Here is a 144,179-nt window from a genome sequence, read left to right as displayed (position 1 = left end):
ATACAATTTTGAACATGGCCGATAATGCAGCAACCGTAGACGAAATTTATAATATTACTTGAAAATACAGCTCTTCGGTTACAACCGAAGAGCTGTATTTTCAAGTAATATTATAAATAAGCATACAAACTGCATGTTTTTTTAATTACACTATTGGCCATTAAAACTGCTACACCACGAAGATGACGTGCTATAGACGCGAAATTTAACCCACAGGAAGAAGATAGTGTGATATACAAATGATTAGCTTCTCAGAGCATTCACGCAAGGTTGGCGCCGGTGGCGACACCTTCAACGTGCTGACATGAGGAAAGTTTCCAACCGATTTCTCATACACAAACAGCAGTTGACCGGCGTTCCCTGGTGAAACGTTGTTGTGATGCCTCGTGTAAGGAGGAGAAATGCGTAGCATCGCGTTTCCGACTTTGATAAAAGTCGGACTGTAGCCTATCGCGATTGCGGTTTATCGTATCGCGACATTGCTGCTCGCGTTGGTCCAGATACAATGACTGTTAGCAGAATATGGAATCGGTGGGTTCAGGAGGGTAATACGGAACGCCTTGCTGGATCCCAACGGCCTCGTATCACTAATAGTCGAGATGACAGGCATCTTATCCGCATTGCTGTAACGGATCGTGCAGCCACGTCTCGATCCTTGAGTCAACAGATGGGGACGTTTGAAAGACAACACCCATCTGCACGAACAGTTCGACGACGTTTGTAGCAGCATGGACTATCAGCTCGGAGACCATGGCTGCGGTTGCCCTTGACGTTGTATCACAGACAGGAGCGCCTTCGATGGTGTACTCAACGACGAACCTGCGTGCACGAATGGCAAAACGTCATTTTTTCGGATGAATCCAGGTTCTCTTTACAGCATCATGATGGTCGCATCCGTGTTTGACGACATCGCGGTGAACGCACATTGGAAGTGTGTATTCGTCATCGCCATACTGGCGTATCACCCGGCGTGATGGTATGGGGTGCCATTGGTTACACGTCTCGGTCACCTCTTGTTCGCATTGACGGCGCTTTGAACAGTCGACGTTACATTTCAGATGTGTTACGACCCGTGGATCTACTCTTCATTCGATCCCAGCGAACTCGTACATTTCAGCAGGATAATGCACGACCGCATGTTGCAGGTCCTGTACTGGCTCTTCTGGATACAGATAATGTTCGACTGCTGCCCTGGCCAGCACATTCTCCAGATCTGTCACCAAATGAAAACGTCTGGTCAATGGTGGCCGAGCAACTGTCTCGTCACAATACGCCAGTCACTACTCTTGATGAACTGTGGTATCGTGTTGAAGCTGCATGGGCAGCTGTACCTGTACACGCCATCCAAGCTCTGTTTGACTCAATGCCCAGGCGTATCAAGGCCGCTATTACGGACAGAGGTGCTTCTTCTGGGTACCGATTTCTATGCACCCAAATTGCATGATAATGTAACCACATGTCAGTTCTAGTATAATATATTTGTCCAATGAATACCCATTTGTCATCTGCATTTCTTCTTGGTGTAGCAATATTAATGGCCAGTAGTGTAGTTAGCAGACGCTTTACAAGCGGAAATATTTCGTTTAAAGCTCCATAGTGCTTGAAAGTGTTATACCTTACTTATAATACAACAACCAGTAAATAATTTTATTTTTGTCATGATATTGTCTCTGTCATGGCCTCTGGATACGTCACATCTCTCTCTGTTAGCATCTTTGGTCTGATGATTGTGTTTCATACCATTTCGTTCTGCGGTTTATGTGACATATTGTAATTAAAAAAGCCTTCTTCCTTTCTAAACTTCAACTGCTTCTTCCTTCCGAAAATCCGACACCCTCTTCCTTCTTTTCTTTCTTCCTAATATGCTGTTTGTCTTTTGACTATGTTGAGTGTGTCACATATTTTTTATTAGATGATGGTGTTATTGAGAGCCTTTGCACCATATTTCTGATTGTAACTTCGTCGAAAATTGTTATTGCACATCACTTGCAGGAGATGTGTGTGATTTGTAATAATAACAGTAATTATCAGTCATCATAATCGATTATACGAGGGTTGTCCAAAAAGGAAGTTCCGATCGGTCGCAAAATGGAAACCACTGGGAAAATCCGGTAAAGCTTTGCACAGATATGTTGGGCAGTGTCTCAAGTATACCATCGATCGTATCGCGTTGCTCTTTCAGTTTTGTGTGGACAGTGAACACGTAAAGATGCGTAGGGAGTAGCGTCTCCCGCCAAGTACAGGTGAAAAGTATTTAAACCGACAAACTCTGGGAGGTTGTAGAGGACCTCAAAACAAATATTTTTCCGTAAGGTATTTTTTTCCTATGAGAATTATTTAAATCGGTGGAGGCCGTATTACGATCTTCAGTTGATAGAGGCCGTATTACTATCTTCAGTTGTAGGCAACTGCTGTCCACCAGTGTAGTAGTGCATTGTCTCTGTTTACTAATGGAGCGATACACCTGGAGCTACTACGTAGCGCACCACAACGGACGAGCTGCACAGCGGGTTTATCAACAACAATACCCTAATCGCCATATCCCGCATCATACGACATTTGCTGCTGTGTACCAACGTCTGCATGAGACCAGGTCATTTAGCAGATTACCTGGACAGGGACGCCGTCGCACGATAAGAACACTGCAATTTGAGGAAGCTGCCTTGCAGCATGTGGAACGGGATCCTTCAATCAGCACTCGTGCAATTGCACGTAACATGGGGATGAATCAGGCGAATGTAAGACTTACAGTCCTTCTAGAGCAATTGTTACGTCCATTTCACTTACAACGTGTCCACAACCTGGAACCAGTTGATTATCCACCCAGAGCACAGTTTTCGCAGCAGTACCTGGAACAGTGTGAAATGAATCCTACATATCCATCCTCTGTGTTGTTTACCGATGAAGCAACGTTCGGGCGTGATGGAGTCTTCAAGATACACAATTCGTATGTTTGGAGTGAGGAAACCCACACGCCACAGTTACTTGTGGATGACATCGGAAGTTCACTGAGGCTTTTTGCGGATGATGCTGTGGTGTATCGAGAGGTTGTAACAATGGAAAATTGTACTGAAATGCAGGAGGATCTGCAGCGAATTGACGCATGGTGCAGGGAATGGCAATTGAATCTCAATGTAGACAAGTGTAATGTGCTGCGAATACACAGAAAGATAGATCCTTTATCATTTAGCTACAAAATAGCAGGTCAGCAACTGGAAGCAGTCAATACTATAAATTATCTGGGAGTACGCATTAGGAGTGATTTAAAATGGAATGATCATATAATGTTGATAGTCGGTAAAGCAGATGCCAGACTGAGATTCATTGGAAGAATCCTAAGGAAATGCAATCCGAAAACAAAGGAAGTAGGTTACAGTACGCTTGTTCGCCCACTGATTGAATACTGCTCAGCAGTGTGGGATCCGTACCAGATAGGGTTGATAGAAGATATAGAGAAGATGCAACGGAGAGCAGCGCGCTTCGTTACAGGATCATTTAGTAATTGCGAAAGCCTTACGGAGATGATAGATAAACTCCAGTGGAAGACTCTGCAGGAGAGACGCTCAGTAGCTCGGTACGGGCTTTTGTCAAAGTTTCGAGAACATACCTTCACCGAAGAGTCAAGCAGTATATTGCTCCCTCTTACGTATATCTCGCGAAGAGACCATGAGGACAAAATCAGAGAGATTAGAGCCCACGCAGAGGCATACCGACAATCCTTCTTTCCACGAACAATACGAGAATGGAATAGAAGGGAGAACCGATAGAGGTACTCAAGGTACCCTCCGCCACACACCGTCAGGTGGCTTGCGGAGTATGGATGTAGATGTAGATGTAGATACTAGTGCTCCTCAAGTGCGATTCTTCGTTAATGTATGGGTCGGTGTCGTTGGGGACTGTTTAATTGGGCCGTATCTGCCACCTAGGCCATTAAATGGCAGGAACTATTACAATTTTCTCGCCAGAGCGTTGCGAGAATTACTGGAAAACATCCCGCTCCCTACAAGACAACGCATGTGGTTCCAACATGACGGGCCGCCGGCAAATTTCAGTCGTCGTGTGCGTCGATTCCTGCACCGACGGTTCCCAGAAACGTGGATTGGGAGAGGTGGTCCTGTACCATGGCCTGCTCGATCCCCAGATATGTCCCCTCTGGACTTTTCTGTGTGGGGAGAGATGTGCAACCTTGTTTACGCAACTCCTGTAGCATCAGAAAAGGATCTGGTTGCCCGGAGAATAGCAGCAGCAGGAACAATTCAGGATACTCCTGGGGTTTTTGTCCGTGTCAGATAGAACATGGTCCGACGGTGTAACCTTTGTTTACGTGTCAATGGAGGCATTTTTCAAAATCTACTGTAATTGAAATTGGGTTGTGTTAATGTGTTGTCTCTTGGTCATAAAAAATGGAAAAGTGTTTGTTGTTTTAATTAATTTGCCGCCAGAGAAATCCTCCTCTACCGGTTTAAATACTCCTCATAGGAAAAAATGATATTAGGGAAAATATTTGTTTTTATGTCCCCTACAACCTCCCAGAGTTTGTCGGTTTAAATACTTTTCACCCTGTATAAGGGCCTAGTTAGAGATTTCGCCTGTATCATGCAGCCCACGTAACACAACTGCCGAGCAGTTCCTTCTTCATGCCAATTCTCGGCCGCACACTGCAGGGGCAATGAAGACGCTCCTGCAGCGTCTCCCATGAGAAGTGTTTGCTCACCCGCAGTACAGTCCGTAATTGGCTCCCCCTGAGTCTTATCTCTGCTCACAAGAACCGCTGGCTATGAAGGCAAAATTTTTCCACAAACAACGAGCTGCAGACCAGTGCAGATAACTGGGCTAAAGCACAGGCGGCTGCTTTCTATACCGAGGATATTGGAAATTTGATACAACACTACGACAACACTCGAAGTTGGAGCGGCGACTATGTAGAGAAGTAGATGGAAGGTGTACCTAACTGTTGCAAATAAAACGTTTCTGGTTTTCACTGTGGTTTCCATTTAGCGACCGATCAGACCTTACTTTCTGGACAACCCTCGTACTTTTGTGGTACGTAACATGATGCTTTATCTTTCCCCCTCCTTAAATTGTGCTTCGAGACAATTTAAATGTGGAAATATTTTATTTGAGGCTGTACTGCGACTTACAAGAGTAAGTCTAATTCATTACATCCAGACTCTAGATCTGCTGTGTGCTTGCTTGCTTAGCGTAGTATTTTGGCTAACATGTATTCTTCTGCAGTTATAAGTACTACAAAAAGTACTACAAAAAGTTCACGTTAGTTTTACGACATCGATTCTTTAGGCCTACCTTCCAATATTATTAGGCATAGAAATACTATTACAATACCTATCTTAGAGTTTTAGACACTAATTTGACGACCGTGTATGTCGAAATTAACGTTACTGTACTTGATGTGGACACTACACTCTCTTTACATTCTAGTCGTACTTTTGCAAACATTTTGAAATATTGTGGCACGTAACAAGCATCATTGCTATGGAGAATGGTTGGAAAGAATACTGTGGCATTTGAGAAGCATAACTGATGTGGAAAATAATTAATTTAAGACTCTGTTGTGTCGTAAACCAAAAGTTTTAGACAGAAAAACAGTAATTGTCGTTTTTACCAGAGTAGACATTGTAAGTAGGCTGTTTATGTTTTCTCTATGTAAGTAGGCTGTTTATGTTTTCTTATTGGCAACGTTACGTAGCGCTCAATATGAAAATCACTGGCTGTGCTGTGTGCAGTCTGTGGCTAGTTTGCATTGTTGTCTGCCATTGTAGTGTTGGGCAGCGGCAGCTGGATGTGAACAGCGTGTAGCGTTGCGCAGTTGGAGGTGAGCCGCCAGCAGTGGTGGATGTGGGGAGAGAGATGGCGGAGTTTTGAAATTTGTCATGAACTGCTATATTTATATATGATGATATCAAGGTAAATACATTGCTTGTTCTCTATTAATATCTTTCATTTGCTAATTATCCCTATCAGTAGTTAGTGCCTTCCATAGTTTGAATCTTTTATTTAGCTGGCAGTAGTGGCGCTCGCTGTATTGCAGTAGCTTGAGCAGCGAAAATTTTTGTGAGGTAAGTGATTTGTGAAAGGTATAGTTTAATGTTAGTCAGGGCCATTCTTTTGTAGGGAATTTTGAAAGTCAGATTGCGTTGCGCTAACAAAATATTGTGTGTCAGTTTAAGCACAGTCATGTATAATTGTTCAAAAGTGGACGTTGCATATGTCGACCCTTAGCCGAGGATACCTCACTGGAATCTTCTGATTTATTATTCTTGTAGTTTGTGTAATTAGTGTAGCTATTGTTTATTGCTAGCGCGTTATTGTAGAGAAAATCTCCTTTGTAGTTGCAGTCTTTCGTTGTTGTACAGTAAAACAGTTGTGGCATGCATGTAGATTTGCACCAAGTATTTAGCAGCTGCAATTAACTAGATATTATTTTCAGTGCTATGTTAATGTGTTCTCTTATTTTTGATCTTCAAATTGTGTTTTTCTGTGTTGTCGTGTGAAATACTGTGACAATAATGGCGTGTGAAAAACGTAATACTTGGCTCCAAAGTAAACTGAGAAATGACAGTGAAAATGAAAGCAGTGTGTTAGCGCCACCGAGTAATGAATTAACTGATGTTCAAAGTAGTAATTTGGTAATTGTGCATAGGGAAATGGAGCGGGCTGCAAACAATGGTGTAGACATTGAAACAGGTAGTGAACAGGGAAGCATTATCGATCGATCGGTCGGCAACAGCTCGCCTCAGGGATCCGAAATGACAGGACACAATTTCGCAAATACTGTAGATTCAGGTTTTGGGTCATCACCGTTTTCTCAAATAAGTCAAGACACATTTTCTGCTTGTCAAAATGTGAATGTTGCCGGTGCAAATGCACTGCCGAAAAGCGTAGAGAAACAGATTCCAGACACTAATACATTATTATTGCAATTAATGCAACAAATGGAACAAAATCAGAGACAAATGGGACAAAATCTTAAAAAGTTAGACACAGTGGAACAAAATCTTAAAAAGTTAGACACAGTGGAACAAAATCTTAAAAAGTTAGACACAATGGAACAACACCAGAGACAAACACAGCAACAGTTAGACACAATGGAACAAAATCTTCAAAAGTTAGACACCACACTTGAACAAACACGTGAAGATTTAACTACTGAGTTACATAACATTGAATCGAAATGTCAAAAAGTCTGTAATGACGTAAAAACACAAATTTGTGAGCATTTTCAACCTATTTTTTCGCGGCATGAAAATGCATTACAGAATCACGAAGCAGCCATAAAAGAACTGCAAACCATTGTTCATGAAAATCATGAGACCTTCTGGGCTAAAATTGACTCAGTTGCATCTACCGATTCGGTTATGCAACTTGCAAGAACTCAGGAAGACTTAAAGGACACAGTAGATACTCTGAAACTTGGTTCAGAAAAACATACAGAGGAAATAATTTCACTATCGGAGAAAGTAGCCGAACTTTCGGATCAGGTCACTAACTTATCTACAATGGTAGATGATGATCTGAATGACACAAGACCCGTAGCCTTCACTGACACAGAAGAGTATGAACAAATAAGAAAATTCAAACAAAATCAAAATCAAATCAATACACAGTACAAAAGAGAAATCCGGGAAGTACAAGATCAGCTGACACAGGTAATACAAGAATTATGTATTTCAGAGGATACTCGCGCCCCAATACGGGAAGAGGGACACAGAAATACGGAACAGCCACAAAATAATAACACAGGGCATTTCGGAAGTTATGAAAGAAATTGGCAATGTGCACCGAATTTTGAGATGGAACGACCGACACGACCTAACAATGACCAATATGCGACTCGCCGACATGATGATTTTGACTATAAGCTGTTCATGACTACACGTAAATTCAAAACATTTAAAAATTCTGGCAACGACATTCATCCACAAGCATGGCTCCATCAATTCTCGCATTGTTTTCCTCCCAACTGGTCGTTAGAACACAGATTAGAATTTATGTGTGGCTACTTGGAGAATGAACCAGCTGTAAGAATGCTATCGGTAATTCACGATTGCCACAGTGAAGGAGAGTTTTACCATGCCTTCCTCTCAGCATATTGGTCTCAAGCCACACAAGACCGAGTAAAACATAGTATCATAATGATGAAACGTTTCGAACAATCTGAATTTTCCAGTCTTATGAAATATTTTGAAGACATGTTGCATAAGAATCAGTATCTTTCAAACCCATACAGCCCCTCAGAACTCATCCGCATTTGCTTAATCAAATTACCTGAACATTTACGACATATTATTTTAGCAGGACGTTGCAAAGAAGACATTGAGGCTTTTCAGGGACTGTTACAAGAACTGGAAAATGGACACTGACAATCGGGGAACGCGGAAACAGGAGCACAACAATTACAGGTCACATCTGTCACAATTCCGCGATGAAAGAAATAATAACTGGACACGACAAGGCTATTCTCACAACACAAATCGTGACCGAAACAGACACCACCCATATTACAACCGTTGGCAGAGTAGTAATAATTACAGGGAAAGATCACCTCTCCGTGGTAATGACTATCACAGAGACAATCAGAGAAACAGACAATATGGGAACCAAAACAATTATTATCAAGGGAGACAGAATAACTTTAGACGCAACGGTCCAGCGCGCAGTTACGATTCAGGGAGAAATTCTCCACCACGTAACCGACAAGAAAGAAACTACAGGAACTACCGAGATGACGACAGACGATGTGATCGTAACGACAGACCTGAATTGCATCAGAACTGGCGGGATTCAAACAGAGCAGGGCCCTCTCGTCACGGTGAATTTGTAGAAGTTAGGTCTCCAAACCCCAATAACGGCGCGCGCCAACAAAGAAACAGACAATGACTCGCATCGCAGGCAGCCGCGTGCGCCCGCTGGCTCCGAGAAAAATAACATAAGACGCTAGCCTTGAGAAAAATTTTAGCATTCTTTACCGATGTATACAACATGACAATTGCATTCAAGTTCAAACTCTGAGTACTATGAAGAGTAAAAGATTTCACCACACTTCACATGTAAAACCGTTTATTGAAAGATAATCTGCTTTTTAACTTTGTTTTTGCCATAAAACTTCTCACTTCACATTTCTAGTATGCTTTGTCAGACTTAAGAAACTGTTAACATGCAACAATGTTTGAAGTTCACTATCCAGTCTAGAACCTAGGGAACATATTTAGACAGTAATTACCACTGCATTGTTATTGTGAACAGACGACACAGTGTTATTGTGTGTGTGCATTCTTGCTTGTTAGTTGCACGATTACGTAACGACTATCAGGCTTACATACAAAGAACATGTACTGGTACTGCTAATGAGATTTTAATGCAACATTTTGGTTTACTTGAAAATACATTCTGGGTTTAAAGTACTTTCTGTGAGATACCAGACGACACAGTGGTTAGTTTATGTGACAACTACATGGTTTTATCACGACGCTACTAATGAGTAAAGTATTTCACTTTTGTTTATCATGAGGTAAGTGCATTGGCTTCTGCAGAACTTAGCTTTTGGAGGACGACAACTACGACACTTCCACAGAGATTATCTTACAACAAGACGCACAGTTTAGCGCTACAGTACATGTATTTGAGTGATTAATTTTATATTTAAAACATTTATTTTTAAAGATTTTTGAATTACAAAGAAAGTTTTCCGTGATACATTTCATTCCATTGCTGTAATCTGTAACACCTGAGGGTATAATTACATTAATCCTCAGGGGGGTACACACTTACTTTGTGTACCATGTGTGTGGCAACCACAAGGAACCCTAGCTAATATGGTATTTGCTTATACAACTTTACACATCGGTACCATATTTCTCTAACACACAAATTACACAGCTATCTGATCATTTAACTGAGAGATAAACATTTTTTTTTACTACATCAGTGACACATGTTTACGCAATCCACAGTTGGGTAACTTCACACTTATGAAACTGTACTTTGTCTGTACTTTGTAAACTGTTCATATTTTTTCAGAATCATTGTGATACTATGAGAGCTTTGAATGATGTATTTGGTAAGGGAGCATGATTTTAAAGTACGTTTGAGGTAGATGACATTATTGAAATGAGCAGAGAATATTTTTTAGGTTTTGAAATTATTGCAGAAAGCTACGACGTTTTTGAGACTTGACTGAGGTGTTATGATGTTATTATTACGACGACGATGTGTATTATGCTGTTGAGGTATGTTTATGATCAATAAGCTGATGTTATATGAGGAATCTGATTATGCTATGTAGTTATTATGTGTTGATGAATACGAATATGTATATGTGTAATAAGGTAAGGAATAATGAATAGTGGGTAGGGACTCTTGATTTGTGAAAAAGGATGTTGGAAACCAAGAATCGTACTTTAAGAGTTATGAAATGTGCGTAAATGCATGACTGTATCACAATGCTGACGAATATTTTATTTGGACACTTATATTTATAGGATTTTCTTTCTACAGATTTGCAACGCTAATTCTTGACCTGTGAAATATTTTTATGTGAGACTGTCACTGTAGCGGAAACTGCTGTCGTAAATATTTCCGTAAGAAAGTTAAGTGACCACCTGCACGTAATGCGTCGTGGGCACCCACCTGGGCGACAGCCGCCCGAAAAAAAGCCATTAGCCTTTCAGTGGCACAGGTAGAAAAAAAAAAGGGAGGCCATTATCCTCGCGTTTTTATGCTTTGGTTTGCGTAATTGCTTATTTCATTTGACATCTGTTTTCCAGCTGTGTTGCAGCATTGGTTTCATAAAATAAAATTAAATGCATTTGCTAATGTGAACACTTTCTGTCAACAGATCTATTAAATAATAATTTTGTGATCCAGATTCTTCAAAAAAAGGAGCACTTGGAAAGGAAAGAACAATAAGAAGGGACTAGTAACAGTAACTGCATACATAATATTCTTTTCAAGTACATGGTAATATTTTTTTACAATAAGTTGTTGTGGTGCACCACTTTAATTACTTAGACATTAAGATGTGATTATACATTTCCCTTATCTGCATTGTTATCTTTAGTGTACTATTTTTTCTGCTTGAGCTATGTCATGTTTAGATATAAGCTGCTGTTTGCGAGGCATAGTGCTACTGAACTTTAATTTGTGTTACTCTGCTAAGCCAGATTTATTTTTTTGTTTGCTGCGCATTGCCTCATATTAGTTGTAATGTTGAATTGCTTGGTAATTTAGATTTACTGTAGCTTGCTTTGCGATTTTCCGTTTTTTTTTCATTGCTGTTTATATTAATTGTTTTATGTGCTGCTGCATTGCCTCGTCCCTTAGTTTAGCATCTGAGCTCAGTAGATTTAAGTTAGCTTAAGAGGGGGTAGACTATATAAGAACCTAACTATGGAGAATAGGGGAAGAATGCTTTGAAAGTTATATGAAAACGATTTGGGCCTAAATGAGTATTGTACAATGAGCCATATTTATTTTGAAAGAAATATGGTTAGAATACAGAAAGCAGGCTTAGATAGGACTTTTTGGGAATAATGATGAACAAAGGGAGATCTCCATGCAAAATACTGCAGTAAAACAAACCCTGTCCTTTCCCTTTTGTGTTATCCCACTATATGTTGGTGTACCCTTGTGTATTTGTTTTCTTCCTGTCTCTGTGTACTGTTTCATAGAACTTATTTCTCTTCTAATACCAAGTTACATTCACTATGATGAGGAATACTGTTATCCTCAAATACAATTGGCATTAATAATGTGTTATTTACTTTGTAAAGATGTTTAGACATTATTTATTCTGTTTTGTGTTAATGCTCATGTGTGAAGTTGATGTTTCGAAAGTTATTCTGATCTTTTATGTATGTACTCATGTCATAATTCCTGTAACACTGACGTATATGTCTATTTCTATTCTTTTGTAACGCCTGTTTTACTACAAATGTTATCTGTATTGTTATGTTCTTTAATGATGTATTCTGTACCTTTGTTATTGTATTCTCATGTTATAAAATTGTAATTGACACCAGTTTATCAAACTAAGTAACTTGTAAGCATTCATTTCACTGCACACATTTCCATTGGTCATAGTATTTGGACAATATGTGAGAAGTAGGGACTGATAGTGTTTGCATGTGTGTTAATGATTCAGCAAGGGACTGGATAACAGCATTGCTGGATCTAAGGACAATTCCAGAAACTTTGTGAGTGCACAAGTGGTGGTTTATGGACTTGCTATATTGTCCGCAAGACTCTTTGATGGTGATTGTGCACCTGCACATTTGCAACAGATGGCTGCTGGCCGTCTCTACAAGGACTACAGTGGGTCTGCATCTTTGATGACCCACCAATACCATTATTTCTACAAGGACTACAGTGGGTCTACACCTTTGCTGACTCACCAGTACCATTATCTCTACAAGGACTACAGTGGGTCTACATCTTTGATGATCCATCAATACCATTATTTCTACAAAGACTGCAGTGGGTCTGCACCTGTGGTGGCCCACCACTACCGTAATCTCTACCAGGACTACAGTGAGTCTGCTCTGTGATGACCTACCTACCAATACTCCTCAAAATTTTGACTGACTCTGCTGTGGGTTTGCTCTGTTGTGGCCCATTACCTGTATGCATGTCAAGAGTCAGCACTGTCTTTCCATTGGAAGGACAACACTACTTCTTCAAGACAGCATGGAAATCCACTACTTCTGCGTGCATTTTCTTTTACTGCTCAGACTTTGAGAAAAACACTGCAATTTTACTGTGACGAATGATGAGGACTGTCTTTATGGACTGTGAGAAAATTTTAGCTTTTGACCAACATTGTATCAATAAGTCTGTGCATTTGATTTCTTTGTTATTGTAATTATGAAAAATTTTATCAAATCATTATTGGCCACTGCCCAAAAAAAAATTTGTAAAATTTTTTGTGGGGAGCATGGGGGCTATGTAAGTAGGCTGTTTATGTTTTCTTATTGGCAACGTTACGTAGCGCTCAATATGAAAATCACTGGCTGTGCTGTGTGCAGTCTGTGGCTAGTTTGCATTGTTGTCTGCCATTGTAGTGTTGGGCAGCGGCAGCTGGATGTGCACAGCGTGTAGCGTTGCGCAGTTGGAGGTGAGCCGCCAGCAGTGGTGGATGTGGGGAGAGAGATGGCGGAGTTTTGAAATTTGTCATGAACTGCTATATTTATATATGATGATATCAAGGTAAATACATTGTTTGTTCTCTATTAATATCTTTCATTTGCTAACTATCCCTATCAGTAGTTAGTGCCTTCCATAGTTTGAATCTTTTATTTAGCTGGCAGTAGTGGCGCTCGCTGTATTGCAGTAGCTTGAGCAGCGAAGATTTTTGTGAGGTAAGTGATTTGTGAAAGGTATAGTTTAATGTTAGTCAGGGCCATTCTTTTGTAGGGAATTTTGAAAGTCAGATTGCGTTGCGCTAACAAAATATTGTGTGTCAGTTTAAGCACAGTCATGTATAATTGTTCAAAAGGGAACGTTGCAACATCTGTTGGTGACAGTAAGAAATGTGGCGTAGGGATCGACCTACACATGTTTCTACAGTGCAGTAATCTGTTGTACGAAGGACGAACAATGTAATGGGTGATCAAAAAGTCAGTATAAATTTGAAAACTGAATAAATCACGGAATAATGTAGATAGAGGGCTACAAATTGACACACATGCTTGGAATGACATGGGGTTTTATTAGAACCAAAATAAAATACAAAAGTTCGAAAAATGTCCGACAAATGGCGCTTCATCTGATCACAATAGCAATAATTAGCATAACAAAGTAAGACAAAGCAAAGATGATGTTCTTTACAGGAAATGCTCAATATGCCCACCATCATTCCTCAACAATAGCTGTCGTTGAGGAATAATGTTGTGAACAGCACTGTAAAGCATGTCCGGAGTTATGGTGAGGCATTGGCGTCGGATGTTGCCTTTCAGCATCCCTAGAGATGTCGGTCGATCACGATACACTTGCGACTTATGGTAACCCCAAAGCCAATAATCGCACAGACTGAGTTCTGGGGACCTGGGAGGCCAAGCATGACGAAAGTGGCGGCTCAGCACACGATCATCAACAAACGACGCGCGGAAGAGATCTTTCACGCGTCTAGCAATATGGAATCGAGCGCCATCCTGCATAAACACCGTACGTTCCAGCAGGTGTTTATCAGCCAGGCTGAGATGATGCTATTCTGTAACATATCGGCGTACCTCTCACCCGTCACGGTAGCAGTTACAAAACCAGAATCACGCATTTCCTCGAAGGAAAAAGGCCCGATAACGGTAGATATGGTAAATCCAACCCATACCGCGACTTTCTCGTCGTGCAATGGAGTTTCCACGACAGTTCTAGGATTTTTGGTAGCCCAAATTCTGCAGTTGTGGGACTTGACAGACCCTCGGAGCGTGAAATGAGCTTCGTCGGTCCACAACACGTTACTCAACCAATCGTCATCTTCCGCCATCTTTTGAAACGCCCACACCGCAAATGCCCTCCGCTTCACTAAATCGCCAGGTAACAGTTCATGATGGCGATGGATTTTGTGCGGATAGCATCGGAGGGTACGCCTCAGTGCCAACCAAACAGTAGTGTATGGAATGCGGGGCGACGTGCGACTGCACGAGAGCCGACTTCCCCGTGCATAGACGAACCCGCTACAGTCTCCGTTTCTTCCTGAACTGTCTCAGCAGCATTACGCCTTGTGCTCGGTCGGCCACTACGGGGTCTATCGTCTAAACAACCCGTGGCTTCGAACTCCGATATCATTCACGCCACAGCTGCATTTGTCAACGGACCTTTACCCTTTCGAATCCCCTTCTATGGCGATAGGATCGTAACGCTGAACTAGCACATTCCCCATTCTGATAATACTGCTTCACTAAAAGCGCCTTTTCAGGTAACATCAACATGCTGCGACTGCTGGCGCATCTGATTCTCTCTCTCATTACAGCTCCTTTTATACACGATTGTCATGCGCAGTCACTGACGTTTTGCTTTCTAGCGCCATCTGTTGGACATTCTGTTAACGTTTTTTGGTTCTAATAAAACCCCATGTCATTCCAAGCATGTGTGTCAATTTTTACCTCTCTATCTACATTATTCCATGGTTTATTAATTTTTCAAATGTATACTGACTTCTTGATCACAGGGTACTTACTCTATGATGCACGCATGTATTTGTGACACTGAGCAACAACAATTGACTTTATTTCGAATTTCTCAGTATTTGGGGAGTAGCGTTTACAGTAAAACTCATGTTTGACAATTACGTATTACTAAATCGTTGATTACATTTTATAAGCAAAAAATTAGTCTTCAATTATTTATAGAGAGTATGTTATATTCTCATTCCAATATTCTATAGTGAATGGTACATAGCTTAAAACGAAATTTAATTATGTGGCTGGTGAACCAGTCCATAAACGATTCTTTGGGAGTGTTTAATGCAAACATGATTCCTCATTTTTTACACAGTTCACATACTTTGAACACCAAACTACTTACGTTCCTCTCACTACATAGAACACACTTTGAGTGGAGAGCAAATTGGCAGAGAACAGTAGGGCCCTGTGGCCGTCGGCTGAGAGCATGATGATGTAACCTAATGTAATTGGCCGAGCAAAGCAGGGAACGGGGTGCGGAATGCAGAGAAGGGAAGGGGAGAGGTTGACCTCGAGTATAACAAGCATAATTGCATTAGGTGTAATCTGACACCGGATGCAAAAAATGCTGATGTCAGCGATTTTTGCCAGAACTGGTACTGTTACCCTACGTACAGATATGTGATGATTATAAAAACGGGACTTTCCGTCCGTTTATGCGCAGTAAGCTACATTTGTTTACGTTGAGCGTCAACTTCCAGTCTCTGCATAAGCGTCTTTGTTCTACAGGTTTTCCTGCATTTTCCTACAATTTTCTAGCATTGTAACTTTTCTGTATCCGCAGACAGCGTCATGGAGCTTCCGTCGCCATCCGCCAGGTCATAGTACAGGGTGATCCAGCTGTTCCTACCTATAGGTTTTATGCAACCCTCAACGCCATCAAACACCACTTCCATAGTCTTCATATTCTCTCGCTCGCTACGTGCAAACTATTAGTCCTGCAGAAAAAATGAACAGCGCCCTTTTGTAGTAAATTTAATGTACTTAAATTTTTTCCGGAATACGTTTCCCTAGAACCCGTAGCGAAAAAGCATCCGAATACAAAATAATCGCATTAAATTTTCTACAAAAAAAGTCCTGCTCATTTTCTTCTGTAAGACAATAATTAGCCAGTACAGAGCGAGAGAATTTTAAAATCTCGACTGTGAGCGCTGAAAGCGTTGCGGGTTGCACAAAACTCACAGGGGCAGCTAAATCACCCCATGTACTACTTACTGGCCATTAAAATTGCTACACCAAGAAGAAATGCAGATGATAAACGGGTATTCATTGGACAAATATATTTTACTAGAACTGACGTGTCATTACATTTTCACGCAATTTGGGTGCACAGATCCTGAGAAATCAGTACCCAGAACAACCACCTCTGGCCGTCATAACGGCCTTGATACGCCTGGGCATTGAGTCAAATCGAGCTTGGATGGCGTGTACAGGTACAGCTACCCATGCAGCTTCAACTCAATAGCACAGTTCAAAACGAGTAGTGACTGGCGTATTGTGACGAGCCAGTTGCTCGGCCACCATTGACCAGACGTTTTCAATTGGTGAGAGATCCGGAGAATGTGCTGGCCAGGGCAGCAGTCGAACGTTTTCTGTGTCCAGAAAGGCCAGTACAGGACTTGCAACATGCGGTCGTGCATTATCCTGCTGAAATATAAGGTTTCGCAGCGATTGAATGCAGGGTTAGAGCCACGGGTCGTAACACATCTCAAATGTAACGTCGACTGTACAAAGTGCCGTCAATGCGAACAAGTGGTGACCGAGACGTGTAGCCAATAGCACCCCATACCATCACGCCTGGTGATACGCCAGAATGGCGATGACGAATACACGCTTCCATGTGCGCTCACCGCGATGTCGCCAAACACGGATGCGACCATCGTGATGCTGTAAACAGAACCTGGATTCATCCGAAAAAATGACGTTTTCCCATTCGTGCACCCAGGTTCGCCGTTGAGTACACCATCGCAGGTGCTCCTGTCTGTGATGCAGCGTCAAGGGTAACCGCAGCCATGGTCTCCGAGCTGATAGTCCATGCTGTTACAAACGTCGTCGAAATGTTCGTGCAGATGGGTGTTGTCTTTCAAACGTCCCCATCTGTTGACTCAGGGATCGAGACGTGGCTGCACGATCCGCTACAGCCATGCGGATAAGATGCCTGTCATCTCGACTATTAGTGATAAGGGGTCATTGGGATCCAGCACGGCGTTCCGTATTACCCTCCTGAACCTACCGATTCCATATTCTGCTAACAGTCATTGGATCTCGACCAACACGAGCAGCAATGTCGCGATACGATAAACCGCAATCGCGATTGGCTGCAATCTGACCTTTATCAAAGTCGGAAACGTGATGGTACGCATTTCTCCTCCTTACACGAGGCATCACAACAACGTTTCACCAGGCAGCACCGGTCAACTGCTGTTTGTATATGAGAAATCGGTTGGAAACTTTCCTCATGTCAGTACGTTGTAGGTGTCGCCACCGGTGCCAATCTTACGTGAAAGCTCTGAAAAGCAAATCACTTGCATATCACAGCATCTTCCTGTCAGTTAAATTTCGCGTCTGTATCACGTCATCTTCATGGTGTAGCAATTTTAATGGCCAGTAGTGTATACTGCCGCAATTTTCGTTGCATGCAATATATCGTAGTGATTAGCGTCGTTGGCTGTAAAACTGCTGCTCGCTAGTTGAAACCTGACTGCCATCAATTATTTGTTATTTAGTATTCATCTTTCAGGAAGGTTTCGAAATTTCTTTAGCGTGCAATGTTTGCTTGTTGTGGAATATTCAATGACTTGGAGCCCGCATCTCGTGGTCGTGCGGTAGCGTTCTCGCTTCCCACGCCCGGGTTCCCGGGTTCGATTCCCGGCGGGGTCAGGGATTTTCTCTGCCTCGTGATGGCTGGGTGTTGTGTGATATCCTTAGGTTAGTTAGGTTTAAGTAGTTCTAAGTTCTAGGGGACTGATGACCATAGATGTTAAGTCCCATAGAGTTCAGAGCCATTTGAAGCCATTCAATGACTGTGTGAAAGGGAGCAGTCTCTGTCCTGGAGTTCATTTCTGTTCTGGCTGTGCGTTGGTGTCTGTAATAAGCGTGCTTTGATTTCTAAGTGCTGTACGTCACTGACGACCCTGGATGTGGATTTGGTCTTATGACGTAGCATGGTTCTGGGAAGACGCCGGATACTTCGAAACTTGTACATCACCATGGCTCCAATTAGGCAATGTAAAAACTGTCGGCCGGCCACTGTGGCCGAGCGGTTCTATGTGCTTCAGTCTGGAACCGTGCTGCTGCTACGGTCGCAGGTTCGAATCCTGCCTCGGGCATGGATGTGTGTGATGTCCTTAGGTTAGTTAGCTTTAAGTAGTTCTATGTCTAGGGGACTGGTGACGTCAGATGTTAAGTCCCATAGTGCCTAGAACCTTTTGAACCATTTTTTAAAAACTGTCACCTTGAATGGGAACCGTTTTTCCCGCTTCACTGGCGTCCACTTTCTACAGAACAGCAGGTCGTGTTTTGTGCACATAATTTCATTGTATTTGGGTACCGTGGTACCAGTGTGTCCTGGAGAAGGGATAGACAACCTGTGTTATTTTATTTTTCGGTGCACATCCCTTACTAATCATGAAGTCCCTTATTGCCTTAGTGATATTTTTTATGTTTTTCATTTTTGTTTTCTTCCGGTGGTTGGTTTCGGGTGTTGAATGCCTTGGAGTGTGTCGTCTGCTCAGGTGATAGATGAAGCTTCCATAGGTGCTGCCTCTGAAGCCCCAAGCCAACTTAAGTTATCTTCCAAGCAGGGCAAAGCAGGAACCAGGGGTTAAAGATGTGTACCGTTCTGCAGGTGTGATAGGCCATGGTTGGTAGGAAGTCCACCCCCACCCCCCTCTTCACCACATGTCGGATAGGAACAGGTCGCTGCTGTTGCCATATTAGGCACTCGGAAGCAGGCGCTGGAGATGGGCAGTTGACTTTAGTATGTGCTCCGCAAATTTTGCTGACGACGAGGGTATTGTACACGGAATATTTAGGTTGAATTACACCCTACTTCATTCCTCTTTAGTAAATATTAACAGTAAATAAGAGAGTGATTTTTTAAATTTACTTGCATAGGAAAATTTAGTAGTAACTACTTAATGAATCAGACGCCTTTGTCTTAAAGAAAGCGTATGCTTTGAAGCCAGGCTTGCTAATGATTTCTGCGTGTGCTAGTCTTAAGAGGAGATTATCTGTGTGTGGAGTGTAGAATTAAGCCGAGTCTACTCGCATGTGAAATCATTTATACGGACAAGCACGTATACATGATGAGTACACACTATTCTCGTTGTCTGTGGCGGACCTCGTGACCGCTGGGCGTAATGACAATAATTGTGGAGAAAGCGTGCTTGATTGTTAAGAGTGCCCACATTCCTGTTATACTGTTCCTTTCGTCTTCAAATCTTAGGACATGTAGATGATATTAGCGAGGTGGTATTTAAGTACGTGCGAATGTTTAATTGAGGGCACATTCTTTTCCCTCTCCTTGTGCAGAAGAACATTGCGTTTGAGACCAATCGTTTTGTGGAGAAAGTGGAGAAACGTATTGTTTCCCAGCAAAAGTGGGATTTGGTAAAATAATCGTCAATAGTTTACGATATACGAAGGAGACCAGTAGTTTTAGTAGACAACAAATGAGAGAGTTATCTGTTTCTCCCCAAGAGTGAATTTACTTTGTAAATAAATGTTGAAAGTTTTCAAAGAAGATGGAGGGACGTACGTTTTGATTTGCAAACCATACCTTACACCACTTCCGCCAGTTTGTACGGCGATGGCCGCCATTATCAACATGGCAAGGCCAGTACACGCCATGAGCGTGGAATAAGAGCGATGTGAACAATCCAATAATACAATGAGTGGCTCACTTTGCGTAACTTTCAGTGATGTAAATTCACTTACGCGTTATCCGTTGTGCTACTTAGCTTTTGAACAATACGTAGTAATGAATTCACTTAGGCCCGTTATTTTCCGTTCCCATAGTCCGCACATTCAGGAAACCATTGGACACCAGAACAGCGGGAAGGCCGTTGCACATCAGGCATCCATCAGTATTTTCTGGAGATGCTGATCAGGACTCGAGGAAATCGCTGAAAGGATTCGATGGACTCACCAAACACAACAGGGGGACGACTTGATGTGTAAGCCATATTTGGACTTTTACGTGTGTGTGTGTGTGTGTGTGTGTGTGTGTGTGTGTGGTTTACGGGCATTCAGCGAGGAGATTATCAGCGTTTACACTTTTATACTGTTTCATGAACATCACAGCCCAGCAGTGGTTCGTGAACAATAAAGAGAAGCTCGATGGGTGGCGGAAATTCCAGGTGATTGGTGACTATCAACGCCAAGTCCGCTTAGCGGAAGAAGAATTGAAGAACAGAGTACAACCTCACGAGAAAACGATACAGACTTACATGCAGATTTTTTTGGCCCTGTGCCTAACATGGCAGATGTCGACAAAATGTCACGTTTGATGAAACGAGTCGCAAGAAGACATGTACCAGGCTCTTCTGGTAAAGGATGTTACGATGACACAGGAATTCATCAAGTGGTGCCAATGCATCTAGAACATGCAACAGAAAAAAATAGATTCGAACATAAGAGGTATGACCGACTTCCGAATGCGGTCCCGATGGCAGCTGTAGGTGAACGCCATGACCCCATCTCTCTCATGTGGCAGGCGCTCGGACCGAGTAGACAAGGCCATGAATGTCGACCCCATCCGGGAGTAGACAAGAGGCAGCACTCACAGGAGGTACATACATCAGGAGGTAACACAGAATATTGAAGAAGAAATGTGTCTGTCAGTATCTCCAACCTACGACACCAGTCGAACGCTTCAGGAAGAATGCACTCGACCAAAAGAGTCTTAAGCTGCAGCCGTCAAACGACAACCCAGCATCCGACCAACGCAGGCCCAACGAACTCCTCCGCTAAGTATAACGCTTCGCAGATGAATAGACATTTGGCGAAGAGAAGAGAACAAGCTGGCATGATTCCACTTTGGACGCCCATGACACACTGTACGCTTCTGCAGAGGAAGCAGACGAATTTTCGACGACTACAACGCCGCGAGATGTCAACCATCACAACAGTTCTACTCACGTCAGAAGCCGGCCGCTGTGGCCGAGCGGTTCTAGGCGCTTCAGTCCGGAACCGCGCTGTTGCTGCGGTCGCAGGTTCGAATCCCGCCTCAGGCATGAATATTAGGTTAAAGTCGTTCTAAGTCTAGGGGACTGATGACCTCAGATGTTAAGTGCCATAGCGCTTAGAGCCATTTGAACCATTTGAACTCACGTCAGCTAGCGACGGTAACTGTTAGGCCACACTGCATGCAAAACGGATCGCGGCGTTGCTTATTGCGAAAAGTAATAGTTCTGTAACACTCCATTGGGGTAGCCTGGGGCTATTCTTACGTCTGTTCTTTTTATGCATTGACCTCTATTCCCCTTATACGTTGATCCCTCTTCCGAAATTTCCTTTCACTTCCTTCACTGCTTCTTCCTAGTATAAGTTTAACAACTGTGCTGATAAGTAACAGTTCTGCCCTACACATTACTTAACGCGAACTTCAATTTCTTTGTCTTCCTCTTATATTAATACCTTTTTATTTTTTGTATACGTTTTTTCTGAACGTAATTCACAAGGTGTTTTCCGTACTTTAACTCGACTTGCCGTAGGACTGCAAACGAATTATTCCGCATTAAACTGACACAATACTTCTCCAGGTCAACAATGGTTGAAGGTATTCCGATTTTTCTTTATTCTTCTTTCTATTACCAAACGCCTCATCAAAAGTCGAAATTGCTTCTCTGAAATCTTCTCCTTGTCAGAAATCGGAACCTTTTTTAATAATTACCTCTTTAATGCTCACTCAATAACGATTTATCTAATGAAGTTTCTTCATTTTCACTAATCATTCAAATGAGATATTGTTTAATGGAAAGTTGGGATGCTCAAGATTAAAAGTGAAAATGGCTAGAATAATGGGAGGGCGAGCACAATCGCGAGACCGCTTTGACTAGCACGCGTACAGAACCAGATACGCTGTTTGAGCTTTGCCGTCGTGGACAAAGGCAGAAGAGGGATCAATACACTCCGCAGTTGACGGTCGCCCGATTCGTTTGCGATTCGGAAGCTCTGTGCCAGTGCGCCTGTGCACGGGCAAACATTTTGCCGCCTGCGAGAGGTAGGACAATGCGAGCCAGACTCCAGATATCACTTTCGGATGTTGTCTCTCAGCGGTATAACTTAACGATCGTTCACCGTAGCTGTAACTGTAGCAGTTTAAGGTTACTGATAGTAGCTTACACACTAGCCACTACGGTGATCCCTTCAACACTATAACAGCCTATCATCTGTTACACAGAGAACTTGGTATCGAAAAGATGCACCGCCAATTCTTCCAAAGTACGAGTAAACAAAAAAATTCTGTAATATATTCTGATAAAAAAATTCTTATCTTTGTGCAGTTCTGGTAGTTCGTTACTTTCGCAGTCACCTGTGGACCTTAATTAAGGGATAAAACGACGCACAACTTTAGTGCTAGCAGATACCCTGTGGGACAGCCACTTCTTCGGGACGAGCAGTCAACGAGCTGTCGCTTTTACCAAGGCGTCAAGTCAGTTGATTCTTAATAGGTTTGGATTCACCTGTTCATCACTCTGAGAGGACCTGTGTGGAAGCTAAAACAGGGATGTTTGTCTAACTGGAGAACTTTGTCATTAAGTCAGGTACTCTCCTCTCAGACTCTGACGCATGGCCGTCACCACATGAAACAGAATGAGATTTTCACTCTGCAGCGGAGTGTACGCTGATATGAAACTTCCTGGCAGATTAAAACTGTGTGCCCAACCGAGACTCGAACTCGGGACCTTTGCCTGCGAACCTTGCAGAACTAGCACTCCTGAAAGAAAGGATATTGCGGAGACATGGCTTAGCCACAGCCTGGGGGATGTTTCCAGAATAAGATTTTCACTCTGCAGCGGAGTGTACGCTGATATGAAACTTCCCGGCAGATTAAAACTGTGTGCCCGACCGAGACTTCTGTAAAGTTTGGAAGGTAGGAGACGAGATACTGCCAGAAGTAAAGCTGTGAGTACCAGGCGTGAGTCGTGCTTCGGTAGCTCAGATGGTAGAGCACTTGCCCACGAAAGGCAAAGGTCCCGAGTTCGAGTCTCGGTCGGGCACACAGTTTTAATCTGCCAGGAAGTTTCACCACATGAAACATTTTCTAACGTCGAGGGAATTCAGAGACGAGTCTGATGCAACGTCAAGGGAATCCAACGACGAGTCTGTTATTGGGTATTTGTTCCTGAATCGGCAATATCTCCTGGTACTGGAAACTAAGTGGAGAGAGAAATCGAGCTAGCAAAACCTATTCTGTTTGCCATGCTTTCTGCAGTGGAACCCAAGATGTCTCTGATGACATGCTATCAGACTACTGTGGCTCCGACATCTCCGACAGCAACAGCAGCACAAATTTATGAATTGCTTTCGACGTAGCTTTTTTTTTTTTTTTTCTTTTTGGGTCTCCTGTCTTCTGACTGGTTTGATGCGGCCCGCCACGAATTCCTCTGCTGCGCCATCCTCTTCGTCTCAGAGTAGCACTTGCAATCTACATCCTCAGTTATTTCCTGGATGTATTCCAATCGTTGTCTTCCTCTACAGTTTTTGCCGTCTACAGTGCCTCATCCTGTCGCTTCTCCTTATCAGTGTCTTCCACATATTCCGTTCCTCTCCGATTCTGCGCAGAGCCTCCTCATTCCTTACCTTATCAGTCCACCTAATTTTCAACATTCTTCTGTAGCACCACATCTCAAATGCTTCGATTCTTTTCTGTTCGATTTTCCCACAGACCGTGTTTCACTATCATACAATGCTGTACTCCAGACGTGCATTCTCAGAAATTTCTTCCTCAAATTAAGGCCCTTGTTTGATACTAGTAGACTTCTCTTGGCGTGGAATGCCCTTTTTGCCATTGCTAGTCTGTTTTTGATGTCCTCCTTGCTCCGTCCGTAATTGTTAATTTTACTGCCTAAGTATTAGAATTCCTTGACTTTATCTACTTCGTGACCATCAATTCTGATGTTAAGTTTCTCGCCGTTCTCATTTCTGCTACTTGTCATTACTCATGTAGCTTTTGCGGAATCGCAATCTAGACCTCCACAGAATTCCTCTAGCTCTTGTCCCTGAAATAACTAAATTCACGTGTGCTTATGGCTGGAGATTGTGACCGTAGCGAGATCGCGATGAAGTAGTGGTCAGTCGTTGGCGGACAGCTGAAAGCAGTGTTGGTAGCTGTCGGTCGGCCACATACAAGTATGGCTGTTGGGAGCTGTGCAGGCGATGGAGCTGAAGGGGAGTCTCCAGTTGCGAAGGCTCTGCGGCGATTGCGGTCTGCTCGTTTTGCCGACGTGGTCCACAGAAAACTTCTGTTATACACCATGTCGTCATCTCTTGTTCTCTGGCGGGACGTGCCTACATCTGAAATCTGTAGCGCTAGGAAGGTTTTGTATGTGGCTGATAAACAGAAGGTTAGCCCTATACTTCTAACCAATATGTTTGAGGTGTTTCCCCCCGCTGAAAATAAGACAGAGCCAACGGGTGTAGCCTCTCCTGCACTTGCAGCGGTCTCTGGTCTCTCCCGCGTCGCGGTCGGGGCACCCACCTAGGGGAAAGAATTGGTTGTTGGTGGTTGGTGGCAGGCAGTTCCGATGTTGGGCGAGTGGGGACCCCTATTAGGCCGCGTTCGCAGTGGCATCGACAACTGTCGCCAGACGCCGATGCCAGAGATGGTCATACTGCGTCCGATCTCCTTCGTCAGTTTGTGGCAAGGTCAAGGAAGTTAGGTTAAGTTAAAACGCCTTCTGTCAAGGAAATCAGAATCTACACTCCTGGAAATTGAAATAAGAACACCGTGAATTCATTGTCCCAGGAAGGGGAAACTTTATTGACACATTCCTGGGGTCAGATACATCACATGATCACACTGACAGAACCACGGGCACATAGACACAGGCAACAGAGCATGCACAATGTCGGCACTAGTACAGTGTATATCCACCTTTCGCAGCAATGCAGGCTGCTATTCTCCCATGGAGACGATCGTAGAGATGCTGGATGTAGTCCTGTGGAACGGCTTGCCATGCCATTTCCACCTGGCGCCTCAGTTGGACCAGCGTTCGTGCTGGACGTGCAGACCGCGTGAGACGACGCTTCATCCAGTCCCAAACATGCTCAATGGGGGACAGATCCGGAGATCTTGCTGGCCAGGGTAGTTGACTTACACCTTCTAGAGCACGTTGGGTGGCACGGGATACATGCGGACGTGCATTGTCCTGTTGGAACAGCAAGTTCCCTAGCCGGTCTAGGAATGGTAGAACGATGGGTTCGATGACGGTTTGGATGTACCGTGCACTATTCAGTGTCCCCTCGACGATCACCAGTGGTGTACGGCCAGTGTAGGAGATCGCTCCCCACACCATGATGCCGGGTGTTGGCCCTGTGTGCCTCGGTCGTATGCAGTCCTGATTGTGGCGCTCACCTGCACGGCGCCAAACACGCATACGACCATCATTGGCACCAAGGCAGAAGCGACTCTCATCGCTGAAGACGACACGTCTCCATTCGTCCCTCCATTCACGCCTGTCGCGACACCACTGGAGGCGGGCTGCACGATGTTGGGGCGTGAGCGGAAGACGGCCTAACGGTGTGCGGGACCGTAGCCCAGCTTCATGGAGACGGTTGCGAATGGTCCTCGCCGATACCCCAGGAGCAACAGTGTCCCTAATTTGCTGGGAATTGGCGGTGCGGTCCCCTACGGCACTGCGTAGGATCCTACGGTCTTGGGGTGCAATCCGTGCGTCGCTGCGGTCCGGTCCCAGGTCGACGGGCACGTGCACCTTCCGCCGACCACTGGCGACAACATCGATGTACTGTGGAGACCTCACGCCCCACGTGTTGAGCAATTCGGCGGTACGTCCACCCGGCCTCCCGCATGCCCACTATACGCCCTCGCTCAAAGTCCGTCAACTGCACATACGGTTCACGTCCACGCTGTCGCGGCATGCTACCAGTATTAAAGACTGCGATGGAGCTCCGTATGCCACGGCAAACTGGCTGACACTGACGGCGGCGGTGCACAAATGCTGCGCAGCTAGCGCCATTCGACGGCCAACACCGCGGTTCCTGGTGTGTCCGCTGTGCCGTGCGTGTGATCATTGCTTGTACAGCCCTCTCGCAGTGTCCGGAGCAAGTATGGTGGGTCTGACACACCGGTGTCAATGTGTTCTTTTTTCCATTTCCAGGAGTGTATTTTAACCTCCGTGTGAGGGGTGGATGCCACGATGCCTATGTGCTTGGAGTCTAGTGTTACAATGCGGCTGATGCTATTAAAAAGACGTCGAATGCATGTGAATGAACTACATCTGTCTCGAGAACAACGTGGCGGGAACTACGGACTCTTTCCTCAGTTATTGGAATAACCAGACAAGTCTAATCATCATATAAGTCTCATGAATAGATGAGGTGAAGAGAGAAACGTTCTGTTATATACTCAAGATGCTTCGTGGGGTCACTGATAAGCAAGATTGCAGACTCCCTCCATAACTTGAAATAAATTCAGAAAAACAGACATATGTCAGCCTTCAACGACTGGTGATTAGCAATCATGTGAAAGACAAACGAACGATAGCTTTTAGATTAAATACTCTGGTCATCTAAAGCACTGGAAAGCGGAAATACGTGCACCACATTTGCAAACCATCTAAAATAATACAACCACTATTCTACTGACATAAAAACTTCAGTAAGCAGTAATAACCATTCTCAGATAGCTAACGCGTACCTACTAAACCCAACAAGGTACACTACAGTAACCTTAAGCATAGTATACACCACTCTTCTCAATTGAACAAATTATTTTTTGAACTTAAAAGTTACGACTAAAATTTCCGATGAAGATTTTGCCTACTCGTTGTTGACAATAAAGCTGTGATTTCTGCCATTAGATTTCGAGCTATGTCCCAATTATGAGCCCATGAACCATGGACCTTGCCGTTGGTGGGGAGGCTTGCGTGCCTCAGCGATACAGATAACCGTACCGTAGGTGCAACCACAAGGGAGGGGTATCTGTTGAGAGGCCAGACAAACGTATGGATCCTGAAGAGGGGCAGCAGCCTTTTCAGTAGTTTCAGAGGCAACACTCTGGATGATTGACTGATCTGGCCTTGTAACACTAACCCAAACGGCTTTGCTGTGTTGGTACCGCGAACGGCTGAAAGCAAGGGGAAACTACAGCCGTAATTTCTCCCGAGGGCATGCAGCTTTACTGTATGGTTAAATGATGATGGCGTCCTCTTGGGTAAAATATTCCGGAAATCAAGGACGAGTCTGTTAGTGGGTATTTGTTCCTGAAGCGGCTGCATCTCCTAGTACCGGAAACTAAGTGGAGAGAGAAGTCGAGCCGGCCGCGATAGCAGAGCGGTTCTAGGCGCTTCAGTCCGGAACCGTGCGACTGTTACGGTCGTTATCAGGAGAAAGAAAACTGGAGTTCTTCGGATCGGAGCGTGGAATCTCAGATCCCTTAATCGAGCAGGTAGGTTAGAAAATTTAAAAAGGGAAATGGATAGGTTAAAGTTAGATATAGTGGGAATTAGTGAAGTTCGGCGGGGCGGTAGGAGGAACAAGATTTTTCGTCAGGTGAATACAGGGTTATAAATACAAAATCAAATAGGGATAATGCAGGAATAGGTTTAATAATGAATAAAAAAATAGGAGTGCGGTTAAGCTACTACAAACAGCACAGTGAACGCATTATTGTGGCCAAGATAGACATGAAGCCCACGCCTACTACAGTAGTACAAGTTTATATGCCAACTAGCTCTGCAGATGACGAAGAAATTGACGAAATGTATGATGAGATAAAACAAATTATTCAGATAGTGGAGGGAGACGAAAATTTAATAGTCATGGGTGACTGGAATTCGATAGTACGAAAAGGGAGAGAAGGAAACGTAGTAGGTGAATATGGATTGGGGGTAAGAAATGAAAGAGGAAGCCGCCTGGTAGAATTTTGCACAGAGCATAACTTAATCATAGCTAACACTTGGTTCAAGAATCATGAAAGAAGGTTGTATACCTGGAAGAATCCTGGAGATACTAGAATGTATCAGACAGATTATATAATGTTAAGACAGAGATTTAGGAAACAGGTTTTAAATTGTAAGACATTTCCAGGGGCAAATGTTCACTCTGACCACAATCTATCGGTTATGAACTGTATTTTAAAACTGAAGAAACTACAAAAAGGTGGGAATTTGATGAGATGGGACCTGGATAAACTGACTGAACCAGAGGTTGTACAGAGTTTCAGGGAGAGCATAAGGGAACAATTGACAGGAATTGGGGAAAGAAAACAGTAGAAGAAGAATGGGTAGCTCTGAGGGATGAAGTAGTGAGGGCAGCAGAGGATCAAGTAGGTAAAAAGACGAGGGCTAGTAGAAATCCTTGGGTCACTGAAGAAATATTGAATTTAATTGATGAAAAGAGAAAATATAAAAACGCAGTAAATGAAGCAGGCAAAAAGGAATACAAACGACTCAGAAATGATATCGACAGGAAGTGCAAAATGGCTATGCAGGGATGGCTAGAGGACAAATGTAAGGATGTAGAGACTTATCTCACTAGGGGTAAGATAGATACTGCCTACATGAAGGTTAAAGAGACCTTTGGAGAAAAGAGAACCACTTGTATGAATATCAAGAGCTCAGATGGAAACCCAGTTCTAAGCAAAGAAGGGAAAGCAGAAAGGTGAAAGGAGTATATAGAGGGTCTATACAAGGGTGATGTACTTGAGGACAATATTATGGAAATGGAAGAGAATGTAGATGAAGATGAAATGGGAGATACGATAATGCATGAAGAGTTTGACAGAGCACTGAAAGACCAGAGTCGAAACAAGGCCCCGGGAGTAGACAACATTCCATTAGAACTACTGATAGCCTTGGGAGAGCCAGCCCTGACAAAACTTTACCATCTGGTGAGCAAGATGTATGAGACAGGCGAAATACCCTCAGACTTTAAGAAGAATATAATAATTACAATCCCAAAGAAAGCAGGTGTTGACAGATGTGAAAATTACCGAACTATCAGTTTAATAAGTCATAGTTGCAAAATAGTAACGCTAATTCTTTACAGACGAATGCAAAAACTGGTAGAAGCCGATCTCGGGAAAGTTCAGTTTGGATTCCGTTGAAATGTTGGAACATGTGAGGCAATACTGACCCAACGACTTATCTTAGAGAACAGATTAAGGAAAGGCAAACCTACGTTTCTAGCACTTGTAGACTTAGAGTAAGCTTTTGACAATGTTGACTAGAATACTCTATTTCAAATTCTGATGGTCTCAGGGGTAAAATACAAGGAGCGAAAGGCTATTTACAATTTATACAGAAACCAGATCTCAGTTATAAGAGTCGAGGGGCATGAAAGGGAAGCAGTGGTTGGGAAGGGAGTGAGACAGGGTTGTAGCCACTCCCCAATGCTATTCAATCTGTATATTAAGCAAGCAGTAAAGGAAACAAAAGAAAAATTCGGAGTAGGTATTAAAATCCATGGAGAAGAAATAAAAACTTCGAGGTTCGCCGATGACATTGTAATTCTGTCAGAGACAGCAAAGGACTTGGAGGAGCAGTTGAACGGAATGGACAGTGTCTTGAAAGGAGGATATAAGATGAACATCAACAAAAGCAAAATGAGGATAATGGAATGTAGTCGAATTAAGTCGGTTGATGCGGAGGAAATTAGATTAGGAAATGAGACACTTAAAGTAGTAACGGTGTTTTGTTATTTGGGGATCAAAATAATTGATGATAGTCGAAGTAGAGAAGATATAAAATGTAGGCTGGCAATGGCAAGGAAAGCGTTTCTGAAGAAGAGAAATTTGTTAACATCGAGTATAGATTTAAGTGTCAGGAAATCGTTTATGAAAGTATTTGTGTGGAGTGTAGCCGTGTATGGAAGTGAAACATGGACAATAAATACACTCCTGGAAATGGAAAAAAGAACACATTGACACCGGTGTGTCAGACCCACCATACTTGCTCCGGACACTGCGAGAGGGCTGTACAAGCAATGATCACACGCACGGCACAGCGAACACACCAGGAACCGCGGTGTTGGCCGTCGAATGGCGCTAGCTGCGCAGCATTTGTGTACCGCCGCCGTCAGTGTCAGCCAGTTTGCCGTGGCATACGGAGCTCCATCGCAGTCTTTAACACTGGTAGCATGCCGCGACAGCGTGGACGTGAACCGTATGTGCAGTTGACGGACTTTGAGCGAGGGCGTATAGTGGGCATGCGGGAGGCCGGGTGGACGTACCGCCGAATTGCTCAACACGTGGGGCGTGAGGTCTCCACAGTACATCGATGTTGTCGCCAGTGGTCGGCGGAAGGTGCACGTGCCCGTCGACCTGGGACCGGACCGCAGCGACGCACGGATGCACGCCAAGACCGTAGGATCCTACGCAGTGCCGTAGGGGACCACACCGCCACTTCCCAGCAAATTAGGGACACTGTTGCTCCTGGGGTATCGGCGAGGACCATTCGCAACCGTCTCCATGAAGCTAGGCTACGGTCCCGTACACCGTTAGGCCGTCTTCCGCTCACGCCCCAACATCGTGCAGCCCGCCTCCAGTGGTGTCGCGACAGGCGTGAATGGAGGGACGAATGGAGACGTGTCGTCTTCAGCGATGAGAGTCGCTTCTGCCTTGGTGCCAATGATGGTCGTATGCGTGTTTGGCGTCGTGCAGGTGAGCGCCACAATCAGGACTGCATACGACCGAGGCACACAGGGCCAACACCCGGCATCATGGTGTGGGGAGCGATCTCCTACACTGGCCGTACACCACTGGTGATCGTCGAGGGAACACTGAATAGTGCACGGTACATCCAAACCGTCATCGAACCCATCGTTCTACCATTCCTAGACCGGCAAGGGAACTTGCTGTTCCAACAGGACAATGCACGTCCGCATGTATCCCGTGCCACCCAACGTGCTCTAGAAGGTGTAAGTCAACTACCCTGGCCAGCAAGATCTCCGGATCTGTCCCCCATTGAGCATGTTTGGGACTGGATGAAGCGTCGTCTCACGCGGTCTGCACGTCCAGCACGAACGCTGGTCCAACTGAGGCGCCAGGTGGAAATGGCATGGCAAGCCGTTCCACAGGACTACATCCAGCATCTCTACGATCGTCTCCATGGGAGAATAGCAGCCTGCATTGCTGCGAAAGGTGGATATACACTGTACTAGTGCCGACATTGTGCATGCTCTGTTGCCTGTGTCTATGTGCCTGTGGTTCTGTCAGTGTGATCATGTGATGTATCTGACCCCAGGAATGTGTCAATAAAGTTTCCCCTTCCTGGGACAATGAATTCACGGTGTTCTTATTTCAATTTCCAGGAGTGTAGTTTGGACAAAAAGAGAATAGAAGCTTTCGAAATGTGGTGCTACAGAAGAATGCTGAAGCTTAGATGGGTAGATCACATAACTAATGAGGAGGTATTGAATAGAATTGGGGAGCAGAGGAGTTTGTGGCACATCTTGACTAGAAGAAGGGATCGGTGGTAGGACATGTTCTGAAGCATCAAGGGATCACCAATTTAGTATTGGAGGGCAGCGTGGAGGATAAAAACCGTAGAGGGAGACCAAGAGATGAATACACTGAGCAGATTCAGAAGGATGTAGGTTGCAGTACGTACTGGAAGATGAAGAAGCTTTCGCAGGATAGAGTGGCATGGAGAGCTGCATCAAACCAGTCTCATCGCTGAAGACCACAACAACAACAACAACAATCCCGATTATGAAATTTTTCATTCTGGGGATCCCGTTAACTCTTTCTTTGATGGACTAAATTTACCAGTTTTTCACAGCCATATTTCGTACGTGAGAACATAGGCTGATCCGACCGAAGCAAACAAACTGATTTGATTTCGCTGATTGTTTTTCTTAGTCTCTGTGTTCGGGCGATGAGATCAGCCGCATTGTGATGGCGCACGTAATGGCTTACTGATTTGGAATGAACAGTCGTCTTCGGCGGATGTCGGTAGTCGGCAGAATCCACTGATTTCGGTGTATTGTGATTGCAGCATTAAGGCCAATTCCTACTACAGCGCGGTAGCGCAGCGTGCGACAACGGCAGCGGCAAGCGTTTTCCGAGGTGACGCGGCGGCACGCGGAATTGGCGTTCCCACCTGAAAGCGGCAGGCGCTAGATGTAGTAAATGGCAGACAGACAGTAGGACAAGGGTGGGGAGCCACTGAAAGGCGTGTCAACGAGCATCTTCGAGACAGGTTCATTCGTCAACATAACGGTGACTTAGAACGCGCAGTTGCACTACACGTATTTCAACCACTCAGCGAGTGTTAGTTAGTGAAACAATCAAAGAAATGGTATCACAATACTCAACTCCATCTCTAAACTGCCATTAACATTATCATAGCAATGATTGAGATAAAACCAACATCCACCCACCATAATGGTACAAGTTTACACGTCTACCGATAGAACAGGTGATGAACAGTTTAGAAGGACATACGATAAAATAAAGAAAATTATTGAGATTGTTAAAGGAGACAAAAATTTGAAGTGTAATGAAAGACTGGAATTCGGTAGCAGGGATGGGAAGGTGAAATCGAAGAAGAGCATGGGCTAGCGGGAAGGAGTGAAAGGGGGAGGCAACTGTCTGGCAAAATTTTGCACAGAGCGTAATTTAATCATCTCTAACACTTTGTTCAAGAATCGTGAAACAAGGATGTGCACATGGAACACAGTAAACTTTTCGACACCAGATCTTAAACTCTACGACATTTCCAGGTGCAGATGCAGACTGACAATAATTTGTTGCAGATTACAACGAAAGAGACGGCTACATGCAGCGAATTAAGATATGAAACCTGAATAAGTTAGGACCCACAGGTTGACGATAATCTTAAAGGGATCATTAGGCAACGATTGATCGAAGTGGAGGAAGGAATACAGTACAAGACGAATGGGTACCCTTGAGAGAACAGGTAGTGAGAGCAGCTGAAGATAACAATGGATAAAAGGTATAGTAGAAATCCTTGCGTAACATACGATGTATTGACTTCAATTGACAACAGGAGAAAATATAAAAAAGGAGTAAATCAAATCGGTAGGAGGAAATACAGATGTCTAAAAAATTGCACTGAAAGAAAGTGCAAAATGTAAATGAGCAAAGGCTTTGCAATTGCACTTGGAAAAGGTAGATCCTACATGTAAGACAATTAAATTAAAAAGAAAAAAGCTTTGGAGCAAAGAAAAGCAACTGTACGAATATCAACAGCTCAGCTGTCAAGCCAGAACTAAGCAGAGAAGAGAAGGCTGGAAGGTGGAAGGAATATGTGTGTGAGGGGCGGGGCTGGAAGGGGCTATACAAACTAACCTGAGCACAATGTTAGAATCCTATGAAATGTGGTAACACGCGACGCAATACTGATCCTGCAACTCATCTTAGTAGATAGACTGAAGAAAGACAAACCTACGTTTATGACATTTATAAATTTAGAGAAAGCTTTCGAGAATCTTGACTGAAATAAACTCTTCGAGACTCTGGAGGTATCAGCTATAGAACACAGGGTCACAAAATTATTTACAGCTTGTGCAAAAACCAGACTGTAGTTGTAAAACTACAAGGACTTGAAACGGAAGTAGTAGTTAAGAAGACAGAAGTAGAGAAAATATAAAATGTAGACTGTTAATAGCAAGAAAAGCATTCCTGAAAAAGAAAATTTGTTGACACCGATTATAAATATAAATACCAGGAAATATTTTGTGGGTGATAAACATTTCTGTCAAGAAGACAATGGATGCTTTCGAAATGTGGTGCTAAAGAAGAATGCCGAATATTAGATATGTAGATCGTATAAGTGATGAAGAGGTACTGAATCAAACTGAGGAGAAGAAGGAAATTATGGCACAAGTTATCTAAAATAAGAGGTTGGTTAACAGAACATATTATGAGGCATCAATGGAAGCAAAATTTTGGAGCATAAGGTAAGCATATTGATGAAGAGGCTTACACAGAACAGACTACAGTGGAACGCTGTATCAACACAGTCTTCGGGTTGAAGACCACAACAAACAAATAGACGAATTGTATTCTTGTTAACGCAGTCCTGCAGCAGCCTTTGATTAACTAGATTTCCAGATTATTTTATTTAATTTAGCAGTTAGAACGTATCACTTGTGAAGTATTTGTGTATACTTTCCTCTTACTGCAAACAGTCTTATGCTAGGAAAAAAGTTCGAGAGTCCGCGGATTCTAACGACGGTGCACAGAATATTGTATTTGGCTTTTTGTGCCAAGCTGTTTCGCAAGGATGCGATCAGGGATGTACAGTCATTTGGTAAAAGAAACTGACTTATCAGAGGCTACATATCCTGCCTGTAAAGAATACTTTAGCAATGCTGTAAGGAATCATTGGCTAGCTGGTGTTATTACATGTTGTTCTAAATTAATCTAAATGTTGCAAATAAACAAAGTTTTTTAAGGCAAAATGAAATAATTAATACTTGTTAATATGTACCAATTATATCTTATGACATACCAGTAAATTGGTTTTTGTTTAAGCTATGTAGGTCAACATAGAACAGCGTAAATATTAACGTGTTCCATGTCACTGCCCTTCTCATTTCACATGCTGTTGAATGGCGATTAAAAGGTACATCGACCTATTGTAAAAAAACTATAGTTGGTTCCATATCTCAGTAGATAAAGTTTCGCGTATTTACCGTATGACAAAAAACGTGACTCTTCGTGAGCTAACATTTGCAAAAAACCACGTTTCGGTAACCTGAACCATTTACGAAATTTGATGCTTTTACAACCACGTGATTTACGACGAGCAGGGCGACCCGCAACGGGATACCGCGCAACCCGTACGCCGACTTATCATCCAATACCTCCAGAACGGTGATAGCTATCGTTTTGCTCTCAACTTTAAAAGAATTTCGATATGTTAGCTAAATTTCATACACAATAATGTGTTACCTAAAATGAAAACTTAAACCAACTTCCACTAGGGACAACACACACACGCACACACACACTCACACACACACACCCATGCTCGAGGGAGGACTCGAACATCCAACGGGCGTAGCCGCGCGAACCGTGGCAAGGCGCCGTAGACCACGCGGCTACCCCGCGCGGCTGTAGTGGTTCACTCGAAAGTGATACAGCAAGTAACCATGACGAAAAATGAAAAGAAATTCAGTCCTTCGTCGGGCGAAGATATCAGACTGTAAGATGCGAAAGAATCAAATTTTTTGACCGAATAGTTTCTTTAAAATGGGATGATAAGTAATTCATAGCTTCGGCGCAAGTTCCTACGGCCAGGGGTTGTGTACCTGATGTCTCGGTCAACGCTTTCCATGACTGGCGGACGTGGGCAAACCGTGACGCAGAGCCGGCTATGCCGCGCCAATGACGACGTTTCCATGGCAACCAACACTCTGCCACTCGGTTTTGACGCGCGACAACCCTAGTGGGAACCGGCCTAGGGATACAGCGTCACGGAAAGAAAACGAAGCTATGTACACTCGGTGTGCATCCCAGTTGGAATTGTCCTCCAGATGAAAGAGGTCGTCCCAGTTGCAATTAAGGTCACAGGCTGCAGTGAGCTGCAGATCGTCGCTCGTGTCGGCACCAACGGTGTTTGAAATAATTCTCAGTTCTTCCCAGATACAGTGAGAAATGTTGAAGAAAGCGAGTCCCACTCATGAGGTCTCTACGCAGTTGTCATTTGCAGCATCATTCCAAATCATCTGTGGATGCCTGGACCTAGGCCACACGGTAGAGACTTGTAAAATCTTCCTGAATAGACAGGTGTGCACTGTAACCAGTAAATGGGCACTAGGGTGGAAAAGTATGTGTTATATTCACATGTGCTTTCTTTTATATTAGGTGAAACACTGAGACATCCAGTAGAAAAATCAGCACAAGATACACCAATTACTTCAACAGACCGGAGAAGTAGGAAAAGCGAAATCACAAAGCGCATATTTCTCGTAAAAAGCAGTCGACCCCTCATCAAGGCAACAACTTGGAGTTGCTTGGAACTCGAAGCAGAGAGTAGGTAAGTTTTCACCAACGCGCGGAAGACATACTAGGAAGATATATTCTCCATGAGGAGAAGGAGCAGGAGAAGGAGAAGGAGGAGGAAGAGCAGAAGTTTAACAGCGACATCCAGAAGTAATAGGACTATGGAGGACCAAAATGAATACAGTTGCAAACTTACGAGGGGTGTTCAGTAGGTAATGCAACAATTTTTTTTTCTGGAAGCAGATTAGTTTTATTCAGAATTCCAGTGCACCTTATTATTTCCAACTCTTTTGGATACAAAATCTTATTTTTCAACATAATTTCCGTTCAATGCGATGGCCTTACGCCATATTACTGTGAGGGTCTGTTTGCCCACATGGTACCATTCTCTACTGGTCGACGTCGGGGCCAAGGTCTTGCTGCATCAATAACCTCCCCCATCATCCATGTACGGCTTCCCACGGAGTGCATCCTTCATTGGGCCAAACAGTTAGAAGTCAGATGTTGCGAAATCCGGGCTGTAGAGTGGATGAGGAAGAACATTGCAATGAAGTTTTGTGAGTTCTTCTCGAGTGTGATGTCTTGGGTGAGGCCTCGCGTTATCATGAAGAAGGAGAAGTTGCATGTAATTCTCAATTGTCTTCTGAAGTAAGAGCGATTTCAGGTGCGCCACAGGGGAGTGTCGTAGGACCGTGGCCGGAAGTTCACTGAGGCTATTTGCGGATGATGCTGTAGTATATCGAGAGTTTGTAACAATGAAAAACTGTACTGAAATGCAGGAGATCTGCAACGAATTGACGCATGGTGCAGGGAATGGCAAATGAATCTCAATGTAGACACTTGTAATGTGCTACAAATACATAGAAAGAAAGATACTTTATCATTTGGCTACAATGTAGCAGGTCAGCAACTGCAAGCAGTTAATTCCATAAATTATCTGGGAGTAGGCATTAGGAATGATTTAAAATGGAATGATCATATAAAATTAATCGTCGGTAAGGCAGATGCCAGACTGAGATTCATTGGAAGAACCCCAAGGAAATGCAGTTCCAAAACAAAGGAAGTATGTTACAGTACGCTTGTTCGCCCACTGCTTGAATACTGATGACCGGTGTGGGATCAGTACCAGATAGGGTTGATAGAAGAGATAGAGAAGATCCAACAGAGAGCGGCGCGCTTCGTTACAGGATCATTTAGTAATCGCGAAAGCGTTACGGAGATGGTAGATAACTCCAGTGGAAGACTTTGCAAGAGAGACGCTCAGTAGCTCGGTACGGGCTTTCGTTGAAGTTCCGAGAACATACCTTCACCGAGGAGTCAAGCAGTATATTGCTCCCTCCTACGTATATCTCGCGAAGAGACTATGCGGATAAAATCAGAGAGATTAGAACCCACACAGAGGCATACCGACAATCTTTCTTTCCACGAACAATAAGAGACTGGAATAGAAGCGAGAACGGACAGAGATACTCAACGTACCCTCAGCCACACACTGTCAGGTGGCTTGCGGAGTATGGATGTAGATGTAGATGTAGAAGTTCGTTTCCATTTTTGTGGTGACGAACACGCTGAAGTTATTTCTTCAGTTTCCTGAGGGTAGGACAATATACTTCAGAGCTGATCGTTGCACCATGAGGGAGGATACCAAACATAAGATCCCCTTTAGAGTCCCATGACTTTACCGGTTGAGGGTGCGGCTTTAAACGTTTTCTTCGGAGGAGAGATGGTGTGGCGCAACTCCATGGATTGCCGTTTTGTTTCCGATTCGAAATCATGTACCCATGTTTCATCGCCTGTGACGATGTTCGAAAAAATATCGTCACGCTCAGCCTCGTAACGCGCAAGCGTCTCCACACAGAGGGTCCTTCGTAGCTCTTTATGGTCTCCTGTTAGGTAGCAAGGAACCCGCTGGGCACACACTCCTGAGTACACCACGTACGAGTGTGTCAGCACTACCAACAGAGACGTCGAGTTGAGTAGCAGAGTATTTGATTGTGATCAGTCGATCACCTCGAATGAGTGTCCAGACGTTCCAACATTGCAGGAGTCACAGCTGTGTGCAGCCGGCCAGCACGCGGGAGATGGAATATGTTTCTCTTGCATAAATCATCCAATTTTTCTGAAACTGTAATTTTATCATACTTCACATCCTCCGATTTCTGGCCAATTCGGACCTTTTTTTTTCTTTTCTTGTAGTGTAAGTTTAAAAGTGTTCATATGGTTTTGCTAATTTGGCAGCTCACCATGCCTGACAAGGATTTTTCCCTGTTCCCAACACCAGTCCTAAACAACCAAGGACGCTCAACTCCCTCTCGACTCTGTTAAAGAGATTAATTAACGAAAACGCAGCACAACAATGTTGTCGTAGACATTCGGACTACGCCATGCATCCCACACCGACTACATCAGCACGAAAGCTTGAATCCTCCTCTGTACTTATGTTTTAGCTGACAGTAAGAATATAGAAACTGTAATTTCGTGCTGTGGGCGAATTCTGAGACTAATAACAGGAAATTTGCGAAAGTACAGCGCCAGCTTGACGCAGAAGAGGGGACTCAGATTTCGACCATATCAGAACTAGGAGTTCCATTACTCTGTGTGGTAAATCGGTGGTACGTTCCAGTTGGAACTTCGAATTATTCGCTTTTGTGCCCTCAACACTTGTGAAAAATTCACTGATAAGACACAGCGTGTACAGTTTATTCAGCGGTTTCGCGGGCTTTATCAATTTCTTGATTGCTTTTCTGAGAACTTGTATTATTTACAATTGTGGATGCTGGTCGAGTGTTTGTTTTCGTGAGATAGTCGCTTGTATTTATTTGTGGTCTGAGGAATAGTTGGGACACATCAGCCCTCAGAACAAAATTTTTACTGTGTGGCCCTCACTGCAATTGTAATGGAACTCAGGGATAAATTTATCGACATTAATACTTCGTTTTAAGGACACTTGGTGAATGGCTTCGTTGTGAATACCAGTTCAGGTTCACAACAGTTATCATGAACAGTGTTTATGAATTTGCTTAAATGAACTTTCATTTTTATTACAAACTATTAGCCTGAAACACGGAAATTTATAGAAGCGTGCCATTTCTTTATTTTTTATTTTTTATGCCCTTGCAGAACATTGGGTGTCGCTGATTTAAAACTGAACTGTAATCGGTGGATGCAGCCACCCTGTAGGCAATACAGAGCCATAGGCAGTAGTTGGGTTGCTCTCCTGTTCAGCCACATTCAAGGGAAGCTTAATTTATTAATATCAGTCCTAATGTTTGCATCACATGAGAAAACTTAGTCAAGATATAACAAATTCTGGTTAAAGCTGAAAGACGTTGTCCGGGTCTAGACCAATAGGTTCCAAGTAAGGTAATGATAGATGGCAAAGACCCGCATTGATGTAGAATGTTGCGGAAGCAGAGACTATTGCACTCTTGCTACAGAAGTGGCTGCAGAGAAACAGACAGAGAAAAGTTAATAGCAAATCGTGCATATGTAAGCAGTGCCATCCATGGATCCTATAATAATTTGCATAGTCAGATGTTTATGAAACATATATCAGACAATCCTTAGAAGTGCTCATACATACAGTCGTGGACTGGTACAAACCTTCCATTCAATTTCTCGTGTATTGGTTTGGTGTTAGAAGTGAAGATATCAACAGAAAGCAGAAATGTAAAAACCCGTGTTACACATGTATTCAACCATGAGCATACCACCGTATCAATGTTTAACACTTAAATGAATTAAACAATTAAGACTACTTAAAATGGACAACGCACCAGGCCCTAATGGAATTCCAGTTAGATTTCAAATGGAATACACCACGGAATTAGCTCTTTTTATAGCTGGTACTTATCTGGAACTCCTGCGCAATAAACAGTCCAGTATGACTAGAAAAATTGCAGGTGACTCCTGCCCACAAAAAGAATAAAAGTTCGGATACACAGAAAATCAAGACCAACTTCACTGACATTCGTCTGTTGGAGGACCCTAGAGCTCATTATAAGCTCAAACGTTATGACCTTCTTGGATGAAATCAAGTTTCTATCAATAATTTAGCAAGGATCCACGGGAAACTACTCACATGAAAATCAATCTGCTTCATTCGTACACGATACATTGCAGCTAATAGATGCAAGTGAAGTAGTAAATAAATTCTGTCTTCCTAGGCTTCTGAAAGGTGTTCGACACTGAACCACATCATTGGAAACTATCAGCTACAGATCATACATAGCATCTTCGCAAATGTTGTTGTGAAGACCACAACAACAACATTTGCGAAGGTGCTATGTATGATCTGTAGCTGATAGTTTCCAATGATGTGGTTCAGTGTCGAACACCGTTCCGAAACCTAGGAAGACAGAATTTATTTACCACTTCACTTGCATAGCATCTTCGCAAATAGTTTGCCTTTTTTATGAACATTTGACTAACAGGGCTAAGAATATGATATACTGGACTTGACAGATCAGGTCAGCAGCACTACAAGGTTATTCTCTCATATTACTGTTCTCTGCAAAAAAAAAGTATGGAGCCCAAACATAGAATTTGGGAAATTATCTTCAGCGGATAGCTCAGATCGTTTCTCTCCAGAATTAACATCCAGTTACATCTGTATACGGTACAGACTGTCCCACCCTACATGTCAGTTGGCGTCAGTGCTGGTAATGTGTTCCCGCCGTGGCAGAGCATGTGCAGAACTGAAAAATAGCCAAGCGCAACCCCACAGCGACACAGAGAGTGACAATGTGTGATACCAGACAGTAGTCTGTGGTGGTGTAAGGAAATGGCAACGACTTGGAGCGAGCGCTAGCTGCTGTGGGCAGCAGCAGCAGGACGAGATTTTGCATGTGGCCGTGGATGTTGGGTAGTCTGGTCTTGTTTACGTCCTGGAATGGCTGACTCCGCGACGACAAGTGGCTGTTTGCTGCTGGTAGCCAGTGACAGCGGCCGCATGTGTACGGAGGTCGAGGCGACTGCTATCGTCCTCCACATGACTTGGTAGCTACTAAAGGGTTCCTGTTCCAGGGAAGCAGGCGGTGCCTGTTGCCTACACCAGAGAAGGTCATGTTGACGACACTCAAGTCAGCCCGAGACAGTGAGGCGAGCCTAACGCTGCTATTGTGCGTTACGCTGGTGAGGCTGACAGCAAGCGGAGAAGTCGTGCCTGAGCTGCTGGCAGTCGCAAATTGACACAATTGTCATTGACGTCGTTTTTACTACGAGAGCATAATTTATCGTCGTTTTTTCGCGCCGCAGAGTGGACAAACGCAGGAAAGCAGGCCGGGCTAAAGACGCCTCAGCAAAGGGCCCATCAATGGCTCTGCTCAGTGAACTCACTGATCGACTACAAAGCAGTAAGAAGACGACAGTACACCTGTTCCTCTTCTGTACATCCAGCACAAAGGTACAGGATGTACAGCACTATACGATCTGATGGCGGACTGCTGTAAGCACGAAGTCGGCGTCGAGCCCGTCGACTCACACATCATCTACATTTACATCCACGCTCCGCAAGCCACCTGACGGTGTGTGGCGGAGGGTACCTTGAGTACCTCTATCGGTTCTCCCTTCTATTCCAGTCTCGTATTGTTCGTGGAAACGATTGTCGGTATGCTTCTGTGTCGGCTCTAATCTCTCTGATTTTATTCTCATGGTCTCTTCTCGAGATATACGTAGGAGGGAGCAATATACTGCTTGACTCCTCGGTGAAGGCATGTTCTCGAAACTTCAACGAAAGCCCGTACCGAGCTACTGAGCGTCTCTCCTGCAGAGTCTTCCACTGGAGTTTATCTACCATCTCCGTAACGCTTTCGCAATTACTAAATGATCCTGTAACGAAGCACGCTGCTATGTTGGATCTTCTCTATCTCTTCTATCAACCCTATCTGGTACGGATCCCACACTGCTGAGCAGTACTCAAGCAGTGGGCGAACAAGCGTACTGTAACCTACTTCCTTTGTTTTTGGATTGCATTTCCTTAGGATAATTCCAATGAATCTCAGTCTGGCATCTGCTTTACCGACGTTATATAATCATTCAATTTTAAATCACTCCTAATGCCTACTCCCAGATAATTTATGGAATTAACTGCTTCCAGTTGCTGACCTGCTATATTGTAGCTAAATGATAAGGGATCTATCTTTCTATATATTCGCAGCACATTACACTTGTCTACATTGAGATTCAATTGCCACTCCCTGCACCATGCGTCAATTCGCTGCAGATCCTCCTGCATTTCAGTACAATTTTCCATTGTTACAACCTCTCGATACACCACAGCATCATCTGCAAAAAGCCTCAATGAACTTCCGATGTCATCCACAAGGCCGTTTATGTATATTGTGAATAGCAACGGTCCTACCACACTCCCCTACGTCACACCTGAAATCAGTCTTACTTCGGGTGACTTCTCTCCATTGAGAATGATAGACCTGATGGCAGCGAATATCGGCACGTAAGGGGCGCTTAACGGCACTATGGCTACCCACACCGTCGCTGTGTCCCTCATGAAGAAGCCACAGCAGCGAAGGAAGCCCACCAAGGCGCTCCTCAGGAGGCTGCCCTTGCTTCTCGACGAAGCAACGGTCCAGAAAGGACTACGAAGTGCTCAAGCCGCGCAACAGGACGAACAAGAAGAAGCCATCCGTGTTTACCGTCGACCTACAAGCGGCTGACGGCCCTGACGGCATCACCGAGCTGCCCTGTGAAGGCAGAAGCTCTATAGCCCGACCTGGTTCAAATGGCTCTGAGCACTATGGGACATAACATCTGAGGTCATCGGTCCCCTACAACTTAGAACTGTTGTTGTTGTTGTTGTGGTCTTCAGTGCTGAGACTGGTTTGATGCAGCTCTCCATGCTACTCTATCCTGTGCAAGCTTTTTCATCTCCCAGTACTTACTGCAACCTACACCCTTCTGAATATGCTTAATGTATTCATCTCTTGGTCTCCCTCTACGATTTTTACCCTCCACGCTGCCCTCCAATGCTAAATTTGTGATCCCTTGATGCCTCAGAACATTTCCTACCAACCGGTCCTTCTTTTTGTCAAGTTGTGCTACAAACTACTCTTCTCCGCTATTCTATTCAAAACCTCCTCATTAGTTGTGTGATCTACCCATCTAATCTTCAGCATTCTTCTGTAGCACCACATTTCGAAAGCTTCTATTCTCCTCCTGTCCAAACTACACTCCTGGAAATTGAAATAAGAACACCGTGAATTCATTGGCCGAGGAAGGGGAAACTTTATTGACACATTCCTGGGGTCAGATACATCACATGATCACACTGACAGAACCACAGGCACATAGACACAGGCAACAGAGCATGCACAATGTCAGCACTAGTACAGTGTATATCCACCTTTCGCAGCAATGCAGGCTGCTATTCTCCCATGGAGACGATCGTAGAGATGCTGGATGTAATCCTGTGGAACAGCTTGCCATGCCATTTCCACCTGGCGCCTCAGTTGGACCAGCGTTCGTGTTGGACGTGCAGACCGCGTGAGACGACGCTTCATCCAGTCCCAAACATGCTCAATGGGGGACAGATCCGGAGATCTTGCTGGCCAGGGTAGTTGACTTACACCTTCTAGAGCACGTTGGGTGGCACGGGATACATGCGAACGTGCATTGTCCTGTTGGAACATCAAGTTCCCTTGCCGGTCTAGGAATGGTAGAACGATGGGTTCGATGACGGTTTGGATGTACCGTGCACTATTCAGTGTCCCCTCGACGATCACCAGTGGTGTACGGCCAGTGTAGGAGATCGCTCCCCACACCACGATGCCGGGTGTTGGCCCTGTGTGCCTCGGTCGTATGCAGTCCTGATTGTGGCGCTCACCTGCACGGCGCCAAACACGCATACGACCATCATTGGCACCACTCTCATCGCTGAAGACGACACGTCTCCATTCGCCCCTCCATTCACGCCTGTCGCGACACAACTGGAGGCGGGCTGCACGATGTTGGGGCGTGAGCGGAAGACGGCCTAACGGTGTGCGGGACCGTAGCCCAGCTTCATGGAGACGGTTGCGAATGGTCCTCGCCGATACCCCAGGAGCAACAGTGTCCCTAATTTGCTGGGCAGTGGCGGTGTGGTCCCCTACGGCACTGCGTAGGATTCTACGGTCTTGGCGTGCATCCGTGCGTCGCTGCGGTCCGCTCCCAGGTCGACGGGCACGTGCACCTTCCGCCGACCACTGGCGACAACATCGATTTACTGTGGAGACCTCACGCCCCACGTGTTGAGCAATTCGGCGGTACGTCCACCCGGCCTCCCGCATGCCCACTATACGCCCTCGCTCAAAGTCTGTCAACTGCACATACGGTTCACGTCCACGCTGTTGCGGCATGCTACCAGTGTTGAAGACTGCGATGGAGCTCCGTATGCCACGGCAAACTGGCTGACACTGACGGCGGCGGTGCACAAATGCTGCGCAGCTAGCGCCATTCGACGGCCAACACCGCGGTTCCTGGTGTGTCCGCTGTGCCGTGCGTGTGATCATTGCTTGTACAGCCCTCTCGCAGTGTCCGGAGCAAGTATGGTGGGTCTGACACACCGGTGTCAATGTGTTCTTTTTCCAATTCCAGGAGTGTATTTATCGTCCATGTTTCACTTCCATGCATGGCTACACTCCGTACAAATACTTTCAGAAACGACTTCCTGACACTTAAATCAATACTCGAAGTTAACAAATTTCTCTTCTTCAGAAACGCTTTCCTTGCCATTGCCAGTCTACATTTTATATCCTCTCTACTTCGACCATCATCAGTTATTTTTCTCCCCAAATAGCAAAGCTCCTTGACTACTTTAAGTGTCTCATTTCCTAATCTAATTCCCTCAGCATCACCCGACTTCATTCGACTACATTCCATTATCCTCGTTTTGCTTTTGTTGATGTTCATCTTATACCCTCCTTTCAAGACACTGTCCTTTCCGTTCAACTCCTCTTCCAAGTCCTTTGCTGTCTCTGACAGAATTTCAATGTCATCGGCGAACCTCAAAGTTTTTTTTTTTCTTCTCCATGGATTTTAATACCTACTCCGAATTTTTCTTTTGTTTCCTTTACTGCTTGCTCAATATACAGATTGAATAGCATCGGGGAGAGGCTACGACCCTGTCTCACTCACTTCCCAACCACTGCTTCCCTTTCATGCCCCTCGACTCTTATAACTGCCATCTGGTTCCTGCACAAATTGTAAATAGCCTTTCGCTCCCTGTATTTTACCCCTGCCACCTTTAGAATTTGAAAGAGTATATTCCAGTCAACATTATCAAAAGCTTTATCTAAGTCTACAAATGTTAGAAAAGTGCCGGCCAGAGTGGCCGTGCGGTTCTAGGCGCTACAGTCTGGAACCGAGCAACCGCTATGTTCGCAGGTTCGAATCCTGCCTCGGGCATGGATGTGTGTGATGTCCTTACGTTAGTTAGGTTTAATTAGTTCTAAGTTCTAGGTGACTGATGACCTCAGAAGTTAAGTCGCATAATGCTCAGAGCCATCTGAACTATTTTTTGTTAGAAAAATAGGTTTGCCTTTCCTTAATCTTTCCTCTAATATAAGGCGTAAGGTCAGTATTGCCTCACGCGTTCCAACATTTCTACGGAATCCAAACTGATCTTCCCCGAGGTCGACTTCTACCAGTTTTTCCATTCGTCTGTAAAGAATTCGTGTTAATATTTGCAGCTGTGACTTATTGAACTGATAGTTCGGTAATTTTCACATCTGTCAACACCTGCTTTCTTTGGAATTGGAATTATTATATTCTTCTTGAAGACTGAGGGTATTTCACCTGTCTCATACATCTTGCTCACCAGATGGTAGAGTTTTGTCATGACTGGCTCTCCCAGGCCGTCAGTAGTTCTAATGGAATGTTGTCTACTTCCGGGGCGTTGTTTCGACTCAGGTCTTTCAGTGCTCTGTCAAACTCTTCGCGCAATATCTTATCTCCCATTTCATCTTCTTCTACATCCTCTTCCATTTCCATAATATTGTCCTCAAGTACATCGCCCTTGTATGGACCCTCTATATACCCCTTCCACCTTTCTGCTTTCCATTCTTTGCTTAGAACTGGGTTTCCATCTGAGCTCTTGATATTCATACAAGTGGTTCTCTTTTCTGCAAAGGTCCCTTTAATTTTCCTGTAGGCAGTATCTATCTTACCCCTAGTGAGATAAGCCTCTACATCCTTACATTTGTCCTCTAGCCATCCCTGCTTAGCCATTTTGCACTTCCTGTCGATCTCATTTTTGAGGAGTTTGTATTCCTTTTTGCCTGCTTCATTTACTGCATTTTTGTATTTTCTCCTTTCATCAATTAAATTCAATATTTCTTCTGTTACCCAAGGATTTCTGCCAGCCCTCGTCTTAGAACTACTTAAACCCAACTAACCTAAGGACATCACACACATCCATGCCCGAGGCAGGATTCGAACCTGCGACCGTAGCGGTCGCGCGGTTCCAGACTGAAGCGCCTAGAGCCGCTCGGCCACAGCGGCCGACTATCCCGACCTGGACCGAAAGCCCCAGTTCTTCTGGTGTCAGGGTGAAGGCCATGTGGGTGCAATGTCGCGAGGTGTGTCAAACGCTCAGGGGAGCATGACAGTCGTACCTGCGGTAGGGGCAGAGAGGAAACGCCAACGTGCGCCTGCTGTGTAGTACCAGACGCAGCCAACTGGCGAGGCTGCTCAGTCTTCACGAGCAGTAGCCAGATCCAAGGCGAAGTGACGACACCAGCCGCAGGGGTGCACCACCGTCCGACAAAACTGAAGACGACTCCGCTAAAGGAAGATTCACCGGTAGCTCCCGCTGCCAGCAGGTGGCCAGAATTTCCCGTCAATGTCGCAAACGGGACAGGAGCATCTGCCCGATCCTAGGAAGACGCAGCAGCACACGACGGACGACGTGAGAGCTGCAATGCTTGACGTAGTTCCTGAGGTAAATGCGGCCCTCAAAACAGTTAAGAGATAAATTGCGGCCGTCCTTGCTTCAGAGAAGGAGGAGGGCTGCCGCCAGCCGTGGCAGCTGCTTGCAGAACATGCTCCCGACCTCCGAGAGGAAATAGGCGTGACGGCGCCACCGATGGAGAACAACGGCGCTGCCAAGCAGGCGACCGTCCCCCCCCCCCCCCCCCCCTCCAGCAAACGCAGAAATGCGAGAAGCCGCCGGTGCGACCCCTGACGAGAAAAAGGGAGCAGACGAACGGGCGAAAGATTAGCAGCTTCCTGCCTCCCACTGAAGAGGCTCTCGCAGGCAAGAGTTAACATCGACGACTCTGACCAAACGGGTGGACGACGCAGTAGATTTTTTATTATTATTTATCGTATGATGTTACAAGGCTTGGATCAAAAAAATAATTTTAAGAGTATACATTGTAAGACTTCCCCCCAATGAACCATGGACCTTGCCGTTGGTGGGGAGGCTTGCGTGCCTCAGCGATACAGATAGCCGTACCGTAGGTGCAACCACAACGGAGGGGTATCTGTTGAGAGGCCAGACAAACGTGTGGTTCCTGAAGAGGGGCAGCAGCCTTTTCAGTAGTTGCAAGGGCAACAGTCTGGATGATTGACTGATCTGGCCTTGTAACAATAACCAAAACGGCGTTGCTGTGCTGGTACTGCGAACGGCTGAAAGCAAGGGGAAACTACAGCCGTAATTTTTCCCGAGGGCATGCAGCTTTACTGTATGATTAAATGATGATGGCGTCCTCTTGGGTAAAATATTCCGGAGGTAAAATAGTCCCCCATTCGGATCTCCGGGTGGGGACTACTCAAGAGGATGTCGTTATCAGGAGAAAGAAAACTGGCGTTCTACGGATCGGAGCGTGGAATGTCAGATCCCTTAATCGGGCAGGTAGGTTAGAAAATTTAAAAAGGGAAATGGATAGGTTGAAGTTAGATATAGTGGGAATTAGTGAAGTTAGGTGGCAGGAGGAACAAGACTTCTGGTCAGGTGACTACAGGGTTATAAACACAAAATCAAATAGGGGTAATGCAGGAGTAGGTTTAATAATGAATAGGAAAATAGGAATGCGGGTAAGCTACTACAAACAGCATAGTGAACGCATTATTGTGGCCAAGATAGATACGAAGCCCACACCTACTACCGTAGTACAAGTTTATATGCCAACTAGCTCTGCAGATGACGAAGAAATTGAAGAAATGTATGATGAAATAAAAGAAATTATTCAGATTGTGAAGGGAGACGAAAATTTAATAGTCATGGGTGACTGGAATTCGAGTGTAGGAAAAGGGAGGGAAGGAAACATAGTAGGTGAATATGGATTGGGGGACAGAAATGAAAGAGGAAGCCGCCTGGTAGAATTTTGCACAGAGCACAACATAATCATAACTAACACTTGGTTTAAGAATCATGAAAGAAGGTTGTATACATGGAAGAACCCTGGAGATACTAAAAGGTATCAGATAGATTATATAATGGTAAGACAGAGATTTAGGAACCAGGTTTTAAATTGTAAGACATTTCCAGGGGCAGATGTGGACTCTGACCACAATCTATTGGTTATGACCTGTAGATTAAAACTGAAGAAACTGCAAAAAGGTGGGAATTTAAGGAGATGGGACCTGGATAAACTAAAAGAACCGGAGGTTGTACAGAGATTCAGGGAGAGCATAAGGGAGCAATTGACAGGAATGGGGGAAATAAATACAGTAGAAGAAGAATGGGTAGCTTTGAGGGATGAAGTAGTGAAGGCAGCAGAGGATCAAGTAGGTAAAAAGACGAGGGCTAGTAGAAATCCTTGGGTAACAGAAGAAATATTGAATTTAATTGACGAAAGGAGAAAATATAAAAATGCAGTAAGTGAAACAGGCAGAAAGGAATACAAACGTCTCAAAAATGAGATCGACAGGAAGTGCAAAATGGCTAAGCAGGGATGGCTAGAGGACAAATGTAAGGATATAGAGGCCTATCTCACTAGGGGTAAGATAGATACCGCCTACAGGAAAATTAAAGAGACCTTTGGAGATAAGAGAACGACTTGTATGAATATCAAGAGCTCAGATGGAAACCCAGTTCTAAGCAAAGAAGGGAAAGCAGAAAGGTGGAAGGAGTATATAGAGGGTCTCTACAAGGGCGATGTACTTGAGGACAATAATATGGAAATGGAAGAGGATGTAGATGAAGATGAAATGGGAGATATGATACTGCGTGAAGAGTTTGACAGAGCACTGAAAGACCTGAGTCGAAACAAGGCCCCCGGAGTAGACAATATTCCATTGGAACTACTGACGGCCGTGGGAGAGCCAGTCCTGACAAAACTCTACCATCTGGTGAGCAAGATGTATGAAACAGGCGAAATACCCTCAGACTTCAAGAAGAATATAATAATTCCAATCCCAAAGAAAGCAGGTGTTGACAGATGTGAAAATTACCGAACTATCAGCTTAATAAGTCACAGCTGCAAAATACTAACACGAATTCTTTACAGACGAATGGAAAAACTAGTAGAAGCCAACCTCGGGGAAGATCAGTTTGGATTCCGTAGAAATGTTGGAACACGTGAGGCAATACTGACCTTACGACTTATCTTAGAAGAAAGATTAAGGAAAGGCAAACCTACGTTTCTAGCATTTGTAGACTTAGAGAAAGCTTTTGACAATGTTGACTGGAATACTCTCTTTCAAATTCTAAAGGTGGCAGGGGTAAAATACAGGGAGCGAAAGGCTATTTACAATTTGTACAGAAACCAGATGGCAGTTATAAGAGTTGAGGGACATGAAAGGGAAGCAGTGGTTGGGAAGGGAGTAAGACAGGGTTGTAGCCTCTCCCCGATGTTGTTCAATCTGTATATTGAGCAAGCAGTAAAGGAAACAAAAGAAAAATTCGGAGTAGGTATTAAAATTCATGGAGAAGAAATAAAAACTTTGAGGTTCGCCGATGACATTGTAATTCTGTCAGAGACAGCAAAGGACTTGGAAGAGCAGTTGAATGGAATGGACAGTGTCTTGAAAGGAGGATATAAGATGAACATCAACAAAAGCAAAACAAGGATAATGGAATGTAGTCTAATTAAGTCGGGTGATGCTGAGGGAATTAGATTAGGAAATGAGGCACTTAAAGTAGTAAAGGAGTTTTGCTATTTGGGGAGCAAAATAACTGATGATGGTCGAAGTAGAGAGGATATAAAATGTAGGCTGGCAATGGCAAGGAAAGCGTTTCTGAAGAAGAGAAATTTGTTAACATCCAATATTGATTTAAGTGTCAGGAAGTCATTTCTGAAAGTATTCGTATGGAGTGTAGCCATGTATGGAAGTGAAACATGGACGATAAATAGTTTGGACAAGAAGAGAATAGAAGCTTTCGAAATGTGGTGCTACAGAAGAATGCTGAGGATTAGATGGGTAGATCACATAACTAATGAGGAAGTATTGAATAGGATTGGGGAGAAGAGAAGTTTGTGGCACAACTTGACCAGAAGAAGGGATCGGTTGGTAGGACATGTTCTGAGGCATCAAGGGATCACCAATTTAGTATTGGAGGGCAGCGTGGAGGGTAAAAATCGTAGAGGGAGACCAAGAGATGAATACACTAAGCAGATTCAGAAGGATGTAGGTTGCAGTAGGTACTGGGAGATGAAAAAGCTTGCACAGGATAGAGTAGCATGGAGAGCTGCATCAAACCAGTCTCAGGACTGAAGACCACAACAACAACAACATTGTAAGAAATGACAAGCAAAATACATGTACAGAATCAAATGTTCAAAGTACACTACTAGCCATTACAATTGCTACACCAAGAAGAAATGCAGATTTTAAACGGGTATTCATTGAACAAATATATTATACTAGAACTGACATGTGATTACATTATCATGCAATTTGGGTGCATAGATCCTGAGAAATCAGTCCCCAGAATAACCACCTCTGGCCGTCGTAACGGCCTTGATACGCCTGGCCATTGAGTCAAACAGAGCTTGGATGGCGTGTACTGGTACAGATGCCCGTGCAGCTTCAACACGAGACCACAGTTCATCAAGAGTAGTGACTGGCGTATTGTCAAGAGCAAGTTGCTCGGCCACCATTGACCAGACGTTTTCAATTGGTGAGAGATCTGGAGAATGTGCTGGAAAGGGCAGCAGTCGAACATATTCTGTATCCAGAAAGGCCCGTACAGGACCTGCAACATGCGGTCGTGCATTATCCTGCTTAAATGTAGGGTTTGGCAGGGATCGGATGGAGGGCAGAGCCACGGGTCGCAACACATCTGAAATGTAACGTCCACTGTTCAAAGTGCCGTCAATGCGAACAAGAGGTGACCGAGACGTGTAACCAATGGCACCCCATACTATCACGCCAGGTGATACACCAGTATGGCGATGACGAATACACGCGTCCAACGTGCGTTCACCGCGATGTCGCCAAACACGGATGCGACCATCATGATGCTGTAAACAGAACCTGGATTTATCCGAAAAATGACGTTTAGCCATTCGTACAACCAGATTCGTCGTTGAGTACACCATCGCAGGCGCTCCTGTCCGTCATGCAGCGTCAAGGGTAACCGCAGCCATGGTCTCCGAGCTGATAGTCCATGCTGCTGCGAACGTCGTCGAACTGTTCGTGCAGATGGTTGTTGTCTTGCAAACGTCCCCATCTGTTGACTCAGGTATCGACACGTGGCTGCACGATCCGTTACAGCCATGGGGATAAGATGCCTGTCATCTCGACTGCTAGCGATACGAGTCCGTTGGGATCCAGCACGGCGTTCCGTATTACCCTCTTGCACCCACCTATTCCATATTCTGCTAACAGTCATTGGATCTCGACCAACGCGAGCAGCAATGTCGCGATACCATAAACCGCAATCGCGATTGGCTGCAATCCTACCTTTGTCAAAGTTGGAAACGTGATGGTATGCGTTTCTCCTCCTTACACGAGGCATCACAACAACGTTTCACCAGACAACGCCGGTCAACTGCTGTTTGTGTATGAGAAATCGGTTGGAAACTTTCCTCATGTCAGCACGTTGTAGGTGACGCCACCGACCCCATCCTTGTGTGGATGTTCTGAAAAGCTAATCATTTGCGTATCACAGCATCTTCTTCCTGTCGGTTAAATTTCGCGTCTGTAGCACGTCATCTTCGTGGTGTAGTAATTTAATGGCGAGTAGTGTATTACGCTAAATTATCTACACAGTACACAAGTTGTATATTTCTAAGTTCAATCTGTTGATTCAGTTGAGCCCTTCAGTTGCTGCATGGTGGATGTCATTTATTGATCCCCCGAAGGCTCGTTTCGGGCACTCACCAACAATGTGATTAATTGTTTGCAGGGCAGCTCCACAGTCACAATCTGGAGATTGGGCAAGGTTACTCGCGTCTGTGACATACCCTAAGTCACACGTGCCTCCTGGGTGGTGCTAAATGAGTAACAACAATAGGATGAGACCAAACTGCCCGAAAAGACCTCACGGTCGTAGAATGCAGATCAAACGCAGTAGAAGTAGCAGTCAGACGTTCCTACTGGCAATGAAGGCTGCAGCGCTCGAGCCTCCCCGCCTGCCTTGGTGACGGTCGGAGAGCTACTATGGCCCGCAGCTGCAAGGAGACGACGCTGGAGGACGTATCTGCAACCCATTTTGCCCTGCTGCTGCGCCAAATAACTAACATAACACTGCAGAGGGTGCCCACAGCAGCGTATTGCACTGTCGCACAGATTCTGACTAATCTCTTTATGAAGAGCAGATGACTATGACAATGGTATCGAACTACATGCTACTGACTACTGACTTAGCCTACCCTTGCGTGGTCTGTCGCAGATAGCAGGAATTCCGCTACTGCTCTTACTACCGTTCAAGACAGTCGTGGAGGTTTTTTTCCCCATGGCACTTGCCATGGCACTCTCTCCCGTCTGCCCGCTATTCTTCAAACGTTTTTCTCCACTTTCTATATTGCGATAGGCCCGCTTCAACGGGTAATCGTAACCAGATGCAAAGACAACATCTCACCCCTGTATTCTGTAATGCCCATATTCAAAAAACTAGCAAATGCAGAGGTGATAGAACTTTTGTGATGCTCACCATATTAGTGCGGGCTTGGAGGGGTTCTACTCTTTTGAAGAGACTCAAGTAGTGGTGGACTGTCGTGTCTGGCCTCGAAAGACGGTGCACAAGAGGGGAGGCATAACTATTGTGCTCGGCGGAGATACTTGTGTGCAGACGACTGCGTCTGACAGCGTATCAGATTTAGCTGTGCCAGTTGATGCTTTTCCAGAGGCGGCGCCGCTGTAAGGCTTAATGTTGTTATCTGAAATAAGTCTGAGAAGGAGAAGGTACTAGGAGAATTGGACCCAATACCTTATTTTACTGTCAGGTGTGTTTAACTGATTTACCTTTCTGATATATATAAACGTCCATGTTTTTGAGTTTCAGATCCGATTTATTTGGTTCCTTCGCCAGCGCTGGGTACGCTGCTTCTGTGTGCTCTAACTATCTATTTATCATTTAACTACACTCCTGGAAATTGAAATAAGAACACCGTGAATTCATTGACCCAGGAAGGGGAAACTTTATTGACACATTCCTGGGGTCAGATACATCACATGATCACACTGACAGAACCACAGGCACATAGACACAGGCAACAGAGCATGCACAATGTCGGCACTAGTACAGTGTATATCCACCTTTCGCAGCAATGCAGGCTGCTATTCTCCCATGGAGACGATCGTAGAGATGCTGGATGTAGTCCTGTGGAACGGCTTGCCATGCCATTTCCACCTGGCGCCTCAGTTGGACCAGCGTTCGTGCTGGACGTGCAGACCGCGTGAAACGACGCTTCATCCAGTCCCAAACATGCTCAATGGGGAACAGATCCGGAGATCTTGCTGGCCAGGGTAGTTGACTTACACCTTCTAGAGCACGTTGGGTGGCACGGGATACATGCGGACGTGCATTGTCCTGTTGGAACAGCAAGTTCCCTTGCCGGTCTAGGAATGGTAGAACGATGGGATCGATGACGGTTTGGATGTACCGTGCACTATTCAGTGTCCCCTCGACGATCACCAGTGGTGTGCGGCCAGTGTAGGAGATCGCTCCCCACACCATGATGCCGGGTGTTGGCCCTGTGTGCCTCGGTCGTATGCAGTCCTGATTGTGGCGCTCACCTGCACGGCGCCAAACACGCATACGATCATCATTGGCACCAAGGCAGAAGCGACTCTCATCGCTGAAGACGACACGTCTCCATTCGTCCCTCCATTCACGCCTGTCGCGACACCACTGGAGGCGGGCTGCACGATGTTGGGGCGTGAGCGGAAGACGGCCTAACGGTGTGCGGGACCGTAACCCAGCTTCATGGAGACGGTTGCGAATGGTCCTCGCCGATACCCCAGGAGCAACAGTGTCCCTAATTTGCTGGGAAGTGGCGGTGCGGTCCCCTACGGCACTGCGTAGGATCCTACGGTCTTGGCGTGCATCCGTGCGTCGCTGCGGTCCGGTCCCAGGTCGACGGGCACGTGCACCTTCCGCCGACCACTGGCGACAACATCGATGTACTGTGGAGACCTCACGCCCCACGTGTTGAGCAATTCGGCGGTACGTCCACCCGGCCTCCCGCATGCCCACTATACGCCCTCGCTCAAAGTCCGTCAACTGCTCATACGGTTCACGTCCACGCTGTCGCGGCATGCTACCAGTGTTAAAGACTGCGATGGAGCTCCGTATGCCACGGCAAACTGGCTGACACTGACGGCGGCGGTGCACAAATGCTGCGCAGCTAGCGCCATTCGACGGCCAACACCGCGGTTCCTGGTGTGTCCGCTGTGCCGTGCGTGTGATCATTGCTTGCACAGCCCTCTCGCAGTGTCCGGAGCAAGTATGGTGGGTCTGACACACCGGTGTCAATGTGTTCTTTTTTCCATTTCCAGGAGTGTATTTATCGTTTAGCGGAATTTGTATTAGTTTCGGGCGTTTGTGCGTCTTCTGTAGTTGATTTATTGAGGATTTTCTGTTCTAAGCTAGAGCACTGCAATATCAATGGTTTTGTTATTCCTTTCAGCTTGTATAGTTATTATTGCTAGGGTTGTCTATTGTTTTGTACCCTCCTTGTTATTGTAAAGCTACATGTATTTGAGGGGCAAGAATTTTCCGGTATTGAAATGTTATGTTAGACAAGAGATAGTGTTGATGTTGTTGAGACAGCAACCAGCCACAAATTTATTTTAAGTTCCTTTATTCAAAAGGTACCGTTACCGATTTCGAATCATTACGATTTATCGTCAGACGGCTGTCATGCTTTCATTACAACATGTGCTGCGTTTTTTACTGATTAGTTATCCTAAAACATGAATAATACATCATTATAACCACGACACACAAAGATGGTTGAGTTACATATTTGCACTGGGGTGTGACTAACGTGAAATGTCGGTTTGTAGTACTGTTTTCATGGTGAGTCACTTCCCAGTGCAAATCTCTAACTCAACCATCTTTGTACGTGCTTATAATTAAGTATTATTTATATTTCAGGATAATTAATCAGTAAGAAACGCAGCACATGTTGTAATGAAAGCATGAAAGCCGTCTCACAATGAATCGTAATGATTCGAAACCGGTAACGGTACCTTTTGAATAAAGGAACTTAAAATAAATTTGTGGCTGGTTGCTGTCTCAACAACATCAACATTTATCTTCAAATAACAGCCATGGTCTCCAATCATGTCATCATATGACAAAATTGCAAGAGATAATGCGTATTTATTGGACTGTGTTTTAATTTTGCTCGTTTGCTCTGACTTGCTGTTGTTGATAAATGCGTCTACAACATGCTAAGTATTTACGCCAGCAGAACCCCCAGTCGCTTTCCCCTCCCACGTTTCCTGTGTCACAAAGTACTTGTTGCCAGGACTGTAGTCTTTCACAGAGGTGTGACGTGGACGATAAACACACAGGAAGAAGAAAACAGAAGCTTTTGAAATGTTCTGCAACAGAATAATGCTAATCGTTCGCTAGATCTGAAAACTAATCAGAAGGTGCTAAATGGAATTAGGGAAAAAATATGTCACAACTTGATTAAAAGAAGGGATCGGTTGATAGGGCACATACTGAAGAATCAACTGATCGTCACTTTGTCAATGGAGAGAAGAGTCAGGGGTAAATAATGTAGAGGAAGATCAAGGGACGATTACAGCGAGCAGACTCAAATACACCTCCGCAAAAGAAAAATTAGTACACTCTTTTAGAGATTTCCAATTCACTTAACATTTATTGTTGCAACAGTGCATGTGGAGTACATGAAATGTTTACATTTACGGATCAATAGCACAAGTGGTTCTGAGGTACCAGGTATCGACCCAAGATGAGACGCCCATATTAGCATGTGGCGTACCCTCCACGGGCGGCAGTGGACGCACTGAGTCAGACATCCGCTCAATCGTACAGATGGTGAATGCTGTCCTGGGATACGCTATGCCACGCCTGCCTGGTCTGTTCACGTTCTTCCGTAAGAGTTGTTGATTGACGAGGAGCATGAGTCATTTCTTGGCCCATCATATCCCACACGTACTCGATTGCAGCCAAGTCTGGAGACTGTGCTGTCCAGGAAAGTTGCCGCTCGTCTTGCTGAGCTCGCTGAGTTTCACGGGCAGTTATGGCGAACATTACTATACAGGGTGATTCACGCAGATATGCAAATATTTTAATATGTTATTCTACAAGTAAAACTAAAGAAAAAGGTTCATACACTCCTGGAAATTGAAATAAGAACACCGTGAATTCATTGTCCCAGGAAGGGGAAACTTTATTGACACATTCTTGGGGTCAGATACATCACATGATCACACTGACAGAACCACAGGCACATAGACACAGGCAACAAAGCATGCACAATGTCGGCACTAGTACAGTGTATATCCATCTTTCGCAGCAATGCAGGCTGCTATTCTCCCATGGAGACGATCGTAGAGATGCTGGATGTAGTCCTGTGGAACGGCTTGCCATGCCATTTCCACCTGGCGCCTCAGTTGGACCAGTGTTCGTGCTGGACGTGCAGACCGCGTGAGACGACGCTTCATCCCGTCCCAAACATGCTGAATGGGGGACAGATCCGGAGATCTTGCTGGCCAGGGTAGTTGACTTACACTTTCTAGAGCACGTTGGGTGGCACGGGATACATGCGGACGTGCATTGTCCTGTTGGAACAGCAAGTTCCCTTGCCGGTCTAGGAATGGTAGAACGATGGGTTCGATGACGGTTTGGATGTACCGTGCACTATTCAGTGTCCCCTCGACGATCACCAGTGGTGTATGGCCAGTGTAGGAGATCGCTCCCCACACCATGATGCCGGGTGTCGGCCCTGTGTGCCTCGGTCGTATGCAGTCCTGATTGTGGCGCTCACCTGCACGGCGCCAAACACGCATACGACCATCATTGGCACCAAGGCAGAAGCGACTCTCATCGCTGAAGACGACACGTCTCCATTCGTCCCTCCATTCACGCCTGTCGCGACACCACTGGAGGCGGGCTGCATGATGTTGGGGCGTGAGCGGAAGACGGCCTAACGGTGTGCGGGACCGTAGCCCAGCTTCATGGAGACGGTTGCGAATGGTCCTCGCCGATACCCCAGGAGCAACAGTGTCCCTAATTTGCTGGGAAGTGGCGGTGCGGTCCCCTACGGCACTGCGTAGGATCCTACGGTCTTGGCGTGCATCCGTGCGTCGCTGCGGTCCGGTCCCAGGTCGACGGGCACGTGCACCTTCCGCCGACCACTGGCGACAACATCGATGTACTGTGGAGACCTCACGCCCCACGTGTTGAGCAATTCGGCGGTACGTCCACCCGGCCTCCCGCATGCCCACTATACGCCCTCGCTCAAAGTCCGTCAACTGCACATACGGTTCACGTCCACGCTGTCGCGGCATGCTACCAGTGTTAAAGACTGCGATGGAGCTCCGTATGCCACGGCAAACTGGCTGACACTGACGGCGGCGGTGCACAAATGCTGCGCAGCTAGCGCCATTCGACGGCCAACACCACGGTTCCTGGTGTGTCCGCTGTGCCGTGCGTGTGATCATTGCTTGTACAGCCCTCTCGCAGTGTCCGGAGCAAGTATGGTGGGTCTGACACACCGGTGTCAATGTGTTCTTTTTTCCATTTCCAGGAGTGTATAAACATAGGTCCGCAAATGTTTAGTTACTGCTAATAAAAGATTTTGCCTGAAATTTAGCAACTTCGCTAGTATGAAGCCATCGCAAAACTGTACGAGGTTAAAGTAAAGCACGATATCCATTGTCTTGTTGTTATTGATCTGGTAAATCTAATAAAACATGTCCCAGACGTGAATCTGCAGCAGTTTTCCAGAACATCCAGAGAAGCAAAGAAGTAATTTCGTAAAATTTTTGATTTATTAACTACTTGGCCCAATTTGTTTTTTAAATTCCAGGCAATTGCGCAAAGTTTTCAACAGAAGTTGTAGAGAATTTAATTTTGGAAAAATGATGGTAACAACGTTTCTTTCTTGAGGGAATTGTAAGTACGTCTCGCCAGTTAGACGTCCTGCGAAATTAATGGCCCCATAAAGTGTGTGTTGATTGTACCACAACACACATTTACGCTAAATCGCTGCTGGAAATTGCATTGCACTACTGCATGGGGGTTTGCTTCAGATCATACGTGCTCGTTATGTAAATTGTTTATACCATCTCGAGTAAACTGTGCCTCATCGGTAAATAAAATGTATTTGTGTAACTGACGATTAGTATCTAACCAGTTGCACACTTCCAAGCGGAGGGCAGGATCTCCCGGATTTAAATGATGCACTTTTTGTTTATTGCAGTGATACAGTTTATTGTCCTTCAATGTACGCCATACTTAAGATTGTGCAATGTCTAATCGTTGAGAGATACGTCGTTTACTGGTACCCGGGCTACGTTGAACAGCATCCATAAATCCTCATCATCGTCTTTACGTATCGTGCGCTGGTACTGGTTATGAACGGTAGGTGGAGAACCTGCTCCCGTAACATTCGAAATACTCCACTAATGGTTCGTACAGTCGGAATCCTCCGAGTTGGATAACGTGCGCGATATTCGTTAAGTGCAGCCGTAACATTAACACCTGATTTGCCATAAATACGAGTAAACACCATATCGGCGCATTCCTCTGTCGTAGGCCGGCCGCGGTGGTCTAGCGGTTCAGGCGCTCAGTCCGGAACCGCGCGACTACTACGGTCGCAGGTTCGAATCCTGCCTCGGGCATGGATGTGTGTGATGTCCTTAGGTTAGTTAGGTTTAAGTAGTTCTAAGTTCTAGGGGAATGATGACTATATATGTTAAGTCCCATAGTGCTCAGAGCCATTTTTTATCCTTATTCCATAATTCATTTACAAAGTGCAACAGTTACTATGTGGTTTCACTTAAATACGCTGTTGTTGTTATATTCTTCACTGAACAATACAGGAAACTAACTCGTTACAACGTAAGGAAACGACTGAAACAACTCGCTAACGGTTGCCAACAATGACATAAACGTCTCTACATTCTTAATGGAAAGTAAACAAATTTACTTGTAATAATCTTTGCTTCTGTGGATGTTCTGGAAAACTACTGCACATTCACGTCTGACACGTTTTATTAGATTCACCAGACCAATAAGAACGAAATATATAGAAATCGTGCTTTACTTTAACCTCGTGCAGTTTTGTGATGACTTCATATTGGCGAAGTTGCTAAATTTCGGGCAAAATCTTTTATTAACCGTAACTCCGAAACTAAACATTTGCGTTCCTATGTTTATATAAATTTTTTTCCTTTAGTTTTACTTGTAGAAAAACATATTACAATGAAACTTCCTGGCAGATTAAAACTGTGTGCCGGACCGAGACTCGAGCTCGGGACCTTTGCCTTCCGCGGGCAAGTGCTCCACCATCTGAGCTACCCAAGCACGACTCACGCCCCGTCCTCACAGCTTTACTTCTGCCAGTAGCTCGTCTCCTCGTCGGGGCGTGAGTCATGCTTGGGTAGCTCAGATGGTAGAGCACTTGCCCGCGAAAGGCAAAGGTCCCGAGTTCGAGTCTCGGTCCGGCACACAGTTTAATCTGCCAGGAAGTTTCATATCAGCGCACACTCCGCTGCAGAGTGAAAATATAATTCGTGAATCACCTTGAATTGGAACAAAATATCACATTTCTGTTGCGAGAACACAAAAGAACTTTCTGCACGTAGCGAACGCTGTTAGCTTCTCCTCCAGAAACATCGAAGGAGAACGAGACTTGTAGCTTAGCGCACCGCAGAACATAAGACCTGGGATAGGGCCGGTGTGTCTTGGAATAAAGCACTCTACGAGACGACACTCACCAGCTCTACGTCGTACGCACAAACTACTATCACTTGCGTGCAGGCAAAATCTACTTTCATTGCTGAAGATCACTGCGCGCCATTTCACCTTCCAAGTGATCCTCTGATGTCATCAGTTGAGCGTCCGCGGCTCGTGGTCTTGCGGTAGCGTTCTTGCTTCCCGCGCAAGGGGTCCCGGGTTCGATTCCGGGCGGGGTCAGGGATTTTCTCTGCCTCGAGATGACTAGGTGTTGTGTGTCTTTCATCATCATTTCATCCTCATTCACGCTCAAGTCGCCGTAGTGGCGTTAAAGAACTTGTGGAGCGGCGGCCGAACTGCCCCGCGAGGTGTCTCCCAGCCACCAATGCCATGCTATAGCATGAGTATAAGACGGGCTGGAGGCGTCCGTGCCCGTAGTCCCACCGTTAATAACCGGCCCGCAACAGTTCTTGTTGGCACGTCTGGGCTCATAAGCTCTCTTATCTGTGCTATGGGAGCTGTACGATCTGCCAGTGCTGACCTTACAATACGATGATCCTGGCGGGCGTCTGTGCTGCATGGACGTTCAGAACATCGTTTGCAGGTGTGAGAATGTTTACGTGATCACCGATACCAGGATCACTGCACAACTGACGCAGCACGTCTAACTTGTGTGGCAATTATCCAGAAGGACCAACCTGCCACTCAACTGACGCAGCAAGTCTAACTTGTGTGCCAATTCTCCAGAAGGACAAACCTGCCACTCTGATGGCCATAATTTGATCTCTTTCACATACGCTAAGCTAGCTGTCGGAAGCACGAGTGTTATCTCCGTGGCATGGTTGTTTGCTTGCTTAACACTTTTGGACCACACTGAGCCTTCTGGCTGTGAGCATTCCATACTAAAGGGTAGACACAGATGGCGTTCCGGCTGCTATGCCACTACGCTATCTGTTGGGGGACGACGTTGAGACCATTATCAGTGCGTCTACTATTTCCCGAGTGCCATATACCGTCATCAGATCTAAATCTATGTCGTCTTTCGCAATGTACCACTTTTTTTTCGGCTGTGTAGAGACAGGTTGAATTAGCTGTGCAGAGACGAAGAGATTTTCATAAGAGGAGCATCAAACCGGTCTTTGGATTGATAACGGCAACTAAAACAAGAGAATATCTGGATTCTGTTGTGTAAGGTAACATACAAGTCCGGACAGAGGAAACTTGTACTATGTAAATATTACTGTAACAACATTAACCCATTTCTTCTCAGTCTTGCGTAAACGCGACACGAAGTTTTCAGTAATTTATTTTTCTCACCAAGTTTTAGACTAATAGTGAAATATACAAAACAGAGAGAACTTGTGAATGCCTTTTAAAAGAGGTATGATGAGTTTTGTATAATAAGTTCACTTTGACTGCATTTTGGGAAAACAACACTGGAGAGAAATGGGTTAACTAAAGTGGTCTGCACTCTGTCAAGTTTCTCTCATCTTCTGATGTGCTAGTGGTTGCATCTGCAGAGTGATGACGATACTAACTTTTTGTGAAAATTCTGTGAGAGTATCGTAATTTCACTGGAGCTGGAAAAAAACTGAAAAATCAAAAATAAAACGAACAAAATTCAATTAGAGGAAGAAGGCACAATTCAAATAAAACTACTTGGTATCTGGAAATTGCAAATAAATTTAATATCCAACTGAGCGTTGGAGAGTCTATTTACAGTGATGTATAAATATAGAATCTGTTGTGCAGCTTTACTTTAGCGTGTGGATGGAACAGATTCGTAAGGACACAAGAACCTAATTCAGATACATTAGAATAAGAGGTACAGCTTAAGTTCTTTCCATGCTGATGAGATTAGCTCCATCAACAGCTGTAGTTTCACAGACAGAACAGCCGATGTCAATCAGCGGTTAAGGGGGGATAGGACGTCAAACGGGCCGACTTGGAGCAGGAGAGGCACCACAGGACATTTTAATTTCCACTGTCTATACTTTTACAAATAAATTCATAAAACTTTAACAGCATGACTAGGAAGGATTTAGGATTCATACCCATAGCATTGGAGCTCAAAAACATAACAAAACCCTTTTTTTTACATGTGAAATTTCATCATTTTCTTCACTTACTACTGGCTGCATTTGTTGCTATAGGTACACTTTTCTTCCTAAGTAAGAGAGATTCTTCGATGACTTTTGCACAGCATACAAACCATAGTTACAGGTGTATGAAACTCTAAAAGTTATTTAATTTATGAAAAATGAATGAACTGTTACATTTTAAACTTCATGTTTAGAAAATACTCAAGTTTTATAGTTAATTATCTCAATTTTTCCACAGTTTTGTGATAGATTTGGAAAATTCTACAGTTTCATACTTCTGTAACTACTGTTTGTATGCTATGAAAAACTCATCGAAGAATCTCTCTTCCTTAGGAAGAAAAGTGTACCTATAGCAACAAATGCAGCCAGTAATAAGTGAAAAAATGATGAAATTACACATGTAAAAAAAGGTATTTTGCTACGTTTTTGAACTTCCACTGCGATGAGTGTGAGTCGTCATCCTTCTCGGTCATGGTGACAAAGTTTTATGAATTTATTTGTAAAAGTATAGGTAGTGGAAATTAAAATGTCCTGTGCTGACTCTCCTGTTCCAAGTCGGCCCGTTTGACGTCCTATTCCCCTTAAAGTACATGCAAGTAGATGTACGGGGTGATGGTGATGGAATCCCTACTTCACTGGATCTCTGCAGTTAAAATTAAACAAGTATTAGCGCAAAGCGGCGACGTTAACTTCATATGCGCTCAGTAGCTCCGACTACGAGAATTCTGGTGTGAACATCACGAAAAGAGCCCACTCACTAGACACACAACGACATTGTAATTCATCGTTTGTTTTTGAATAGTCCCAGGATGTTTAGTAGAGATTTCGAGGCGGTGAGTAGCTGAAGCAACAGAGTGACAACAGAGGGACGTTAGTAATTGGCAGCACCACATAGCATTTAGACCAGCATAGCGACTGCTTCAGTGAAGTCAGAACGGTTCTCTGGTTCGGCAGCGTTGGACTGGGCTGTCCGGAGGTGGTTAGAAGTAGGGTTGGAAGTGGACGTCCTGGAAGACGGTGACGGGCCCGGAGCGGGGGTGCAGGGCGGTGGCGAGGCAGCGGTAGAGGCCCACGTCGAGCGGCGAGGCGCGGTCCACCAGCAAGGCTGAGCCGCCGGGCAGCGGGCGCGGCCACAGGTGGCCCTGGCTGTGGATGCGGCTCGAGCTGCCCGACCTGTCCACTCTGGTCCACACCACGTTCTGCAACACGCAGTTACGTCCAATATGAAATACACACATCAAAAAAAGTTTTGCATCACCCCAGTTCCCAGAACTAAAGATAGACGTTGACTGTGGATATAGTACCACAGACACAGTCCCTTTCACTGTTCAGAGATGTCACTAAACCCTCCCAAAGATGCAAACAACCGTGCATGAGCGGCGCTTGTGAGACGGAGGGGATCCGACAGCCGATCAATTCCAGTCGTTCCACCAGGAAGGACGTACACGGCTCGTGTTGTTTGCAGTTCAACCATGCCTAGACGGTCAGTACCGCGGCTCTATCATGTCCGCATTGTTACTTTCTACCAGGAAGGTCTCTCAACAAGGAAAGTGTCCAGGCGTCTCGGAGTGAACCAAAGCGATGTTGTTCGGACATCGAGGAGATACAGAGAGACGAACTGTCGATGACATGCCTCTCTCAGGCCGCCCAAGGGCTACTACTGCAATGGATGACCGCTACCTACGGATTATGGCTCGGAGGAACCCTGACAGCAACGCCACCATGTTGAATAACGCGTTTGGTGCAGCCACAGGACGTCGTGTTACGACTCAAACTGTGCGCAATAGGCTGCATGATGCGCAACTTCACTCCCGACGTCCATGGCGAAGTCCATCTTTGCAAAGACGACACCATGCAGCGCGGTACAGATGGGCCCAACAACATGCCGAATGGACATCTCAGGGTTGGCATCACGTTTTCACCGATGAGTGTCGCATATGCCTTCAACCAGACGTGTTTGGAGGCAACCCGGTCTGAACGCCTTAGACATATTGTCCAGCGAGTGAAGCAAAGTGGAGGTTCCCTGATGTTTTGGGGCGGCATTATGTGGGGCCTAAGTACACCACTGGAGGTCATGGAAATCACCGTAACAGCTGTACGACACGTGAATGCCGCCCTCCACCCGATAGTGCAACCATATCGGCAGCATATTGGCGAGGCATTCGTCTTCATGGACGACAATTCGCGCCCCCATCGTGCACATCTTGTGAATGACTTCCATTAGGATAACGACATCGTTCGACTAGAGTGGCCATCATGTTCTCCAGACATGAACCCTATCGAAAAGGTCTAGCTAGGATGGATTGAAAAAGGCTGTCTATGGACGACGTGACCCACCAACCACTTTGAGCGACCTACGCCGAACCGCCGTTGACAATCTGGACCAACAGTGCTTGATGAACTTGTGGACAGTATGCCACGACGAATACAGGCACGCATCAATGCAAGAAGACGTGCTGCTGGGTATTAGAGGTACTGGTGTGTATAGCAATCTGGATACCACCTCTGCAGGTCTCGCTGTATGGTGGTACAACACGCAATATGTGGTTTTCATGAGCAATAAAAAGGGCGGAAATGATGTTTATATTGATCTCTATTCCAATTTTCTGTATAGGTTTCGGAACTCTCAGCAGAGCGGTGACGCAAAACTTTTTTTGATGTGTGTATTACACGTCATTACTACACTGAAGCGCCAAAGGAACTGGTATAGGTGTGCGTATTCAAATACACAGATATGTAAACAGGCCGAATACGGCGGTGCTGTCGGTAACGCATATATAAGGTAACAAGTTTCTGGCGCAGTTCTTAGATCGGTTACTGTTGCTACAATGCCAGGTTATCAAGGTTTAAGTGAGTTTGAACGTGGTGTTACAGTCGGCGCATGAGCGATGGGACGTGGCATCTCCGAGGTAGCGATGAAGTGGAGATTTTGCCGAACGACCGTTTCACGAGTGTACCGTGAATATCAGGAATCTGCTAAAACATCAAAACTCCGACATCGCTGCGGCCGGAAAAAGATCCTGCAAGAACGAGACCAACGACGACTGAAGAGAATCGTTCAAAGTGACAGAAATGCAACCCTACCGCGAATTGCTACAGCTTTCAAAGCTTGACCATCAACAAGTGTCAGTGTACGAACCATTCAGCGAAACGTCATCGATACTGGCTCTCGGAGCCGAAGACCCACTCGTGTATCCTTGACTACTGCACGACATAAAGCTTTACGCCTCGCCTGGGCCCGTCAACACCGACCTTGGACTGCTGATGACTGGAAATATGTTGCCTGATCGGATGAGTGTACGGGTATGCAGACAATCTCATGAATCCATGGACCCTCCATGTCAGCAGGGGACTGTTCAAGCTGGTGGAAGCTCTGTACTGGGTTGGGACGTGTGCAGTTGGAGTGATATGGGACCCCTGACACTACTCTGACAGGTGACACGTACGTAAGTGTCCTGTCTCATCACATGCATCCATTCGTGTCCATTATGCATTCCGACGAACTTGGGCAATTCCAGCAGGACAATGCGACACCCCACACGTCCAGAATTGCTACAGAGTGGCTCCAGGAACATTCTTCTGAGTTGAAACGCTTCCGCTGGTCACCAGACACCCTAGACATGAACATTATTGAGCATATCTGGTATGCCTTGCAACGTGCTGTTCAGACGAGATCTCTACCCCCTCATACTCTTACGGGTTTATGGATAGCCCTGCAGGATTCATGATGTCATTTCGCTCCAGCACTGCTTCAGACATTAGTCCATGCCATATCGTGTTGTGGCACTTCTGCGTGCTCGCGGGGTCCCTACACGATAGTAGGCAAGTGTAACAGTTTCTTTGGCTCTTCAGTGTATAACATCTCATGTTTATTTTGAAGACTCCAATGTATGAAAAGTAGTTTTATTGCGACATACGAGGTATGGCTATGAAATAGCTGGACTGAGGCTGTCACAGAGTAAGTACGCATCCAGCAAAGATGAAAGACCAATAATTGTTAAGAGTGAAGTCTTCTCATCCAAATGCGGGATCTCTGGCGTCTGAAGACAAATCACTATGGCCGTGGCTTTCGTTTGTGTAAGACGTGTTATTGTAATAATACAGCAACGAATCGGCGCTAAGTTTCTCATGACACTTGCAAAACTGCTACTGAAACCTATCTGTTACTAAAAGAAGAATATGGAGAAGACTGATTATCACCTACGCGAGTTTTTGAGTGGTTTAAGCTTTTCCAAGGTGGCCGAGAAGACGATGAAGATGACTCACGTCCAGGACACCCTTCAACACCAAAAGTGCGTGAAAATATCGAAAATGTAAGTAATTTGATTCGATCTGACCGTCGGCTGAGTGTCGATCGAATGTTGTAACTGAAGGAGCTGAGAAAGAAAGCGTGAGGCAAATTTCACATAACCAGTTTAACATGGGAAAAGCGTGTGCGAAACTGGTGCCGAAAATTCTCACAATCAAGCAAAAAGAAGCACTTGAAAATATTTGTTCTGACTCTTTGAATACCATTGAAAATCATCCTAATTTCTTGGAAAGAGTGATAACATGTGACGAATCTTCGTTTTTCAGTTATGATCCAGAAACTAAGCACCAATCCATGCGCTGTAAGGGTCCTAGTTCACCGAGAGCGAAAAAAGCTCGAATGAGCAAATCACGACCTAAAGCTATTTTGATTTTTTTTCGATATTCATGCAATTGTGTATCTTCACCGGGTTCCTGAAGGTCAAATTATTAACCAATATTACTACCTTGGAGTTCCTACTGAACTCCACCTCAACTCCGCGAAAAAATAAGAAAAGAAAAACTACCCGAATTGTGGAAGAATAGGTCATGGGTTCTGCATCAAGACGACGCACCGGCTTATACCACATTCTCTGTTAAGAGTTTTCTACTGTTGTTTGCTACTGTTGGATCACCCACCGTATTCGCATGACATAACACCAAGTGACTTTTAGCTATTTCCGTAGGTCAAATCTGTATTAAAAGGGAAAAGATTTCAGTCTCTTGAAGCAGTGAAAGAAAAGCATCATGTGTCATCATCGAGCTCACAGGGGAAGATTTCCAACACCGTTTCCATCAATGGAAAATTCGCATGTAGCGTTGTAGGGATAGAAGAGGGGAGTATGTTAATGGTGACAATAGCTAAAATGTACGTTTTTGAAATAAAATGGTTTACAGCAACAGTCCTGTTGTTTTATAGCCACACCTGGTTTTCAACATACTGCCCTCTGTGATTCTCAGCAAGGCAGCGATGTACATCTCTGATCGAGCAGTTTTCATCCTCTCTTTGAACTCGCTGACGATTTCAGAGATTAGTTCTGGATAATTATTTGTAGCATATTGATGCTTCTTGCAATAATCTCAGCCGCCATTTTGTGGAAGAATAATTGGATTAGTTATTACTGCGACTTCTAATGAATTTAGCATATAAAACTAGCATACATGAGTGCATGCTGGCAATCGAAAATTTACAATGCGTGAAAGAAGAATAAAAAATACTAAAAAGTTAACGAACTCTTTATCATTTAATAGTCACTACTAATCCCCACAGATTTTCGTGTTCGTAGAACAAGCTGCCGGACAGGGATGATGTTGATGAAAAAGCAAACTGTTGCCGTATTTCGTAATTTCAACAGATACGCTCATAATAAGAACGTCAAAGGGACTTAATATTCAACACAACATTCAACGAGATACAAGACCGTACGCGGTGTTTAAAAAAATAAGTCTCCCTACTGTTATAGGAGACAGTATAGTGTGTTCATAAAAGAATTACTCAGTTATGAATTTTAATAGTACTTTCATTTGTATCCCCATATTATCCATAGTTATTTCGTGCTTTACACTTATTGAGCGTATTTGAATTCCGATTTTGCGACTACAGTCATTCATGGTAGCGTTTTACAAGTCAGGTTATCTTTGTACCTTTTACTGCCTCTTTTCAAATGGCTCTGCTCTACCCAGTTGCATTATTTTGTACTAAAAGTAACAGGTTTATCACAGATATCATTTCTAGTTAGTATTTCAATTGTATTTCCAACTTTCTACAAGGCTTGTGATTATCTGTTAATTGCGTTGGCTATGAAGAGAACTTCTGCCGATAGTGATCTAAGCAGAACAATGCCAACTCGCCAGCTACGACATAGCCGCGAATATAAACAGTGATCAAGGTACTGTCAAATGTTTTTTTTTTTATTCCAGTCTTTGATCACAATATAAATTCCTTTGGTGATGACCGGTTTCAGTCAGTAATGACCAGCTTCAGATCTGTTCTACACCATGTTCCTAGTGTGATAAAGCCGTAATGGCATCGTCAAAACATATAAATACACTCAGCAAAGCATCTTCACGTAGGACTAAAATATGGTGTAAAATAGGCCACATCGCCCACAAAGTCATTTTGCAACTGGCTCCCACACAGAGAGAGGACAGTTGTAAGTCTCAGGACTGTTGGATATGAAGTCCAGCTTTCCCCTCTCTAGTGGCGAAACGCCGGATCCTGACTGGCATTGGCAGTAGCTTGTGCAAAATTCTCTGCAAGCGTCCGAGCAATGTCTCTGGGTGTTATTTGGAGACACCCTTGTTTCAGCACTGCTGCTAATTGTAAACGACTGCGTTTACTAGAAATCCTCCTGATGGCTTCCCATAGTTTCGTATAACATGTGAAACGGTTGGTAGAGTCCAGAAACGCTTGCCATGACCTTTTCTTGCTCTCCTTAATTATACGTCGAGCCCCTGCTCTCGCGACCCGAAAGGCTTTAAGGTTGTCTGGTGTAGAGCAGCGTTTAAATCGTTGAAGAGCCGCACGCCTGTGCCGAATGGCTGAACTCATCTGTCCACCAAGGTATAGGTCGCCTCCTAAGATGACCTGAGGACTTTGGGATGGATAAACCAGCAGCTTGATGCATCACTCTCATGATGTGGTCCACCCATTCCTGGACGTTGTTGCGATGTTCAAACACAATCACCTGGCTGAACAACGTCCAGTTACCCCTGCTTACCATTCATGTTGGTGGCTTCTCTTCAGGTTGTGCTCCAGTCAGTGGTGAATGCGAAGTGGCCACTGGAATGCACATCATCAATGACCTCCCACTGAACACAGTTGGCGAGGGCTGGAGAGCAGAAAGAGAGATCAATGGCGGAGAATGACCCAGTAGCAGTGCACAGAGTCGGAGTACCTGCATTGAGGGTGCACAACTGGTGAGATGTCGTGAGGCTCTCCAAAACCCGACCCTGAGGCCAAGTTGATGTCGAGTCCCACAAGCCATGATGGGCATTGAAGTCTCCCAGGCGGAGAAATGGTCAAGGGAGTTTTTCTATAAGACTTGTGAGAGTCTCACAGTCTGTTGCATCTTGCGGATGTAAATACAGCCAGCAAACAGTGATCCTCCGACAATAACTTCAACTGCAACTGCTTGCACGTCAGTAGCCAGGGGAAGAGCAGAAGAGTGGTGTGCGTTAGTGACAAACACAGCGACCCCTCCCTTGGCTCTTTCCGCCGATAGTTCATCCTTGTGGTACAGCATATGGCCCCATAGCACAGGGACGTCAATATCTTTAAAATGTGTTTCTTGTAAATGCAAGCACAAGGGGTGAGCCTGTGCTGGAAGTTTCAGTTCCTCCTCCTGAACCCATTCATGTTCCACCGTAGTATGGGAGCCCTTTTATTGGTATGGTTTTCATCTACCCCTATCTTTGCACCGGGAAGGTGGAATGGGAGGGGGGGGGGGAGACTGGAGGGACTGCATGGATCCTAAGCATCTAACGCCATTATGTCCTCCTCATCAGTCAGACGTGCCAGAATAATGTCTGACAGCACCTGGGACAGCTTTTGACCCGAACGTCATGATCCTTTCCCTACATCCTGTCCCTTCGAGGATAAGGGGAAAGGGGGCGTTGAGAGGCACTCTGCATTTCGTGTGTCTTGTTGATGGCCACCACGGAACTGGCGCTGGTGTTGGCCGCTGCTTGCATTGCTTTATCCTCACTCGCTTTGTCTTGACATATACACAGTCAGGTGGGAAGTGGCACGATAGACGTCGTCATGTCGAGGCGTCCACGTTGGGAACAGATTTCCGTACCATGGAAGAATAAGAAGCGGCAAAGACAAGGGATTTCATCGCCTTATATTCTTTTTTGGCTTCGGCAAAGGGGATCCGCTTGGTCACTTTTATTTCCTGCATTTTGCGTTCCTCAGCAAAAACAGAACAGTCTCGGCTAAAGATTGGGTGGCTCCCAGAGCGGTTGATGGAGGTCGCCGGCGATGGGCAGTCATCCCAGCCTCATGGGCTGCTTTTCTGCACTTTCCGCAGGTAGCTTCACCTCCGCAGCTTATGCTTGTATGGCCAAAACACTGGTATTTATAGCACTGCATAGGGCTTAGTATGTAAGGACCTTGCCATAATATGTTCAGGCAGCGTCGGAGAAATGAATGTGACCATGAAAGTTGCAGTTTTTTCAGTTTCTCCATCATTCCATCGTGCTCGTTGCTCCACATCAACTATCCGCCAATTCTTGCTTCAGTTCCACTATGTCCATGTCCATGATATTGCGGCACGTGACCACGCCCTTGCTGGAGTTAACAGAGGTAGCATCTCGACAACGATATCATATTCACCCAATCTGTGCGATTTCTGAAGAAGTTCAACCTGCAGTGATCAGTCAGTTTCGGCTAGCAAGGAACCATTATGTCAGTGTTCAATAAACTTTAACGTGCCAGCAAGTCCTTCCAAACCTTTATGGATATAGAAACGGGACACTTTTTCAAATGTCCCCTCCTTCCTCTTTATCAACCGAAACAAATTGTTATTTATGACTCCGTGAGCCCTGTTACTTAAGTCAAAATTATTATTATTATCAGGATGGCTATCCTCTCTCTTTCTTTTAGATGAATGGGTGTGAGTACTCGCAGGGGGTACAGCCATCACTCTAGGAGGAGAACAGGAAGATTTTGAGGATTCCATCTCGGTCCCACGAGCAGCTAAGGAAATAAGGGTCCACTCAGACACTTCAGATAGAACATACCCGAGTGCTGCAGTCTACGTTGTTGTCACTGGCCTCTAGTTATGTACTTCGAGGTAGAACCGTGTGTGTTAGACCTAGAATTACAACTAGATGTCCTTGCATGTCTCCTTCTCTTTACCATGTAGTTATTTTAGTCGTATGTGACACATTTAGTGGTTATGCACCCGTCTTCAATTTCACATGGGTTTGCAATTACCCTCACTTGGGTTTCGCAGGACATGACTTGTGGCATTGCCAGTGTTTTTGTTGTAACAGTGTACGTATTGTCAACTTACAGATTGCCGTCACGTGTTCATAGCCGCACGTTAAATACACTCCTGGAAATGGAAAAAAGAACACATTGACACCGGTGTGTCAGACCCACCATACTTGCTCCGGACACTGCGAGAGGGCTGTACAAGCAATGATCACACGCACGGCACAGCGGACACACCAGGAACCGCGGTGTTGGCCGTCGAATGGCGCTAGCTGCGCAGCATTTGTGCACCGCCGCCGTCAGTGTCAGCCAGTTTGCCGTGGCATACGGAGCTCCATCGCAGTCTTTAACACTGGTAGCATGCCGCGACAGCGTGGACGTGAACCGTATGTGCAGTTGACGGACTTTGAGCGAGGGCGTATAGTGGGCATGCGGGAGGCCGGGTGGACGTACCGCCGAATTGCTCAACACGTGGGGCGTGAGGTCTCCACAGTACATCGATGTTGTCGCCAGTGGTCGGCGGAAGGTGCACGTGCCCGTCGACCTGGGACCGCACCGCAGCGACGCACGGATGCACGCCAAGACCGTAGGATCCTACGCAGTGCCGTAGGGGACCGCACCGCCACTTCCCAGCAAATTAGGGACACTGTTGGTCCTGGGGTATCGGCGAGGACTATTCGCAACCGTCTCCATGAAGCTGGGCTACGGTCCCGCACGCCGTTAGGCCGTCTTCCGCTCACGCCCTAACATCGTGCAGCCCGCCTCCAGTGGTGTCGCGACAGGCATGAATGGAGGGACGAATGGAGACGTGTCGTCTTCAGCGATGAGAGTCGCTTCTGCCTTGGTGCCAATGATGGTCGTATGCTTGTTTGGCGCCGTGCAGGTGAGCGCCACAATCAGGACTGCATACAACCGAGGCACACAGGGCCAACACCCGGCATCATGGTGTGGGGAGCGATCTCCTACACTGGCCGTACACCACTGGTGATCGTCGAGGGGACACTGAATAGTGCACGGTACATCCAAACCGTCATCGAACCCATCGTTCTACCATTCCTAGACCGGCAAGGGAACTTGCTGTTCCAACAGGACAATGCACGTCCGCATGTATCCCGTGCCACCCAACGTACTCTAGAAGGTGTAAGTCAACTACCCTGGCCAGCAAGATCTCCGGACCTGTCCCCCATTGAGCATGTTTGGGACTGGATGAAGCGTCGTCTCACGCGGTCTGCACGTCCAGCACGAACGCTGGTCCAACTGAGGCGCCAGGTGGAAATGGCATGGCAAGCCGTTCCACAGGACTACATCCAGCATCTCTACGATCGTCTCCATGGGAGAATAGCAGCCTGCATTGCTGCGAAAGGTGGATATACACTGTACTAGTGCCGACATTGTGCATGCTCTGTTGTCTGTGTCGATGTGCCTGTGGTTCTGTCAGTGTGATCATGTGATGTATCTGACCCCAGGAATGTGTCAATAAAGTTTCCCCTTCCTGGGACAATGAATTCACGGTGTTCTTATTTCATTTTCCAGGAGTGTATATATGTTGGATTTATTTATGTAGCCTGTTGCGTAGTCTTGTCACTGGTCAATTAATAATGTGGTTTGTCTTTTAGGCGATATGTATGGCCAGTATCTTTCTTTTGATATTTTGATTGCATGGATGTAATGGCTATTGGTTTCAATGTGGTTGGAAGACCAAGGTGTGTACTGGATACGGTACATTTATTCATAAGTATATGTAATTTTAAATTCATTTTTGTGTGTGTGTGTGTTCATTTGTGTTTAATGCATATGAGTACTTTTGAGTGGTTTGTTAGTCAGCAAGCTTTTCTGATACTTCATGAATAGATGCTGTTGAGTTCTCCTTTATGGTGCACTGCATCCCTGCGTGCTAGTTAGATAGTTGTTGTCCTCGTATGTTATTATTTCAAGGCAGTACATGATGTATGGATACTTTGGTACATGAATATTGTTCACCATGAATAGTTTCTTGTGGGTGTTTTCAAATATTCTGCATATGTTAAGATTATAGGTGGTGTCCTACATTTGGTCCTCTGACACGTCTTGGACGTTCATTTTATGTGTATGACATTAAGTGTGCCCTTCAATAGTTTACACCTCAGCATTTTATACTTTGGCATGACACACAGATGTATTTATATTGTCATATTGACAGCTTACCATACTGACATTTAGATTTTTGTGAGGTAGTCTTTCAGCAAGGGCTACTTTCTCACAGATGTGTAGATGCTTTTCATCTTGAACATTACCTTGAGTTCTACATATTCAGTGTATGATATGACATAGGTGGTTCTCAACATTTGGTCTCTTGACACGTTCTTGGACGTTCATTTTATATATATGACACAAATATGCCTACATTCGGTTTTCAGCTTAGCATTTTATAACTCTGATATGATGCTGTCCTTGTGTAAGGATACTAGCGCATAGATGCATGTTTCTTCGGTTTACTTATTTCTGAGGTTGTGGTTTCTTCCATACACTTACAATTTTCTACAATTATTTTTGTCGTTTAGTAGGTTATTCCAGGATTGTGCAGTAAAAATCATGGAATATTTAATTAATGAAGTTATTAATGAATAGCCTATTTGTATAATGTATAGAATGGGAATTCGTTATGGTATACCTTAGGTATGTGACAATGGATGTATCTGTTTGTTTTATCAAATGATTACTGAAAATTCACTTATAGTCTTGTCCTTGATTCTTATTCTGTTTTTAATCTGTCTCGGTAGTGGATAGTTGATAAGGTGATGATGGTACCATTACTGTTTATGCATACGGGCCTGAAGATGAGGCATTGAAGCACGGAACCTGGTACCCATTTAATAAATGACATCATAAGGACGGCTGTAGGTGTTCCATTTTATTACGTAACTGAACGGTAGAAGTTCCACAGTCCTCCAATCATAAGGATGGACATGCAAAAACATTTTCTATTTATCTTCATAATCGCGTTAATCAAGGGAAACACACAGAAACAGAATGCGCCAGCATTACATGAAACTTTTTTTATGTCAAATGTTCAAAAACACTCTTTTGTAATTGTTAGGTTCACCGCCAGTGTTTTTTGTTCCACATGAACGAAGGTAATGTTGACAGGTGGCTCACTCCACTGCTTGCCTTTACATGCGACCAACTTCATTGTTCCGCGACCATAAAATTCGTAGTATCAACTGTTTACTACAGTGAAATGGAAGTGTACTCAAAAGAGGAGTCAGCAGATGCCATTTGCTGTGTGCTGACTAGCAGATTGTATTGGTTGTGGCGCTCTGCGTTTGTATCGGGAGAGATTTCCAGAACGACATTGCCCCTACAGAAGGACATTCGAAACAACTTATCATCGTCTTAGGGAGCGTAGGACTTTCAAGCTTACTACCCGCGACTCTAAGGTCGTTGACACCTCACCTCAAGGAAGAACCTCTTCGTACAGTTGACGACGACAGCGTAAGGCAGTTAGCTGCAACCAGTAATATTTATCACATGACTGGAGAGTGCTACACAAGAACCTGCTGTATCTGCACAATGTATAGTGCGTTAGGGCACTATCAGCAGCTGATTTTCGTGCTCAGCTACACTTCTGTGAATGGTTCAATCAACTGTCTGTTAACCCTCACTTTAGAACAAATGTGTTGTTCACGGATGAGGCTTCGTTTCAATCTAGATGATTAATGTGTTCAAGAATTTTATTAACTGAGCTCTAACATGGAGAGCGGTTCTAGGCGCTACAGTTTGGAACCGCGCGACCGCTACGGTCGCAGGTTCAATCCTGCCTCGGGCATGGATGTGTGTGATGTCCGTAGGTTAGTTAGGTTTAAGTAGTTCTAAGTTCTAGGGGACTGATGACCTCAGAGGTTAAGTCCCATAGTGCTCAGAGCCATTTCTAACATGGAAATAAATGTGTCCGGACCCATGTTTATATACTATATTTTCTTCTTCTACATTTGAAGAATGTTTCCCCAAAGTTTGGTCGTACCTTTTTATTACACCCTGCTTATAGCCTTTAAGTGATGGTTGTACATTCTTTGCTTTGCTTATGTTTGTATTAGTAAGCACAATAACATTTTACGGTAGCACCAGACAATGGGATAACAAATAATCAGTGGAGCAGTTACATATACAAAGGTAAGTCAATTATTATCCGCAATTTAGTTATATTTTTGTTTATTTTGGTAGTACTGTCGTTTAACGTTGATTGCGCATGCTTTGTTTATTTGTTGTTATATCTTTGCAATTTTCAAGCTGCTAGGTTAGTTTCGTTATCGCTGCCGCGCTGTTAATCACGGCTGCTCCGTTATCTATTTGCACCAAAGAAGAGCAACGTTCAGTGATCCGTTTTTGTGATCGAAAGGCGTATCAGGGGCAGAAATTAATCGAAGACCTTCGGTACAGTACGGGAACAGTGTTTTGCCACGACGGAGTGTCTACGAATAGATTAAAAAATTCCGGAATGGTCGCACAAGTGTTACGTACGATGAAGCAGCCGGACGACCGACTTCCGCCATAAATGAAGAAACCATTGAGCGTTCGCGTGAAATTATTCTCTTAGACAGACGATTAACTACTGACGAAGCGGCACATCGTCTGCAAATTAGTCACGGTTCTGCCTACGAAATTATCCACAACAGACTTGGGTTTCATAAAATTTCAGCAAGATGGGTACCGTGGTCTAGGGGTAGCGTCTTTGATTCATAATCAAAAAGGTCTTCGGTCCCGGGTTCGGTCCCCACCACTGCCTAAATTTTGATAAATAATCAGTATTGGCGGTCGAAGACATCCGGAATAAGAAGTCGGCCTCATTCTGCCAACGGCCTTGTCAAAGAGGGCGGAGGAGCGGATAGAGGTTCAGGGCACTCTCTTGTCCTAGGGTGGGAAATTGCCCCTAAAGGCGGAAGAATCGGCAATGATCAACGACATGAGGATGCAGAAGGCGATGGAAACCACTGCATTAAAGACACGTAACGTGTATCCACAGGACATGTGGCCTGTAATTGAAGAAGTGTCATGATGATCTCTCCATTGGCAAAAGATTCCGGAATAGTTCCCCATTCGGATCTCCGGAGGAGACTGCCAAGGGAGAGGTTACCATGAGAAAAAGATTGAATAATCAATGAAAGGATAACGTTCTACGAGTCGGGGCGTGGAATGTCAGAAGCTTGAACGTGGTAGGGAAACTAGAAAATCTGAAAAGGGAAATGCAAAGACTCAATCTAGATATAGTAGGGGTCGGTGAAGTGAAGTGGAAAGAAGACAAGGATTTCTGGTCAGATGAGTATCGGGTAATGTCAACAGCAGCAGAAAATGGTATAACAGTTGTAGGATTCGTTATGAATAGGTAGGTAGGGCAGAGGGTGTGTTACTGTGAACAGTTCAATGACCAGGTTGTTCTAATCAGAACCGACAGCAGACCAACACCGACAACGATAGTTCAGGTATACATGCCGACGTCGCAAGCTGAAGATGAACAGATAGAGAAAGTGTATGAGGATATTGAAAGGGTAATGCGGTATGTAAAGGGGGACGAAAATCTAATAGTCATGGGCGACTGGAATGCAGTTGTAGGGGAAGGAGTAGAAGAAAAGGTTACAGGAGAATATGGGCCTGGGACAAGGAATGAAAGAGGAGAAAGACTAATTGAGTTCTGTAACCAGTTTCAGCTAGTAATAGCGAATACCCTGTTCAAGAATCACAAGAGGAGCAGGTATACTTGGAAAAGGCCGGGAAGATTTCAATTAGATTACATCATGGTCAGACAGAGATTCCGAAATCAGATACTGGATTGTAAGGCGTACCCAGGAGCAGATATAGACTCAGATCACAATATAGTAGTGATGAAGAGTAGGCTGAAGTTCAAGACATTAGTCAGGAAGAATCAATACGCAAAGAAGTGAGATACGGAAGTACTAAGGAATGACGAGATACGTTTGAAGTTCTCGAACGCTATAGATACAGCAATAAGGAATAGCGCAGTAGGCAGTATAGTCGAAGAGGAATGGACATCTCTAAAAAGGGCCATCACAGAAGTTGGGAAGGAAAACATAGGTACAAAGAAGGTAGCTGCGAAGAAACCATGGGTAACAGAAGAAATACTTCAGTTGATTGATGAAAGGAGGAAGCACAAACATGTTCCGGGAAAATCAGGAATACAGAAATACAAGTCGCTGAGGAATGAAATAAATAGGAAATTCAGGGAAGCTAAGACGAAATGGCTGCAGGAAAAATGTGAAGACATCGAAAAAGATATGATTGTCGGAAGGACAGACTCAGCATACAGGAAAGTCAAAACAACCTTTGGTGACATTAAAAGCAACGGTGGTAACATTAAGAGTGCAACGGGAATTCCACTGTTAAATGCAGAGGAGAGAGCAGATAGGTGGAAAGAATACATTGAAAGCCTCTATGAGGGTGAAAATTTGTCTGATGTGATAGAAGAAGAAACAGGAGTCGATTTAGAAGAGATAGGGGATCCAGTACTAGAATCGGAATCTAAAGGGGCTTTGGAGGACTTACGGTCAAATAAGGCAGAAGGGATAGATAACATTCCATCAGAATTTCTAAAATCATTGGGGGAAGTGGCAATAAAACGACTATTCACGTTGGTGTGTAGAATATATGAGTCTGGCGACATACCATCTGACTTTCGGAAAAGCATCATCCACACAATTCCCAAGATGGCAAGAGCTGACAAGTGCGAGAATTATCCCACAATCAGCTTAACAGCTCATGCATCGAAGCTGCTTACAAGAACAATATACAGAAGAATGGAAAAGAAAATTGAGAATGCGCTAGGTGACGATCAGTTTGGCTTTAGGAAAAGTAAAGGGACGAGAGAGGCAACTCTGACGTTACGGCTAATAATGGAAGCAAGGCTAAAGAAAAATCAAGACACTTTCATAGGAATTGTCGACCTGGAAAAAGCGTTCGACAATATAAAATGGTGCAAGCTGTTCGAGAGTCTGAAAAAAGTAGGGATAAGCTATAGGGAGAGACGGGCCATATACAATATGTACAACAACCAAGAGGGAATAATAAGAGTGGACGATCAAGAACGAAGTGCTCGTATTAAGAAGGGTGTAAGACAAGGCTGTAGCCTCTCGCCTCTACTCTTCAATCTGTACATCGAGGAAGCAATGATGGAAATATAAGAAAGGTTCAGGAGTGGAATTAAAATACAAGGTGAAAGGATATCAATGATACGATTCGCTGATGACATTGCTATCCTGAGTGAAAGTGAAGAAGAATTAAATGATCTGCTGAACGGAATGAACAGTCTAATGAGTACACAGAATGGTTTGAGAGTAAATCGGAGAAAGACGAAGGTAATGAGAAGTAGTAGAAATGAGAACAGCGAGAAACTTAACATCAGGATTGATGGTCACGAAGTCAATGAAGTTAAAGAATTCTGCTACCTAGGCAGTAAAATAACCAATGACGGACGGAGCAAGGAGGACATCAAAAGTAGACTCGCTATGGCAAAAAAGGCATTTCTGGCCAAGAGAAGTCTACTAATATCAACCGGGCTTAATTTGAGGAAGAAATTTCTGAGGATGTACGTCTGGAGTACAGCATTGTATGGTAGTGAAACATGGACTGTGGGAAAACCGGAACAGAAGAGAATCGAAGCATTTGAGATGTGGTGCTATCGACGAATGTTGAAAATGAGGTGGACTGATAAGGTAAGGAATGAGGAGGTTCTACGCAGAATCGGAGAGGAAAGGAATATGTGGAAAACACTGATAAGGAGGAGGGACAGGATGATAGGACATCTGCTAAGACATGAGGGAATGAGTTCCATGGTACTAGAGGGAGCTGTAGAGGGCAAAAACTGTAGAGGAAGACTGAGATTGGAATACGTCAAGCAAATAATTGAGGACGTAGGTTGCAAGTGCTACTCTGAGATGAAGAGGTTAGCACAGGAAAGGAATTCGTGGCGGGCCGCATCAAACCAGTCAGTAGACTGATGACCAAGAAAAAAAAAGATGGGTCCCAAAAACAACTCACACAGTTGCATAAGCAAACGCGCTTGGACATCTGCAAAAACCATTTAGATCGCTTTGGTAACGAAGGGGACAACTTCTTAGACAGGATCATTACTGGTGACGAAACATGGATCCATCATTACGAGCCGGAGAGTAAACGGCAGAGTACGGAATGGAAACATCCAAATTCGCCGTGCAAGAAAAAGTTCACGACCCAACCGTCTGCAGGCAAAAGGGGAAAGGGGCACAACAATGAACAGTGTACGTTACAGTGAGATGCTTATTGCTAGGCTATAAAGCCTGGAATTCGAAGCAAACGCCGAAGATTGCTGGCAAAAGGTGTTGTATAGTTGCACGGCAATGCCCGTTCGCATACTGCTGCCCACACTACTGAAACGCTTTGAAGTACTGGATCATCCTCCATATAGTCCCGATCTTGCCCCTTCTATCACTTGTTTGGTCCTCAAACAGGCATTAAAAGGCTCTCGATTTGCCAAGGACGAAGCAGTGAAAAAAGCGGTGCATTCTTGGCTCCCAGCTCAACCGAGAACCTTCTCTTTTATGATGGCATCAGGAAGCTTGTACAACTATGGACCAAGTGCGTTGAAACGCAAGAAGACTACGTCGAAAAATGATGTTCTTGTACGTTTCCTATTTGATTACAATAAAATTTTATAACTACTTTGAGGATAATAATTGACTTACCCACGTAGTAAAACGTACATTTAAACCGCATGTGTTAGTAGCTGTATTTTCGCAAGCTTTACTGTAGCGAAAATCATTGGAGACCAGGTGAAGTTAAGTGCGTAGAAATAAAACACTAGTGTGGGCCGATCCTTGTTTCTGGAGTTTATTTATCGTCGTGGAAGCAAGGATGCCTTTACAAGAACGGACATCCACGCGGGCAACTTGAGCCCAGACACAGCAGTGTTGCCATTAATTCGCGTGACATTCACCGCCACGTTCAGTATTTGCAGGGAAATGTCAAAGATCTCGAGTGAGGTCTAGCATAGCGATGTTCCGACCTTTGCAATAGGTTGAGCCGTTCAACTATTACACGGGCCGCCGATCCTTTACTTGTTAATGGTCGATCCTTGTCCTATCATTTTCAGTGCAGTTCTTTGCCGCATATAATGAACTACGTAAATAATCCATAAGTATTATGAAAATGTATGTGTGTGTGTGTGTGTCTCTCTCTCTCTCTCTCTCTCTCTGTGTGTGTGTGTGTGTGTGTGTGTGTGTGTGTGTTTTCCGCGTCTTCTCCTTGTTTGAAAGTGGGTGTTCCATTTTCAATTTTTAAAGTTATATATACAGGTGGTCGAAACATGATGACTATTGCTCACCGCGTAATTGTGGCCACGTGACGCGCTAAGAAAAATATAAACGAGTAAGCGGACCAGAGACGAATGGTGCAAAAAAAATGTTCAAATGTGTGTGAAATCTTATGGGACTTAACTGCTAAGGTCATCAGTCTCTAAGCTTACACACTACTTAACCTAAATTATCCTAAGGACAAACACACACACCCATGCCCGAGGGAGGACTCGAACCTCCGCCGGGACCATCCGCACAGTCCATGACTGCAGAGCCTTAGACCGCTCGGCTAATACCGCGCAGCACGAATGGTGCAATCATCCCAGCGACAATAAAGGGCGCAAATGGGGAAAACCACTGACAGCCTGCATTCGCCGAGGCAGATGGAAATCCGCCTTAAAATCCATCCACAGGCTGGCCGGCACACCGGTCCTCGACGCTAATCCGCCGGGCAGATTCGTGCTGGGGACCGGCACGCCTTCCCGCTCGGGAAGCAGCGCGTTAGACCGCGCGGCTAGCGGGTCGGACCTTGACAAGGGTAGATTGTTATGGTGTGCCGCCTGGAAACGAGCATCTCGAAAAGGCCGAAGCTGATTGGTTGTTCGCGTGCCACTGACTGAGCTTCTGTGGGCAGTCGTTGAAGGACGGTGAATCACGAGAAGGCGACTTGATGATGGACGCCCATGCCTCGTCACGGAACATAAGAGTTCGGATGCTTGCCTGCTCTATAAAGCAGCATTCGTAGCGATTTAACGACAAGTGTTATGTCATACAGTTCAGTGCACACTGTCAGCTTCGGACCAGATGACTCCTACGTGTTTTCTTGTCGACCCAACGACACTGACAATTGTGACTGCAGTTGGTACGGGACCATTGAGATTGGGTCATGTATAAATGGAAAGGTGTTGCCTGGTGAGATGGATTAGGGTTCTTGTTTCACGACGTTGATAATTATTTCTAGATACGCCGTCATTCAAGCGAATGGCTGCTGCACAGCCCCACGGACGGAAACCTCGGTTTCCACGAGACCTTTGGTTGTAATCAAAGGTGTCATAATAGCTGTGGACTACGTGACATTATTATAGACCATCTGCGTCTCTTCATGCTTGATGTCTTCCGCAACGGCGACGCCATCTTGCAGCAGATAGCCCATGTTTGAAATACAGAATCGTGCTGCAGTGATTTGAGGAATATGTTAGTGAATTCACATTGTTGTCGTACCCACCGGACAAGCCTGATCTCAACTCAATGAAACACATTTGAGGCGCTTTCTGGCGTGTCCACAAAGCACCGTCCCGTAATTTACGGGTATTGCGCGACCTGTCTTAGACATCTGGTGTCACATACTTCCGTAAGCCTACGAAGGAATTTTCAAATCCATGCTATGGAGAATAGTAGCTGCACTGCGTTCCAAAGATTATTGCCATTAAGTATAAGGGGGCGTTTAAAAAGAAATGAGCCACAGGCATAATTACAGAAACCAATACCTGTATGTTAGAAGTATTGACCCTGGCTGTTGAGACACTTGTCTCACTGTGACACAAGGTGGTGAATGGCTGTCTCATAAAAATCCCGGGGCTGCGATATTAACTAGTTCCGCACGTACAGCTGAACGTCGTAGTCCGAGGTGAATCATTTGCCCCTAAGAGCCTTTTTAAGGGGACCAAAAATGACGTAATCACAGGGAGAGTGGTCCGGACTGTATGTAGGGTGGCCGAGAACCTCCCATTTGAATTTCTGCAGGAGTGACGCGACTGTGTTAGCCGTATGAGGCTTTGCATTGTCATGGAGCAGAATCGCCCCACGGGTGAGATTGCCTGGTCGTTTTGATTGGATCGCTTGGCGAAGGGTGGTCAAGGTTTGTGACTAACGCTGGGCATTCACTGATGCCCGTGCTGAATCTGAAGGGGGCCATCTTGGTAAAAGAAGGGGGCCATCTTGGTCGGCATAACCTTTCCTGTACTCGTGTGGATGGCCTTGGGTTTTTTGGTGGTGGTGACCCTGGATGCTTCCACTGTCGTTTTGATTCTGGTTCAAAGTGATGACACCATGACATTTCCGGCCACCACTCGTGCCAGGAACGCATTTCCTTCCTGAGCATAGCGCTGCAGATGAGCAAGACAGTGGGCCACTCGACATGCTTCCTGGTGTGGTTGAAGACTGTGGAGCACGCATTGGGCACACACTTTGCGCATATGCAGTCGTTCCTTCGTGATGGTGTGAACACTTCCGACGCTCAATCCGACTAAGGCGACTATGGCTTTCACTGTCACTCTGCGGTCCTGGGTAATGAATGCATCCACCAGCTGGACGATGTCATCGGTAAAGCAGTGTGGTGCTCCAGACCGTGCATCATCGGCTAACGACGCCCGTCCTTCCCTGAAGCGCTTGTGCCACGCCTTGACCCTTACAAGGAACATTCAGTGTTCGCCGTACACTTGTGACATTCGTCGATGAATATCTATTCCTCCCGCTCTCAGAAAACGAACAACACCTCGTTGCTCTTCTGTTGACACCTCCATGTCACTGTTTGCAATGCGACTGCTCTGTATAGTCACGTGACTTGCACGCGTGCCCTCGAGCGACGGGTTGTGAACTTCCACGCTCTGATCGGAACCACACCTCGTTACACACGCCACGATATTACCCTCCTGTCACCGGTTTGCTCATTCCAGACTCCGGCTCGTTTCTTTTTGAACGCCCCTTATAGATAGTCATAATGTTTTGCCTCGTCAATGTACGGGGGGAAGGGGGGTGGTAAAAAAGTAACGTGAAATTTTTTTTTAATTTCGCGAGCTTCAAACATCCGATTTTCAGAATTCTTTTTTATCTTGTTGGTACACATGTTCCTGATGTATGCTTGCATTTTCAGCTGCTTTTAGTTTATTGTTGCCAGTCGAAAAGTTCATACTTGTTTTCGAGTGCTCAGAGAAATTTTACTTTCGAGAAAGATGTATCAAAGAATCTGCATTAAATAAAGTGCAGCAGTGCATTCGAAATGTTGACTCTAGCTTCTGGCGAATCTGCTATGAGTAAGACAAGAGTTTACGGGTGGTGTAAACGTTTCAGAGAGGGTCGAGAAAACTTCGAAGACGACGACCGTCTTGGGCGCCCCAACACATCCATTACTGACGCCAATGTTGAAGAAGTAAAGAAAATGGTCCTCGAAAATCACTGAATCACCATCAGAGAGGTTGCTGACGATTACATCATAACCTTTAGCTTATTACAAGCAATTTTTCAGATGTTTTGACATGAAACGTGTAGCAGCGAAATTTGTTCCGAAACTGTTGAATTTCTGTCAAAACCGATGTGGCATAGGCATCACTCGGGAAATGCTTAATGAGGTCGATAACGATCTAGAACTTCTAAAGACGGTTATAACAGGCGACGAAACACGGGTAGATGGGTATGATGTCGTCCCACTGGAAACTCCCTGAAGAGCCAAGACCGAAAAAATTCGAGAAGTTCGATCGCATGTGAAGGATCTCCTCAGTATTTTCTTCGATTACAATGGATTTTGCATCATGAGTTCCTGCCTGAGTAGGCTCAATAAGGAATACTACCTGGGAGTTATGCGCCGATTGCGTGGAGCAATGCGAAGAAAACGTCCAGAATTGTTGCAACACTACTCGTGGAAATTGCATCCTAATAATTTTCTCGCCCACATTTCAATTCTTATTCGTGATTTTTTGGCAAAAAACAATACCGTTACGTTACCTCAGCCACCGTCTTCGTCGTACATGATCCCCTGAAACTTCTTTTAATTCCCGAGGTTGAAAAGAATCATGAAAGGACGTCGTTTTGCCACCATTGATGGGATAAAAACAGAACCGCTGAAGGAGCTGAAGACCAAAACAAGAGGGAGTTCCAGAAGGGCTTCCACGATTGGAAAAGACGCTGGTACAAGAGCATTAAATCTAAGGGGGATTGTTCTGAAAGGGACAAAGCTGATGTTGATGAATAAATAAATATTCTTTAAGAAAAACAAGAATTCCCGTTACTTCTTGATGACACCTCATATGTTCAATTTATTGTTATTTTTACGTTGTTTATTGACAACTGGTGATTCGGAAGGGTATTAAGTGTTCACACTTTTGCAATGTTTGGTGAAGCAATGAATCATTAAAAAATTGTGAGCAGTAAACTGTTTGGCCACGGTCAATGTGTAGATCATTATCGATGAAATTTGTCAAAGCATAAGAACACAGATCACGCTCTCAGAGTGATATCCTTAGGAATTCAAAAAGTTTCGTATCTTTTGCTTAGTGATATCACGCCTGCGTGTTTCAAAACGTTAACTTGAAAGATGTACGTTTATTTGAGGACATCTTTTGTTAGAGTAGCCGGCCGCGGTGGCCGTGCGGTTCTGGCGCTGCAGTCCGGAGCCGCAAGGCTGCTACGGTCGGAGGTTCGAATCCTGCCTCGGGCATGGGTGTGTGTGATGTCCTTAGGTTAGTTAGGTTTAAGTAGTTCTAAGTTCTAGGGGACTTATGACCTAAGATGTTGAGTCCCATAGTGCTCAGAGCCATTTGAACCATTTTTTTTTGTTAGAGTATATTGTATCAATTAGGTACGGCATTTTAACATTTTTATTTGCCATCTTCATCATATTCTACGCGAACCACTGTCTATACGAAGTGATCTGTAGGGTATGTGTTCTATTTTATCCTAACTTTCCCTCTGGAATCAATAGCCTCTGTTTCATGGACACTCTCTGGCTTGCTTTAAATCCATTCTGTTAGTTTGGCTATGGGATAAGGTGAATTTTCTGCTGTCCCCGAGCTTAGAACATGAGGGCTGAATTGTTGGAATGCTCAGGACGACAGCAGAGGGGAGGACTGGAGAACAAGGAGAGAATTGGGGGCAGATGACCCTATCCCGCTCTGTCTTGCAGTACGTGACTTGGAGAGCGTAGGTGGAATGATATTTTCCGTCGAATTCATGAGCGAGTGTTTTCTTTGGTTGCTGGAAGTTTGTGGTAGAAGCTTCGACATCTTGCTAGAAAATCTGTAAGTTAAAACGGGCGAACAAGCGATCTGCAGATCGTGATTTTAAAGCGATCAGATTGGACCGTTGTATTGCACCCGGAACCTAGGCCGTTGACTGGCCGGAACGTGCGTCAAAAAAGTATGTCCTTCTGGGGTGTTGAGGAACGAACGGTCGGCAGTGGAGACGGAAGGAGCTGCGGTTTCGACGCGTTGGAGGTGCTGTACCACGAGGCAATAACGGTGAGACGCAGTGCAACTGTTTGCTGGCGTACTGTTACGTAGGTCGCAATTACAGCATGTTAGTAGTCACAATTCTATGTACCAAATTCTTTCCTAATTGCTGAAATCTTTGCCACATGTGTCTTAAGCTAAATTCTTTACACCGCCCTGTTTTAGGCTGACCAATTTGTTCGTTCTCTCGTTTCAATAACAGTGATTAACGCAAGTTTTTCTCTCGCTCTGCAAGTCGGTTAACGAAATTGTAAGTTTATCAACAACGCGAATCTCTGTGAATGAGTAAAAGTAACTATCTCTCTTGTTCTTTGCCCTTAGCAACACTTTTCTGTTGCACCATGTTGGATCACGCAAAAGCTTGTAAAATCCTTTCTCTTGTTCCCATAGAGGTACCCCGCATGCCGACCACTTTGCCTGATACGTTACTGTCAGGTCTTCATTTCGTGAGGAACAGTACCATTTAAGAACATTGACTGATACGCAATTCAAATTTCCATCATGTAAAAGTAACCGGTTAATACATCCAAAGGTTTGAATTCCATGTTTTACTTCAAGCCTCCCATATCATTCTCATATGGATCAGACAACAGATTAGAAAATACATGAAGTACGGCTAAACGGTGCATTTGTCTCCATAAGGCGATACTGTGATGCTTCTGTCCGTTGCATTAGGTCAAAGAAATTGTTTTGATTGTTTTAAGGGCAGAAATTCAATTTACACTCATGCTCATAAATTAAGGATAATGCTGGTACATGGTGAAACAACGCTCTGGTGGGCGGTTTGCGGGTTTACATCACTTTGGGGTATGTCTATGCGGTGCATTTGACCTGCGGTCGTCGCACGGTGGCACTGGCAGCAGTCCACATATGCAGAGGTGTGTTGGTGCATGTCAATGTAAGGTGCAGCGAGTAAGTGTGCAGAAGTTTTCAGACGTGCTAACGGTAACTGTGTGTTGAAAATGGCTCAAAAACACATATTGATGACGTTATGAGGGGTAGAATACTAGGGCGATTCGAGGCTGGTCAAACACAGCAGGTCGTAGCACGGGCCCTCCATGTGCCTCTGTGGTGTGCGTACTGTAAGACCTCCGGTACACACACCATCAGATTATTTGACTTGTCGCTCTAACGAAGTAGGCGAGTGTCAGCAATAGGTCTCGTGGTCTTGTCATGGCGTGTTTATCTTCTGCCGTTAGGTCAGACGATAGAAATGCCACTTGCACGCTTAGAGTAGCAGATTGACGGTGACCAACTCTAAACAGAACTTGATTAATTTTCACACACATTTATTAAAATAATAACAATTATAAACCTGACTTAACTTGATTCTGGATGCTATTTACAATTGACAATCTGAAGTTCCTTTGGTCTTGGTACGTTAATCTTATTCTCATATATCTCTGATACTTGACAAAGTGTCTATACATTTCTCTTCATGGCTATGTACAGGAATATGATAATCTTATTAGGCGCAGACTGAAACTTGACTGCAGACTAATGCAGGCTAACGCAGACTAATGCAGACTGATGCAGACTGACTAATCGGAGGTCTGTACACTCGTTAAAATACCTCGAGCGTTCAGGTATCACTGCGCGAGTGTGATCCGCGAGGAGAAAAGGTTCTACGTTAGCAGCAATCTCATTGGCTGCGTTACATATTAATACGCGGATCGGCGGGAGCAGAATTTGGTCCGTCTCTATGACAGTGCCATCTCGTAGAGCGGAGACGGACGAGCGCTGCGCCTGCGCTGCTCTGGTTAGCGGGGCGCGCTCTAGTGGGAAAGTTGTGTACGCGTTGACTACGCGGAACTATGTACATAACAGCCTCAAAGTGTGATCTCAAAATCATGGCAACGATTTCAGCAGACGGAAACTTGTCCAGGTGCTACAGTACGGGACGTCCACAGTGTACAACACCACAAGAAGACCGATATCTCACCATCAGTGTCCGCAGACGGCCACGGAGTACTGCAGGTAGCCTTTCTCGGAACCTTACCGCAGCCACTGGAACAGTTGTCTCCAGACACACAGTCCACAGACAACTGAACAGACATGGTTTATTCGCCCAAAGACCTGCAAGGTGCATTCCACTGACCCCTGGTCACAGGAAAGCCTGTAAAGCCTGGTGTCAAGAACACAGTACATGGTCACTGGAACAGTGGTCCCAGGTTTTGTTCACGGATGAGTCCAGGTATAGTCTGAACAGTGATTCTCGCCGGGTTTTCATCTGGCGTGAAGTAGTTACTAGGTACCAACCCCTTAATATCCTTGAAAGGGACCTGTATGGAGGTCGTGGTTTGATGGTGTGGGGTGGGATTATGTCTTTGACAGAGGAACTGTAACAGGTCAGGTGTATCGGGACGTCATTTGGCACCAGCATGTCCCCTTTTTCAGGGGTGCAGTGGGTCCCATTTTTCTCCTGATAGATAATAACGCACGGCCCCACCGAGCTGCGATCGTGGAGGAGTACCTTGAAACAGAAGATATTAGGCGAATGGAGTGGCCTGCCTTTTCTCCAGATCTAAACCCCATCGAGAACGTCTCGGATGCTCTCGGTCGACATATCACTGGACGTCTTCAAACCCCAAGGATACTTCAGGAGCTCCGACAGGCAATGGTGCAAGAATGGGAGGCTATACCCAAGCAGCTGCTGGACCACCTGATCCAGAGTATACCAACCCGTTGAGCGGCCTGTGTACGTGTGCATGGTGATCATATCCCATATTGATGTTGGGGTACATGCGCAGGAAACAGTGGCGTTTTGTAGCACATGTGTTTCTGGACGGTTTTCTCAACTTATCACCAATACCGTGGACTTACAGATCTGTGTCGTGTGTGTTCCCTATGTGCATATGCTATTAGCGCCAGTTTTGTGTAGTGCCACATTGTGTGGCACAACATTCTGCAATTATCCTTAATTTATGAGCATGAGTGTACTTTAATCAACCACATTGTGGCCAATGCACTTATGGTGTACGACACCATCATCAGTGGATGTGTTAGAAGAGCAATAGGAACTAGTGATTAAGTGTGTTACTGTCACAATTTTGCGTATTTCCAACCAAAAATACGGATTAAGGTCACTAGTTTATCATCAGGTCACTCCACGCTACCAAATATAAAATCGCAGCCGGCACCTTACACGCTTTTAATTAAGTTTTTTCGCGATATTAAACTGATCCCTGTAAAAGTTACCTGCAGCTGAATACATAAGCAATTAAGTAACCAATCAGGGAAGCACTCACCGAGAGCAGCGGCACTGGGAACAGGCAGTGCAGCTCCGCGGCGCCTCCAGGCAGCGCCCGCCAACCGCCGTTTCCCATCCGCACGCGTGACTTGGCTGCCCACCTGCACACACACACCACATTTGCCGCCTCAACAGAGATGCGAGGGGACGCGTTCTCTCTGCGTTCTTCGTTCACACGACTGCACCTAATAGCCTTCCGCAGCTTGTGCTACATCACTCCGCAGTCCTTTGTTCTGTTCTCGATTCGGTAGTTGCGATCTGTACCAGTTGTGATGATACAGCTTAAAAAAATAAAAAATCTAGACAGGAGGGATTTAAAGACATTAGCTGCCAGCGGGAATTGATTTGTAGCAATCGGGAAAAAGTTGAAAATTTGTTCCAGGCAGGGATTCGAACCTGGATCTGCTGCTGACTATGCAGATGCGCTGATCAGTATGTCATCAGGACACAGTGGTCACCACAGCCACAAGGACTGTCCTAGCGGTCCTCCAGTCAGACCCAAATTCTCATCTCATGTACCGCTGTAGTGCCCCTACTCATTAGCCTCATTACACGTGGCATCTCACCGATTCCCATGAGATCGAACTTGCTGCCATCTGCATTTAAGGGATCACTGGCCATCAGCCCCTTGATTATACATGTGACGACTGTTCTTTAGACACTTAAATAATTTAGGCGATGACAGCAAATGATCCCTTCAGTGCAGATGCACACCAAGCTCGAATTCTTAAGGAAATCAGCGAAATGACGCGAGTAATGAAGCTAATGGGCAGGGGCACTACATCAGTAATGTGTGGTAAAAGTTGAAAGTTTGAGTCTGATGGGAGGCGTGCTACAGTAGTTGTGTGGGTGTGGTGAGACCTGTGTCTGGATGGTGTAGTGGCGCCGGCCGCTGTGGTCGAGCAGTTCTAGGCGCTTCAGTCCGGAACCAAGTGGCTGCTACGGTCGCAGGTTCGAATCCTGCCTCGGACATCGATGTGTGTTATGTCCTTAGGTCAGTTAGGTTTAAGTAGTTCTAAGTCTAGGGGACTGATGACCTCAGATGTTAAGTCCCATAGTGCTTAGAGTCATTTGAACCATTTTTTTTCCGGCACGGTAGCTCAGCGTGTTCGGTCAGAGGGCTGGCTGCCCTCTGTAATAAAAAACTGAGTCAACAGCTCAACACTGAACTTGAATGGGTGTCGTGGGACATCCGCACCGAACAAATGCAACGAACAACATTGAACAAAATGAGAACAAAAATAAAAAAAAAACGTGGTCAGCACATCTGCCTTCTAAGCATGAGACCCGGGTTCGAATCCCAGTCGGGCACAGATTTTCAACTTACCTCATTGATCTAAATAATTGCCCACTGGCAGCTAATGTCTTTAATTCCTTTGCGTCTCGATTCATAGTGGCTGTAGGACGAAATTGATGGCTATTCTTTCGGACATGTCCAAAAGAAAAGACACGACATATATAAAAAGTGCAACTCCTCAATGAATTTAACTAGTGCCTGTTCGTATAGGCATGAGAGTACAAAGGACAGATAGACATACCTGATATGTGGTGTTAAACCACTATACTCATAGCAAGCACTCTCTAATATGGTAAAGGAAAACCATATAATAGACACTACATGAACTAGAGCTAACATGATCATGAACAGGGTTTTTTCACTAGAATTGTATTAAATAGAGAAATCAAGAGTAGAACGGACATCAGAAATCCTTTATAATAGAACACAGTGTAACGGTCACTTGAAATCTTTGTAATTAGTAACATGCTGTCTGTATGTAATGAAAGATTAAGATGTACAGAATGTTTCAAAATCTTTGCGACAAGCGTCTATGGAGGTAGATCACGTCATGGCGTGCAACTTTTGTTAGAGACTTCCCAGCTGCCCAGCGGCACTGCAGTGTAGACATCGTTTACAAAAATTACGAGACTTATTCGGAAAGTAAGGTCCGATCGATCGCGAAATGGAAACCACGGTGAAAATCCGATGAAGCTGTGTACAGACGTATTGGACGTGTCTCTAGTATGCCCGTCGATCGCATCACGTCGCTCTTTTCAGTTCTGAGAGCACAGAGAGGACGTAAATATGGCTAGAACAACAGTATGAAGTATGAAGCGCTGTGAGAGGTTTCGCCTGATTTCATGCAGCCTGCGCAGCGTAACTGACAGCAGTTCCTCCTTTTGACAATTCCTGGCCGCACTGTGCAAGGGCAGTGCGGATACTGCTGCAGCGTTTTCGATGGGAAGTGTTTGATCACCACTGTATAGCCCGGAATTGTCTTCCTCTGATTGTCATCTCTGCTCAGATGACTCGCTGGCTACGAAGACAACACTCTTGCACAGACAAGTTACAAGGTCAGCATAGAGAAGTGGCGGGAAGCAGCTTCTATGAGGATGGTATTGGAGAGCTGGCACAGTGCTCCGACAAATGTCTCAGTCGGAGCGGTTACTATTTAGAGAAGTAGCTGGAAGGTGTAACAGACGGTTGCAAATAAAACTTGATTTTCATTGTCGTTTCCGTTTCGCGACCGATCGGACCTTACTTTCCGAACAACCTTCGCAACTGTGCCCCTGAGAAGCGGAAGGTGCAGGTACTCTGCAGCGTTCGCATGCAGTGTGTGTTGCCTATCATCCAGTCACCCCCTCCGCGTGAAAGACTGTAGGCGTCTCTAAACTCAAATTATTGATTCGCTTATAAAATATCTTTCTCCTCTTAAAGACACTCATTCTTACGGTTCTGTTGTTGGAAATCACTCTAGCAGTTTACTGGGGCAGGGAGTATGCAGCAAACTTGGTTGGTAGTCCCTGCTAGTGCCATCAACCGTCGTCGTCCCGGGGCCGACGAATACTAAAAGGATCGTTAACGTCACTGAGAAGCGACAGCGAACACTTAGTCTCTGACAGAAGTTGTTCCCTATGACGTGATCTGTCACCCTAGACCTTTGTCACAAAGACTTTGAAACGCCGAGTATAGATCGTTCGAAGCGGGGAATGCCGTCCCACCTTCCTTTTTTTTAGAATTTTCAAAATGGTATTTAAAATGCAAACATTTTCTAGTACAGAAATCTATGGTCCGCAGTGAAACGGTTAACTACCTAAATTAACCATAGTGCAGGCCAGTGAAAATTGTTACTGACCTAATACAAGATTTTTGTTAATGTACGAGGGTCGGAATTTTAATAGTGGTAACTATTTATTTACAGCTCGTACAAAATAGATAAGTGTTTCAAAGTTTTACTAACCGTCAAAGTAGTCGCCAGCATTGTGTACAATCCGGTGTCAGCGATGTAGAAGTCGTAGGATACTCTTAGCAGTGCCAGTTGTGTTGACAGTTTGAGCGGCGCGGTCTATTGCTCGACGAATTTGTAGCAGTTCTGAAGTGAATGCCGTGAAGTGTTTCCTTCAGTTTAGAAATCGAGTTGAACTCACGAGGGCGTAAGTCAGAAGAGTGCAGTAGGTGATATAGCACTTAGCAGCCCCATCTGTCAAACAAATCAGTTACAACTTGCACTGTACGTGCTTGAGCATTGTCCTGCAAAATGATGGTCAGGTCCTGCAGAAATTGTCATCACTTCTGTCTCTAAGCTGCTCGTGGGTAGTGTTCCAAAAATGAACAGCATAGACACAGAAGTGATGGCCTATTTTACATCATATTTTAGTTCTACGTGACGGTGCTTTGCTGAGTGTATTTATATGTTTTGACGATGCCATTACGGCTTTAGGTTGTGTTCCAAAAGGGAAGTGCATGGAAACAGAAGTGATGACACTTTCTGCAGGACCTAACCATCATTTTGCAGAACAATGCTCAAGTATGTACAGTAAAAACTGTTACTGATTTGTTTGCCGGCCGGGTGGCCGAGCGGTTCTAGGCGCTATAGTCTGGAACCGCGTGACCGCTACGGTCTCAGGTTCGAATCCTGCCTCGGGCATGGATGTGTGTGATGTCCTTAGGATAGTTAGGTTTAAGTAGTTCTAAGTTCTAGGGGACTGATGACCTCAGAAGTTAAGTCCCATAGTGCTCAGAGCCATTTGAGCCATTTTTTTTAAACTGATTTGTTTCACTTATGGGGCTGCTAAGTGCTGTACCACCTACAGCACTCCCCTGATTTAAGCCCCCATGAGTTCAACTCCATTTCTAAACTGAAGGAAACACTTCACGACGTTTGCTTCAGAACTGCTACAAATCCGTCGGGCAATAGACCGCGCCGCTCGAACTGTCAACACAACTGGCACTGCTAAGAGTATCCTACGACTTCCACATCGCTGGCAACGGGTTATACACAAAGCTGGTGACTACTTCGAAGGTCAGTAAAACTTTGAAACACGTATCTACTTTGTGCGAGCTGTAAATAAATAGTTGCCACTATTAAAGTTCCAACCCTCTTATAAAGGCCAGTCAAGTGAAAAACAAACGCCAGCCACAACTGGACCACGGAATGGTTTCATTCAAAAGTAATCACCATACACATTAAGAGATTTATACGACTGGGAGAGGAGACGATCAATTCCTGTTTAGCAGAACGCGGTCGACCACTGACAGTTCCACAACCACACCCACTCGGGCATTTCTTCGTCCGGCTGAAACCGACGTCCATGCAAGTCGTTATTCAGGTCGCCAAAGACGTTAAAATCACACGGTGAAATATCTGGGCTGTACGGAAGTTGTTCCAGTGTTTCCCAACAAAATCATTGAAGCGTAGCCTTCATCCAATTGCCAGTGTGGGAGAGGGCGTTATCGTGCAACAGGATGCTTTTTCTGCTCGTCCTCGAGCGTGGAAGCACAATCAATGCGTAGGGCTACGAAGCACTTTGCAGAAACTGCGACGCGCCGTGAAGTCAAAACGACCAGGAATGCTATCGGACGGAATCATCTCTACCACGATAATGCCCGCCCCAACTACGTCAATCGTACGAAGGCTACGCTTCACTTGTTGGGAAACACCGCAACATCCTCAATACAGCCTGGATCTTTCATCGTGTGATTTTCACATCTCTGTCGACCTGAAGAAAGACATGTGTTGACGTCGGTTTCAGTCGGGCGAGGAAGTGCAAGAGTGTGTGTGCCTGTGGATCCATCAGTGGCCGACAGCTTTCTACGAAACAGGAACGGATCGTCCCGCCTCCCAGTGGGGCAAATGTCTTGACGCGTGTGGTGATTACCTTTGAGTGGAACCATTCCATGGCCCCGATGTGTCGGATAGTCTGTTTTCATTTGACTGCCCCTCATACCTGACGTAATGGGTGAGCTTATTATGCTATTAAAATTGAATACTGTAGCAGTACAGAGAAGACAGACTGTACTACCTGGAGGTTAGAAAATTTTCGGTGGATAAAGACTTACTCTGATTGGGACGTTGATGCGAATAAAATGGAATTAAGAAGCAATATCGCTAATGTTAACCTGCATAAAATTCGTTACTTAATATGAAACAGAAAGTATTTACCAAGATTCTACACTCCTGGAAATGAAAAAAGAACACATTGACACCGGTGTGTCAGACCCACCATACTTGCTCCGGACACTGCGAGAGGGCTGTACAAGCAATGATCACACGCACGGCACAGCGGACACACCAGGAACCGCGGTGTTGGCCGTCGAATGGCGCTAGCTGCGCAGCATTTGTGCACCGCCGCCGTCAGTGTCAGCCAGTTTGCCGTGGCATACGGAGCTCCATCGCAGTCTTTAACACTGGTAGCATGCCGCGACAGCGTGGACGTGAACCGTATGTGCAGTTGACGGACTTTGAGCGAGGGCGTATAGTGGGCATGCGGGAGGCCGGGTGGACGTACCGCCGAATTGCTCAACACGTGGGGCGTGAGGTCTCCACAGTACATCGATGTTGTCGCCAGTGGTCGGCGGAAGGTGCACGTGCCCGTCGACCTGGGACCGGACTGCAGCGACGCACGGATGCACGCCAAGACTGTAGGATCCTACGCAGTGCCGTAGGGGACCGCACCGCCACTTCCCAGCAAATTAGGGACACTGTTGCTCCTGGAGTATCGGCGAGGACCATTCACAACCGTCTCCATGAAGCTGGGCAACGGTCCCGCGCACCGTTAGGCCGTCTTCCGCTCACGCCCCAACATCGTGCAGCCCGCCTCCAGTGGTGTCGCGACAGGCGTGAATGGAGGGACGAATGGAGACATGGCGTCTTCAGCGATGAGAGTCGATTCTGCCTTGGTGCCAATGATGGTCGTATGCGTGTTTGGCGCCGTGCAGGTGAGCGCCACAATCAGGACTGCATACGACCGAGGCACACAGGGCCAACACCCGGCATCATGGTGTGGGGAGCGATCTCCTACACTGGCCGTACACCACTGGTGATCGTCGAGGGGACACTGAATAGTGCACGGTACATCCAAACCGTCATCGAACCCATCGTTCTACCATTCCTAGACCGGCAAGGGAACTTGCTGTTCCAACAGGACAATGCACGTCCGCATGTATCCCGTGCCACCCAACGTGCTCTAGAAGGTGTAAGTCAACTACCCTGGCCAGCAAGATCTCCGGATCTGTCCCCCATTGAGCATGTTTGGGACTGGATGAAGCGTCGTCTCACGCGGTCTGCACGTCCAGCACGAACGCTGGTCCAACTGAGGCGCCAGGTGGAAATGGCATCGCAAGCCGTTCCACAGGACTACATCCAGCATCTCTACGATCGTCTCCATGGGAGAATAGCAGCCTGCATTGCTGCGAAAGGTGGATATACACTGTACTAGTGCCGACATTGTGCATGCTCTGTTGCCTGTGTCTATGTGCCTGTGGTTCTGTCAGTGTGATCAGGTGATGTGTCTGACCCCAGGAATGTGTCAATAAAGTTTCCCCTTCCTGGGACAATGAATTCACGGTGTTCTTATTTCAATTTCCAGGAGTGTATTATTACGTTCACTGTCTTATGACAATTGAGCTGCATATATTTCATGATTAGTGCACTGTGTTACGTGTACCGATTTACTGAAGAAGTGTATTGTCGTAGTGATTTGAGAGAAGTTACATTAAATGTATTGGAGAAAACGTCACTAGAGTATTACTGCAGAATAATGAGAATGACAGTTTTCAAGAGTTTTTCCATTAATAGTGAAGTTTACAGGAATAACGAGGTTTTTGAAGAAAAATGCTACTGCTATATTTTGACTTTCTTGTAATGTCATTTCTTAATCACTTTAATTAATACTCGTAATATACAGGAAATCTATCGCAGATTAAAGTAACGGTTGTTTTTTCAAATGTGGCACTTCGTTGAATATTTTATAATATATTTGCTAACATGGTATATAACTGTGAGACATAGATACCATTTACATCACAAACACAACTATATAATGTTGGAGTCAAAGAGACTATCATTAAGTTCTTAAATCATTTATCTGATCTAAGCACATTCACTCTGCCAAGTAATTACAGCGATGATCTTTGGTAAGAAAATCGTATACCGTCTGATAGTTGAAGATGATAAAGAAAGGTAATGATAAAAGGTGAACTATTTTCTGAAACATATTAGCCAAAGAAACCATTAAAAATAAGTTTTAAAGATCCAGCAACATAGTTTTGCAATAATGACTAGTTAACAGGCCTGTATCTGCCTACAATTCGCTTTACTGCACCAGTGTTCACTGGAAGACATACTATCACATTCTTGGAAGATATCCAACTTGATCTCCCTGTCAGTTCATGGTTCTATAATTTTGGGGCCCCAGCTGACTTCGCACATCTTGTTCGTGAGCGCCTGTGTCGGATAGTCCTGGAAGGTGGGTAGAAAGAAGAGGTAACGTTTCGTCATCAGTTCGCTTTCTTGACCTAGCCACACTTGATTTCTTCTTGTGGTGCCATGTGAAAATTCTTTTACACAAGTAACGAACCGAGTTTGAAGGAAGTCTCTTGGTAAAAATTCTCGCTGCCTGTGGCACTGTTCGACCAACAACAGAGTGTTTTGAAAAGAGTAGACAGAATTTTGTACGACAATATTATGTCTGTGTAGAAGTTGCGGAACGCCACTTTTAGCAACAGCTGTGAATGTAGCACAATATGCAAATTGTCTTTCAAGTTCTAAAGGTGGAAAGGGTAAAATACAGGGAGCGAAAGGCTATTTACAGTTTGTACAGAAACCAGATGGCAGTTATAAGAGTCGAGGGACATGAAAGGGAAACAGTGGTTGGGAATGGAGTGAGACAGGGTTGTAGCCTCTCCCAGATGTTATTGAATCTGTATATTGAGCAAGCAGTAAAGGAAACAAAAGAAAAATTCAGAGTAGGAATTAAAATCCATGGAGAAGAAATAAAAACTTTGAGGCTCGCCAAAGACATTGTAATTCTATGAGAGACAGCAAAGGACATGGAAGAGTAGTTGAGCAGAATGGACAGTGTCTTGAAAGGAGGATATAAAATGAACATCAACAAAAGCAAAACGAGAATAATGGAATCTAGTTGAATTAAGTCGGGTGATGCTGAGGGAATTAGATTAGGAAATAAGACACTTAAAGTAGTAGATGAGTCTTACTATTTGGGGTACAAAATAACTGATGATGGTCGAAGTAGAGAGGATATAAAATGTAGACTGGCAATGGCAAGGAAAGCGTTTCCGATGAAGAGAAATTTGTTAACATCGAGTATAGATTTAAGTGTCAGTAAGGAGTTTCTGAAAGTATTTGTATAGAGTGTAGCCATGTATGGAAGTGAAACATGGACGATAACTAGTTTGGACAAGAAGAGAATAGAAGCTTTCGAAATGTGGTGCTACAGAAGAATGCTGAAGATTAGATGGGTAGACCACATAACTAATGAGGAAGTATTGAATAGGATTGGGGAGAAGAGAAGTTTGTGGCACAACTTGACCAGAAGAAGGGATCGGTTGGTAGGACATGTTCTGAGGCCTCAAGGAATCACCAATTTTAGTATTGGAGGGCAGCTTGGAGGGTAAAAATCGTAGAGGGAGACCAAGAGATGAATACACTAAGCAGATCCAGAAGGATGTAGGTTGCAGTAGGTACTGGGAGATGAAGAAGCTTGCACAGGATTGAGTAGCATGGTGGGCTGCATCAGACCAGTCTCTGGACTGAATACCATAACAACAACAATGAAAATATTATAAAAATATATCTTCTTTGATTTTTATCATTTTTAGCAATTCAGGATGGAGTGCAACCTCACCGGAACGGAAATTATTGCCGACAAATGCTACATTAACCGTTGCAAATATTTTGAGATCACTCATGGAAGAATGATATGTGTATCTGACACAAAAGACTCACACTTCAGGTGTACGAATAGTGCAACTCTTGCGTGTATCATATGGAACTGGGTGTTGTCATGTTGCTTCAGGGCACCTACTGAAGGCAACCAAGTTGTTCCTACACTCTAAGATGAGAAAAACGACGCACCAATAAAGAATCATCCGAATGGCATAAAATCAGTAGTTGTGAGGTACATATACAGACAAACAAATTATTAAAATTTCATAATAGTTGGGTGATTTATTCAAGATAAATAGCTTCACAAAGTAAGTCAATAATGCGTTGGTCCACCTGTGGCCCTTAGGCAAGCTGTTATTCGGTTTGGCATTGATTGACAGAGTTGCTGGATGTCATTCTGGGGGATATCGTGCCAAGTTCTGTCCAATCGGGGCTTTAGAACGTCAAAATCCCGAGCTGGTTGGAGAGCCCTGCCCATAATGCTCCAAACGTTTTCAGTTGGGGAAGATCCGGCAACCTTGCTGCCCCAGGAAGCAGTGAGCAAACACGAAGACAAGCAGTAGAAACTCTCGTCCTGTGCGGATGGGCATCATCTTTCCTAAATGTAAGCCCAGGATGGCTCGCCATGAAAGGCGACAAAACGGGACGTAGAATACCGACGACGTACTTCTGTGCTGTAAGGGTGCCGCATATAACAACCAAAGGGATCCTGCTATGAAATGAAATGGTACCCCAGACCATCACTCCTGGTTGTCGAGTCGTATGGCCGGCGACAGTCAGGTTGGTATCTCACCACCGGCTGGGGTTTCTCCAGACGCGACTTCACTGATCATTGGGGCTCACAAAGGAACCGTCCATACTGTAAATCAAGGATTTTGATGAGCTTTAAATATGTTCTAGAGACATTTACCATGAGTACCTGGCTATCTGGTTTTTTAGCGACGGGCCTTGGTTTTTGAGAAAGTCGATTTTGAAGTTCATTGCGCGCTTTGTATACCCGTAACACTACAAATGTTCCGAACTAGTCAGCGTAGCGCAGCAGTAAAGGTTCACGGCTACTGTGCTAGAGGTACCGTGTTCGAATCCTGCTCCCATAAGGTTTTTTTATGTATGCAAGAACTGTTCGGAAAATTTAGTCCTAACGTTCAAAGACGAGTAGACTAATTAACTGGGAAACACAGAAATGTAGTCGATAAGTTCACGAAACTGGCGTACAGAGAATTTTTGCGTTCTGAAATTCTTCCGTACGTGGGTCAGAAAATTTTTTTTCTACATTATCGATTCGTGGGGAGGGCAAACCGATTAAACTTTATACGACCATCTATTCACTGATGAAAGGAAAGCGAGCACCTGCGCCTTAAAAGTGGTCCCACCAAAGTGCACTCCTTATTGCCAGCCCTGCAATGTTTATTTTTACCGACAGGTGAAAATCTTCACGAAAATTATTCAGAATGCTCCCGAATCGATGTAAGACAACAGAGAGATCGCTTCTAGGGAAGATTCGATAAAATTACATTCGCTAATCCTACATCAATTCAGCGCACCTAATTTTGGAATCATGATTAGGTACGCATGGTTCGCATAAAAATTAGCGGATGGAAGAGAAATGCTTTTGAATGCAAAAGAATTGTGTTTCCCGGTATCGCTCATGAAGAAGCCGTGCGCCTACAAGACGGTTGCTTTTATAAAATGCGCGTGGTGCTGCGAAAATTTGTGCTTCGATTGTTCCTATGATAAGTTGGTTGGTTTGTGGGGGTTGAAGGGACCAGATCTACGATAAGTATCACCCACAATATTGTTCTGGCACATCAAGCGATGTGGACGACAAAAAATAAGATTTTGTAATATTGTATGACAGAAAAAATTAATAACTGAATATATCTTTATAATTTCGTACACCTTACACAGGTTGTTGATATACTCTGAAATAAAATTGGAAAATTCGGTCCATTTGGAAAAAAAGTACACCAACAGAATTCGAACACTGTACCTCCAGCGCGGTAGCCGTGAACCTTTACTGCTGTGCTACGGTGACTTGATAGGAACATTTGTAATGTTACAGATATACAAAGCACTTCAAAATCGTTTTTCTTAAAAACCAAGGCCCGTCGCTAAAAAACCGGATAACCAGGTACTCAAGGTAAATGCCTCTATAACATATTTGAAGCACATCAAAATCCCTGATTTACAGTATGGAGGGTCCCCTTGTCAGTTCGAAGCGGAACTCATCACTGAAGGTAATTCTACTCCTGTCAATGAGATTCCAGGACGATGACGTTTCTGGAGACGGCCCGGACAACGGTGGCATACCCTTACAGAACAGAGGTACATCGACGATATTATACGCCCCACTTTGTTGCCCTTCGTGGCAGGTCATCTTGGGCTTACATTTCAGCAAGCTAATGCTCCTCACATGATCATGATGAAGTCCCATACTCCGAGGAGCGTAGGGGACGATGCGGGAGACCCGCACCGCCGTACTAGGCAAGGTCCTAGCGGAGGTGGTTTGCCATTGCCTTCCCCCGACCGTAATGGGGATGAATGAATCATGATGAAGACGACACAACAACACCATCTCGAGGCAGGTAAAATCCCTGACCCGACGGGAATCGAACCCGGGACCCCGCGCGCGGGAAGCGAGAACGCTACCGCAAGACCATGAGCTGCGGACTGCTCCTCACAACACGGCGATAGTTTCTACTGCTTGTCGTCGTGCTTGCCAAACCCTACCTTGACGAACAAGGTTGTTGGATCCCTCCCCAATCGAGAACATTTGGAGTGTTACGGGCAGAGCCCTCCACCAACTTGTAGTGTCACAGGTCGATTTTACTTTGCAATGGTTACAACATCAATGGTCTGGATTTACCATGTAATGCACCTGATCTGGACGAGTATCGTGTGCCACGGACATCAAAACATTACGGAACTTGTTGTGACAAACGTGCACCAGCCTTCTGGACATTCATCAAGTGATGAATTTCGGTAGGTTTCACTACTCAGAAACTGAATAACAGAATGCTGTTCAAATTGTCAGTGTAGCGGCCTTTTTACATTGCTCCTGTGCCCGTGCTGGTGAATCTGCTGTTACGCTGGTTGAAGGACTAAACACCCTGTATGACGGTACGTCACATAAATGGACATTTGGAGAAAGGGAAAGGAAGTTTTTGTTGTGCGACTTGTGAATTATAAATTATTTCAAGACTCTGTACGTGTACGCGATGTATAAGAAAGATTAAAAAAGTTAAATAATACCATCAAAAATCATAAACAGCGATGTGATATAAAAATAAAAGAACATTCTTTTTATCTGTGTGATGAAAATGAACATGACCAGAGACTATTGCTTTATTGAAAGCTCTCCTGTTTTTGTTTCATCTAGCGGCAGGCTTCAAAAATGGTTCAAATTGCTCTGAGCACTATGCGACTTAACTTCTGAGGTCATCAGTCGCCTAGAACTTAGAACTAATTAAACCTAACTAACCTAAGGACATCACACACATCCATGCCCGAGGCAGGATTCGAACCTGCGACCGTAGCGGTCACGCGGTTCCATACTGAAGCGCCTAGAACCACACGGCCACACCGGCCGGCTCTAGCGGTAGGCCGCCATTGTAGTGCAGTGTGATAATTAACGTAAGTTTTATCTGTATTTTTCAAAAATATAATAGAAATTGTTATTAGAAGATGTGTATTATTGACTTTGTTGTCACCTCTCATGATCGCAACCGTTAATTCTCATTAACCAAGTTTTTACAGAACTTTGTAGTGCAGGGAGCTCATCTCCACTAGCAGTCGGCCATTACGCTGACGATTCATGTTATTACACGTAAAAGCGAGAGACTTCAGAATGTCGATCTTTCATTAATTTCAAAGTTAAAGACAGTAGTGATAGATTTCATTTACCAAAATTCACAGCACTGAATGAGTTCAGTATGTTTCGAATTTGGCCGCCTAACGGCAGATGAGATTCTCTCCAGTTTTGCCTTGCAAATAGTGAACAAAAATATTGAAAATATTTTCATTCAATACGTTCCGCAATATCTCAGTTAATCTATATAGTTTGGCATATAAATAACCGCCGGCCGAAGTGGCCGTGCGGTTAAAGGCGCTGCAGTCTGGAACCGCAAGACCGCTACGGTCGCAGGTTCGAATCCTGCCTCGGGCATGGATGTTTGTGATGTCCTTAGGTTGGTTAGGTTTAAGTAGTTCTAAGTTCTAGGGGACTAATGACCTAAGCAGTTGAGTCCCATAGTGCTCAGAGCCATTTGAACCATAAATAACCAGTAGCCCCTGAGACCCACATTAATAATTACAGTTTGCGTAAGAACACACATATTTTCTTTTCTAAATTGCAGCGCTCACGCGAACTATTTGTTAGAAGGTGGTGAGTCACGCGTTGTGTTAAAAAAAAATATTATATCGTACGTACTTAGGGGCAGCCGATGTCCGCACGAGTGTTATCGCGGTATAAGTTAATTAAAAGTCTCATGCTAGACCACAATATTTAAAGCAACCCCAACCAAAATCATAAAACATATAATTATAATATACACTCCTGGAAATTGAAATAAGAACACCGTGAATTCATTGTCCCAGGAAGGGGAAACTTTATTGACACATTCCTGGGGTCAGATACATCACATGATCACACTGACAGAACCACAGGCACATAGACACAGGCAACAGAGCATGCACAATGTCGGCACTAGTACAGTGTATATCCACCTTTCGCAGCAATGCAGGCTGCTATTCTCCCATGGAGACGATCGTAGAGATGCTGGATGTAGTCCTGTGGAACGGCTTGCCATGCCATTTCCACATGGCGCCTCAGTTGGACCAGCGTTCGTGCTGGACGTGCAGACCGCGTGAGACGACGCTTCATCCAGTCCCAAACATGCTCAATGGGGGACAGATCCGGAGATCTTGCTGGCCAGGGTAGTTGACTTACACCTTCTAGAGCACGTTGGGTGGCACGGGATACATGCGGACGTGCATTGTCCTGTTGGAACAGCAAGTTCCCTTGCCGGTCTAGGAATGGTAGAACGATGGGTTCGATGACGGTTTGGATGTACCGTGCACTATTCAGTGTCCCCTCGACGATCACCAGTGGTGTACGGCCAGTGTAGGAGATCGCTCCCCACGCCATGATGCCGGGTGTTGGCCCTGTGTGCCTCGGTCGTATGCAGTCCTGATTGTGGCGCTCACCTGCACGGCGCCAAACACGCATACGACCATCATTGGCACCAAGGCAGAAGCGACTCTCATCGCTGAAGACGACACGTCTCCATTCGTCCCTCCATTCACGCCTGTCGCGACACCACTGGAGGCGGGCTGCACGATGTTGGGGCGTGAGCGGAAGACGGCCTAACGGTGTGCGGGACCGTAGCCCAGCTTCATGGAGACGGTTGCGAATGGTCCTCGCCGATACCCCAGGAGCAACAGTGTCCCTAATTTGCTGGGAAGTGGCGGTGCGGTCCCCTACGGCACTGCGTAGGATCCTACGGTCTTGGCGTGCATCCGTGCGTCGCTGCGGTCCGGTCCCAGGTCGACGGGCACGTGCACCTTCCGCCGACCACTGGCGACAACATCGATGTACTGTGGAGACCTAACGCCCCACGTGTTGAGCAATTCGGCGGTACGTCCACCCGGCCTCCCGCATGCCCACTATACGCCCTCGCTCAAAGTCCGTCAACTGCACATACGGTTCACGTCCACGCTGTCGCGGCATGCTACCAGTGTTAAAGACTGCGATGGAGCTCCGTATGCCACGGCAAACTGGCTGACACTGACGGCGGCGGTGCACAAATGCTGCGCAGCTAGCGCCATTCGACGGCCAACACCGCGGTTCCTGGTGTGTCCGCTGTGCCGTGCGTGTGATCATTGCTTGTACAGCCCTCTCGCAGTGTCCGGAGCAAGTATGGTGGGTCTGACACACCGGTGTCAATGTGTTCTTTTTTCCATTTCCAGGAGTGTATATATAATTATCCCGTGATAAAGTCCCATACCCACACACATATACAGTTATACCGTGATACCTGACATATCTTTCACTTGTTCAAGTTAACATCCTTGAGTAAAAGAAACACAAAATTCAATCTAAAACTTCTGACAAACAGGCATCGGTTATCAGTGTGAATTACTTTCCAATAGTGACATCAGTTCTTTGCTGTCTGTTTCAACATCGTCTTGAAATGCGTCTGAATACGCACACAATTTCGATACGTTTGCCAGCAATATTTTAAATTGCAGTGACGCTATAGCTGCCTGCTGTACTTCCGAAGACAAGGGTATTCTTTTCAGAATGTCGTGCGTTTCCGGGCAACAGTGTTATTAGATACGCGGCTTTCAGCGTGCTTCCTGGGCTGAAAAGCCAATTTCCTAGCTCCTTTTCAATGTTATCCGGCTGAGTAAGAGATTGGAAAAACCGCATTCAATTTCCCTTCTATTCGGCGTCACGTGCGGAAAGCGGATTTCGTTTCACATTAAATGCAGTGTTTCTCGGAGGACTGTCGCTGTTAATGTTTCATTAAGTTCGTGGATCGACGAAAATGTAGTTTAGGCCATCGTATCAACGTTTTTAATAAAAATCATTGACGGTGTGGCAATGCAGTTGTCCTTTAAGTGTTTACTTACATGAAACGAACGATACGAACATTTGAAAGGACAGTCTTACGACGTTGTGGTTTGTGGATGAATAGTTGGAAGTCAGTGCTATTTATACTAGTTCAGGTAAACAGAAATTTGGACGCACATCGGTTTTGATTCATAAAATAGAGAACATTGAGCAGTTGACTTTTTTTTTTTTTTTTTGCATTTTCCTTGTTCGTTTCCTGTTCATACGGAAGACCTCAGTGCGTTCCAATACATTTTCGCGCGAACAGGATACCAGGAATCTTTCAGCATTTCTAAAAAATTGAATTGTTTGTGACAGTACCATTAAAGTTAAAAATCGAAAGTATACCTTTTAGTTATTTGCTCGCTTATTCGTAGCTTCATTATTTTAGTTAATATCACACAAGTAAAAGATTTGACACTTCTTTTAAGAACACTTAGCAGGCTGTTTTGCTAGTTGAATTTTAAGCACAGTTGAACACGATAAGGAGTTCAACAGTCTCGAACCCTAGAAGGAGATACACGTCACTTTTCTGTTTAAGGCACCACATGCTACCAGTAAGCATAGTTATTGTACGTCATGTCAAGAAAGTAGCTGACAATTATATTGTCTTCAAAAATCAGATTAATTCCTAGAGAATTTGCCTCAAATTGTCTTCAGCTACGCTGATACTAACATACAGCAATGTTCCATAGTCCAAAATCCAATGGCTATTTCCGGAAAAAATACATAATTTAGAACGTAAAATATTTTTCTAACATCAAACCGATTGACGTATGGTACAAAAACATTCAATAATAGTTTCTAAAGATTTTAAGTACCACACTGTTGATTTATAAAATGGCAGACGAAGGAAAACTCTCTGTGACACAATTACAAAAATTGTCTCTGAAAATTGCCTACAACAAATGGTTCAGTAACCAACCCATGAATGATTTGTTGGCAACAAACAGATCCGACCTCTTTCTGGATTTCCGCATGCAGACTGCGATCAGTGATCAGTATCCAGTTCATTTGCAGCAATAGTAGGCACCAAGATACAAAGGACGAGAAATGGAAGCAGAAAAGTCTCCATTTTCAGTAAATTTACGGAAAATATTTTTCACGAAGTAAGGAAAATTAGATATCTTGTTCCTTTACCTACAGTGGAAAAGAAAAGTGAAGAGAAAACTTGAGCTCTACCCAGAAAAATGTTTTCACAGGATGCGTCCATCAGTGTAACAGTTTTGAGAACGAACAAAGAAAAAGTTATTGTCGGAGTACAGGTGGGATGCAAAGCGGAAATACTCGCCCTCAATGAGCAGAGCGAAATAAATCTACCTTCTAGCAGCTTCTGCTGTAACACTCATGTTAGCTCCAGAGAGAATGCAAATACTTCCAGAATAAATCAGTCTAGCCATTTTCACATTTTACACACAAAGAGATTCCCTTTGCTTCATGCGTCATTTCAGCGCCAACTTTGATGGTGGGATAATGGAAAACGCATGTAATTCTGTCATTCGGTTCTAATGCGAAACTGGGACAAAAAGTCGTTCTTGAAAGAATTCTCTTTACCGATACGTAATAGATCGCCGACCATACACATGTCAAAATAAATAATTATTTAAATAAAAAATCTTTTTAATGTGGCACGTTTTAAAACGTATTAAAAAGTACAAAATAGTTTCTCCTCGTCCCATACTGGTGCCTAACCCCATATAGATAGTCCTAAAAATTTGTGCTAGTGAATTTTTAATAGCTATGAAATTACCTGTAGAATTTATTATATGCAACACATAATAGTAAGGAGATGAAGTAGTCACGCATCAATTATGTACTGCATGCACTCCACGTTTTTTGTTCTAAATTCTACAAGTATTTTCGTAGCTATTAAAAGTTAATAAGCACAAATTTTCAGGACTGTCTGCATTGGGTTAGGAATGAGTATGGAGCTACGAGAAATTATTTTATATTTTCCAGTTCAAAATATGATTCAAATGGCTCTAAGCACTATGGGACTCAACATCTGAGGTCATCAGTCAGCTAGACTTAGAACTACTTAAACGTAACTAACCTAAGGACATCACACTTCCATGCCCAAGGCAGGGTTCGAACATGCGGCCGTAGCAGCAGCGCGGTTCCGGACTGAAGCGCCTAGAACCGCTCGACCACAACGGCCGGGTTTCCAGTTCGTTTTAAAAAAGTGTTACATTAAAAAGTTTATTTAAATTATTATTTTCTGCTTTTTACTTCTGTGTGTGTCAAATTTTTCAGCCTATTTCAAACATTTATCTTGAAGGTAAAAATTAGAGCGAATCGAGTGCACACGGGGACTTACCAACAACCGTTTTTACCAAGAACCACTCGCAAGCGATACAGTAAAAGGGAGAAATAGCAGTGGTACACAGAGCACCCTTCGCCACACACCAGGCAGGAAGGCATGTTAACTTTTGCATTGCCATCGAGTTCTGAGCTATAATGAAATTTACAGTGTTGAACAAACTACCAGACAAGAAAGTGAGTTAATACTGCATTGTCATTCAGTTCTGAACTGCGTTGAAAGTTTCAAGTCCGTAGCTCATCAGAAAGTTAGTTTAAAATGAATTGAAAAATTTGTCTCAACAAACAGATAAGAAAGCGACCTAATAAAAACCTGTTAAAATATGTATTACTCGGCTGTTGAATATTCGCATTGGTCAAGGGAATTTCAACATCGGAGGCAGTAATGAGAGAACGATTATTGAGGGTTCGTCGCAGACTACATTTATGAGTCAAAACAGTATGACCTACAGTATGTGGGATTGATTTAGGCTTGCAGAGGTATGTAGCACCAGATGTCTATTCACGATGTAGCGATCACGCAGTTTCCCATTTGTGACCGGTGGCTACCAATAGCGTCCCAGAAGTGTTTCGTAGAGTTCACATGAGACGAATTTGGTCACCAAGACAATAACGTGAGTATTACAATGATGATCCTTAAACCACTGTACACGATTTTGGCATTGTGACAAGGATAGTTACGCGCTGGAATATTCCATCGCCGTCGGGAAGACATCAAGTATGAAATGATGCAGGTAATCCTCAATAATGTTCGCGGTTAGCACCACATGTCCCATGGAAGTCAACGCTTTAGTCCACTGTAGCATAATACTACCCTCCTCGGCCTGCATCTGTGGCGCGGCGCGTATTTAGAACTGTCGTTCGCTTCGGTGACGGCGTATGCAGACACGACCATCGACCTGGTGTCATGAAAATCAGCAGCCATCCATCTAGGAGACAGGTTCATCTTTATCCGCTGTCCAGTCACGGTGATCCAGTGCCCACCGCAGTTGTAAATGACGAAGTCGTAGATGCAGCATGGGCACAAGTAAGGGTCGTCTGCTACGGGTCACTACTATCTTCTACGACGTGCACTGAACGTTTTGCGCCTAAACACTTGTGACTGGATCACCACTATACGAGGGGAGTTCAGTAACTAATGCAACACATTTTTCTCGGCCATTTTCAGTTAAAAAATGCGGAATTTGTTCTGGGACATCGCTAATTATTCCTGCTTCAGCCCCTATAGCTTCATGAACTGCCGACAGGCGGCAGCGCTATACGTAGCCTTCAAAATAGCGTCTGTAACGGATGTGCGTTCCAAGCAGAGGGCTGTCATTGAATTTCTTTTGGCGACATACCAGAGCGTCGCAGATATTCATTGGCGCTTGCGGAATGTCTGCGGAGACCTAGTAGTGGGCGAGGTGTCTCTCATCATCGCAACAAGGTCGCGTAAATCTGTCCGAGCTCCCGCGTTCCGGCTGGCCGCACACAGCTGTGGCTCCCGCATTGTGGGAACGTGCGGACACTCTCATTCGACGTGATCACAATCAAACACCTCGCTACACAACTGGACGTCTCTTTGCTCATACTGACGCATTCGTCCACCAGCTGGGCCGACCGCAGAAAGGCCGAGCGGTTCTAGGCGCTTTTGTCTAGAACCGCGCGACCGCTACGGTCGCAGGTTTGTATCCTGCCTCGGGCATGGATGTGTGCGATGTCCTTAGGTTAGTTAGGTTTCAGTAGTTCTAAGTCTAGGGGACTGATGACCTCAGATGTTATGTCCCATGGTGCTCAGAGCCATTTGAACCATTTTTTTTCTACCAGCTGGTATTCTCAAAGTCTCCGCCTAAAAGAAGAACATCAAGAGCAACAAAGGAATATCTGTACGAAGTTGCTTGCGCGTTACGAGGCTGATCATGACAATATTTTGTCGAACATCGTCACAGACGATGAAACATGGTTCATCCCTTGGAACCGGACACAAAACGGCCATCCATGAAGTGGCCACACCACCTCTCTCTCGAAGAAAAAAATTCAAAGCCGCACCTCAGCCGATAAAGTAGCGGCAACGGTCTTCTGGGACTCTGAAGTGGTTATTCTGTTTCCTGTCCTCCCTCATGGTGCGTCGATCAACTTTGAAGTGTATTGTGCTACCTCTAGGAAAGTGGAAAAACGGCGTCAGCTTATTCGTCGCCACAAAAAAAAATGCAAACGAATTTCTTCTCCTCCATGACAACGCAAGGGCTCACACGAGTCAGCGGCACATGAAAGGAACTCAGAAAACTTCATTGCACTGTTCTACCTCATCCACACTACAGCCCGGATCTCGCATCTTCTGGCTTCCATTTCTTTGGCCCAGTGAAGGAAGCAGTAAGTGAATGAGTGGAGATTATTGATGCAGCAAGATGTTGGCTCCGACGTCGACCAGTAAAGTGGCAATAAAGTGCGGGCATACAGGACCTCCCGGGAAGGTGGCGTAAGACCGTTGCATTGGACGGAGATTGTGTATAAAAATACGGTTTTGTAGCAAAAATAGAAGCGAATAATATGGTGTATTGGAATCCTGAACAAAAACAACCTGCTTTCAGAAAAAAGAGTTGAATTAGTTACTTAATGCCGTTCCTGTTCTATCATCTGATTTGCCACAGCTCGCTGCCTGCAGTGCTTAACAGAGCGGGCGAGCCTCGGACGTCCCAGTTCTGTGGTGAGACGTGGACGTCCAGCAACTTGTCTACTCGTGGTTTCAACCACAGTCCATAGATGCTCAAGACAGTAGCAGTCGAACAGGCGATCAACTCCTATGTTTCCGAGATGCTCGTTCCCAGACTCCGGGCTGTAAGAATACGCAATTCATCAATGTCGCTTATATCAGTATATTTCCAAATTGACCGCCATTAACAAAAAAATGTTCAAATGTGTGTGAAATCTTATGGGACTTAACTGCTAAGGTCATCAGTCCCTAAGCTTACACACTGCTTAACCTAAATTATGCTAAGGACAAACACACACACCCATGCCCGAGAGAGGACTCGAACCTCCGCCGGGACCCGCCATTAACGTCACTAGATTTATTCCCCACTGATCTATGCTCCGCTTACATACTGAAACACGTATGTTGTGTGGCGACGATGGCGAGGCATTGCACAGTCTCTGACCAGAGAGCCATTTATCGTGGCTAGTCTACGCTTGACCGCGCGAGTGTTGCGAGCGGGACTCTGTCAGTAGTAGTCGTGCAGTACAGTTGCGAGCACTAGTCAGTGGGCAGTCTGTCAGTAGCAGTAGGGCAGAGCAGTATGTCGGTAGTAGCAGCCTAGTGCAGTTGTGTGTGAGGAGTCGGCGGGCGTCGACATGGCACTCTGGTCAAGATTCAGGATGAGGTATATTATTTTTAAATGCGCTCAGCTAATAATGTAAATTAACTGTAACTAATATGTGCAACAATCGCCCCAATAATAATTTTGATTTCAAAGCAATATTTTTAACAAAAGAACTATTTAATTGAACGAACGATTTCCTTCCATTTCCTTTAAAGAAAAGTTTCAGTTAAATTTCAAAAAAAAAAAAAAATAATTGCTTGCGATGCAGTTCCTCCAAGCCGTGGCCAACAATAAGAGCAGAAATTTGACATGCAGTTTCAATGAGGTAAGAAATTAATTATGATTTTTTTTGCACAGGGCCAAAGACCGATATTTCGGTTTAATTGAGTTTACATTGTCACTGAAGTCTCATTAGCATTGAATTGTTTTTCATTATTTTTGTGACAGCTTACACCTTGAGTCAGATTGCGATTCTCATTTTTATTGTCATTAAATTTATTTGCTGGGAGCTTACGTTAGGTTGTATTCTTGTTAACATTCAACTATTGTGTTTCAAAATTTCTCTGGGGAGCTTACACTTAGCTCAATGTGCATTAGCATTTAAAATAGTATCTTTTACATTTTTTTGTGGGGAGGTTACACTTGGCGACCCTGCCAGGATCGTATTTCGTTGAGAGTCTTTTGAAAAACAGTCAGATATCTGCTCTTATTTGCTTACATATAATTAGAATTTGGCGCAACGCTTTTACTAATCTTGTGACTTTCTTTCTACAGGTCAACGGCAATTCGTTGCTCTGTTGTATTTGTGTGTTGCTTTTGCATTGTGCTTATTTATTTTGTGAATAATTTTGACTATTGTAAAAATGCCACGAAAGACTGTGAATAGTGTATCGCGAGGTATTTTGAATGAAATTACCGATTTAAACAACGTGACCGATAGTAATTGTGACAATCCTGCGTTCACTGACAATCAGTGCGTTCCAACCATTAATAATGATGTAGATCATAATGATGAACAAACGAACTCGATTGTGTCTCGTGTTGATTTGACGACAATCGATGACGCGGGACGCTCTATTGTAATGAGCACTGCCCAGCTTAACACAACCGGTTTACTAAATTTACGTGATGAACACACAAATTTGTCTAACGAAAATGAACAGGATACACAAAGTACGACGGATTTATTTAATTCCGAAATAGTGTCTGACAGTGTACATCCGACTGATAATCCTTTTTGTAAATTGCAGAATGACCAAATGGTCACACAAAGCGCGACAATTGCAGGTACACCACTAAACAGCACTGAGAATAGAAATGCTAATTTTGGCTCGGATCAAATTATGGCACTATTGCTGCAACGAGTTAACCAAATTATTGAAAAACAAGACAACCTTAGTGAGGGTAACAAACAACTTAATGAAAAATTAGATGACAATTCCAGACAGCTTAGTGAGCAAATTAGAGCCGTTGCCGCGCAGTGCCATGACACTAAGGAACAGTTGCGCGTGGAAATTGAGGCTTGTTCAAAAGAAAGTAGCGAAGAAATTAGGTCTGTTGCTCAAGAATTAAGGGAAATGCAAACAGCCGCAACAGAAACACTTAGAGCGGAAATTAACGGAGTCGCTAAACAATGCTCTGAAAAAGCTACACAATTACGCGACGAGTTTAAAGCAATGACAGCAGAACTTTCGCGCACAATGGATGAAAAGATTGACGCGAAATTTGAACAACAGAACACTCAGATTGACGAACGCTTTAATCACCATATACAAAACAGTGATACGCGTTTCCGTAAATTTATTCAGGATCAAAACAAAGTAAAACGACAAGTAATGGAAACAATCACAGCACAGAGACAAGAAGACAAACGTAAAATGTTCGCGAAAGATGTAGATAACAATATTGCTACAGTGTGCGACGAAATTAATTCCATCAAACAGTCGAACACAGAATTACGTGACGAAATTTCTGATCTTAAATCGAAAACAGACACATACACAACCGATTTTCAAACAGTGACCGACAGACTCGAACAATTAGAACTAACACAGGATTCAGATGTCGTCAAAACTGACGTTAAAAAACTGAATGAAACTACGCGTAAATTGCAAAAACAGATTAATGCGTCAGACACTAAAACCGATGATCAGGTAAAAATACTGACTGAAAAATATGATGAATTGGCCAGTCCTATTGACGTTATAGAAAGTAGTAATGACAATAAGTCAGACGATACTGCACCGGTTTCATTTAACCAAACACCTGAATTTCAAAATTTACAGCAGACAATTAATGAGATCGATTCGTCTAATAACACGTTGCATAGAAAGTTATCGAGCTTACAGCAAGAGGTAACAGAGATGAAAAATATTTCAGTTAATAATACATCACAGCAGACGCCACTTTACGAACATTTGTCAGACTTACGCAGTGCGTATAATTTGAGCAATTTACAGCAACTACGCGACTTAAAATCCGAAAAGCCACGCGACTTAAAATCTGAAAAGCTACGCAACTTGAAATCCGAAATGACACAGACGAACAGATTCACACACAAACCTCAACGTGTTATCAAATTCAGTGACGTTGATTATAAGCAATTTGCATTTGTAAGAAAATGTAAGGAATTTAATAATGGCAGAACACAGATACACGATTTGCACTGTATACGACAATTTATTTTTGTACTTTCACCGCTATTACCTGTAATGGAGAAACTAGCTTTGAACCTGATGCGACAATTTGCTATTGTATTTTCATCAGCATTGCGTATAATGCAGAAACTGGAATTAGCATGGATGCAGCAATTTGTGTTTGGATTTTTACCCCCATTGCGTATAGCACAAAAGCTGAAATGCATTTGCAGCGCGTAATAGACCTCAGGGGATTCATTACGCTTTAATGAATATGTGCCGTAGCGTGCATAGGGCCCCGAGCTGTAGTAGTGCTGTTTCATCTGTAGTTTTCTGCACTGCTGCCTTCTCTTCTCCATCCCGTCTTCTCCATAATAACAGTCGGTCTTACCAACAGCAAAATCATGCGCAAGAACATATTCTCATGAATGAACCCGGCAGTAGGTACCATCCAGAACGTAATACGTCTGGAAGAAGTAATGGAACAGTTCAAATAGTAGAAATGCCACAACATCCAGCTGAAAATAGTAACACATCAGATAGAATCTGACTAGATACTGTACAAGTCGCATCTTCCAGTAACGTAAGCAATAATTTAGACACGCAGAATCTTGTTCACGAAAATGTTATTAATTTTGACGCCATCCGACACACGTTTGCATTAAAGACAGAATCACGACGTACGTAGACGACATTCTCATTGCAAAAACTAACTGGTCTGAACACAATCTGATTCTTGAACAACTGTTACAAACTTTTCGTGCACAAGGACTCACAGTTAACCTCAGTAAATCGCACTTTGGCAAAACTTCTATAAAATTTCTTGGACACGTAATTTCAGCAGAAGGCATTGCGCCAGATCCGGAAAAACTTCAAGCTCTTCGTGACATTACTGTTCCTACAACGAAGAAGCAATTACGCAGTTTTTTGGGCTTAATTAACTTTTTTCGTAAATTTATTCATCACTCTGCTTTAGACACACCCAGATTATGCCAATTAACAGGTAAAAACACTATTTGGTCTTGGGATAAGCAAGCACATTCTGAATTTGTGAACCTGAAACGTGCTTTGTTGAATGCTCCACTTTTGTCGCACCCAGATCTTACTAGAAATTTTTCAATTGCCACTGACAGTTCCAACACCGCTTTAGGCGTACATATTTTCCAGGAAATTGAAGAAGATGGTTCAATAGTAATTAAAAACATCGCATTTGCAAGTCGCATTTTGTCACCTGCTGAACGAAATTATTCCGTTACAGAACTGGAAACATTATGTGTTGTATGGGCTTTCACGAGATTTAGGCACTTTCTTTATGGCAGACATACCACCATCTACACAGACCACAGAGCGATACAATTTTTACTTTCGGTTAAATTCACACAAGATAGATTAAGTAGATGGAAACTTTATTTACAAGAATTTAATTTTACGATTGTCCACATTCCCGGCACGCAAAATGTTATAGCAGACGCACTATCGCGTTCTCTGAGCAACAATCAGCAAGACGTAGCAACCAACTTCTGCAAAGCAAATTTCAGTGTCATGTACATTCAACAAGTAGCATTTGAAAATTTTATTTCGTCGTCATTACAGGACATAGCACAAGAACAAAATAAAGACAACGTGTGGAAAGAAATTAAACACCTTTGGCAAGATAGGAATAATGTTACGATTAGAAACCATTACACTGTACGCAATGACATTCTGTTTCGCCGCTCTCATCCTGACAGCAACAACTGGTTATTATGCATTCCTGACGAACTGGTTAACAAATTAATCTGGTACACTCATTTAAGTTACGCACATTACGGACCCAGAAAATGTTTTCTTATACTGAGACAGAACTGTTATTTTACCAACATGGAGAAACGTGTACGACGAGTTTTAGCATCTTGTAAAATTTGCCAGAAAGCTAAGTCAGACACCACTTCACATATTCCTCCATTATATCCCATTATACCTGTTAAATTAAGACACATGGCCGCTGTAGACATTTTTGGTCCGATTCCGAGAACTAACAGAGGTTTTTGCTACATATTTGTCGCTGTTGAGCTCACTTCAAAATTTGTTACCTTCACTCCGTTACGCAAAGCTACTGCTAAAACTGTTTCGAAAGCATTTGTAAAACATTTTCTATTTCATGTAGGGCATGTGATGAAAGTAATTTCTGACAATGGATCACAATTTCGTTCTGCTACATGGACACGTATGTTACGAGCTAGAAACATTTCTCCGATTTATATATCCAAGTACCATGCTTCTTCGAACCCCTGTGAAAGATTAATGAAAGAAATTGGTAAGCTGTGCCGAATATACTGCCACAAAAGACATATTGATTGGGATACACACATATTCTCATTCCAAGATGTAATTAATTCCATTCCAAATGAATCCACTATGCTATCTCCGTCTGTTATACTGAAAAACGTTGAACCACCAAACAAAATTAAAGAATTAGTAACTTCCCTAAATGTCGTCGCCTACGACACCATGAAATAATTGACATTGCGCTGAACAACATCAAACGTGCCGCAGAGCGCCGGAGAAGACAGCAAAAACAGGTTTGTAGACGCCGAGACTTTCACGTTGGACAGAAAATATTAGTACGTACACACTATTTATCCAGCAGAATAAAAGGTAAGTGCAGTAAATTTGAACTTCTATACGCAGGACTATATCGGATTCGCAGCATTCCTCATCCCAATGTGGTACACGTCGAAACATTGAGAACCAGAAAATCGAAAGGCAACCACCATTGGTCAAATATTAAACTCTTTATTGAATGAAGACACTGTATGATTCAACACACTATGATGCCATTTACTAATGCAATTATATTCACATGACTAATTATTGATGATTGTCGTATTTTTCTTGGCAAGTGCCCGGCAAGGTAAGGTTAGCAGGTCGCTGTTCTTGTCGTTACACATCAGACCGTGCATATTTTTCCAGATGAACTTACGTATTTTATGAATAATTATGCAATTCTATGTAATGACGTATTAATTTTATCAAATTCTCTCTCCATTAAAGTCTTTAATTCTCGCCACTATTAACTACACTACATACAAGCTGAACACAATGAACGTCACATTTTGTCTTTTTATGTACGATTGTTTTCATGTTTTGTTTATATGCACTGTGAAATAGTTCAGATATAACACACACCAGTTGACTTTGACATTCTTTTTGCCCTATGACATCTCAAGATCGTGACTGTTTTACATTTTTTGCTGCTGCATTGTGATATTCTCTGTACATTTTGCCTTTGAACACTGTCTATGCTTTTGACATATTACGTTTTCTGTCATGTTATGCTGTATGGTTAATTGTGTCACCATTAACCAGTCATTATTTAATGGGTATATGATTTAAATGTAAGACATTAATCTCTGTTCATCAATTTCAGAAAGAAATGATGCGTGTAAGAAATAAATTCAACAGAAATGGGAATTTCACCTACGGAATAAACGAAAGGAGATGCAATAACGTTATGAGGAAGAGTAAATGGATCATAATTAACAAGCATTAACAAGAATATACTATACTCATCGTAGAATAGCAGTCTTAAGTAATTTTTTCTTTCAGAATACAAGGTGATTGATGCAGGCTGTCAGACAGAACTACACATCTTAGTTTTAGTGATGAAATATGCTAGAGATAAGGAATAGTTGTGTAATGAGTAATGAAGTGATTTTTTGCAGATGATAATGAATGCTGATGAATAATGATGAAGAATATGCTACTATGAATAGTGAAGTTTTTCTTTACAAGTGATGATGATAATGGAGTTTTTGGTGATATGGATAATGAAGTTTTCTTTGCAGATGAGGATAATGTTGAAGTTATATTTAGGCTATGTAGTTATTTAAGTATTTGTTGCAGTTCGTTTTGACAGCAAGTGTTATATTGCACAGTATAATGACTGAAGGTTTTGGAAAGGACAGCTATGGAACACATTTTTATACACATTTCACTACCTGTTAATTCGAAGTTCACTACTTTTCAGCATAAAATGCATTTCTCTTTTCAGCTTAATAATCCATTTTTATATATTTTTTGCAGGAGAAATTATTTATGAGATTAATGTGCTATAAGCAGTTGTTCATTAAATCTATGAATGTGGTTACATATACTCTACTTGTTTCATAATCTTGCCACAGCTGACTTATGACGAATGACGTTACACATTTTTCATTTATACCAATAACCCAGAAGCAAATTCTTCTCTCTTGCTTTCCCCTATAATTACCCTAAGCAATGCATTGCTAACAAAAAAAAAATGTATTACCAGTCCCAAATAATGTTACTAGTTTAAGAGAATTCTGAATAATACTGATCAGCTCTGAATAGTATGTCACTTCAGTAATGACTTCTTAATGATACAAAAAAATATATATAAAATAATGCTTTGTAACGGGCAAATAACTGCCACTGTTTATTGTAATGAGACTACTTACAATGCCCATGATTATTAATGCTATGACTGTAATTAACTGATTTTTAATCATGACTTCTTAATGGTGTGTATCACCAGTTTCAAATAATGCTACTCATTTAAGAAAGTTCTGAATAATACTGAATGATGAACAATGTTTTATACTATTCAATACTTACTGGCCACTGAGTGCCAATAATTAATCTAATTAAATGAATTATGACCTTTCATGTTTTGGTAACTGGCCAATGAGTGCCAATAATTAATGTCACTAAATGAATTACGTTAATAATTATGCCATTAATTAGCTCCTGTTTTCAATTATGACTTTTCATGTTCTATAACTGGCCAATGAGTGGCAATAATTAATGTCACTAAATGAATTACGTTAATAATTATGCCATTAATTAGCTCCTGTTTTCAATTATGACTTTTCATGTTCTATAACTGGCCAATGAGTGCCAATAATTAATGTCACTAAATGACTTATGTTATTAATTATGCCATTAATTATCTCTTGTTTTCAATGTTGACTTTTCATGTTTTGGTAAATGGCCAATGAGTGCCAATAATTTGTATCACTCAATGTATTATGTTAATGCTAGGCCAATAATTGACTTTTTTTTTTTCAATGAAGACTTCTGATGAACATTATTCTGTCATACTAAATATGCTTTGTAACTGGCCAAGGACTGCCACTGTTTATTGTAATACGATTACCCATGATGCCAATAATTTTATTTTATGAACATTATTCTGTAATACTACATACTTGGTACAGAAATGTTCAATAACTGGGCTATGAATGCCGCAAACTACTACCGTAATTCTCAATGAAGCCTATTATGTGACTTAATGTCCTTCTACTACTGAGCTAACTACCCTGAATTACTGCAATATCCATTTGTCCTGTCCATCCTCATGATCATGGAGCACTATATTTGGTTTTGCACTAATTCTACGTTGGTGTGCCTTGTAAGAGCGTGGTGTTGACACGACATGCTGTCCACCACCGTGAGCGATGAAGACGTTATTATGGTCCCACTGTTTGGTGTACCTAATGTACTGCCAAAATGAAAACATGGAATATTACTACGACAGTTCAGTGTCTTGGCTACGCTGATAAATTCTGATAGGAAAAGAACTTCAAATTGTGTCACTTGGTGTTGTACTTCTGTGTAAAGATATGGACTTTCAGAACAGCTGTGTGCAATCTAATGTGCTACAACCATGATGCAATCCTTCCCTTTCCTATCCTAATTCTTGTCACATAGTGAAAATCATTTTTTGCTAACATCATTTATGTTCATGGGCTATACACTTTTTTCGATTTGCTGAACTCCAGTGCGAGTACACTTATGTCACTTGTCGACATGATTTTTTTTTTGTCATTATGTTTATTTGTTGTGAAAATGCTAAAGACATTTTTTCGATTTGTTCTGAAGTACAGTATATGTGCACTCTTGTCTTTTATATTGTATATACATTTTTATTTTGATGATATGTTCTGAACTACAGTGCATGTGCACTTATGTGTTAATATGTTTTCTACTGAACTTCAGTGCCTGTGCACTTTTCTCATTTTTCAATATGATTTGTACTCATTCTGTATGTTCAATACTTCAGTGCGTATGCAGTTATGTCATTTGTTACTCATTGTATATACATTTCGTCATTTGCTGATATGTTCTCAACTGCAGTGCATGTGCACTCATGTCACTTGTCAACATGATTTTTTGCCATTCTGTTTATTTGTTCTGAAAATGCTAAAGAATTTTTTTCAGTGCGTGTGCACTTTGTTATCTGTCAAATAATTTGTATATACATTTTTCTGATCTGCGAATATGTTTTGTACTCATATCTTGTCTTTGTCTGAAATATTTTGTACTCGGTGCATGTGCACAACATTTAATTCATGTACTACATCTAAATATTCTGTAAATTGTAAAAGTTCATTAATTAAAGAAAAAATTTTGCCGCGCTTGGCAAGTCCAAATGACTCACCATCGCTGCCAAATTTTTGCCCCCCCCCCCCCCCCCCCCAGTGGAGGGTTATGAAACACGTATGTTGTGTGGTGACAATGGCGAGGCATTGCAGAGTCTCTGACCAGAGAGCCATTTATCGTGGCTAGTCTGCGCTTGACCGCGCGAGTGTTGCGAGCGGGACTCTGTCAGTAGTAGTCGTGCAGTACAGTTGCGAGCACTAGTCAGTGAGCAGTCTGTCAGTAGCAGTAGGGCAGAGCAGTATGTCGGTAGTAGCAGCCTAGTGCAGTTGTGTGTGAGGAGTCGGCGGGCGTCGACATGGCACTCTGGTCAAGATTCAGGATGAGGTATATTATTTTTAAATGCGCTCAGCTAATAATGTAAATTAACTGTAACTAATATGTGCAACAATCGCCCCAATAATAATTTTGATTTCAAAGCAATATTTTTAACAAAAGAGCTATTTAATTGAACGAACGATTTCCTTCCATTTCCTTTAAAGAAAAGTTTCAGTTAAATTTCAAAAAAAAAAAATTACTTGCGATGCAGTTCCTCCAAGCCGTGGCCAACAATAAGAGCAGAAATTTGACATGCAGTTTCAATGAGTTAAGAAATTAATTATGATTTTTTTGCACAGGGCCAAAGACCGATATTTCGGTTTAATTGAGTTTACATTGTCACTGAAGTCTCATTAGCATTGAATTGCTTTTCATTATTTTTGTGACAGCTTACACCTTGAGTCAGATTGCGATTCTCATTTTTATTGTCATTAAATTTATTTGCTGGGAGCTTACGTTAGGTTGTATTCTTGTTAACATTCAACTATTGTGTTTCAAAATTTCTCTGGGGAGCTTACACTTAGCTCAATGTGCATTAGCATTTAAAATAATATCTTTTAAATTTTTTTTGTGGGGAGGTTACAATACTTCCCTTACCGCGTCACGTGCCCACAATCCAACTAGCAAGCAACCAACGTCGTGGTGGGCACTGGTCATTACGTCTTGTCTCATCAGTGTAGATACAAATTCTTTTATCAAATAGGGCGAGCAGCGTTATTAGATTGCTCGTTGTTGATGCTGCTCGTTTGATGTTCACAAGGTAGCTCACACACATACCTAAATGGCTTAGCCCAGCCTAGCCCGCATTTTAACGATCTCAGCAATGGGAAATGTACTTTCTTCACAAAATATTTAATGTTCCTCTGACAGCTGTTAATTAAAAATTCACCACAGCCTTAACAAAAATTGGTAGGCCTGTTTTTACAGCCACGAGTAACCAGTCTAGTAAACTAGAAGCAAAAAATAATTTGGCTAAAATGACTTACGTTTGACTTACAAGGTCGTGGCGCCCTCTGTCTGTAATGCTGGAATTCAGTATGGTGTTGGCCCAGCCTTAGCTTCCACTCTCGCAGGCATACGTTCAGTAAGGAGTTGGAAGGTTTGTTGGGGAATGGCAGCCCATTCTTCACGGAGTGCTGCGCTGAGGAGAGGTATCGATGTCGGTCGGTTAGGCCTGGGACGAAGTCGGCATTCCACAACATCCCAAAGGTGTTCTATAGGATTCAGGTCAGAGCTCTGTGCACTCCAGTCCATTACAGGGATGTTATTGTCTTGTAACCACTGTGCCATACGCCGTGCATTATGAACAGGTGCTCGATCGTTTTGAAAGGTGCAATCGCCATCCCCGGCTAGTTCTTCAACAGTGGGAAGGAAGAAGGTGCTTAATACACGCAAAATAACAAGGAGTGCAAGCCATGAAAAACACGAAGACCTCGTAACACCACAGCCTCCTAATGTTTGTATTGGCACTACACACGCTGGCAGATGACGTTCACCGGGCATTCGACACACCCACACCCCGCCATCGGACCGCCACACTGTCTACCGTGGTTCGTCATTCCACACAACGTTTTTCCAATGTTCAATCGTCCAATGTTTACGCTCCTTACACCAAGCGAGGCGTCGTTTGGCATATACCAGCGTGGTGTGTGGCTTATGATCAGACGCTCGACCATGAAAATCAAGTTTTCTCACCTCCCGCCTAAGTGTCATAGTACTTGCAGTTTATCCTAATGCAGTTTGCAATTCCTGTGTGATGATTTGGATAGATGCCTGCCTGTTACACATGACGACCATCTTCAACTGTTGGTGGTCTTGTCAGTCAACAGATGAGGTCGCCCTGTACGCTTTTGTGCTGTACGTGTCCCTCCAAGTTTCCACTTCACTACCAAGTCGGAAACAGTGGACCTAGGAATGTTTAGGAGTGTTGAAATTTCGCGTACAGACGTATGGCACAAGTGACATCCAATCACCTGACCATGTTCGAAGTCCTTGAGCTCCGCGGAGCGCCCATTCCGCTCTCTCACGATGTCTAATGACTACTGAGGTCGTTGACATGGAGTACCTAGCACTACGTGGCAGCCCGATGCACTGAATATGAGAAACGTATTTTTTGTGGGTGTCCGGATACTTTTGATCATTGATAGTGACCGGGCCAAATATCTCACGAAATAAGCATCAAACGAAAAAACTACAAAGAACGAAACTTGTCTAGCTTGAAGGGGAAACCAGATGGCGCTATGGTTGGCCCACTACATGCTGTTGCCATGGGTCAAACGAATATCTAGTGCGTTTTTTTTAAATAGGAACCCCAATGTTTTATTGCATATTCGTGTAGTACCTAAAGAAATATGAATGTTTTAGTTGGGTCACTTTTTTCGCTTTGTGATAGATGGCGCTGTAATAGTCACAAACGTATAAGTACGTGGTATCACGTAACATTCCGCCAGTGCTGACGGTATTTGTTTCGTGATACATTACCCGTATTGAAATGGAACGTTTACCAATTACGTAAAAGGTCGATATCGTGGTGATGTATGGCTGTTGTGATCAAAATGCCCAACGGGCGTGTGCTATGTATGCTGCTCGGTATCCTGGACGACACCATCCAAGTGTCCGGACCGTTCGCCGGATAGTTACGATATTTAAGGAAACAGGAAGTGTTCAGCCACTTCTGAAACGTCAACCACGACCTGCAACAAATGATGATGCTCAACTAGGTGTTTTAGCTGCTGTCGCGGCCAATCCGCGCATCAGTAGAAGACAAATTGCGCGAGAATCGGGAATCTCAAAAATGTCGGTGTTGAGAATGCTACATCAACATCGTTGCACCCGTACCATATTTCTATGCACCAGGAATTGCATGGCGACGACTTTGAACGTCGTGTACAGTTCTGCCACTGGGCACAAGAGAAATTACGGGACGATGACAGATTTTTTGCACTCGTTCTATTTAGCGACGAAGCGTCATTCACCAACAGCAGTGACGTAAACCGGCATAATATGCACTATTGGGCAACGGAAAATCCACGATGGCTACGACAAGTGGAACATCAGCGACCTTGGCGGGTTAATATTTGGTGCGGCATTATGGGAGGAAGGATAATTGGCCCCCATTTTATCGATGGCAACCGAAATGGTGCTATGTATGCTGATTTCCTACGTAATGTTCTACCGATGTTACTACAAGATGTTTCACTGCATGACAGAATTGCGATGTACTTCCAACATGATGGATGTCCGGCACATAGCTCGCGTGCGGTTGAAGCGGTATTGAATAGCATATTTTATGACAGGTGAATTGGTCGTCGAAGCACCATACCATGGCCCGCACGTTCACCGGATTCGACGTCCCCGGATTTCTTTCTGTGGGGGAAAGTTGAAGGATTTTGCTATCGTGATGCACCGATAACGCCTTTCAACATGCGTGAACACATTGTCAATGGATGTGCGAACATTACGGAAGGTGAACTACTCGCTGTTGAGAGGAATGTCGTTACACGTATTGCCAAATGCATTGAGGTTGACGGACATCATTTTGAGCATTCATTGCATTAATATGGTATTTACAGGTCATCACGCTGTAACTGTATGCGTTCTCAGAAATGATAAGTTCACAAAGGTACATGTATCACATTGGAACAAGCGAAATAAAATGTTGATACGTACCTACGTTCTGTATTTTAATTTAAAGAAACCTACCTGTTACCAACTGTTCGTCTAAAATTGTGAGCCATATGTTTTTGACTATTACAGCGCCATCTATCACAAAGCGAAAAAAGTGGTCCAACTAAAACATTCATGTTTCTTTACTTACTACACGAATATGTAAAAAAAATGGGAGTTCCTATTTTTAAAAAACGCAGTTGATATCCGTTTGACCTACGGCAGCACCATGTAGCGTGCTAACCATAGCGCCATCTGGCTTCCCCCATCAAGCTAGAGAAGTTTCGTTCTTTGTAGTTTTTTCGTTTGACTCTTATGTCGTGAGATATTTGGTTCGGTCACGATCAGTGGACCACCCTGTATACCCCCGTTACATGATATATTGATGTAACATTTTGTATGATGTAACGCGTATATAAGTGCCGATGTTTCTAATGGTAACTGAGAACAGTGTACTGAACAAAATTGCATCACTATTTACGTCATTTGCAGAGTAATAACTGTAACTATTCGAATGTTTTTAGGTTGGGTAGTATCTCCAATCACATGTGGCAAATGTGACGTGTTTGTGGGAAGACTGTTCGACGCAGAGAAACAACAGCCAAAGACTGATGGGTGTACATTAAGAAATTATCTAACGAAGAGTAACAAAATATTTTTGTTGAGCCTACGTTATTTCACTAGAGTGCTTACGAAGCGTCAGCTGCTAAAATGAGACTGGATATAACCCTGAACCGGTACTGGTGTAACGAGCTGCTTCTGACTTGACTGAAGACTTTGGGTGACTGACCTGTCAGGACGACTGGTGACGATTCTGTTGTGGCTCGTCGGCAAGCAGTCGCGCCGGGACCACGCAGCGTCGCGGCAACGGTCGTAGCGGCCACCGGCGTCGTCGTAAGGATACGCGTCGTCGTAAGTGTAGCCGGCGCGGTGACCGTCGTAGCGTGCAAAGGCGGGCGCCGCCAGCAGAACCAACACCAGAAACAGCCGCATGGTGTCGTGGGCAGGCACCGGTGGGTAGAGAGCCTGTATACAGAGAGAGTGGCCATAGGTGAAGTTGCCCCTGATTGGTTGATTAGCTTTGGCGCCATTTTTCTGCCAAACGTCTCTCGCGCTTCCCATGTTCGCCCTACTTTTGAGTTGAATTGAAGTTCAGAGGACTTTTGGAAACGATTAAAAGGTATTTGAATTATTGAGAGACTTGTTATACGTTGTGCATGCACGTTCGATTTAGTTGTATATCGTTTTTTAAGCTCTTATTTCTTTAACAGTTCGTGCATACTGGTAGCGTCACAAGCTTTTCTGAAGCCGATATCTGACAGTCCTTGCTGGAAACGGAAAGTTCCTGTAATTGTTGTGCCATGCTCATTCGACTTTATAGCGTCAAACTTTTATTTCGTTCCGAATCAGAACACTAATTCGGGAGGACGACGGTTCAATCCCGCGTCCGGCCATCCTGATTTAGGTTTTCCGTGATTTCCCTAAATCGCTCCAGGCAAATGCCGGGATGGTTCCTTTCAAACGGCACGGCCGACTTCCTTCCCCGTCCTTCCCTAATCCGATGAGACCGATGACCTCGCTGTTTGGTCTCTTCCCCCAAACAACCCAACCCAACTCAGAACACTAGGCATTATTTTGGTTTCAGTATTATTGCCTGACCGTTGACGCAGGCAAGTTGTAAGCACGTTTTCCGCAGTTGTGTTGGTTGCTGAAACATTATTCGTAGTAAATAATTGTAGGTACTCTTCAAGACAGTTTTTAATAGGCCTACTTACTGTGGGGTAGAAGGGATACGGTAGTTTTCTTGTTATATTTGGTCGTTATTACAGTAGCCTACATTTAACATTACCTGATTTTTGCAATCTTTTTCGTTTGTTATCTACGAGAGGTATATATATATATATATATATATATATATATATATATATATATATATATATATATATATATATATGTGTGTGTGTGTGTGTGTGTGTGTGTGAAAGAAAGTCGTAAGCAGTTGTTTACTTTGACGTACTAATACGTCTCACACTTTTTGCATGTTCAAAAATCGTTCAAATGGCTCTGAGCACTATGGGACTTAACATCTGAGGTCATCAGTCCCCTAGAACTTAGAACTAATTAAACCTAACTAACCTAAGGACATCACTCACATTCATGCCCGAGGCAGGATTCGAACCTGCGACCGTAGCGGTTGCACGGTTCCAGACTGAAGCGCCTAGAACCGCACGGCCACAACGGCCGGCTTTTTGCATGTCACAAGTAAACAACTGCTTACGACTTTCATTCATCTGACGTAATACAGGTACGGTAAATCTTAAGCGTTATGCACTTCCGATACAAAACAAATGCTATACACTACCTTTTTTATTTACGTTCCTTTCATTGCAATATGTCTAGTAAACAAACTTTAAAGGAGATAAATGCAAGTAATGAATAATTTTTACAGCCACTGTATCAAATTTTCCTGTGCTGTACGTAGTAGCCTACTATGGGTATATTATAGCTGTAAAGAAAGGCATTTAACGAATGATTACGCCATATTGTCTAGTGCTTTTGATTCGGTGAGTGTGTACTCCACTACTCCACTACTGGCCATTCAAAAGTCCCGCCCGCAGTTTGGCAGAAAAATGGCCGCCGTATCGTCCGGTTGGCCACCCTCTCCCTATACAGGCTCTCTACCGGTGGGGGCGTTCCTCTGGATCCTTCGCTGACCGAAGTATCGACGGACCTCGCCACTGAAAGACGTACACGAATTTGGTGCCGACTGCGTATCGAGTATCAGAAATAAACGTTGAATTTAAGCCAGAATGGAACTCCTTCCACTGCGCCCTGAGAATAAAAATACACGCTGCAGCGGTCGTGAGCGTTAGTTACCTTTGAGAATGGTCGTTGTGAGTTGATGCAGTCAAGAATCCCTGTTAGGCGGCAAGACGCCATTATCTCACCGCGTTTGAACGAGGGCGCGTCATAGAGTTACGAGATCGTCGATGTTTCATCTGCGATATTGCAGAAAAACTTGGCAGAAGTGCAGCCATTGTACGTGATTGCTGGCAACGGTGGTCGCGATAACGTATGGTCGCAAGAAGACCGGGATCCGGACGGCCACGTGGCACTAACGAGAGAGAAGAACATCGAGTTCGGCGTGTGGTCTGGCGCATCATACCGCATCTGCAGCAATATGAGCAACGCTTGGAACCACAATAACTGAACGAACCGTTGCAAATCGTTTACTTCAAGTACAGCTCCGAGCCAGACGGCATCCCACTGTCCACATACCGCCGCCATTTGCGACTTCGGTGGGGTCAAGCGAGATCTCAATTGGAGGCCAAGGTGGAGATATGTGGTGTCTTATGATGAAATCTTGTTCTGCCTTGGTGCCAGTAACGACCGTGTTATGTTTAGGAGGGGGGCAGTCGAGGGCCTACAACCAACCTGTCTGCGTGCTGGACACACTGGACCTGTTGTTGTTGTTGTGGTCTTCAGTCCTGAGACTCGTTTGATGCAGCTCTCCATGCTACTCTACCCTGTGCAAGCTTCTTCATCTCCCAGTACCTGCTGCATCCTACATCCTTCTGAATCTGCTTAGCGTACTCATATCTTGATCTCCCTCTACGATTTTTACCCTCCACGCTGCCCTCCAGTACCACATTGGTGATCACATGATGCCTCAGAACATGTCCTACCAACCGATTCCTTCTTCTAGTCAAGTTGTGCTACAAACTACTCTTCTCCCCCATTCTATCCAATATCTCTTCATTTATTATGTCATCTACCCATCTCATCTTCAGCATTCTTCTGTAGCACCACATTTCGAAAGCTTCTATTCTCTTCTTGTCTAAACTATTTATCGTCCACGTTTCACTTCCATACATGGCTACACTCCATACAAATACTTTCAGAAACGACTTCCTGACACTTACATCAATACACGATGTTAACAAATTTCTCTTCTTCAGACACGCTTTCTTTGCCATTGCCAGTCTACATTTTATATCCTCTCTACTTCGACCATCATCAGTTATTTTGCTCCCCCAATAGCAAAACTCCTTTACTGCTTTAAGTGTCTCAATTCCTAATCTAATTCCCTCAGCATCACCCGATTTAATTCGACTACATTCCATTATCCTCGTTTTGCTTTTGTTGATGTTCATCTTATACCCTCCTTTCAAGACAATGTCCATTCCGTTCAACTGCTCTTCGAAGTCCTTTGCTGTCTGTGACAGAATTACAATGTCATCTGCGAACCTCAAAGTCTTTATTTCTTCTCCATAGATTTTAATACCTACTCCGAACTTTTCTTTTGTTTCCTTTACTGCTTGCTCAATATACAGATTGAATAGCATCGGGGAGAGGCTACAGCCCTGTCTCACTCCCTTTCCAACCACTGCTGCCCTTTCATGCCCCTCCACTCTTATAGCTGCCATCTGGTTTCTGTACAAATTGTAAATAGCCTTTCGCTCCCTGTATTTTACCCCTGCCACCTTCAGAATTTGAAAGAGAGTATTCCAGTCAACATTGTCAAAAGCTTTCTCTAAGTCTACAAATGCTAGAAACGTAGGTTTGCCTTTCCTTAATCTTTCTTCTAAGATAAGTCGTAGGGTCAGTATTGCCTCACGTGTTCCAACATTTCTACGGAATCCAAACTGAACTTCCCCGAGGTCGGCTTCTACTAGGTTTTCCATTCGTATGTAAAGAATTCGCGTTAGTATTTTGCAGCTGTGACTTATTAAACTGATGGTTCGGTAATTTTCACATCTGTCAACCCCTGCTTTCTTTGGGGTTGGAATTACGATATTCTTCTTGAAGTCGGAGGGAATTTCGCCTGTCTCATACATCTTGCTCACCAGATGGTAGAGTTTTGTTAGGCCTGGCTCTCCCAAGGCTGTCAGTAGTTCTAATGGAATGTTGGCTACACACTGGACCTATGCTTGGAGTTATGGTCTGGTGCGCGATTTTGTATGACTGCAGGAGGACTCTCGTGGCTATCCCAAGCACCCTGACTGCAAATTTTTAAGTCAATTTGGTGATTCGACCTATTGTGCTGCCATTTATGAACAGCATACCAGTGGTATTTTCCAACAGGATAACGCTCGCCAAAATACCGCTTTTGTAAGCCAATACGCTCTTCAGGGTGACGACATGCGGCCTTGGCGTACTCATTCACCAGACCTTTCTCCAGTCTAGAACATCTGGATCATCATCGGAGGAGAGCTCCAGCATCATCCACAATCGGCGTTAACCGAACGGAAAATGTTATGGATAGTTACAGACATTGAAGCAGGCAATACAGAACAAGTGTGCAGTCTATTCAAAGTTGTGCCTCCGTATCAGTATGCCAAGTAAAACACGTAACACAGATAGGGAAATAAAACAAAAATAAATACGAATTCAAATTATATACTTTTCCAAAATGAGTTTTTCAGTTAGTGGCGGAGTGTACGCTATTCTTAAACTTCAGGACACACTGAAACTGTGCGCCCTACCTGCACTCTCCCAGAAGCTTATTTTTCATTGAACTAATGGGGCCGCACGGGATTAGCCGAGCGGTCTAAAGCGCTGCAGTCACGGACTGTGCGGCTAGTCCCGGCGGAGGTTCGAGTACTCCCTCGGGCATGGGTTGTGTGTTTGTCCTTAGGATAATTTAGGTTAAGCGGTGTGTAAGCTTAGGGACTGATGACCTTAGCAGTTAAGTCCCATAAGATTTCACACACATTTGAACATTTTTTGAACTAATGGGTTCAGTGGATCTGAGCTATCAGCAAACCACCATACATCTTAATTTTTGCCAGTACCTTTTCTGATTTCCACAGTTGCGGAGTCTATACTGCCTGTTCCCCAAAAATGGCTTAGACACAACCTAGAGGATTGTTTCCAGAACAGCCTTTCACTGTATAGCGGAGCCGCTGTTTTGAAGCTCCATTAGAAATGCAGCAATCAATCAACAAACTACATCAGCAGAACATCAGTACGGATCAAAAAAATGGTTCAAATGGCTCTGAGCACTATGGGACTCAACTGCTGTGGTCATAAGTCCCCTAGAACTTAGATCTACTTAAACCTAACTAACCTAAGGACATCACACACATCCATGCCCGAGGCAGGATTCGAACCTGCGACCGTAGCGAGTACGGATCATTAAGAAGATCGCGGCACTTCCTCCCAGTATCCTTGTCCAGCTGGACAAGTGTTACGCTACTGTCGATATCGACATAGACTTCGTCAAAACGTTAAGCTCAACGTTTCAGTCTGCCTTTGAGTGTCGAGTAAAATATATATCAGAATCTGCATTTTTCTAAAACATTCATTTAACATTCCAACATTAAAAAAGCAAAAGTTCATTATTGAAATCAACAGTGCAGCGAGGAAATCTGTACTCACACTCTTAAGTTCCAGCTTCTCGAGTCTCTTTGTATTTATACAGGTTGCCCTCAAACTACGATTCGAGAATCTGTTATCTCTTCATTATGAAAAGTCGGAGATGAGGGAGCTATTCCTATAAGAAGAACGGCGGTTCAGTTGAAGTGCTTAGTTGATAAATTTCCTCGTTATTATAAGTTTAACATGTTTCCACAGAGCACAGTAACAAGCGTCTTCAGTAAAACACAGAAGATCCATTACGACAGAAACCGAGCAGCAGGTCGAAAATCTTCCTCCTGCTCCAACGGTACCTGATTTTCCAATACGTTGACTACTTCAAGTCCTGCAGCAGCAAAACCGTACATCGGCAGCTGATGCCTTCAATGGAAGACATCATCTAAGAACTACTGAGATATGTAAAGAAAATTTAGTTGAAGTCTTATCTGATCAGCGCTAAACGCCAAATTAAAGAATAATCAATACAAATTTTCCGTTTTTTTCAGCAAAAAGTGTTCGAACGCAGCGGAAAACTTCGAAATTATTAGTGACTTTTATTCGGAACAATTCTGCCTGCTGCCCGTCCAGTTACGAAAAACAACCGAATGATTTATGTAGTGATTAGATGAGTGGTTTATAATATTGTATGCTATTAAACGACCTCAAACTTAGCAGTTAAACGTAAAACATAAAGAATAAAATTTAGTTATATATCTGATGTTTATCGGAATGTAAACTAAAAATGTTGAATGTAATAATGCATGTATTTAAGGCAAACATTCTAAACTTCAAATTTGTCTCATTTTCCATTTCGATCACCAATGCTAACCCCCGCCCCTTGGGTAGAAGCGCTGAACACAACCTCTGCTGAAGGACGCAGCGGGAGAACGATCGTTTCGCTTCGACGGCGCGACAAATCGGACATCGGCAGTTCAAGGAATGAAGCCTCTTTCTTTAGTATCTTACGTGCGGAAGTGACCAAGTAACCTGAAAAGGGCTCGCGGATACAAATCTTTCCTGACGTTAGTGTGTTAGCAACGTCTTGTTTTTTTCTGCAGGTGATGCGTTTCGAACTTTCTGGCAAATAGCACACACCGTTGAATGATTACGACAAGTGAAAAGCAACACACTGTTTTCCTCTGGCAAAAAGTCATATTCTGTAGGAGATCTTCCTATGCTGTTTAGCATTTTACGTGCGTTGCGTGTAAGACTCGAGAAATCATTGATTGTTCACGCAATAAGCCATTTATTCATGATAATCTGTAGTTATTTCGATTATTATCCGACACCGAAGATTAAAAGCTGGAATATTTTCACTTTGGCTCGGTGGCTAAATAGGTAACTCCAAGTTCACAAATCAAAATGTCGATCACGAGATTTGTTTCGCCAGTCGCTGGTTTCATCTTTCGAATGATTTGTGTGAGCTAAAAATACCAAACTGGACCATGATTTTGAAATCTAGTTTAAACTATACGTCCCATTATAGCTGAACGGACAAGTCAGTTGAATAGCAGAAGAAAGGAAAGGGCATACCACAACCGGAACGGCCATGCCTAGTACTATACTGTTATAGAATACATTTCTTTTATTTCCGTTAGTGATCACATAGCTTTTTTGTCTTTAGACTACGGGTTTTGGTCAGCGATGAATATCTTCAGATCTGCATCAAAACACGGCACAATCAAATACAGCCAGTGGACAGTCTACATGTCAATCAAATATGCCATAGTGAAAAGTATTACTTTCATAGATTTGGAAACATGTGCTTAAAATATGACGAGCAATACCTGTTTTTCAACATGTCTTAATATAATGAAGGCATAGTGGCATCGTCAAGAAACACAAACAAAATCAGCGTGACTTCCTATCACTTATTTAAAATATGGTGTAAACTAGGCAACATTGGCAACAGAGCCACCCTGTTAACAGCGCTACAGTTCAAACCAAAGTGTCATAATCACACATTGCCTTTTTCCTTTTTAATTTAACTTTATTCGTTTTCTAATTTGTTACATTTTATCACTGTAGCAACTTATACACCTTAGGAACTCACTACAGATTTCACCTATTGTATTCTTCATTTTACTGCATTTTGTACAATTATAAAATTAAAGACACGAACATATATGTGTGTACCTCAGTTTGACTTGAACACTAGCTCCTTTAACAGGATGACTCTGCCGGTCCTGTGGCCTATTTTACACCATATTTTAAATATGTGTTACGAAGCTAAGCTGATTTTATGTGTAATTCTCAACGACGCCTCTGTGATCATTATATGTATTAGGACACTTTGTGAAACAGGTATTTCTCATCATATTTTAAGCGCATGTTTCCACATCTATGGAAACAATACTTTTCATTATGGCATATTTTATTGTTCTGAAATGTAAACTGTCCACTAATTTTATTCGATTTTCACATGTTTTGCTGCAGATCTGAAGATGGTCACCGCTGACTGAAACCGGTAGCCTAAGAAACAAAACGTTTTGTGATCACTGACAGAAACAAAAGAAATTTATTCTACACTTCCTCGATCTCTGTTTTAATCTGCGACTATACTTTAGCATGTGAAACAAGCTGTTGTGTTCAAACAGACCATCTGTTTGAGAACAGCGTCAGTTAATTACTCATTAAAAGTGCTCGTGATAATTTGCATTATTTGCAATTTTTCCTGCAGTGTAATTACCATTATCAAAATGATAGCGGAAATTACCTGATCATTACGTTTTCTTGTTGTCCATTGATACCAGCCGTATTTCGCTTCATGTCCACAAAACACGGGGACACTTCAGTCCTCTTAGTGTTTCCCCTTCACATAGCAGTCCGTGTTTCCAAAAGGGCAGTTTTCGATTCGTTGTATGTGATTATTTTCCTTGTATACATTTTAATTCTAAATGACATTTTTCTGTTTTTGTATTCGAGATGCACTTGCACATACATCGCCAATAAATCCAAAGCACTGCTTTGCCTAAATGAAGCAAAATACGACAGGAGTAAATAGAAACAAACAACGACCAATCGCCAGTTACTTTCCGTTACCGCTACGGTTATCAAAAATAGTCAAAAGGCCGAAAAACGATGGTACACTGGCATCCAAAGGAAGATGTTATCAGCAGTTTTCACTTTCTAGACCACATCCGGCTACAATAGAAGTGAGTTGCCCGAGTGCACAAATTGTTACTTGTTGAAAGCGTTTCAGGATATTTAAACTTCTGGTGATACCATCTTTTTATTTTTAGAACAACTTCATCTTTAGCAGTGTTATAGACTTGTCGACGACAATTCCGTACTCTGTAAGTATTAATGGTTTGATCACGTTTATCTATGTGGCCTTTCACCTTGTACAAGTGTCTGGCGAGGTCTGTCCACCAAGGGTGTCATACCGTGTCCTGTTAGCACGAATCTCCAATTCAGTCACCTATCTGGCAAGAAGTGTCGGAAGTACGCGGTTTGTTTACGTACACAAATGTCGAACAGCTTCGAAGACTTCGGCAGCGCCATCATCTACAGCAAGGGCCGCATGGGCCCTAAGGCAAGTATCAATAGTGCCCAAGATCACAAGATCGGTAAAAAAATTCCATAAAATTCCGTTTACGTAAACTTACAATAAATTGTATATTTTCGATTTGAAACTCCCGCTACACAACGCTGTTTCCTCATTGGTTCTTCCGGTTCTTAACATTGTCGCCCGTGCTATATTTCAACCCCCAGAGTCTCATTCTTGTAACCGGCCGATCAGCTGCTCACTCGTCTGTTATCTTACGGCTATTTCAGTTGCAACTGCGAAACTGGAGATTTAGAGACGTATAATGAAATTAATTTATGGAAATACATGAAAATTCTGCGTTATTTCTGTTCAGTTGTGATTAAGAAACTTTTTCATCGTCGTTCTTTTCTATACCAATCGGTAAAAGTACCAATGTTTGCTACAGTATCTAAATACTGTTGTAATAACTTTAATTTGATATGATATCCAATGCGACAAAACAGAATCACATTTTAACATGAACGTGTTTGTGATGTGCTTTCACGAGCTCTGTGCTGTTTCTATAGAGCGGATGATAAGCACAAAGAAATGAGCTTTAATTCAATTAAATTTCTTCAATCGACAGCCCACGGACTAGCTTACTATGGGATTGAATCATCGTCAGTTCCAAGCAATTCCTTGCAAGTTTCGATCCTGAGCATGGTGGTATCATGTATTTTACAGAACTTTGGTGGCTCAGTCGAGGCCAGATGTTAAAAATATTTCGTAGCATAATTAATGAAATCAAATCGTTCATGATATCAGAAGCAAAATCTCTGCCAGAACTTGACGATGTCGATGGGTGGCAGATTTAGCATTATTGATAGATTTGACTAGTCATTTAGGGTGACTTAAATATGCGTCTTCAAGATAGAAAGCTGCTTATCAGTAACACGTTTCAAACAATAAACAGGTTCCAAATGAAACTGAAATTATGGCAAGCACAAGTAAATGCAAACATTTTTTTCATTTCAATACGTTGGCCAAACATAACCCTAAAGACGGGATGAAATAAACAACTAAACTTTTCGATTTGATGCAACAACTGAAAATCGAATTCAGAGTTTCCGAAAAAATAATCAAAATTTTTGTATTTATGCGACACATTTTACCGACAATATACATACTTTGCCAGAGATTCATAGATGGAATGCATAGTTGAAGTGTGACATCCAAGTAAAAGGAAAATTTGGTCGTGTATCTTCGTTGGACCTTTACGAATCATACCTGCCCAGAGACAAATATCCCTTGCTGCAAAGTCATGCGTTATATATCTCATCTTTTTTTGGAAGTCGGGAGATCAGTGTGCTGACCACATGCCCCTCCATTTTCGCATACAGTGACGCCCGTGGGCTGAGGATGATACGGTGGCCGGTCGGTACCGTTGTGCCTTCATGGCCTGTTTCGAGTTGTTTTTTAGTTTTTCTTTCTTGGAAGTACGTACGTTTTGTGAACTAAAAGTTGAACCAAAATTTCAGATTAACACCTTGAGAACACCCTGGGAAGGGCAACCACTTCGATCTAATCTGATACTGATCCATTAATCTCACAAATTCAAATGTCACATTCTTTGTATAAAATTATGAATGGAATGTCATATATAAAACTTCAAATTAATTCCATCTCTTTTAGCATAAAGGATCATAAATTAATAAACTGTAAATTACTTACATGCAATTCCTATACACCCACGACCATCCCTTATCGTTAGTATTAAGTACTCGTATATTACGTGCGGCCCAAAAATGCTCGTCTTCTTCAAAAGTGGTCGAGGTAGGCTAAAATGTTGGACAACCCTGGTCTACAGCCTTCTAGTTAATCAGAAGTGTGAAGATCATTCTGTTTCTTCTAAAGTGGCCGAGGTAGGCTAAAATGTTGGACAACCCCGGTCTACAGCCTTCTAGTTAATCAGAAGTGTGAAGATCATTCTGCTTCTTCTAAAGTGGCCGAGGTAGGCTAAAATGTTGGACAACCACGGTCTACAGCCTTCTAGTTAATCAGAAGTGTGAAGATCATTCTGAGTACCTTGCGATCGTGGCTTCCGGAATTCACCCTGATATCTGTTACATAAGCCGAGGAGCAGCGTCGCCTTCTGTAACGAGGGACTCGGGGTCCAGAGAGCCTGGCGCCAGCGTACCCCAGCGGCGAAGAGCGGTCGTTGGCTGGTGGCGCCGTAGACCCAGCTGCAACTGCGGCAGCGCCGCGTCGTGCCGCTTCTTATTGGCGGCGGGGGGAGGGGGGAGGCTGGCCACGGACGCACACTTCGACGACCTCCTGAGCTAAAAGCCTTCGCGTGTACAGCACGGGCTTATTGCTCTGTACCCTTACACAGGCTAGTGCTTTTGACGAGTGTCCCAGAAAATAGGGAATAAATCGCGTAGAAATTGAGGTATCCGAGCGCGAGGAAAAAGGAAATCCGCGTTCCTCTGAGCCAGCGTACACGCCGGCGAGGACAGATTCGAGGAAGAGGGGCGGTCATGACGCTGCGGCAATTGGGAATGCCGCTGTTTTCAGAAAGCCATAGATTGAAGTGAAGCGGAGACTGCAACACATCACTCAGGTTTTGCAGCATCGGGGTTCAGAGGCTCGTCCTTCCTTCGTGTTCGTGCGTCTGCTTCATAAATTGCTCCGGCTGCAAATTGGGATTGACTTTTCGAAAGTTACGGGTGCCGTAGCTGACCGAGGAAGAATGGGCAGAGGTTTGGCGTCTTTCAGTCTCCACGTACACAGACTGACTCATCATCGTCCTGCCCAAACCGCTAATGACACAAACTTGATATTTGGAGACGGTGTTGATCTTATATTCTGGGCTCCGTTTAAGATGAGAGTTTTCGAAATTCCACCCACAGGGTGATGAAATAGAGTACGAAAGGTTATTTGAAAATATGAAGCAATTAAGGCGCTCAGTCCGGAACCGCGCGACTGCTACGGTCGCAGGTTCGCATCCTGCCTCGGGCATGGATGTGTGTGATGTCCTTACGTTAGTTAGGTTTAAGTAGTTCTAAATTCTAGGGGACTAATGACCACAGATGTTAAGGCCCATACTGCTCAGAGCCATTTGAACCAATTAAGGCAATTTTGAAGCTAGACTTAGGAAAGTTGATATTTGGTTTCTCGGTAGGAAACAAATAAATACGTGTTTCGGATGTTTGGAAATTTATCTCCTATGGAGGTGAAATAGTGGGTGACTTTTTTTAAAATAAATAATTATTAAAGAACCACTAAAGAATTTACTAAGCTATACCTATGAAAATTAGTATTTGACTTCACGGCTAGAAATAAAAAATACCTGCTTCAGTTGTTTTGGAAATTCAGCCCTTAAGGGGGTGAAACAGGACCTGACTGATTCACTGACTCGTGATCGCCCAGGCCCAATAGCTAAGGGTAAAAACTTAAAATTTGCAGAGGATGTTGATCTTACATTGTAGGCATTATATAGTAACGGATTTTTCGAAATTCCTCCCCTAGTAGGAGATGAAAGGCTTTTTCAAAATATGTCGTTAATAAGACAATTTTGAAGCTACTTGTAGAATTACGAAAATAGGTATTTGGTTTCTCTGTCAGAAATTAAAAAAAATATGTGCTTCAGCATTTTTGGAAATTCAAATACTAAGGGGTAAAATAATGAATTCAATGTTTTTGAAAACAGATCACTGTTAACAAACTACTAAAGCATTTTTTATAGCTGCATCTGTGAAAACCGGCATTTGACTTCTCCCTTATAAATAAAATAATACGTGTTTCAGTGTTTTTGGAAATTCAACCCATAAGTGGACGAACATTTTTATGAACATTTTTGTTCTATTAAAATATTTATAAAGCTAAATCTGTAAAAATGTTATTTGACTCTAAAGAAATATGTGTCAGAGGACAAAAGCTTCTATGGAAATATCACCGCATGAACTCAAAAGACAGGATTAACTGAGATCTCAGTAATTAGAAGAACCCCTGGTTTCGAACATTTCAAGCAAGCGGCAAGCCGAATCCCATGCGCACCACCATAGACCAACACCTTCCCACTTATGTCTTATAAGCATCAAAGATAATCCTTTCTGCAACTGTCAGAAGAAAGATGCTGTTTACTTATAGTTTTTTTCAAAGCACAACAAAACTGTTTACTGCAAAACCTTGCCGGCCGGAGTGGCCGTGCGGTTCTAAGTGCTACAGTCTGGAACCGTGTGACCGCTACGGTCGCAGGTTCGAATCCTGCCTTGGGCATGGATGTGTGTGATGTCCTTAGGCTAGTTAGGTTTAAGTAGTTCTGAGTTCTGGGGGACTGATGACCACAGCAGTTAAGTCCCATAGTGCTCAGAGCCATTTGAACCATTTTTTGCAAAATCTTGTGAAACTGAAGGTGGCCCTTGCAACAAGTGCTCCTGTTTTACCTTGTCACGGATATTCTCAGATATACAAAGCGCTTTTTTTGTTTTGTGCGGGACTGTAACGTAAGTACATGAAATTTAAGGTTATATTGTGTTTGTATCAACGCTCTAATTTGGAAGTGTATGCTTCCCAATCTCCGCTGAGTTCTCTTGCTTATATTCTATTTTGTCTATGGTTGGTATGTCAAGATTCCTTAGGTATAGCTATTGAACCTATGTAGAAACTGTTAAATAATTTTAGAATCATTGTTCAAGCTAAGCTCACCGGACAAAAAATTAGTCACTCCAGTGCGCATGCACAGATAGCGCAGCGATCGAGCTAAGTACTCAACCGCACGCGCACTGCCTCTACCTGGTCATAAGGAAGTAGTCTTCAACGTGACATTTATGTTTCAAGCGGACATGGCTGAAAGAAAGGACGTCACAGAGTGGCAAAAAGGGGAATCGTGTTTCGTCGTGCCCATGGCCCTACGGTGAGTGAAGTTGCTGGATTGGTTGACGTTTCGCGGCGGACTGTTCAATGTATCTACAAGCAGTAGTGTAACACACGTGGCTTCAAAACACGAATTTTGAATTGTGGTCGGAAAAAGATCCCAACTGAGAGGGACCGGAGAAGCGTTTCACAGCTTGTCAATCAAAATCTACATCTACATCTACATCCATACTCCGCAAGCCACCTGACGGTGTGTGGCGGAGGGTACCCTGAGTACCTCTATCTGTTCTCCCTTCTATTCCAGTCTCGTATTGTTCGTGGAAAGAAGGATTGTCTGTATGCTTCTGTGTGGGCTCTAATCTCTCTGATTTTATCCTCATGGTCTCTTCGCGAGATATACGTAGGAGGGAGCAATATACTGCTGAACTCTTCGGTGAAGGTATGTTCTCGAAACTTTAACAAAAGCCCGTACCGAGCTACTAAGCGTCTCTCCTGCAGAGTCTTCCACTGGAGTTTATCTATCATCTCCGTAACGCTTTCGCGATTACTAAATGATCCTGTAACGAAGCGGGCTGCTCTCCGTTGGATCTTCTCTATACTTCTATCAACCCTATCTGGGTCAAATGGTCAAATGGCTCTGAGCACTATGGGACTCAACTGCTGAGGTCATTAGTCCCCTAGAACTTAGAACTAGTTAAACCTAACTAACCTAAGGACATCACAAACATCCATGCCCGAGGCAGGATTCGAACCTGTGACCGTAACGGTCTTGCGGTTCCAGACTGCAGCGCCTTTAACCGCACGGCCACTTCGGCCGGCCCCTATCTGGTACGGATCCCACACCGCTGAACAGTATTCAGGCAGTGGGCGAACAACCTACTTCCTTTGTTTTCGGATTGCATTTCCTTAGGATTCTTCCAATGAATCTCAGTCTGGCATCTGCTTTACCGACGATCAACTTTATATGATCATTCCATTTTAAATCACTCCTAATGCGTACTCCCAGATAATCTATGGAATTAACTGCTTCCAGTTGCTGACCTGCTATTTTGTAGCTAAATGATAAGGGATGTATCTTTCTATGTATTCGCAGCACATTACACTTGTCTACATTGAGATTCAATTGCCATTCCCTGCACCATGCGTCAATTCGCTGCAGATCCTCCTGCATTTCCGTACAATTTTCCATTGTTACAACCTTCGATACACCACAGCATCATCTGCAAAAAGCCTCAATGAACTTCCGATGTCATCCACCAGGTCATTTATGTATATTGTGAACAGCAACGGTCCCATGACACTCCTCTGTGGCACATCTGAAATCACTCTTACTTCGGAAGACTTCTCTCCATTGAGAATGACATGCTGCGTTCTGTTATCTAGGAACTCCTCAATCCAATCACACAATTGGTCTGATAGTCCATATGCTCCTACTTTGTTCATTAAACGACTGTGGGAACTGTATCGAACGCCATGCGGAAGTCAAGAAACACGGCATCTACCTGTGAACCCGTGTCTATGGCCCTCTGACTCTCGTGGACGAATAGCACGAGCTGGGTTTCACACGACCGTCTTTTTCGAAACCCATGCTGATTCCTACAGAGTAGATTCCTAGTCTCCAAGAATGTCATTATACACGAACATAATACGTGTTCCAAAATTCTACAACCGATCGACGTTAGAGATATAGGTCTATAGTTCTGCACATCTTTTCGACGTCCCTTCTTGAAAACGGGGATGACCTGTGCCCTTTTCCAATCCTTTGGAACGCTACGCTCTTCTAGAGACCTACGGTACACCGCTGCAAGAAGGGGGGCAAGTTCCTTCGCGTACTCTGTGTAAAATAGAACCGGTATCCCATCAGGTCCAGCGGCCTTTCCTCTTTTGAGCGATTTTAATTGTTTCTCTATCCCCCTGTCGTCTATTTCGATATCTACCATTTTGTCATCTGTCCTCTGTGAAACAGCTTTGGAAAAAGACATTTAGTATTTCGGCCTTTAGTCTGTCATCCTCTGTTTCAGTACCATTTTGGTCACAGAGTGTCTGGACATTTTGTTTTGATCCACCTACCGCTTTGACATAAGACCAGAATTTCTTAGGATTTTCTGCCAAGTCAGTACATAGAACTTTACTTTGGAATTCATTGAACGCCTCTCGCATAGCCCTCCTCACACTACATTTCACTTCGCGTAATTTTTGTTTGTCTGCAAGGCTTTGGCTATGTTTACGTTTGCTGTGAAGTTCCCTTTGCTTCCGCAGCAGTTTTCTAACTCGGTTGTTGTACCACGGTGGCTCTTTTCCATCTCTTACGATCTTGCTTGGCACATACTCATCTAACGCATATTGTACGATGGTTTTGAACTTTGTCCATTGATCCTCAACACTATATGTACTTGAGACAAAACTTCTGTGTTGAGCCGTCAGGTACTCTGTAATCTGCTTTTTGTCACTTTTGCTAAACAGAAAAATCTTCCTACCTTTTTTAATATTTCTATTTACGGCTGGAATCATCGATGCCGTAATCGCTTTATGATCGCTGATTCCCTGTTCTGCGTTAACTGTTTCAAATAGTTCGGGTCTGTTTGTCACCAGAAGGTCTAATATGTTATCGCCACGAGTCGGTTCTCAGATAAAGTACTTAAAAAAATTTCACTGGATTCTTTGTCCCTGCCACCCGTTATGAACGTTTGAGTCTCCCAGTCTATATCCGGCAAATTAAAATCTCCACCCAGAACTATAACATGGTGGGGAAATCTACTCGAAATATTTTCCAAATTATCCTTCAGGTGCTCAGCCACAACAGCTGCTGAGCCAGGGGGCCTATATAGACATCCAATTACCATGTCTGAGCCTGCTTTAACCGTGACGTTCACCCAAATCAATTCACATTTCGGATCTCCGTCAATTTCCTTCGATACTATTGCTCTCCTTATCGCTATAAACACGCCTCCCCCTTCACTGTCCAGCCTGTCTCTGCGGTATACATTCCAATCTGAGTTTAGGATTTCATTACTGTTTACGTCTGGTTTCAGCCAACTTTCTGTCCCTAGTACTATATGGGCGTTGTGACCGTTTATTAATGAGAGCAGTTCTGGGACCTTTCTATAGACGCTCCTGCAGTTTACTATTAGCACATTAATATTGTTATTCCCTGTTGCATTTTGCCTACTCCTACCTTGCCGCGTCTCAGGAGGCGTCTTGTCGGGCCTAGGGAGGGAATTCTCTAACCTAAAAAACCCTCATGCGCACTCCACACGTACTCCGCTACCCTTGTAGCCGCTTCCGGCGTGTAGTGCACGCCTGACCTATTCAGGGGGACCCTACATGTCTCCACCCGATAGCGGAGGTCGAGAAATTTGCACCCCAGATCTCCGCAGAATCGTCTGAGCCTCTGGTTTAAGCCTTCCACTCGGCTACAAACCAGAGGACCGCGAACGGTTCTGGGAACGATACTACAAATAGTTAGCTCTGATTCCACCCCGCGAGCGAGGCTTTCCGCCTTCACCAATTCCGCCAACTGCCTGTACGAACTGAGGATGACCTCTGAACCCAGACGGCAGGAGTCATTGGTGCCGACATGAGCAACAATTTGCAGTCGAGTGCACCCAGTGCTCTCTATCGCCGCCGGTAGGGCCTCCTCCACATCTCGGATGAGACCCCCCGGCAAGCAGACAGAGATTCCAAACCCGACAGGAATTGCTACAGGCAATGATTGAAGGTCCATCCCAACTTGTCAGTGAGAGAACATTGGGACGGGAACTGCATGCAATGAACATGTGGAATCGGTCACCTCGCAAGAAGCCATTGCTCGCGCAGGCACATAAAGGTGCGAGTCTTCAATGGGCTGGAAACCATACAAACGTGGACAGTAGCTGATTTGTGGAACTTAATGCAGCCTGAATAATCGCGTTTGTGCCTATATTCAAACTACGCACGTAGTCGAGTGCATCGAAGGCCAAATGGAGCATTTTATCCTGAATGTGTACAAGATCAGGTGCAAGCCGGAAGTTGGTCTGTGATATTTTGGGGGTGTTTTTCTTGACCTGAACCCCATTGAAAATGCGTGGGACATGTTGAAAGAATGGTTAAAACGCCGGCGGCAGTATTCCCGCAGTCTGATGGAACTGCTTGATCAGATCCTCAGCGAGTGACTTAACTTGGCATCGACTTACCTAGACAACCTTGTGGTCTCACTCCATTACAGAATCCAGGCTGTTATCAAGTCCAGGGCGGACTTACAGGGTATTAAATGATGCCCATAATGACTTCTCAAGGTGTGTCAAATTTTTTGGTCAGTGAGCTTATTTACACAGTGATTTCTCACTACGTATGATTCTATATCTATAATTGGTACTATAGTTCAATAAAACGAAGTCTAAAAAAAAGAAGTTCCTTCCCAACTGTTCTCCACTCCAAACTTATGCTCCGTTTGTAATGAGTTCGTACTCGATTCAACGTTAAGTCCTCAGATGCCGTAATAGCCATGGGTCAAACATGGTTTTCTTTTCATTCTGAGATATTGTTCCGTTACTAATAGTCGCGATAACGGTGGGGCAAACAAAACAAAAATTATTGCGCACCCAGTACTGCGATTGTCCAATAGACTGACGAGTACGTCGAAAAATTGCAGATATTCGTTTGTAGCGAATGTGTGAATCTGCAGCAGAAATTTCGCTCTAATAAAACTACCCAGCAGGTTACCACTTGTGCCTTTGGAGCACATCGACTGAATTTTCTGCACTCTCCCCTCTGCTAGTCTCAAAGCTCGGTTGGAGGACTGAAGTTTCGATGGGGGATCGAATAGTGCTACGACGTTTGAGCCAATACCGCTTAAGAATAGCAACTGATCGCCTTCCCCAAGGGAAAGAGGTCAGCTTTACCTATGAGCTTTAACGCTTCATCCAGAAGCTTGGTTGAATATCTCAATGCTTTACTGGAAATGATCCTTTAGGAGGAATAACGCCATTGCCCTCCTCCTATCTCTGAACTGATTTTCCAGCCAGTTACAAGCGGACTTAACTCCGAACCATGGAGTAACTTGGAATTTTCACATTACCGTTTTTCTAGGGGTTAAAGAAGAGATTAATGAGACAAATATCCTACGACTGGCTGGGATCAGATCGCAGACGTTTGGATTTGTAGTCTGTCACTGAACTGCAGAACTACTGAGCCACACAGAGATCATAAGAACACGAAAGTACTAGTTCTCCTATAGAAGAGCCGCTGTGATTAATACTCCAGAAAGATATCCGGGAGGAGTAAGGT

At 44.0% G+C, this 144,179-nt stretch overlaps 1 protein-coding gene across 1 annotated transcript; it reads right to left on the bottom strand.

Annotated features, from left to right (window-relative positions):
* Positions 1 to 63,183: 63,183 nt before the first annotated feature.
* Positions 63,184 to 136,277, bottom strand: LOC124789922. Its single transcript, XM_047257443.1, has 4 exons — positions 136,125 to 136,277; positions 125,004 to 125,239; positions 89,735 to 89,837; positions 63,184 to 63,920 (listed from the first exon to the last, which is right to left on the bottom strand). Exons 2-4 carry the CDS (start codon positions 125,204 to 125,206, stop codon positions 63,702 to 63,704), a joined length of 525 nt encoding a protein of 174 aa, XP_047113399.1. The 5' UTR covers positions 125,207 to 125,239; positions 136,125 to 136,277; the 3' UTR covers positions 63,184 to 63,701.
* Between the last annotated feature and the right edge of the window lie 7,902 nt (positions 136,278 to 144,179).

This window comes from Schistocerca piceifrons, chromosome 3 (assembly GCF_021461385.2).
Source record: "Schistocerca piceifrons isolate TAMUIC-IGC-003096 chromosome 3, iqSchPice1.1, whole genome shotgun sequence".
Taxonomy (NCBI): Eukaryota; Metazoa; Arthropoda; class Insecta; order Orthoptera; family Acrididae; genus Schistocerca; species Schistocerca piceifrons.
Note: the sequence above shows the minus strand (reverse complement) of the source record. Positions and strands in the feature narration are given on the sequence as shown.

Excerpts from the sequence above, each read along its gene's own strand:
- LOC124789922 (XM_047257443.1), bottom strand. The coding sequence starts at position 125,206 with ATGCGGCTGTTTCTGGTGTTGGTTCTGCTGGCGGCGCCCGCCTTTGCA. Across the intron at positions 89,838-125,003 it reads GTCACCAGTCGTCCTGACAG|GTGGGCAGCCAAGTCACGCG; the intron begins GTCAGTCACCCA and ends GTGTGTGTGCAG. Across the intron at positions 63,921-89,734 it reads TCCCAGTGCCGCTGCTCTCG|AACGTGGTGTGGACCAGAGT; the intron begins GTGAGTGCTTCC and ends TGCGTGTTGCAG.